At 39.2% G+C, this 144,179-nt stretch overlaps 1 protein-coding gene across 8 annotated transcripts; it reads left to right on the top strand.

Moving 5' to 3' along the window:
• Positions 1-46,630: 46,630 nt before the first annotated feature.
• Positions 46,631-130,243, top strand: ATG5 (autophagy related 5). Of its 8 annotated transcripts, none has more exons than XM_037391305.1 (8): positions 46,631-46,723; positions 47,561-47,691; positions 54,724-54,851; positions 60,909-60,987; positions 66,653-66,815; positions 80,338-80,432; positions 103,833-103,950; positions 128,466-130,243. In XM_037391305.1, exons 2-8 carry the CDS (start codon positions 47,614-47,616, stop codon positions 128,600-128,602), a joined length of 798 nt encoding a protein of 265 aa, XP_037247202.1. In that variant the 5' UTR covers positions 46,631-46,723; positions 47,561-47,613; the 3' UTR covers positions 128,603-130,243. The 8 variants fall into 8 exon arrangements, with proteins under 8 accessions (XP_037247202.1, XP_037247196.1, XP_037247201.1 ...); XM_037391299.1 differs by having other exon boundaries at positions 47,561-47,721; XM_037391304.1 differs by lacking the exon at positions 128,466-130,243 and adding an exon at positions 106,952-107,823 and having other exon boundaries at positions 47,561-47,721.
• Positions 130,244-144,179: the final 13,936 nt, after the last annotated feature.

Here is a 144,179-nt window from a genome sequence, read left to right as displayed (position 1 = left end):
CCCCAGACTGAACAAGCCCTAATTCTCCATCCTCTCTTCACAGGGCAAGTGCAGCCTCATAGGCAACCCCTGACAGATCTAATGAACTCACCCCACTTTGAAACACTGAGAGATCTTTAGGCAGAAAATACCCTCACCAAATGTTTTGCTTTCAGAAAAATAAAGTCTCAAAATTGTCTTGCTTTGTTTTGTCCTTAAAATATGCATATTTTCCATTTCAGCTGGATCAAAACGCCCTCTCCCATAGGCTTCTTTTCCAGATTCATCCCAAAGTCCCAAATCCAGCTCTGTTTGTACAGCTTTAGTTGCAAATTCAGTTTTATAACTGACTGCCATACAGAGTTTTCAAAGAGTAAATAAGGGAACAGAAAAGCCTCAGGCACATTTATAGAGGTGTTCAGTTTATTGCATAATTGTGGTGAAAGTGTTTTGACATTTTAACACATATCCCAATAAACGTGCAATTATTTTGTTTATTTACCTATTTCTAAGGAAGAAACTGCATTGCTCTCAATAGCTGGTTACTGTCTCCAAGCCATAGCTGACTTTGAGCTGTCCATCTTGATTTTCGTTTTCTGCCTCCACAAATTTAGGTTGCTTTTAGGGTGGTTTGACACACATTGCATATGAGAGAATTCAAAAGTCATGTTAACCAGCTGCTCACCTAGTTGAGTGATCCTCTTGCACCCTGCCCTACCTAATGTATATACTGGAGGCCTCTGTAAAACTGCTCAAGGGAGCAAGAGTAGACTGAGGACTTATCAACTCAGTGACTCAGCAGCAGAACAAGTGACATAGTATTGAGCCAGAGATGGGGAAGGCGCTTGGTTGAAGTCCAGGTAAGAAGTTTGGGTAAGAAGGAGGAAAGTAACGGCACATCATGGGAAGTGGATGGAAGAGCTGTCACGTGTTGAGGTGATACCAACACTCTGCAAGAGGCCACTATTCTCAATGGCATTGCTGGGCTGGTGCCAAGCATCTGTACCCCAAGTGCTATATAATGAACGTATGTCAGAAAACAACATGCCAATGATCCCACAAGACAAAACGCCAAAAGGAGGAAGCTCTGCGAGCAAATGCTTCCTAAGTAGGAAGTCATGATGTTTCCCCAGGATCCCCTGCGTCCTGCTGCAGAAGGGGGCTGTGCTGGTCCCTAGGTGAGCCAGCAACATCCATCTGGGAGGCACCTGCTGGCTCCCCTCCAGCAATGGTGGCAGGGTCCCGCCCAGCACCCTCACACCCATGGGCCCACTCCTGATGGGCCATCGGTCCCTGAGACACCATTAGACCTTAGGGTGCTGGCAGGTCCATGGTGCCGTAGCCAGGAAGCTGCTGCTTTCAGAGGATAGTGAAGCAGCACTGTTTCTTTCAGACAGCTTTTTTTAAAGGATGCAATTCTGTGCCAAAAGCTGGAGCTGACAGAAGCAGCATGAAAAGTTTCAACCTGAAGACAGCATGCCGGAAAACAGCTAACTCCAGATTTCCAAACAGGTGAGAAGAGGCACTCTTTGAATTTCTTCATGGTTTAAGGTCTATCCTCCCAGCAATCTGCTGATGAGCTGACTTCACCAGAGCCTCCCAAAAGCTTTACTTTATGGCACCAGGCAGTTTTCCAGGGAAACACTGCGGTACGCTTCCTGCCTGAAGGCATGGGCATGCACGCAAGCTCCCTGGGGCAAGCCGGGGTGTGAAGGCACAGCGCGGCACCTCCTCTGCTCCAGCTGCCCAGCCAGATCCTCTCCTTGCAGCCCAAATGCAAAGCAGCTCACCCCAACCCACTGCAGACAAACTCACTGTGGGGCAAGGGCAGGCAGGTGGACAGTTACCCTAGAGGAGCTGACGCACTGTCAACCCACACCCTTGCTTTCTTCACCCGGGCTTGTTTGTGTAACCATACCCACTCGCCCAGAGCTCCAAGGGCCTGGGGAAAAAGGGTGCTTGCAACACGCTAGGCATGTTATGAAACCCTCCCAGACATTTTGCAAGGCCCATCAATTGTCAGAGGCACTTGGAGCTTTGTCTGCGAATTTTTAAATCAGGAAAAATGGCGGGTTGAATATTTTATGATAGTTTATTATTTGTAACATGTTTGGCTACTAAATGGTACAACTAATTACATCAAAAATGCTCAGAGTATGTTCACCTGGTCCACAAAAATGCTCGGAGTATGTTCACCCGGTCCACAGCAATGTGCATCTGGCATGCTGTGGTGGTTTAACCCCAGCCAGCAACTAAGGCCCACACAGCTGCTCACTCACTCGCCCTTGGTGGGATGGGGGAGATGATGAGAAGAGTAGAAGTGAGAAAACTCATGGGCTGAGATAAAGACATTTCAATAGGTAAAGCAAAAGCCACATGCAAGCAGAGCAAAACCAGGAATCCATTCACCACTTCCCATCAGTGGGCAGGTGATCAGCCATCTCCAGGAAAGGAGGGCTCTACCATGCATAATGGTTACTTGGGAAGACAAACACCATCACTCCTCACAACGTTCCCCCCTTCCTTCTTCTTCCTCCAGTTTTATATGCTGAGCACCATATCATACGGTATGGAATATCCCTTTGGCCAGCTGGGTTCAGCTGTCCCAGCTGTGTCCCCTCCCACCTCTGTGTACATCCTGAGCCCCCTCACTGGTGGGGTGGGTGAGAGGCAGAAAAGGCCTTGGCTCTGTGTCAGCACTGCTCAGCAAGAACAAAAACATGCCTGTATTATCAACACTGTTTCCAGCACAAATCCAAAACACAGCCCCATACTACCCACTATGAAGAAAATTCACTCAGCCAAAACCAGCACAGGTGTTTTCATACAGCTAATGAAAATCATAACCAGTTTTACAGTGAAGCAAAGGAAGAGCACATAGGACGCCTTGGAAATTACCAAGCTTTTGAAGAGAGCATGAAGCACTAAAAGGAGGAAGAAGTTCTGTATACATACATCTTCTCTTTACCAGTACAGAGATACTGGTTCACAGCTGAACTACTCAGTGGAAAAGGAAAACATTAGATAGGAATTAAACTAGGGAGTCTCCCTCTCTGGAAGCATTCAAAACCCACCAAGATGCAACTCTTTGAATGCTCTCTTAATGCTGCAGACCACACACCTTGGCCCTACCCCTTGTACCTGTCCATGCCTAAGTCCCTCATAGTGGCACAATGCTATCCTATTAACCGTCTTAAGGTATTATCTTAAAATATGAGAATTACAAATCATTTTGAACGGAATTAATCTGAAGACAAAAATATATGCAAACACTAAGACAGGACCAATAAGCAAACAACTCAGAAATCTGAGAAAGAAGATAAAAGGATATTGCCATATATTTTAAACCAACAATGCTTACTAAATTGGCACCCTTACAACTTTACAGCTATGGCTTCCCTCGTAATCCATCATATTCAGCCTGATACCCATCTCCAGTCTGCTTTTTTCGAAACAGTCTTCAGTCTGTACCTGGTAAATGGTTCTTGCATATTAATTCCCGTTTTCAATCAACACTTTTACACAGGATGAGATCATTTTTTTTAAAAAGAGAGGCATGTATGAGCAAGAGCAACTTAATTAAAACGGGAAGACATTTTGTTTGTTTATTCAGATCCTCTGCATAGTCTCCCCCCTCCCACGCTATATCAGCAATTGAATTTTTCCCTGGGACCAGTAAATATCAATTTGATCAGCAGAATGTCTGTGCTAAAGGCTTACTGCAAAACACAGAACAACATTAAGAGCAGTAAGGGGCTGTTCCCTAGCTCGCCCACCACCTCGGTGCTCACGACTATTACAGGTACACCTATGCTGTCAAATAATTTACCTCCCTGGTTCATTCCCTGGTCCTGGTCCCCTTGTCAGCCATACTGCACATGCATCACTTTGTGCTTGAGCTCTCCTCTGGAGGAAACCGACTTCCCTCCAAGGAAAAGTTGAGGCACAGCTCTATGGGTGGACTGCCCTATGGATGGCAGAACAATGATGGGACTACACCAGCTTTGGCTCCTCCTGCCCTACACCATCTGAGCTAGCCTCCTGCCCTCAGACACCCCCTGTATGCCCCACACCACACCCCACAGCATGCCTTTGGCATAATGCTATAAAAACACCAGTCTTGCAGGCAGCAAAGCAGCCCTCACATTACCTCAGACACTTTGAACTGAAGCCACAAAAATATAATTATGGTCTTAGAGCCACAGGGGCATCGGACCCAGGTCAAGTGTTAGGTAGCACAAACACAGCCAGTTCAGTCTAGAGGTGTAAGAGGTATGCATGTATATATATAAGGATCGCTCCCTGGGGCAGATCCTTTAGCAATGTAGGCTCTATTTCAAACAAGTTTTTTTGGTTTTTTTATTGTGCATTATTTCAGTTGCTGTAGTTCCAGTCTTAATATATTTTGAGCTTTTCAAACAGGCTGCTCTGGGCTGAAGTTTTCCATACAAAGCTACTGCTTGTTATTCCTTCTGTCATCTCTTCCACAAAACTAGTATGTGGACTTCCTGAACAGTCTGCAGCAAGTGATGTACCACATTTACATCACATCTTCCCACTGCCTCAGCAGTCCCATTACTGTACCCCTGGTTACAGAAGATGAGCCAAATTCAGCTTCTACACAAAGTGGTTTGTTACACTGGGGTAACTAAATAGCTCTTGTACATACCCACGTACCCACACAGGTTTCAAGGAGTGAAAAGCTGGAGCAGACACACACATCCTTGAAGGGTCATGTGCTTCGGACGACACTGTTGTATGACTTCCTGCTGCGGGAGTGACAGGGTGTATGTGTGTGCTTTTTACAGGAAAACTGAGCATCTCAAACTCTGTCCAGGCCTGGGACTAATGAGTGGCTCTGAGCTCCTCCTGGGGCATAGCCTCAAGAAGTGGTGGGAAGGAACGCACCTTCTTGTGCCAGCACCCTGCCATCTAATGGCCAGGCTTCAGATTCACAGGTGAATCAAGTTTTACCTTTCTGCCTCCACCTTTCTAGATCCTAGAGATAGAAAAGTCTGTTTAAACTACCGTAGGTCACATCTTGTTAGGGCAGATGTATTCCTACTGGCTCGCTTCAAAGTGTTTTGTCATACATCTTAATAACAGGGTTAATACCTCACCTAAAAGTACCCTTTGTTATAGTTACTCCACTGCCTTACCATGTCAGCCTAAATAATTCCTTTCTTTGTTTGGCAAATTCACACCATTTAAATATTTGCAGACTTCAGCTGTATCTTTCACTCAACCATTATTTAGCATAATCTTCCCTGAATTCCTGTGTTCTCCTCTCTGTTCCCTTCTGACAACACCTCTCTGGCAAAGATGCATCCAGAGCTGGACACAACATTCCTGTCCTAGTCACACCAAAAATCACGAAGAGCAGGTCTGCTGCCTTGTTGCTTTGTTCCACGATACATTTGCACACACAAAGACTGCATGGAGCTTTTTCTGAGCCACTTCAACACCACAAACTTGTCATACTTGTCCACTGCCATACCTACATGTATTTGTTTTTTCAGCCCTACTACCTTCCCAGTACAATATATTAATTTCAGGTTATTAAATGTATTTGTTTGCATTTAGCAGTTTGTTGAAGCTCTGAGCAACTGCTCATGAGATGAAATGGTTTCAAGCTTCTAGCTTTCTTGTGTTTCAAATAGCATGCAATTGGACATAGTACCGTCATTAGTCCTTCAAAACATGTTTTCCTGAGTCCCAATACAGGTACACAGTGCTGCTCTGTAGCCAAATGTAGCTAAAGTGAATCGAAGCAGCTTCTGGTTTCTTATTCCAAGTGACCCTTTTCCATTTTGCAAACTGAAAACCTCATGCTGTCATAGAAATGATTGCAGTTATTCATTATGTTTAAAGTTAACTTCTTTAGCACCTCTACTAACTGGGCAATAAACCCAATACAGACGCTTCAGACTGAGAATAGCTGCGTTTGAATTACAAGGTTATATCTCCTAGATAATCTGGGAACTTAGTAACTAATGGGTTTAGCTGCACCAGAAACTCAGCCATTATATAGCTAGTTAAGGTCTTCCTGAATAGTAGTGTACAACTTGAACTACATCAGGCCCGTCCCAGATGCTCATCACATTTCACCCTTTAGCCTCCCAAAAATCTCAACTAAGGAATTTAATCACTCTAATAGATTTAATTTTGTATCTTGCTGGCATCATAAGTATCTTCACAGCAACTCCACTTTCTCCCTTTTTATGTCTATGAACCAGATGATTATCATTCTGTATTGATGTTGCTATGAGGAGACGCATGATAAATTTCAGTTAACACCTACCACAAACAATCACTTCTCTTTAGTTGTACTTCTAGCTCTTGCCTGCATAGGAAAAAAGCCACTCCAATAAACCCAACAAAAATAGCACTTCGGTTTGGTACAAAATTTCTTGAACATATACTGATACACTTTCTAAAGTGTGGTTTCAAAGGAGAAACGCATTATGTCATTTGATAACTTGGAGACTATTTGAATTAACTGAAGCTCTTTTTTATTCTGTAATTTGAAGAATGTTATCAGTTACTACTTTTTGAGAAACTGAACCCCATGTGCTGATCATGAAGTCTAAAAAAAAGAAAATTATTAAAATATTATTGTAAGATGCCCTCCTTCAAGCGTGCCTTTTTTTTTTTTTTCCCCTTGCATTTTTTTTTAGTCAGAAAAACTCATTATTACCATCTGGCCACTGGGTGGCACCTCTACATAGATGCCAGATGTGCCCCAACAAACCCGTGTCACCTGTGATAACCACTCCATTCCTCTCACAGCCAACTGTTGACACTACATCAGCTCCGTGTATGCAGCCATGTTTGGCAGACAGCTACGATTTATTACTAAAAACTGACTTCGCAAAATATTCCTGATTTTTTCCACTGTATTTTTTCTGCTCCTAATTTTTGGGGAAAACGAAGCTGTGTAAAGAAACCTGTCAGTGGAAACCCAATTCTTTGAATACGTGTAAGAATTGGCACCTTTTGAGAGCATCTGACATTTTACTGACACCTGTGCCAGAACATAATGAACTTTGTTGCTTTTGGAGTAATATAAAATACACCATGTCTGAACATTGCAGTACCATCCAGCCAGCCCAAGTGAAGTCAAATTCCAGTTCTGGTGGGCAATGAACAAGTACACACTAGTAACATCCTCACCCCCAAAGATCATTTGTAACTATGCTGCACTGGACTATCTTACTGAGTGTAAAGCAAATCTTGATATTTATATTGTGGCCTAGCTTTAAAGCATCGTATAAACAATAATCATCACAGTGACTTACCTAACAAAGGTAGTATCTCATTTTATATAGTAAGAAGCTCAAAGAACCAGATGAAGCTGTTTGACGGAGGAGACAGAAAGCCAGCATCACTCATTTCTTTAAACACATGATGCTTTTCTTCCTTTGTTCATACTGACTCACCATGACTTGATGAACAGAAATATCATGTTACCACATAATTTTGCTACTTTCTGTAGCTACATCGAGAGATATGGAAAGGCGTTTACAAATTCAGGGACATGAAAATAGTTCTGAACATACAGACTCACACTTGCAATATTCCCCTCCACTGCTCTTTTATGTAAGTATTAGCATTTGGTTCAAAGTGGTAGTAGGAAAAAAATTAGCAAAGTTTGTGCTCTTTGCTCTTTAAAGTTTGTTGTGAGCATCTAGTAATCTGCCTTAGACTGAATTTCCACTTTGAAGAAGTTCTAGTTCATCTGGGCATCTCTAAACAATGCAATTCCAGCAGCAAGTAGAAAATTCTTTAATTCTTTCTTAGGAAAAAAGTTTCTGCACACAAGAAGGGGTGAAACAGGTTTGCATACACCAACACAAGCCTCTCAAGGTCCCACGAGCCAGATGGGGAAAGCCCATGCAGGATAGGTACAGAGGCAGCAGGGAGGGATGCACTAGCTAAATGTACCTGAACACTAGGTCCTGTGGCAGGGCCATATCTCGTCATAAATGACAACAGCACCAGACTGTGCCTGGGGACCACAGCCTACAGGAAGGTCCTTTTCAGCATGAGATCCAGAAGATTACACAGCCTTTCAGCAGCCTAATACTCTGGCTCTAGCCTCTCCTGCACCCAGTGGGCCAGCAAGGAGACCCCTGTGCAGATCCATGAGCTAAACAGCACACATGGAGGTGAACCCACAGCAGCACAGCCTGAAAGAGTGAAGAAAGAACCAAATGAATGAGATGCATGCAGGACTTGTGAGGTTTGGCTGCTGCTGCATAAACTCATCAATTTATCTATTCATCAAAATCTTCATAAACCACACCCTGCAATTACAGCAAAGGAACTCACCTAAAGTGAGTTGATTTCATGGGCTAAATTAGCCCACTGTCTAGAACAAAGACAACCAACTAGTGTGGTACCAGCCGTTTTACATTCACGTCAATTATGCTGAGCCTAATTGAAACTCAGGCTTTTGGCAACAAAGCGCTGAGCCACCTTTTGCTCAGAAAATAACAGCGTGACTTATATTCAATGGAGATTTGTGATTACAAATTGCATTAATATAAGTTTATTATGCCACTTCTGAGTATCAACAATCTAAATAGCTCAGAAACCTATAAATCAGTTACAAACATGCTGCAGAAAAAAAAAAAAAGTGTTTTTTAAAATGTGGCACTATAGAGACACCAGTTAAGAATGTAGACTTGGATATTTAGCTTTGAATAGTGGCCATTAAAATTTTACTGAGCTTTAAGTAGAAAGGAAGAACAATTTACTACAATGATTGAGCAACTGTTTTTTGATGCCATGAATGGAAAACTGAATTAAAATTATATATTCAGTAAGAAGTAATAGGAAAGCATGAAGTTAGGCTGAGGTAAGTCAGCTCATGTAATGTCAGATGTTTTGTTGCTTCCAGACTTAATAATGGACTGTTTAATTTCAGGTTTCAAATAATGATAACTTTATTGCAAAACATATTAATATGGATTTTCTCATTTGCCTCAAAACATGCACCTGCAGAGATTTTAATATAAATCCTAACATTTTACTATTTTGGTTTAAGAAACCACTAATTACTCTCAATCAAATTCTCTGCATATTTCTATATGGAACATCTGAGTGAAGTTTGAATCATGTCTTAAAGGATTATAATACTCAATCACAATTTATGAATGTGTTCAACGGGCCAGGTCCATGACTCTCATGTCTTAGAGCAAACATTCTTCACCTTATATGTGCATGTACAGTCGTACTTATGAAAAAAAAATTAACATGTTTTAACACAGGCATATTTTAAGACACAACTTCTGAAAATCTACTTTAATACTTCCTATGGCTTTTCAAGTCATGACTCCAGCAGAAAAATGGTGCGGGGATGTCTTGGAAATTATTAAGCCTTTCAACAGGAGAACAATGGAGAAGGTAAAAAGGCAACTCAAAACCAATATATATCAATTGCAGTAACAGATGTGACATAAAAAGTGGTTTTCTCACAAACCCTAGCATAGCACCAACATGAGATACCATTTCACAATACATTCTGTAGCCCTACAGATCATCATCAACGCTCTTCATTCTTACATTCTTTTAAGAGCAATTAATACAGATATTTAAATTGTCAAAAGTTACACAGAATAAAAACATGGATGTGGATGGGCTTTCTTCATACCTCCACAGAGTCAGGCTTTCTGCCAGCTTGAACAGACTCCGTAACATCAATTTATACTAAGAAGTGCTTCTTTGAAGTCCAATTGGCTTCTTAGGAAGGACTAGCTTACAGAGCAAGTAGTAGCAGACTTCAGGACTCCTGCTGGATATAACCTTACTGGCAAGGCAGCCTACCTGCATCTCTGCATCTTAACTCTACAGAGCCAGAAGATCACAGGCTTCACTTTCAGAGTTTGTTTTCCTTCACCTTTTGAGGAATGAGAGGTTGTCTCCTGACAGTACTTTTGCCTCTTGTCAAACCCATTTACCGCTCCCCTCTTTCCCCTCCTTCTCTTTTCCACAGTCATTAAAAATGATCTTGCCGGCAGTGAGAGAAGATAAAAGGAAGGATGTAAAAAACAGAAGAGGGGTAAATGAAAAATGAAAATGAGATGCTCTTGGGAAAGGAGGTGCAGACAAACCAGAGAGGATATTTTTTTTAACTGGGACACTGACAACCCAGTTAATTTTGTGTAAGGCTTTGTTATTTAAAGTTATGAGCATTTTGTTACAATGCAGTACACTTACTTAATGCTGTTTCCACTTTGCTCATTAACAGCTTTCTTCTGGATTACTAAACTACAAGGCCTTCAACTATTGGTTATGAACAGCTCATCTTCCAGCCTCAATGCTTGTTCATCCTAGAATGCTTAAATGCCTCCTGAACAGGAAATACCTTCAAGTTAATTATATTAAATGTCTGGGATGGAGCCTGCCAAGTGGTTCTGAACACAGAAAAGCAGGCAGACTCTTTGTAATGAGTAAAACCAATGTTCCTATAATGAGATCATTATATTAAAAGAAAAATCCCAAGAAAAACCTAAGTTTTTAACTTTGAGGAAGCTGGTTAAGACAAACTATTTCTCTCTCTTGCCCTGATCTGGGCACCTCTATAAAAGAAATACATTTATCTTTTTGCTTACATTTAACAAACAGCCAGAGCAGAGATGGCTAATCTCAATGCACATACACTTCTGAGTGAAAACATGTTTGATTTGTCCACCATGAGCATCAACTTTCAGCCACACCTACTCTTCTGATTGGGTCAAGTCTATTATTAATGACAGCTCCCTCGCCATGTGACAAGCAAATTTACACATAGTCCTCCTTACCTTTGATTACAGATGTCGTCTGTAAGATTACTATGGTTGTGTTTGAAGCTGAATTAAAAAAAACTTCGGGAGTGAACTTGCTTGTACTAGCCTACAGCTATATCATCACATCTTCTTATGTCTGCCTGACCTGGTCAGTACCTAGCAGGAGCAGCCTCCACAGTGTTTGCTGAAGGAAGTCATTTTCATCTCAGTAAGTGTCGTGCTTCAGTTCTCTGTCATCAAGAAATGAATTATCTTGGTACAGCACCAAGTGACAAACTATATTGCTCAAGTGTGCATGCGTACTATCTCAGTGATTCTGATGCTTTATGCACTCTCAGCGTGTAAGCTCCTGAAAGCTCCTAGTCCTAAAAAGATCACGTGACCATTTTATAACAAACAAAGAAACAAAAGCACCACATAGGAAGTTTCCTGGTGTTCCTTTGGAGCCAAGGAATTTATACCATCCTACTATCTCAGTAGGTTAGGCAGCTCAGCTTGGACCTGGGTCTTACACAAGACGTCTAATTGACAGTTGAGTGCAAAGAGTAATTAAGTAAACATCTGGAATCACACAAAATAAGTCTACTACAATTTCAATCACATTTGAATTTTAAAGTAGTTCACACATTAAACTTTATCCTAAAGCATCATTTGGTACAGATGTATTATGAGTTTTGGACTTTACACACGAAATGCAAGTCATTCTGGTGCCAGTTCAAAGACTGACTTAAGTCATCTACAACGTCCTATTTACAATAGCTTACTACAGAGTCATCTGCCAGCAACTCTGTAGTTACCTGCTAAAACCTTATATTTTAATTTCTGCATTTGCCTACTTTCAACCCTCTAAGGGCTACAACCTGTTTAACAAGGCATTTATCTTGTCATTTGTGACCCAGATGGGGCAACTCCTTTGTAAGGCACAAAGAAATTAGAATCTCCCACAGATAAATCCTCAGCATTTGGGGGCAAAACATCTTTGGTAGTCAGTTTTACACAGCAAAGTATTTAGTCTCGATGATTTTTCAAAGCATAACATAACCCCCTCCTTTCTTAAAAAAAGTCTCCCAGTCAAAGAAGCCACAGATTCCTTTTCAAAACCCTAAGTAATCTCAAAAAAGTGCAAGAGTGCATAACTAAAGTAATCAACGTTCTGTTATTCGAAGTGATTATGCAAGGGAAAAGAGAGCAAGCACTCATGATTTTGTTACATATTACATACACAGTGAAACAAGTGACAATTTTAAAATCTCTGGACTCAGTCTCCAAATCCAGACCTTCAAGCATTCTAAAAGCCTCCTCCAGGCTGCTGTGTGCAGTAAATGCACATTTGAAAATACAGTTAACCTGGCAAAAGACCTTTAGGGCTGCAAAGTTTCTTCCTGCAAAGATACAGACTCTGAAATCTCTGTAAAGAGATATTAATTATCCATAAGGCAGAACTGTATTTTTTTTCTTTGTATGAGATAATATGCACTTCAAAAAAGCCAAGGATCAGAAAGAGGACACTAAGGATGACAAATAATTCCTAAATATTTGAAGTTTATTTTCAAGATAACTTTACTAGTTTAAATGTTGAAAATTGCTAAATTATAGATGTAAAAATAAAACGGCATGATTTTGCTGGAGTACCATAAAGAAATGATCTTACTAGAAGACTTGATCTGAACTCTGTTTCCATCAGAAGGCAGCACTGTAGCCTGGTTCGTAAGTCTGTTAGTTACAAATCTTTCACATAAAAATGTAAATGGAACATATCATTTTCTATTAATGTTGCCATAAATTAATGGGGGAAAACAAGAGCTACAGAAATAAAAGGACACTGAGGTCTTGGTTTCCCTAATTAAAGCTACTTCAACATGATTTTAGTAAGTCAGGTCTCACTAATTAACACGTGCAATAACATTTTTAGGAACTTCAGAACAACAGTGGCTGGACCTGCAAGCAAGACTCTATCATTCCCAGGCAATGCTCTTTGGGGTAAGTCCAGTTGTACAAAATAACTTACACAAGCATGTCTAATACTTTCATCCCTTAAAGATGTGTCACAAGACTAATGAAAATGGAGGAAATAAACACTGATCAAGCTTTACAAATCTCAGCACAAAAATCTAGAATTAGCAACTTTCATTTTACACACTCGTCTCACTGCGAAACCAGCTTGTTCATGTTATTTTCTTACCATATAAATCTGTGTAACTTATTACTCCAAATCCCTTTTTATCCTGCCAGTATTGATGTTTGATCAGAAGTCACAACATACGTTAAAATGCAATGTCAGTCTCCTAAAATAAAAGGTACAGCCATGGTATAGCCAAATACCTGTCTATGTTAATTGGCATAATACAAATTAATAAAAGCAGTTAGTGTCAATGATGCAGAAGAAGAGACAGAAGCCCTCAGCTAGTAGATAAATACAGGAAAGGGCAAAACAAACATTATGTTACACTCTGTGCTGTTTATAGCTTAATTCTATGTCCTTAGTCATTCTTTTTTAAAGCTCTACTAGGCAATATTTAAGAGTTGGCTCAAAAAGTAGTTTTGCTACAGAAACCTTGGCAGGCACGTAGAAGGCTATGCCTGTTAAAAGGCTCTGCTCATCCTTAGAAGGCATGCAGTTTTCATTAAAGAAAAGCTTCAGTTCCCCTTTGGTTTTGTAAGCTGTATGCAGCGGTATTTCTGCACCCCAGTTTGTACACAAGTACAAAAAAACAAACAAATGCCCTGAAAAGCCTGAGCAGACTGAACCCTAGACCGCAATAACAGAAGATGCTAGATGACTGAAGGGTTTTGTTTTACAGCTAGCTTTTGAAACTAGAAGCGCCTCTCTTCCTCAACCCTCACCTTCATTATTAAATTGTAATTTGGGCTAGATTAAAGGACAGTGGAGCAGCATAAAAGGAGGGGTGGAAAGCTAACCAAAATAAGCACGTTTGTAAAGGCACTTAGGGAGACCAAAGATTATTGAGCAGATGAAAATAATGACACTGTTTCAGGCATATGAGACATACAGAAATCAGAGTGGAAGAAGTAAAAAACTTCTACAAGTATGAGAGATGAGAAAGGTACTTTAAGAAAGGAAAAAGGGGGGTGAGGACTTCTTTAACAATCAACAGAAGAAGGTCTCTTCAAGCCATTTTTTAACCATGTATTTCTTGCTCGTGGAGAAAATGGAAAGCAGTTTTAGGAAAAATGAATTTGTATAAACATTTAAAAATTGTCTGTTACTGATTCAAGCTTTTGTAATTTCTTGTTTTATCTTGCATACGTGCTATGTAGCCAACATGTACAAACTCAGACACAACTATTAAGCAATACAACGTAATCAACAGGTAAACAGCACTGAAGACAAAAAAGAGGGTGTAAGAGGTAAAATCTAGTATTATTTGCACTGTAATTATGCTGAGAATCTTCGGAATCTCACTGTGGTAGGTTCTGTCCCAAAAAGTGGGTATGTCCAGTAAGTGGCAAGGGAGGAAATACAATTATGCTGAAACATCTGCAATTATCATAACAGTTTCAGAACAGCAGCTGCTTCATCACGTTTATCATCACCAAGACCCAACATCTGATAGGCAAGACTTGTGGCAGGAGGCATCAACACCAGGTAGCAGCAGGTGTGAACATCAAAGCCAACTGATAGGATGTGAGCAAGTTCCTCAGAGTCATCCAAGATACACACAACAGATGTACCTCTATGGTCTTTCAAATCAAGATTACGGGACAATAGTGACAGTCATCCAAAGTTGATGGCATTTCTAGTAACCTCCAGGATAACGTATAAATGATAGCACTTCATTATTAGCCAAGTAATGATGCAGGACACCAGGGAATGTCACATTATAGTAAGGTATGTTCAGTTACTTGTTTGGACATAGATTTGTGTTCAAATTCATGCTTACATGAATTAACAAACAGGTAAGTTCAAGTCATAAAAAACAGTCTACAGAGTCTACAAGGGAAAAAGAAAACTACACAACAGAAAGTTAAGGAGAGTGAAATGACGTTAGATGTGAAAATCTGCATCTTATTAAAGCATTAAAAAGACCATATTTAATTTATTTTGTAAATAAAGCTGGGAAAAATTTTCTCTAATTATGCAACAGAGTAAATACTGGGCAAAATTAGTCTTTTCTGTCTTCCCTAGGCAATCTTATTAAGCTCTGAAGTGTAGGACATACTTTTTCTTACTGTAAGCTTACTAACTACAAATGTTATAATTTGTAAAAATTATCCAGAACTTTGTTTAAACCAAGATGCAGCATTTGGCCTCATGTGCACCCCAGGCAGTTCCAAGAGTTTTCAAAATGCAATGTCATTTTTTCTTCCTTTAAAAAAACCCACCCTTAAATTTCCTTTAATAATTTGGTGATTATTTTATTAAAGACTCTGTGTGAGTTTTAAATATAAATAAAACAATACCGCTTGTCATATTTCTAAAACAGAAATTAATGTCTTCACCTCTTTTTGGTAACTTGGGTTATTACATAGTGACCTTTCTGATCTTGAAATCACAGCTATTTTATTTTTCTCAGTCTTCCAGAGTATGTATTTGCATAAATCTCATCACACAACTAATTATCATGGCTCTTTCACTGACCTTTCAGTCCAGTCATGCATTTAGTAAGACAATTCACAAATTGATATAATAAATACTTCAGTGGACAACAAATCACTGACTATGGGTAAGTACCTAAGAGCATGTACTGGGCCTGGCTGGAATGGAGTTAATTTTCTTTACAGCGTCCCATATGGTGCTGTGTTTTAGATCTGTGACCAAAACAGGTAACGACGATGTTTCAACTATTTGCTGAACAGTGCTTGCATAAAGCTAAGTCTTTATGCATTCTCAGGTTACCCCGGCAGCAAGTAGGCTGGGAGTGAGCAGCCGACCCAAACCGATCAAAGGGATGTTCCATACCATGTAATGTCATGGTCAGCAATACAAACTCTGGTTTGGTGATGGGGGGAATGTCTTTCCAAAGTAGCTGCTGCTCAGAGACTCTCTGGGCATTGGTCTGCTGGTAGGAGCTGGTGAGTGTGCATCACTTGGGAATTTTTTTCTCTTCTCCTTTGCTTATGAAACTATCTTTATCTTGACCTGTGAGTTTTTGCTTGCTTTTGAGCTTCCAGTTGTCTCCCCAGTCCCGCTGGTGAGGCTGGGGGCGGCACGCATGTGTGTGTGTGTGAGTGTGTGTGTGTGTGTGTGAGTGAGTGAGTGAGTGAGTGAGTGAGTGAGTGAGTGAGTGAGTGAGTGAGTGAGTGAGTGAGTGAGGTGGGTGTTTAATTGATGGCCAGGGTCAACCCATCACAGAGTGAAATCCTTTTTGTGGGGCTTCACAATAACTTGTCCTCAGGAGATTACATATGTTCAGAGGCCTATTTGTGAAATGTGTAATATTTTTTTGGTTATCATGCATAAACATGCATCGATCCATTTTACTTTACTATGCCATCATGTTGCACTATTTCTTTTACTTGAAGCAAAAAGATCATTTTAATTCAACCCTGTGTGACTCTTCTATACAGAAAAAAAGAAGCTACAAGAGTTAAATCAGTACTGGTCATATGCATCCTCCACAGAAGTACACACACCATAAATACTCAGACTTGACAAGCTTTTTGTATGTTCTTTATACATAGCTTACTGTTCTTCACACCAATGTCATAAAGGGCAAAGCATTCCCAAAATTTCACTTTCTTCATGAGCATGTGATCCCAGGTTGCCTTATCTGTAGATGCAGAAGGTGCCCATGGCCAACACATTTTCAGGAAAGCTAAACAGCACGTTAAAAAAAATCCTTTCTTCTATTTGTGGTTGTTCACAGTCACACACATGAATAATTATGAAGGACTAATGCAGTCAGCTCAGAAGTAGGAAGTAAAAGGGAGACTTCAAGGACTATTTTGCTGAACATGCTGTCAAATTTGGATGCCCTCTGAAACCATCTGGTACTTTATGAATGTAAGACTGTAAAACTGTCCTTTTGGAACTATTAAGTGAAATTAATTTCTATTAACTATTAACTGAAATAATCAGTTTCTGACCATGCTGGAGGCGCTACTTCCAGAGCCCTGGCAGCCTTGGTCAGTTCGACAAATCCAACATCCAGAGGTCACTTGTTTATAGGCACACACACTGTTCCCAAGGCTGTTTGCTGAACTTCCAACAATACTGGCTGGTTCTCTGATGTGGTGATATGTTGCCACTCCATCACATCTTAGACCTTAACACTCTGAAATCTTCTCACTTATAGAGTGCTCCCCTACAGACAACCACTTCATCTTGAAAGAATGAGCTGGGAACAGAATCTCCATCACCTGTGAAATCAGTCACTGTCTTTGAAACATTTTCTTGCCCTGGGGACTGCTCCTGGGTGGATGCAGGGCTGAAGGGTCTCTCATTGGACCACGCTGTCCACCTCAAACACCTTGCATCTCTCGCCTGTCTCAGAAACCATCTTTTCTTTCCAGGACCCACTCACATTGGCATGACAGAGAATATTTACATCCATCACATCCTCCTAGATTCCTGCAAATGGCGAAGAGTCATACAGAAAGGCAACACCCTTCCTCCACAACGGTAACCTTGGTGCCAAAGGCAACAGGACCATCATAGGAATTGAATGCTTTCAGCAACGCAGTTTCAAGTCCTGGAGCATTAGTCAGTGTTACCTGCTGTTCAGATGCGCTGACGTATCCTGGGTTCTCTGTCAAACATAACCTGGCACCCTGGGTTGTGCCAACACTGGTGCTGAATGCCACAGTGGTAACAAGAACCAGGTAACAAGATGCCACAGGGAGGATCAGTGCCCAAACTGTTTCTTTATTGTCATTTGCTTGTGATTCAGCCCTGGAAGAGAAGCAGAGGGCACGGGCAGTACCACAGCACCTGTTCCTCACCCAGGCACTCTGGAAGCAGGTCACCAACTCAGAAGCTGCATGAGCACTACTGGAAAATATTCATGGTTCCAGTTTTGGGAGGTGCTCACTCCTCCTCCAGATGCCCCTGATCACTGCCTTGTTTGTTCATGGGTCCTTCTTCAGCTCTGTGAAACCTGCGACAAAGGACCTAAACTCATCGACCCTGGCTCATATAAACTATCGAAAACTGAAGTTAAAAGCTCCCCAAGAACCAGAAACTTGCACTAAGGCTGGGGAGTGACTGAAATGCATGAAGACATTTCACCCTTTGTTCCTCTGATATGAAGCACAAGTGGCAGCAGCAGAACTATGGATACCTGTGACAATGCTAGATTAGAAAGTCCTTATGTTTGAGCACAGTAACCACACACATCCACACCTGAACACGAATGAGGATTGCTCAAGAGCAGAACAGCTTATTTAGGATACATGTGCAAAGAAATAAAAGGTTCTGCAAAATCCTCTTTCTGTTGAGCTGTTCATGGTAATCATTTCTCTCTTTTCGACCAATTTCTAACATCTCCTTTAAAAACCTGACCCTAAAATTCAGAAAACAGCACAATCAAAAGACTCTCCAAAGTTCCAGTGTTTTCAGGCTAAAATTACAAGGAACAGCGAGGCAAGCAAGGGCAACCCAGGGAACATGTAAGAAATGCTAAATCACGTAACTCTGTCCACATTTCAGTATGCACCTAAATAATACTTAGTTTTATGACAGTCAATATCCTTTATTTCACAGCTGTTTCCCCTGACACTCTTTATTTACATTATAAAATCAAGTTTAGTATTACAAAGTAATTCAGTGTGGGAATTTTTTAGTTTTATGAATGGCATCCAGACCATCATATAAAGTGAGAGGTTTTTTAAAACAAAGTGATACTTTAATACTGCCAACACTACTACAGTTTACTGAGAGAGAGGAATATACCCAGACTTCAAAAGGAGAGCTCGATGTTGTGCTGCCTGAGAAACATGGAAAATGTGACTGGAGAGGTAAAGGCCACTGCATGTGTTCTTCCCACAAACTGAGTAAGATGCTACTTGGAAGAGGGTTCGAAACTCTTTTTAAAGGTAGAAATGACTCAACCACTAGATGGAATATTACACACACACAGAGAAAAAAGCACCAAAAAGCACCAAATAAAAAACACCTACCCTTGGAAAAGCACCCTGATTGCTTTTGAAAGTAAAAACAGTAAGCACCATGACCTGCTACTGCCAACACGTGGCTGGTCACACCTCCTTCATGAGATGACATGAACACCTGATTTGTCATCAGCAGCAAAATTGATTTATAAACATCTTCAAGTGTAGTGGACATCCTGCCAGTAAGAAAATGCAGTCAGTAAACTAAAATAGTATATGTTATGATGAAAACAAGTATTACGTGTTGCATATAAAAATAATTTAGCTGTTATTCATTTATATCCAATAAACCTACTCTACACACCTATGCTGCAATATAGGCTGTGAATCAGTGAGTCCTACAGAAGTACAAAAAAATGTATTTCATAATGATGACAGGAATAGATCACATGGTGGACAGTCTGGGGAATATTATGTCCAGAAGAACTGAAGGAATTGCATGTTGGTAAAAAATAAGCAGTACTATTGATGAGAGAGAAATCTGTCTTAGTTCCAGAGAAGCAGAATCAGGAAATAAATGTTAAAGTCCATCAACTCCATCAGCGTTTCTGTGGATCAAAGTCAGAACTGATACCTCTCACTGTGGAAAGAAAAGAGCACAGGATAATAGCTCATCAGTTTGACAGCTGTCCCAGGTTATGAGTGGATGATTCAGCTTCAACTGGAAATGCATATCCAATCCATCACTGGAAGAGAAGGAATTCTGTAGAAGAGCAGGAACAGAGAATTTCTGGACTTCGATAAATCTTATGAACCACAAAGAAACCAATTATCAAAATGTGGAGTCTTCAGCGAGTAAAGGACTTGCTTTAAGGTGGATGCAGAAAAAGCACTACTTCTGCAGAAAACAGTAACGGGGGAAAAAACACTAACAGAAGAGTGACAACAAAGAAATATGCCAAAGGCTGGCAAATAACTCTGATCTAACTTAGAAGAGATTAGACATGTCCAAACAGGTATAAAGAGGTTTCTTTTTCTTTTAAAACCAAATAAAACTAAACTGCAGAGTACAGCAGCTCTATAGTTGTAGTAGCAGAGTACAGCAACACACCAGAACTGCAATGATATTAAGGAATCACCCTGATCATACTTCACAAAATCACCAAAAAAATCACCAAAAAGATTGAGAACAATTCCAAAGAAAACAACTGCTAAATAAACCTAGGAAGACAAACTAGACAAAGAAAACAGGCAGCCAGCAGTGAGAAGGATTCAGATGCCTTTCTAACTAGTAAAACACCCCTCATGCACTAATTGTATTTTGTAGTTTTAAAAGAAACTTGCCAGAATATTAAAACATAAATACCCATCACAAAAATCTGATTACATCAGGTGACACTACATCATCAAAAATACTGTTGTGCTCAATATTTGAATTGCTAGAGCTCATTTAGACACAGAATTTGATATTTTAAAGTTGCCAATTTTGCCGGATACTTTCTGTTCAATTCCTCCTTGGCAGTCACAGTGAGCACCCCTGTAACATGTAATCGTCACTCAAATATCTCCGTGTAAGCCCTGAGCTATTATTATTACTCCCTCCAATGCTGCCCCACTGGTTTAGCAGCTAGTGGGACATTTTCCCAGCACCAGCAGCCTGCCAGTTCCTGACCTGATGGGCTCACGCACAGCTTCTTAGCACTGTATGCTAAAGTGGGAAGAAAAGAGATATAGCCCATTAAAGCTAGGTTCATCTAGGATGCAGAGCATTTGTAAAAATACTCAGGCCTAAATTACTACACAGTTTCACATACTAGTAAACATTTATAATTGAGGACACTTGTTTTCAAATTAGAAGTCTTACTATCACATTGTATTTAGTATTCACAGATAAAAAGGGACTTTTCATGTCACAAAAAAGACTATAGAGTTTGTCATCTGACTAGATTTGCTTCTGTCAAAAAGTAGTTACATTTTGAAGTATGTGCTTTTTTATTATTTATTTATAAGACATTCTTAGCACACCGTCACACATGTAAAAATTGCTCAGGATAAGACTCTTATTTGTTTTGAACTTGTTTGTAAAAGTTACACATTTTCTAAACTCTGCTTTGACCCAAACATAGTATAATTGTGCTAACAAATACTTCTTGAAAGTCAAGATGAGAAGTCAGCTATCTTAACAGAAAAAGTTGCTTTTAGATTTCCGGGTTTTTTTGCTCATTTTATTAACTGTAATGAGCCAGTAGAGAGTACTGGTTTTTTCGCTATCCATTTTTTTCCTTTTGTAGCGAATTATAGTGAAACCATGAAATCTCTCCCACGGAATTTAGCTTACTCATAAATTTATCTTGTACAAAACGGTAAAATCATGCATTAAAACTATTAGCTCTACCCTACCTCAAAGGCTGTATATAGTAAAGATTTCTATTTGTCCCAAGCAAGGAAGTTATGATCCAGATCTTATTAAAGAACTGGTTAGTTCAACTACCAGTCGCTCCAAGCCACGGATACGTGGCCCAAGATAGTGCTAACAATGAGGCAGACTTCACATGAACAACTGTAGAACTCTGGCTGCCTTTGGATTTCTACTCTATCGACAGAGATTCAGGTTTCTTAGAAATTTAAAGACGAGCTTTTTCCTGAAAACATCAGCACGTTTTATCCCAAATAGAGAAGAGCCTCCCCGAAGCCCTGACTATGCTCAATTTCTGACAAATGTGACAGGAACAGGTATCGAGCTGTTCAGTGGGAACCAAGCAGCCAATTTCATGTGAATAGACTTACCACTTGGAGGACTGTCACCTATATTGTATTTAAAATACAGCCCTGTGGAATGCTGATAGGTCTCTCAGCCTCTTTTTTAATTCTTCATGTCATACACACCCTTTAAATTACACAAGGGTTATAAATCTGATGTGTTCCACTCTGAAATTGCAAATGGTATGTATTCACTCAGAGCTTTTGAAAGGCGACAACTTTTTTTCAGTCTTTTGTGCTGTTATTTATTATTTGCATATAGAAGCCATAGTCAAAATCAGACTCAATTATTCTAGACATTTGATAAACACACAACCCAAGGCCACCGCAGCCTGGGAGAGATTACTCAGTAAACTAACGACACAGACAAAAGGTGTGAGAAATAGATTTCTTACTGCCTAAACTGAGGACAGACAAGGTTGCCTCCCACTGAATAAGTTCGGGAATCCAGCCCCAAATCAGAAGAAACCCATGAGGTTAATTCAGAACACGTCCACACGGTAGAGTGAGGCAGTCGTCTGTGTTCCATGTGTCCCAGTTTACATGAGCCAGGTAAAAAGCAGTTCCAGCTCACAAGCCGTGTCACTAAGTTAGGTGCTGTGCCTGCACATTGCTCCTTCCAGGCTGAGCATGTGAGCTTATTCTCAGTGCTGTAAAAACCCAACCAGCGCTCAACCTGCCTCTCTGCAGGATGTGACAGTGTAAGCTGCTGTGCCCCTGCTAGCTACACTAGCCCATCCGTGCTGCTTCCACACAGAAGGTACCCTGCTCCTAGACAACTTTTAACCCAGGAAGACTGAACATGTACAAATCTACGCAACCTAGTCTGCACAGGTAAGAATACAGAGTTAACACCACAGGTAACATGAGGGCTGCCATTTCAGCAGTTCCACTAAGTTATCTACAGTGTTACTGTCAAACATATTTAGAAAAAAACAAGCTGGACAATTTCTTCCTCTTCATCAAGTATGTAGATATCCTTCAAATAGAAAGAGCGTAAGGTAGATACCCGTTCATTTCGATTCCTGTTTTCTCCCCTACTGCTTCAGCTTTTTCACACATCTAAGGGTGGTCACAAAGATGCTTCAACAGAGGACAACAGGTAAGTTTCAGCATGAATCTACAGGTGTCCTCCCTATACCGTGGAGTATGAATTATTTGTACTTTATCTGCAAATGGGTAATCATGGGTGAATCATCAGAACACTCTCCTTGAAGACTGAGATGGCACTATAATGTTACAGACTTTTATTAGTAATCATACGGTTTGGGTTTATGCCAAACGTGCTTATACTGTTCCAAAATTCTAAATATACATTCTGTCACAAGAATTACTGGTTTCTCACTAAATGATTCATAAATGGCACAGGATTCCAGCCAAGGGCAGCAAAACATGTGTAGCACTGCTAATCACAGAGTACCTCCCTGACTGTTGTGGAATGTCCACTGTGAAATCCCAACTGATGGTTTCAAGGAATTAAAATTATGGAAACCAAAATAACCAGATCAGAAAAACCTTCTGGAAGTCAGAGAATAAGAAACTATATACACTCCCCTCCAAAATCCACAGAATCACAATGACACTTGCAACTACCTTGTACTTCTCAGTGCCGAGACTCTACAAGTCCTTAGTTTTCACATTATTCTACTACCAGACATTATCAGCAGTGTGCCCTTGTGGCAATGAAGGCTACACGTACATCTCCAGTAGAAAAAAAAGTGTGCAAAATGGCTTGAATACAGAGAAGGACTACCAAGATGCTTAGGGCTGGGGTACGAGGTACAAGGAGCAGCTGGTAGAGTAGAAGCTGGTGAAGTAACAGAGGTGAACCTCTCCTCAGATGTGCACAGGGACAAGAGGAGAGAGATACAAGTTGCAGCGTGAGAAATTCTGATTAGGCCTGTGGACAGATGTTCACAGTCTTCACAGAGAAATTGTGGAGTCTCTCCATACAGATATTCAACACTTGACAAAGACCCGAGCAACGCAATCTAAATTTGGGCCGGGATCTAACATTGCCATCGGCTCTGCTTTCAGTAGAGAGTCAGCCAAAATGACCTCCAGAGGTTTCTTACAACCTAAACCAACTTATTTTGTATCTACGGTATAATGAGGAGAGCATTCTGCTAGTTTCCTACCAGGAAAAAACATACAACCTTCTCACTTCTGAAAAAAACAGCCTCTTCTCATGAGTCCACTTTGGAGTTTCTCTCCCACTTTCTTTTAACAAGAAGTCATCTATGACTGCACGAGCCCTGACAGACTCTGTTGTGGCACCTGTTCCTGGCCACAGGAAAAGGGACAAATGGGAAATGACGGTTTCCAGCAGGCCATGCAACTTAAAACATTTTCTGCTCCGCTGTTTATAGCCTGATCAAGCTCTGTGAGTTTGGGCACTGATCCTCACTGATGTGGATGGCATCAAACCTGACCTACAGCCTTGCCTCAACAGCAGCACCACAGCCGTGGCACCAGCAACAGTTCAAAACACTCCAGAGACAACATAACAGTAGCTTACAAAGATGAAACAGCAACCATAAAAATGTTGGTTAAAGGATGCACTGAGGCCCCTCTGCCCGCCTAGAGTTCTTAAAGTACTTGTGGAGTGACTCTTAAGAGTAGATAGAGAACTGTCATCCACGTAAGGTATCCTAACTAAGCAAGTGCAGAATTTTTTTGTTAAAACAGCAGTTGTACTTCTGGTGTTGGACTCTACCTGAAACATTGGATTTGGGGAATTCATTAAACATGACCATTTCACAAATCTTCATAGCTCAGAACATTCTTTTTAAAATTTGTTTTGGTTTACTTTATAACTGTAAACTCTAGATGAATAAGGGATTCCCATAGCAAAACCTACTATTTTATCCAACTAATATTCTTTCATTTTCATATCAGAATTTCCAAGTACAGTTCCCCAGTGAGGCTAATGAAAAAATGACAGTACTTCTGCATGCTTGGGAACGAAGAATATAGACAGTAATATGGAAGATGATAATTTATTTTCTTTAAATGATTACTCTGCTTGTTTTTGCAGAGGGCACCAAAAGAGATGACTAATCCCTTATACTGATCAGTCTTTGCCTATCTTTCCCTTCTTCTCTTGAGGGTGCACCAAATGATGAAATATTTGATGATAGATTGTGTTAGCTCACAGTATGTGGCCACATGAACAAACATGTGTGAGAAAGTAAACTGTACAGCAGAAAGTTTGCTAGGTTTAAGAAGTGACTAATATAAGAATAGTATATACAAAGACACATTATTATCAGATGTATTACATGCACACAAACCATAGATGACTTTTTTCCCTGTCTGTTTTGAAAGCTGATGAATGGATTTTTTTTTTCCCTTACACAGGAACCTCTGATTATAGAACAGGTCCTTATGTTTTTATTCTATTTCAAAATGCAAGCTGCCAAAGGAACTGCCTAGTGTTAACAGTTCCCCATCTTTCCCATTATAATATTCCATTTCCAGCAGCCTTTAACTTTCCTAAGCATTGCCATTTTGGCTAGAATTCTGTAAATCATACCCCAGGTCAAGTAGTCTCCCCTCCCCTTTCCCCTGCTTCCCCTATTCTCTCTGTAACCATTTGTGAAAGGTTTGTTTTCCATGACTTGCCCATTACTTGTGCAGCTTTCCCTGGGAAACACAGCAGAAGTAGGGATCAACCCCAGTTCCCTAAAGAAACTTGCAAACTCTTAACCACCATCAACTGAATAACATTCTGTAGAAAAATGTCTTCAAAAGCAGACTGCTTGCGGACAAAGAAGATGCCTTGAACTTGCACACAAAAAGCCCAGAACATAGCTTTTGAAGCTCATGACTGTTTGACTTTGCACTGTAGCACCTCCTGCATGCAAGTATCAGCCTGTGGACTCCCCCTTATCAAGTAACATGGATAGAATTTAGCCGCCCAAATTCACATGTTGGAGGCATCACCTTCAGGCAGCTTTTAAAGTCAATGATGAAAAACTAAGATGCAATACATGTAACCTGTTTTAGACACTCACCTTAGGGGAGGTGAATTGTACACCACATGCGGCTATTTGCCCTCCTTGATTACAAAGGGAATAACTAGTTCAGATGTAGATATGTGAAATTAGAGGACATGGATCCCATCTTGTACTTGTATATGACGTCAAACTAATTATAATCACCGTTTCAATAACAAATATTAATTTCTATCTACAAATGTTATCCTGCCTATGCCCTCAGGCCTTCACAGGTACAGTAACGCATCACTCTTCTGTTTGCTCCATGTAAGCAAGAGCCCACTAGAGAATGAAGGCTGAACTGCTGGATGCAAACCTCCAGAGGGTGAAAATAGAGGGAAAAATGGGACAAGGGGCTGTAGGAACAAGGGAACATGACAAGTAGAAAAGAGAAGAGATAGCAATGTTAAGAAAAAGAAGAGAGTGAAAACCACTGTTCTCAGTTTTAGACAAATGGTAATTGCTGAACTGGTATGCATTCAATATTTAATATTGTTTTTAGCACTCCATGCATTATTAAATGCTAACTGTATGTACCTGCATTCAGGACAAACTTTTTGTTTGTGCACCTTCCTGGGTGGTTTCCACAATGGTGTTTTATAACAATAATTCCTCAAAACACCTTTATATTTTTATTTGTAACCGTTTCGAAGTGTGGATCTGACACACTAAAATCAAAGTTGTCAAGACTGGCACCTAGTTCGAGTAGGCTAGAACCTGCTTTTTCTCAACAGTCCTTTTTTTAATAGGCATTTGACTATTCAGTACTGAACTCCTATCACATCACTGGTACTCAGCACTACTATGGATCAGATACACCCAATTCATCTCTCCAAAATAAACATGCAACAAAGGTAGAAGTACCAAAAAAAACAACCCAACAGCCCAACAAAAAACTCCTTGACTGTGAATGGCATGAGCCCATTGACTCCCTTTATGTTTTAAGATCATTTTTTCTAATTTAAGCAAAAAGGCATGAATAAAGAAAGACAGCAATTCTTCTGCACCACAAAAGTCAGGAATGGGATCTCACTCTTCTCCACCATGACCTAGCCTTCCACTGGCATCCAAGCAGGCTGATCAGGAAGGCACCAGCAGTCTTACTGGTTCAGATTTTTCAGACTGTAATTTGATCTTTAAAAGGACAAAACAAAAAGGAAAGTGCTCCTCACACTGATGTTTTCACAGCCACCAAACCTGCAAAATCAGCAACACAGAAACAGCAGCTGATGTTAAACTCATGCAGGAGAGACAGACTGTTACTTTCATGGTACAGATGTCATTATGTAGGTTTTCACAGGACGGTATTTTTTACTTCTTAAGAATGCAAACAAAGTAGGTGAATGCTTTAGCATGCCATTCCTCTTACCTTAGTACCTTTCTAGAAACATCTTGTTTTTAATAAGCACTGATTTCCTCGTCAGGTCACAGTGCAGATAAAAGTTGAGAAAAAAAATTCTGCAGTTAATTATTCAACCATGATAGTTTAAGAGAACTTCTTTCCTCTATAAAACAAAATTAACATCATAAATCTTTATTCCTAAGGCATTATGCTTCCATTACAGAGTATCAAGTATTATACTGCAAACATAATTACCCTTTTCCACCTCCCATAAAGCAAGTGCAACCAGGAACACTTCTACACATCCACATTCAATCTTGCAAAGAACACTGGTGAACAAATCCATTTTTTCTTTCAACCAAATGATGCACAAATGTCAAGTTACACACATAAGTACGCTGAATTAAGTGTTTGGGTTTTACTATTTAACACAACCGATGGCATGACTTTTCTACGTTTTGTTCTTGCCAATCAAGCTACTGATGTTCTATATTATTATACTATTATAAGCTCTGTTTTTCACAGGGTAAAACATTTATTCTTCATTTTTCTGTGAAGTGTGATGTTACACATGGGCTGTGAAGCACGGCTCCTTCAACTCTTCTAATACAGAAGTCAAAGAAGAGCAACTCAAAGACTATGAAAGTAAGGAAGAGGTATCTGATCTTGGTCTCATCTCCACTTTCTCCACTCACAACACAGCATTTCTTCACATTCAACACATCTGAACGTGCATGTTTCTCTCTGAGATAAGGTAAATTATTCCACAGTCCACCTTTCCTTGGATGTAGCCTAATGCTGTTTCCCTTTGCTTATTTTTATGTTATTACTGAACCCTAATTCTTTTTTGTTTCCCTGCCAAATCGCTGTAGACTAAGTTCACACAGGTTTCTTTGCCTTCATGTATTTAGTGTGTTGATGAGGTCAAACTGAGTTGAATTTAATCAGGGGAATCGGGGAAAAGGAAAGTAGTAAAAACAAGAAGTGTTGCTGATGGTAGCAGTCCTAGTATGCTCAATAACAAGGAGAACACCAAATTATCAGTGTTTCTTGAAACTGAGGAAGTAATAAGCAGCAATAATGTCCTCTTTTTTCATGGTGATTACATTGCCACTCTCTGGGCAAGGATCTAGCTACTGTCATTTATGTGTTAGCCAGCTCATAACTGGACTGAAGTAACTTGTCTGGTGTTGACCATCAAATACCAAAAGCTCCAGATTCACAGAGTAGCACACATTGTGAGAAAGACTGCTAAACAATCACACCTCAAAGACAGACAGTTTTCTTTGTCCTCCTGTAGTCAACTTCCTGCTTCAAAGTTCAAATCCAAGTCATCATCTTAATTTTTAAAGTTGCCCTTGGGTGGAGATCATTAAGTGTCCAAGACATGACAACTTTGTAGGGACATGACTTCCAAGGGATCAAGTAAAAATTGATTTCTTAATGAGGTGCAGTTTTCTATGGCATAGTGACAATTACCATTCTTTTTCATTCTTCTCTTTCACTGCACCTTCTTCTGTGTAGAGGCTCCACACTGTAGCTATTATCTCTGGGAAAGAGATTCTACAAGCTTTTGCTGGAAAAAAGAGACCAGGCTGGCTTCCCTGATTTAACCCAGACACCCATGAACACAAACAATACAACACAAACTTCATCAAGACAGCACAATGCATACTTGCAGCCTCAAGTCTAAAGGACTTGGGCTGCTTGTTTGGTTTTTATGGTAAGATATTTCTTTTTTTTATGCCATATTGGCTACTGCTCTTCAAGATAAGTAACTAACAGCAACGAAAAGTATCGGCTACCTGAAAAAATAAGAATAGCAGAACAGCTCATCAGATATTTTTTAAACTGGACTATCATATAAATAGGTGTCTTCAAACTGCCAGCTGTCATGCTGGTTATGTGCAAAACCATGTCTCTGACATAGCAAAAGCCACAGCCACTTATTAAGTGTCTCAAATTTTCAAAATCATCACTGTTAAAACTATACTTTTATTTGGCCTATACAGCATTCTTGCAGCCATGCATTACAGCCTACCATTCATGTAATAACAATAAAATACTACAATGTCTTTTGAGAAATGCTACCATAGTCTACCAACATATCACAAAAATGCATTGAGTGGTTTTGACTGTGTATTAAAGGCTTAGTTTATTCCTTTTTTTTTAAATGAGGGTGGTAGAAGGGTACAGAAACAAGAGACGTTTATGATCTCTGAAGATGACCAACTGCAGTTAATGATGGTGACATACATGTGTACTTCCACGTGCCAAAGCCCAAGCCCAACCTGTATCAATAGCAGAAGGATTGGCTCCCTGACCAAGAAGCAAAAAAAAAAGTATTTTGTAACAAGAGTTACAACCCTGTCATTTCAGAAGCCTTGCAATTATTAGACTTCACTTGCATTTTTAGGGGCAGAACTTGGTAATAAATGTATGCAGTAAAAACATCCTCCAATTTTTTTCAGGTGTAAGAACTGAACCCTGAATCTCACACAGCATTTCTGTTTTGGTTTAGCAGTGTAGACCTAGTAAGGCATCTCAAAGAAAAAAGAATTCACACCTAAAGACTTATTCCACTTTTCTTGCCATTCATTTGGCCACATCTAGATACTCTGTTCAATTTCAGGCCCCCTCAACACAAAACTGATGTTGATAAACTGAAGCAAGTTGAGCCCAGGGCCCTGAGATGCGCAGGGGCTGGTGCTTGTCCCCTGAGATGAGAGGCTGGGGGAATGGGGTTGGTTCAGCCCACGGAAGAGGTGACCCCAGAGAGGACCCATCATCTGCCTTCCAATATCCATGTGAGGGTCACCAAGAAGAGCCAAGAGGCTCTTCAGTAGTGTTTCGCAGGAGCAGCAGAGGCCATAAATTGAAAGAAGAGATGTTCCAACCTTGTACCGGGAGAAACTTTCTCGCACATAGGCAGTGACGCACCTTGACCAGAGTTGTTGTGCACTCTCTGTCCTGGAAGACTCCAAAATTCAACTGGACACAGTCCTGAGCAGCCGGGGTCTGAACTCAGAGCTGACCATGCTTGGGGCTCCCGCCCACCCTGAGCTATGCTATGATCCCCTTCTGTTTTATCTGGCTTTTGGAATGCAGAAGAGGGGTCTGTTCCTGGTTGAGGTCACCTGCAGCATCACCCTGAGCCTGGCAACTCAACAGCAGTGTGAAACACATCAATTTCTTGTTTAACAGTTCTGAAAAGCAGATTTTCTTTTTCTTGTAAATATGTAAATGTAAGGTCTTTTTTTTTTTTTTCTTTTGTAAAAGATGTTGGTGTTTAAAGTTTTTGATAATACATTTCAAAACCAAATGCAAACATCATTAGACTATACTTTAGTCAAGTCCATACATCTACATTGTGTCTATTTTTAGGCAAGTACTAGCATTTTCTATATACTTTATTTTATATATACATATTATATATATTAAAAAAACCACAGTGGACCACCTTCTGTAACTGACATATTTCTCAGTCTGACCAAACACCTGAAAGACCAATAACTTACAACTTTTTTCTTTTTATTTAAATCCAAGTAGCTGTGACATCTCGTAGCCTTGGTCTTGCTGTTCAAATGTGAGCAGCACTAACCCAACCCATTCCTGCCGTGACCCCCAGTTCACAATACCCTGCTGAACCACCTTCACGTCGCAAGGCCCTGCTGCTCGGCAGCCCCGGCGTCTCACCGAGCTGCCACCGGCCCTAACAGCCCCCGAGGAACACCCGTGTCCTCAAGGATTTGTACGACAGCGTGCATCAAATGGTCATTGCTCATGGGAGACCTCGAACCGCGCCGGGGAGCGACGGCTACGGCGAGCTGTGCAGGAGAGCGGCGTCAAGCCCTTCCCTCGTCCCGCCCTCCTTCACTACGTCCAGGAGAAGCGAGCACTGAGCAAGCCCACCGCCGGGGCAGAGTAAAAGCTACTCAGGCGGCTGGTTTGGCCCGGGCAGCCTCCCCCTGCTCCGGGCACGGGGTGACTGTTACTCGTTCACCCAGGCGCTGCCGCTGGCCAGCACCGCCCGGCCGCACGCCACGGCCAGCGCGGAACGCGCAGACCCGCTGCCGCCCCCGCCAGGGGAAGCCCCGGCTGCCGCGCTGCCCGCCCGCCGGCCCCGGCCCCCCGGCCCCCCGGCCCCCGCCCGCTCCCCCGCCGCCCGCGGGGAGGGGTCGCGGCGGTGGCGCTTACCGCGGGGCCGGGGAGCCGGGGGGCGAGGCGGGCGGCGGGGTCCAGGCGGGCGCGGCGGCGCGGGGGTGCTGCTCTTTCCTCTTCGGGCGCCAGTGGGGGAACGCGGGGCGCCGCTTGGGCGCGGCGGCGGAGGGGCGGCGGCGGGGGGCCGTGGCCGCCCCCTCGGGGTCCGAGTCCTCCGACTCGCTGCGGCCGAAGAGGCGCTGGAAGCGGCCGCGCCGCGCCATGCGGGGCTCCGTGCCGCCGCGACGGGCGGCGGGGTCGTGCGGGTCGGCGGTGCCTGCCCGCCGGCAGCCGGGGCAGGAGCGGCAGCGGGGGGAGCGCGGCGCTCCCGGCGCTTGCGGGCAGTCCGCGGGCATGGACGGGGCGGCGGTGGCAGCCGCCCGCCTCGCTGTATGCGTTTAATAAGGCGATTCCCTCCCTCCCTCCCTGCCCACCGCCGGCCGCGTCGGTCCCTCCCCGCCGAGGGAGCCGCGGCGCGGCAGCTCCCCGCCGGTCGCACAGGAAGGGAGCGGCCCGCGTGTGATCCGTGCCCAGGGTGCGCATTAGGGGCCATTATCTTGTTGTTGTTTTCTGCTCGCCCTCAGGTGAGCCCCGCGCCCCGACACTTGTGCAAGGAGCGGGGAGGGACTGCGCGCCCGCCCGCCCCGCGCAAGGGCAGCGCCGGGGGCTGCGCGTCCCCGCGCGGCCTCGGAGCCAGCACGCTCCGAACCTCGCAGCGCTGCTTTTTGTCCCGGTGCCCGCGACGTTAATTAATTAGCTGCTTATCCCTGCGAATAAATCGGCTCGGGCCGTCCTGCCGGCTCGCTGCGCGCGGGGAGGCAGCGCCGCTCGCGCGGGAAAGGGGCCGGCCGGGCGCGCGCCTCCGGCCCGCTTGCAACGGGCGGGATCGCGGCGGGTCCCCCCGGCACCAGCCCCCCTGGCGGGGCGGTCCCCGCGTCCCTCGGTGCTTCCAGGATCTTCTCTGAAACGACCTTGAGGTCCTCTTCAGCTTTCCTTGGGAGCCTTACTGCTCTGCGCTGACGGATACCGGCGTGTCCTAAACTGTGGCTGGCAAGCATCCGCTCCTCTGCTGTAAGGAGCTTTTAGGATGCGGTTTGGTTGGGTTTTTTAGTTCTGATTTTGCTTACTACTGATGGGACATGGAGGTTATAACTGTCTGCTGAAAATGCTAACCTGAGATAATAAAAATATTGGCAGTCTGTATTGCTGGAAAAACTTCAAGTTCACTGTTACGAAACAGTCATGGTCAGCCAATAATTGACAAACACTATATAAACCGATGGACCTAAATTAATGCTGGGGTTTTACATCAGGAGGACAAGGATGTGAGGTAGGCAGGGGAAGACAAAATACAGACGGGCAGCTTAGCCCTACCTATACTACTGTTTTACCCAAAGCAATATGTACACCTGTTTGGGGGGCAAATTCAGTTATTTTCCTGAGTGGTGTGTAATTTGCTTGGCTAGTGATTAGCTAAACAGGTTGACCTACAAAGAAAATAATTATTCCCAAAATTCAATATGTGTCATGACAAAATTGGGCAGAACTAGAGAGGCAGACAGTTGTACCCTCATAAAATGCATAAGGGATCAAGAAAAAAAAAGGTCAGTTTCAGTAAAGCAATATATATAACCATGGAAACCATAGAATCACCAAATAGTTGAGGTGGAAAGGGGCCTCTGAAAGTTGGCTAGCACACCCCCCTGTCTCAAGCAGGGTCAGCAAGCACAGGTTACTCAGGATGATGTCCAGTTGGGTTTCAGGTGTCTCCAAGGTCAGAGACAGGAGACCTGATGACAGGTAGCATGCTGTCCTTGACGGATGGCCATGAACAAAGCAGGAAGTCCTGTTTCCTGTGCCTAGATAGGATTTGTGGACACTGGCTGTAAACTGTAAAGATCCAAATAGCTATACCTCTTCTCTTATTTTAGCCTAAAATTACTCTTTTCTATTTCCTTGGCTAGAGATCCACAACTGGCATAACCATGGGATTTTATGCCATTCACCACTGAAGAAGACAGATAAACATATTACTAAGTATGTATACTACATTTCCATTTAGGTCTCCGTTATAAATGGGGGTTCTGTTGTGCCAGAACACAGGTGAATAAATTGGTGTTGGTGAGCCACTTCAGCTAAACAGCACCGGGGAGAGAGGAGTCTGGGCCACTGCAGTCCCTGTGTCTCCTCTCACTGCCACTATACCCACTAGGTACCCACAGTTTTCGGCAGGCCAGACAGCCAAGGGTACAGTCAGCAGATCTGTGCTACTTCATTTCACACCAAAAAAAGACACGCATGGCCTGAAAACATACAGTTTAAATCATAGAACAGAAGAAAGGAGAAGTGCAAGGCATGCATCTTTTCAAATCCTTTTAGATTATTTTGGCAGGGTCTGGATCAGCATTAGCATCATGAAGTACCTTAAAAACATGCAGAGTTAAGTATCTCTCTGGAGTGACATGTGTAAGAACTAAGCATGCAACACCAGCTTTGAGGCATCCAGCATTTGTACTTCAGTGCTAACATACACTACGATATCCTGTTACACTAAAGCAGGTGAAGGGGATTTGGTTGATAATACTTGTTCCAACTTTGGCCAGAATTAAAGTCTGGGTGTTAAATATGGTGGTAGCAGAACAACATGTGATCTTGAACCAAAGAGATTTGTGGAGGCTCAGTACTTGTTGCAGTACTTGTTCTTAGGCTTATTTAGAAGATTTGGACCTCTTCTTTGAGGAAAGGCATTTTTAATTTCATTAGTTAAGGTAGAAATTCACTAGAATTAGCCAGTAATTTAGGAAACTTTAAATGATGATTGTGTTTATGTCAGTAGTCCTGACACATGCAACAGAACAAGTCAGTCTAGCTTTTATCTGAACAAACACAATTTTGCAACCGTTTGTAGTAATTCATATCATAGAAAGATATTATGCAACAAATTATCCTTCTCCTGTTTGGTTTCATTCCAACATGGTGAAAAAGAAGATGATTTGGTATCTGGAATGACTTTATCCTATTCAATATCAACATAGCTTGACTGCACGCTGTATGCGAGATTTACAGAAAGAAACAGAAACACACAAATTTTGGAATTACGATGAGAATCAGACAAATATAGACTCAATGTTTGTAAAGCTGTTACAGAAACTAAATAACACACAAGCTGAGATAACGCTATTTACTCAAATCATTGATCCTCCCTTTTTATTTTTTCAAACACCCTTCTAACGTCCAATAGATGGCACAATATATGTGAAAAAGACAATCTAAAGCCCCTAAGAAAATAATAGAAAAATAGGAATGGACTATCATCAACTTTGACCCCAAATACTTTATTTTCCTTTCCAATACAACAGAGGTTTGACATTTCCTCCAGAAAGTACATGCATGCAAAATTAGGGATTCAGGTAATTCAGTGTCAGAATGTAGGAAGAGTGGTTTGGATTCCCACACTTTAGAGCTGGTGATAAAAGAGAAATAAAGTATGCAGGGGCCAAAATCTTGCCTGTGTCCCACATAAAGCATGTGAGATCCAAACTATGGTCCTGAAATCCCACATTAATTTGACACCTAACCCTACAGGCACCTAAATTCCATGAGTGCCTCCCTGTTTCTCTTGGAAGTGTCCCAAGTACTTAGGGATTCGCCTTTCCACATGCCCAGAACTGGCTCGGTTTTCACAGGACTGAGTGCTGGGTGCCTGCTTCTTGCCCAAGTCTGACAAGCAGCTAAAACCTGGGTATTGCTTGGCCTAAATCTCCCCTGGGACTCCCTGTGGTTGGCGTATTTGGGTCTTGTTTAACACACATACTAATAGCAGGGTTTATATAAAATGTTGCACTGGCTTCCATTTTTTCCCCACAGTTCAAGCTGCAATGTAGAAATAGTAATAGAAATGGTAGCCTTAATTCAGGAAGATCCTGCGTACAAGGGGATGTTCTACCTCACAGTCATATCACCACTAATGGTTCTTTTCTGGCCCAACAAGACTAGAGGTTCCCTGGCTATACCTGAAAAAAGAAGGAATGAGTCCCACTCCATGCCTTGAAAGAAAAGGCATAAATACGTGTCCTCAGTATATTATCAGACATGGCCAGGATGTAGGTGATCATTCGTGGTGGTTAAAGACAGCCTGAAATCAAAAATGGAAAATGCAACTAAGTATTACGACCAGGGAAAGCCGAGGCTAGGAGCTAAATTAGCTCAGGAATGTGCCAGCCAGAACTGTAGCCACAGCAATAGGTAGGAAGCCAGAGAAGCCAGGAGGCCCTTCGAGCAAATAGCAGGGCAAACCCTATAAAGGTCAGCAAGTCCATGTCACAGGGAGGGACGTTGGAAAAACAGCAAACAGAGATTGAATGAGACTAGGATTAAGGAATCTGGAAGCAAGAGCCAGGGATTTCAGTTTCAACCAAGAAGTACATTTGGAAGCCAAGAAGAATTTGTGGGTTTGCCTTACGTACCTGCTAGGTGGGGCAAAACACCAGTCAGGCTCAAAGGGCAATATTCACTTAGTCAACGTTATTGGCGTGCCAGTTGCCATGATTTACCCTGGCCTGTCTGGCGGCCGTATGGCTGGGTTGCCTGGGGAGGCACACAGGTGAGCAGGCAGGCGCTGGAGCTGAAGTAGATGGAGGCACCTCAGGCTCTGAGGGACGTTTTGGAGTGGGGATGAATTTACATAACCTCATGCTCTGAATTTCTTTCTTGTACACACTGCATGATTACTTCAGGCAGTACTTTAGCTTTGTGTGTTGGATGATTTTGGTCTCATTTTGAGGTATCTTGTTCCCATCATGGTCCAATTTGGGCATCTTTGGCATTTAACTCCATCTGTGAGCTGGTACCCCTGTTGAAAACATGTAATGCCTATCTTTTAGGTGCTAGTAACTGATCAGATCAAGTAAAAAACATGTGACCCTTGTCAGGGTCAAGATTTCACCTTCATTCTGATAGCTTTGGCTTAACTTGTAATCTGGTTATTCATGGATAGTTCTGCTGAACCCATTGATATTCTAAAAATATTTTTATTCCTTAAACTGAGTAGGCCACAGCAGATAGGAGTGGATAGATTTTGTAATGGGAAATTAGCACATTCAATTATTCAATATTAGCATGGTTTCTTATTCTTATTGTTGCTGTAAAACGCAAAAAAATTATCTGAGCCTTTGAGTTGCATATATATTCACATAGATGGAAGGTGTTATATAGACTCTCCTGCTACCCACACACCTCCTGTCAGCTATTCAAAGAAGAGTCCTGCAACCCATCTTTGGGCCTTTAAAGAGGCTTTTGCATTAGAATCCTACAGCTCAAGGGAAGAAAACAGTCAGTCATGTATGTAGTTCATGGGGTTCTATGACTTCAGTGCTTACCCATTAAAAGTGTCCCACAACATGGCCAAGGTATAGCATGGGATCTTTAACTATAGCATGGAGTTTTACAGTGCTATCCAGAGCCATCCCAGCTTTCTAAAATGTAGAAGTAAACTACTTCTGCATTCATTACTACCTACACATAATACTCCCATCATGATGCTAACAGTCAGAGTGCTTTATTTGATTTCAGTGCCAACTAGGTGCAGCCCATGAGTCCGGGCAGATAGCCAAACAGATTTCAGTTATGAAATGTTCAGGAGTTCCCAGTGCAGGACATCACTTTTATTCTTGCTAATACAACCGCAGTAGTAGTTTTTATCTCTTCTCCAATCAGTTCACAGAAAAAAAACCTGTCCCACAGAAAACTTTCTTTCAGGGGTTTCCTTCTCTGTTACCTGCTAAGTACTTTTCTCATGCTGTTAATGACGACTCAATGTTACTTTTCTTTTAATGATAACTACTTTTTATTGAAGTGCAGTGTCAGTACAAAGTCAGGAAAATACCTACAATCTACTTCTGTCTCACTCTGAGTATCCAAGTACTGTGTTCTTCTGCACCCCTGTAAAAGATGAATGTTTCCTCTGTACATTTTTCTTCTCATAGTTTCTTCAAAGCTTTCAATCTTTGGACCTGCCAATTTGCATAAAGAGTTTACATAAAGATTCTGTGCCTGGTCTCAAGCTGAACACTAAAATATCATAAACACTATATGTACGCTATGTTTTTCATACCAGTTCCCTTAATGTCAACATTGGTTCACTGTAGCATTTGTTTGGTGTCTGAGGTTTTTCAGTAAGTAGTTTTTTCCTTCCTGAAACTGTAACAGGGGAAAATAAAATACTTATGAGAAAACAGACTCTATAATGACTGAAACAAATGCTGTAGATGCTACTCAGATGAAAGAACATTCCACACTGTGGTGATTTTTTTGTTCCTTCCCATGCTGGTGGTTCTGTAGACTGACAGAAACTGAGTGGGAGGTGGGAGATGCTGCCTCTCACGAGGGCAGAATGCCATTGATTGGCAGCATTGTGCTGCTCTGTCAACTGGGAGCTCCAGGCTCCTCTGGAGTTCCATTTGGGGGGGGGGGGGGGGGGGCGGAAATTCTATCACTGCTCTCCTGTAGTCACAATTTAAAGGTATACTAATAATACCATAAATCAATTCCATTAAAAAATACCAAAATTAACATAATAATGAGGCATTAGGAATATAATACTGGCAAATTGTTAATTTACTGCTTAATATCAAGATGTGCTTATGTTTTCCTGGGTAGGTATAGCTTTGCTGAAGTGTATATATTTCCAGGTTAATATTTTATGGCTTTGTTTCTCTTGCTTTCCAGTTTTCCACTAGTGTCCATAGTACTGCTATGCTTTTATGGTTGCCTAAAAGCTAAGCTATATCTGATGTTCTTATTTTGCATCCTGATCTAAATTTTAATTATTTTCTAGGTTGAAATTAATTTGAAAACATTTCATCTTAAAGAATAGTTTTTAATTTAAGTTTGACTAAATCAGCAATGCCATTTTATTGTATTTTCATCATATTCTCACAGAAATCTATCATCCAGCATGGCTGAAGTTAGGATAGGATCTTTCACTCTTAGCTTTTAAGAAGGAAAGCAGAAACTACCACTAATTTTTTTATAGAGTTTCCAAGTACCTTACTTAATCACTAGCCCTGGAAAGTAAATACATAAATATCGGTTATTTATTATTATTTATACTGACTAACAGATGAGCTGGGAGACGTACAAGCATGCAGGAAGGCAGGTGTCTATCTTTAGCAATTTACAGTCTAAAACCAACATGCTAAAGACTGAAGCGTAAGCACAGCTGATTAAATTGCTATGGGATATGAGTGTCCTGTGACAAATCCAAGAGCTATCCAGTGTTCTGTAACCTATTTAGGTGCTAAAGAATCTGAAATTAAGTATTAAGCTAACCAGGTATAATTAAGAGCATAACTGTTCTTACATATCTGCAGATAATGCAGGAGCATTACTAGGAAATTGAAACTGTCTGTTCATAGTTATGTCTAGCAGTCACTTCTTCCTCCTATCTCCTGTATTTTACAAACCCTTTTATCTGTGTGAAGACCCTGTGAAACCGTCAGCCAGCACTGCTCTATGCAGCCATCAGCTCTGTCCTCTTCTGAGATGAATCTAAACCTTACACCATCCCACAAAAAGTTATCCAAAAGAGGTGTTGAAACAGCCTAATGAAGCAAACCAGTTACTGGGAATCCCAAGGAGTAGAAGCACCAAATGGCAGAGCTGTTCATCAGCATTTGCTTTTCCCATGATAATCAGTTGCTATCACAGAGAATAAGAATGTAATATTTAAAACAAGCACACAGAGTGACTGTGAGAATGCAGGTCAATGGATTTCTACCACCAATAAACAATAATTAGGGAGTTATCTGCTAGCTGGTCTACAAAAAAGTAGATGAAGCAGAATGAGTAAGCTGAAATTTATTCAGCCTTTATAACCATGCCCTTCCCAATATGTTATCAAGGAAACTATATACTTATGGGTTGAGAGAGAAAAGAGTTGTCGTAGACCAACATAAAGAGTAAGAAGAATCAATATGAGCTGAAACAAGCAATGGACTTCCGAAACATCTGTAATAAGATTGTTCTTATTTAAGTATTCATTGATGAGCTGTGATATGTAGCAAGACAGTAAAATTTATGTGGGATAGAAAGTTTTGGGAGATAGCTAAAATCAGAGAAGTTCATGGGGAATTCCAGAGGCATCCAATGAAAATCCCAAACTGGCTAGAACCAGCACCATAAGGATGAAGTGATGGGTAGCAGTGGCTGAGACTCCCTTCTCTAGGAGCTAGAGTACCCACCTGCTGTCGGGAAGCTGATTGCTTGCCCTGGGCCCTGGACATGGGACACCACAGAAGGATTGATGGGGTATTTGGACTACTACTATCTATTACTGTCTTTGCACTATTACTGTTTCTGCTCACCCTGCTGGCCATGAGTCTTGCTGTCAAAAGAGACCTTGAGCAGATCAAAGATGATTGCTGTGCTCTAAGCTGTGGTAAAGGGGCCAAAGTGATGTTCCTTTTTGATCCTAACAGTCAAGGAAATAGGCTCGGTAGGAGAGGATGTATCTTGCAGATCAAAGCGAGTGTGGCTGGCATCACAGGCAGGGTCTTTGGCTTCTGTGCCCATGGATTGCCTTCTGGGAGCAAGAATTGGTGGGGAGTGATGGCACCAGCATGAGAAAGAGAGGCAAGAGCATCTTTCCCAATTTCCCAACTCTTGATAATCTGTTGGGAAAGGCTTTTAAGCAGGTTCATCAGAGTATGGAGCTCAAAGCCTAAAATGAAGTAGAGAAACAGGTTGAATTTAAGAAGCTAACAGAAGTGAGGAAGGTACGTAGCGAAGTAAAGACCTGGACTTCAGGAGAGTGGACTTCAGCTTGGTCAGGGAACAGGTAGGCAGGAATCTCCGGGGAGCCAAGAAAGAAAAAAATCCCATTAGAGTTGATCTCCAAATAAAATCTCCTTGAAGGACAAGAATGGCCCATTGTGATTGCACAAGAAGATGGGCAGATATGGCAGGAGGTCAGGTTGGCTGAAGAGAGAATTTCTAGCTGAGCTCAGACACAGAAAGGAAGTATGCAGAAAGTGGAAGCAGGGACAGGGTACCAGGAAATCTGTCAGCATCACCCAGGCATGCAAGAGTTTAATTAGGGAAGCCACACACAGCTGAAGTTGAAAACACCAAGGAGTGCAGAGGGCAATAAGAAGGGCTTCTACAGGGAAACAGCCTTGAAAGAAAGGTGAAGGAAAATGTACATTTGCTGCAGGCAGGCTAGAAAGGACCTAGTGACAAACTACATAGCTTTTTTGCCTAGTTTTTACTGGCAAGGCCAGTTCTCTGTGCCTAGTAGCAAACTGGGGGAAATGAGGTACTACACGCTGTACAGAAGTATCAAGTTAGGTAGGATTTAAGTAATTCTGGACATGGGACCAGATGAGATGCATCCAGGGAAGTTGAGGTGGCTTCATCAGGCTCCTCTTTAGCGTCTTTGAAAGGCTGTGGCAACCAGGGGAGCTCCCCAGTTGCTCATAAAAGGCAAATATTACGTCAGTATTTCAAAAAGCCAGGAAGGAAGACCTACAACCTCTTCAGCTCCTGGGAAAATGAAAGAACAAGTCCTTTCCATTTCAGGCACATAAAGGAGAGAAGGACAGCTGGAATCAGACAGCATATTTATCAAGGTTAAATCATCCTTGACCAACCTGACTGCCTTCTGTGATGAAATGGCTGGCTCTGTGGATGAAATGAGAATAACAGATACAGCTTATCTGAAGCAAGACTTTCAACACAGTCTTTCATAGTATACTAGTAGCTAAACTGAGGACATGTGGACTGGATGAGTATACTGCAAGGTGGGTGAAAAACTGGCTGGACTGCTGGGCTCAGAGAGTAGTGGTTAATGGTTCAAGGTTGTATTCGGCTGGCATGGTAAGGTTTTGGTAGTGGGGGGGCTACAGGCATGGCTTATGTGAGAGGCTGCTAGAAGATTCCCCTGTGTCTCATGGAGACAATGCCAACCAGCTCCAAGACAGACCCACCGCTGGCCAAGGCCAAGCCCATTAGTGATGGTGGTAGTGCCTCTGGGATAGTGTATTTAAGAAGGAGGGGAAAGAAATGCACAATAGCAGCAGTCATAAGAGAGCTATAAGAATATGTGAGAGAAAAAACCTTGCAGACACCAAGGTCAGTGGAGGAGGGGGAGGAGATCCTCCAGGCACTGGAGCAGAGACTCCTTTGCAGCTTTATTGAAAGAATTTTAATATAAAGCTGTACAGCAAGAAGTCTTCTTACCAAAGTATAAAAGATTACTTGTTGATAGACAGGAGTTAATGCTAGTTTCAGTTCTGGCAGTTCCTGAGTACCGAGTGACACATGGGTGCTTAGTGTCTTCTTGTACTGAGAACAGGACTGCCCTTGTCTCAGAAGCTGACATCCCAACAGCATTAACAAGAGGTTTCCATTCAGATTACAGGTGACACGTCTTCTTGCCTAAAGGCTGTTCCAATAGCCAAATAGCACAGGATTATTAAATTATCCTCCTTATATTTCTGTTTTACTTCCTGGCCATGCTAGGATTCAGCACTAAGTGGAATCCTCAGTCATAAATAGCTAAATTTATGTATCATACGTAGATGGAGCCAATCCTGTCACATACCAAGATAGTACTGACAAAGCCATTAACCTTTCTGTCAGTATTCCCCACAGAAAAAATGGGAATAATTGGGAATCATTGTCCTAATGCCTTTTGAATACTAGACATTCATCTTTGATAAGTGATAATACTTGACAGAATAAGTATTACTTAGTTAACATGCAGAGGGTTGAAAATATAGCTAAGTGAACAAATGGCTCTTGGCACTATTAATATATTTAAAAAGAAAACTTCTGATCTATTTTCATAAGAAATCTCCATACATACATGTTCTGATATTTTTAAAGACAGTATTTCCCACCCTCCTTAGTAAGACCAAGATGTCTTAATGAGGCTATGACAAAGTAGCAAACACAAGACATTTTGTTCAAGGTAGTAAGTGGCAGACTTAGAACTAGGAGTTCCTAATGTCCAGTCACTTCTTTTAGCAATAAAAGATTATTTTGGTAGTCTGAAATATGACGTAGGAATTCGAAGTTAGAATTAAAATACGAAATCAGCAAAGTAAAACAGTTAACTCTGTGAGGGAAAACTACGACAGCTGCCAGCACACTTCAGTTATTTAGACAAGAAAGAGTTTTAAAACAGTCCAGAATATTTTCAGCCTATTCACCTGTCATAGAAAGCCAGTATTACTAGGTGAAGAGGGCATGAAAGGAGAAATATATCCAGGTAAGAGAAAACATTAAGTGCCTTCAGATGTGGTACTTGTTTCTTGTAATATTTCCAGACAGGTCTCAGATGAATGAGTCAGCTTCTCATGTAATTAATCAAATCAATTCTGCACTGGGAGTAGGCAACAATGAACTGTTTAACTAGATATGAATAGCATCATCATGAGTTTCATTTGACTCTTACTCACTGTTGCATGTTAAAAGGTATACAGTCATGATTCTCACAATCTGTTTTTGTTTACATACAATAGCTAAGAAATTAAAACAAAATATGTTTTGCTTTCTATTAAAACTATTAGGGAAATCAAAACATCAGTAGTGACTGCTGATCAGTTCCTAATAAAGTAACAGTAGAGTAAGTTAAGTTTCACATATCTTTGTGTATTTTGCCATTGATTTAATCGAGTAAGGGTTCTGTGCAGAGAGGAGCCAGGCCTGAATAAAAGGAATTTTTTGTCCACCTGCCAGGGTTCTTTATTATTAGTGATCCTTACTTGGTGTATATGTATGTAGGTGCCATAAAATACCAGTTCTATGTAAGCAGCATTAAATTTGTTCCATGTGATCAAAGCAATGAATATCAGTTACCCCAGTTATAGCAAAATATAGAGGGAAATAATATTTCACATTTTATTTCAGGTAGCTTTTCAGCAACCGAATGTTGGCATTATTTCCCTTCACCAACATGATCTAACTTTGTACCTACTCCTGCTTTGAGAAGAGGTGTTGGCCTAGAGGTCAGGAAAGGGCTTCAAAGGTCCCTTCCAACATAAATTATACAGTGGCTCTGTTTACAATCTTCATCTCCACTACCATTACACAAAAACATAACTGCCCACAAATATGTAAACCATCTGTTCCATTTCTCTTATTTCTGTTAGAATTAATGCATCTTTAATTACAATCTTGTTCTTTACAAGCATCTTCGCATTCCATATGTAGTCACTAACAGGTGTTTTAATTCGGGTGCCATTAGGCAATGACTCACTGTGTGTTGTCTGATGATGACATTTAAAATGGGAGAATACTGCTTGAGGATCTTTGGAATTGGAAATATGTTTGTTGAACTCTTCCCCTTCCAATTTAGATTGGTCCATTCTGCTGAGTGATGGTGCAACTTGAAGCATTAGATAACAATGAGGAAAGCAATATGCCAAAGGAGGTAATTCCTTTTTTATTGTATCTGTTTTGACATTCCATCCTAGCAATTATTTTTCATGTTTGAATTCAGATTCATTATTTATAGTCCTATTAATAGCAAACTTGGGATTCACTTCAGGTATACTTTATTTGTTCAGTATTCAGTATTTATCTACAGCCAAGCTCATCTCAGAAGCAGAGCCTCATTTGTCTATAGAACTATTGTTTCTGTAATCTCACACAGAGTTTACAGTGTATCTTACTGCATTAGTAAGATACATTAGTGCATTACTGCATTAGTGTAGTTAGTTCACTAACTACACCAGCAGTTAATCAGCAGATTCTTAAATAGGAAGATACTATGATGTTTAAATAGGAAGATAACTCTAAACAGCAAGTTATCTCACTTTATAACTTCCTGTTTTATTCTCTCCTTAGCATCTTGTATCTAGATCCAGCAAAAGACTTGGGCACTCAATGGTGTTCGATTTTCAGCCTATGGAGTGGAATCCATATGCCCGAGTCAGGTTGTCTATGTTCCTTATACTATACGTGAGAGAATAATGCAAAAGTAAATGTTTAATCTGTTTGGTAGTTGTCCTTAATAATCAACAGAATTCTGATTACACAGTCTAGCTGGCCAACAGTGTGTTTCAAGAGCTGTAGCAGTAGAGGTTAAGTAAGGCTCAGGAGGTAAGCACAGGCAGCATCAAAAATGTGTCACATCCTCAGTTTATACAACACTGTCAATATTACAGCTAAGAGCAGTGCTGGCAGACTTCTTCCTGTTCATGAGAAAAAGTGAGTGGGAGCAGTTGTGCCAGTGGATGTTTCTGGGCCATTTTTTTTTTTCAATACAAGCTGGCATTATCTTTAGTGATGCTGCTACAATGATCAGTCAAACCCTTCAGCACTACCGAAACTATCCTTTCCTATAGAAGAACTCTGAGGAACTCATAGGAGGAAAGGGCAAAAAAACCCCATGTGGTTCTTCTTGATTTCCTGTAGGGAAATCCATATGTGCAAAGCCGCCTGAAAGTTTGTAAGTCTTATAACTTTTTATATATGTGTGTGTGTATATATATATATATATAAATAAATATATATATAAAGCTTATAACTAGGGCAGGGTGGGGTTTTCCTTGCAGTGGAACTGGTACTTCATAGGAGCTCCACTAGTCAATGCATCGTCATCAAACCAGTTTCAATGGACCTGGAACAGCATTAAGGGGGTTCCTTGTAGAATTCCATAGAGAAGCCTGTAGCAGTGACCAGTGCTTGTGGGTCATTTGTAACTGCATTCCGCAGTGCATTTGTAACTGCGGAATCAGTTCTGCGCAGTTCTATGTGGAAGTTTCCTCCAGCATCCAGAAATTTCTGCCATTCCAGGTCTGCAAGACAGTAATTTCCACACCATCCACACTAGTTGAACTGTTGTGAGTGCACAGAGTATTTTCTGGAGGAAACCCTCCCCTTCCATCTTCTCAGCATTAGCGTGCTCTTTGGAGGTGCTGCCCAATACATGTACCCAAAGCAAGTGTAAGTATTAGGAGCGTAAGGGAACTGTTCACTTGAGAGCCTAAAGCCCTTGCAATATAGCACGTGCTGTGTGCTGTCTTTCCCTATGCTTTGGGGTAGACCATGCCAAATATGAAGTTTACTTCAGGTTTACACCAGTTTACCTGTTTTTTGAATTAATGTGTCACAAAAACCCTTGAGGAGAAGATAGGCAAAGTTTCACTGTGTATATCCCAAATCACAGAAGTGCCACAGCTAAACTTTTTGTTTATAGAGCATTAACAAAAAGGTGGGGTTTTTTTCTAATAATTCACAATAGGGCTTGTGTTCAGAATATTATGTTTTATCAAAAACAGGTGATCATGACAAGATTATTTAAACTGGAAAAAAAAAAAAAAAAAAAGCTCTTCAGACTTCTCTAATCTTCCAGATGACACTGAAAACATATCAAAATTCCCCAGATCCTATGGTTGAATAAACAACACACAAATCCATTAAAATACCAGTCTTTGGGTAAACCCCACAAAAAGTCAGCAGTAACGGTAGTGCTCGAATTCCTCATGACGCCTTCAGCAGCGGTGGCCACTGTCTGACATCTGGTGGCCACAAGCCAGCATAGCAAGAACGTCGCGCTACTGAAATTGCAGTGCGCGCCATCCACATCGGGTAAAAACCCACTTTGTTTTCTTTCAAACGTTAACTGCCAAAATACCAGTTGTAATACATTTGCTACAGTTGTACGGCTTGCCACAGAACAACCCAGCTTTGACAACTGCTGGTGTGTGACACATACTAGCAAGGAAGCTATGACACAGATCTTGGAATTACGATGCTCCCTCCCACCTGAGAAGGCCCCTTTCCTGTTCCCCCCTACTCTTGTAGGACAGCGAGATGGGGATCCGCACAGCGACAGAAATGCAGATGTTCTATAAAACGCAGAGATGGAATTCACTGTGACCTTGCACCCGTTGGACCAATAAAAAATGATGCAGAATGGAAGAGATGCCCTCAACCTCCTGTGATCACGGTATAAAACCATCGTGTATAAAATATACCACATAAAGAACAGGGAAAGAGAACAGTCGGGTAAGAGAGAAGAGAGACCTTAAGCGGTTAGATTGTGCTCAAAATACTCGGAAGAGCGCTTAACCCCGTGAGCACCCAAGGCTTTCGGCACTAACGCTCACGGGCTCCCGCGCGCCGGCAGAAGCGCGGCCTATCGCCTGAGCAGCTCCGCCGACGCCTCAGGAGCGGGCCCGAGCCCAGGGCCGGTCACACGGGCAGCCCAGCGACCCCCGCCTCCGGCCCTGCCGCTGCAGCTCCCACGGCGCACGCAGGGTGCTCAGGCGGCCGCATCCCCGCAGCGGGGCAGCTGCGGGACTGACTCCCTCCCGCCGCCCTCCCGGCACCCACGCTGCCGCAGAGCCGCAGCCTGAGGGGCCCAGCCACAGGCCCTCCGCCCCCTTCCCACCCGCAGACCTCCAGCCCAGCCCACCCCCGCCGGCCCTTCTCCACTCCCCCGCCCCGCTTCCGGCTTCCGGCGCCGGCTGGGGGCGGGCGCACCGGGAACCGCCCGCCGGGAGCCGGGCGGAAGCTGTGCGGCGGACAGCGCGTGCGCGAGGGGCGGGGCCACGGCGGGGCGGGGCCGCGGTTCAGTTCCTGCCTGGCGCGCCGCACGCTCCGCGTGCGGGCAGGTGGCGCGGGTCGCGACTGAGGTACCGGCTGTTCCTTCTCTCCCGCCCCCCGCGGCGGCGTTGCTGCCCGGGGCCGGGACGCCGCTCGCCCCCGGCGGGCCGGGACCGGGGTTGGGGTTGGGGCCGGGGCTGAGGCTGGGGCGGGGCCGCCGCGGCCCGCCCCCCGGCCTTGCCGTTGCCTGGGGAGAGCACGCCGGGGGTTGCCGCCGCGGTGCTCCTCGGCTCGGCCCCGTGCCGTGCGCTGCTGATTCACCTCGGGCGGCCGCTGGGGAGGGAGACGGGCAGGCGGGCAGCCACCGCGGGGCCTGGCCGGGCCGTTGCCGCGGGCGCGGGGGGCGGCCTCCGCCTTGAGCATGCTGGCGGGGGCCCCCGGGTCTCGGCGCGGCGGCGGGCGATGGCGATGCTGGGCCCCGTCCTGAGGCCTCGGTGAGCTCCCCGGGCCGGCCTGCGGCCCCGCCGGCGGGAGACCCGCTCGCTTCGTCGTCCCCACCGCTGCGTGTCCCGCTCGGCTGCGGGCGCTGGCTCTGCCGGCTCCCCCTGGGTCCGGGGCCGCTGGTCCGCGGTGAAGCCGGGGCCTCGCAGGGGTGTGGGAGCTGCGGGGCGGCCGCAGGGCGGTAGCGGGAAAGGTGTCTTTGCCTCTGCGGCGTGATGCGGGCTTAGGAAATGCTCGTTTATTCGCCATCCCACCCTGTGTTGTAGTTGGGAAAGCGTTAACGCGGAGGCATTAACTCATGCCGTTCTCTGTGCAAACCGGTGCGTTTAATGCTTGTGGGAGCATAGTCACGATGACCTTTAACAAGATGTGCTTTATTTGCAGTCCTGCTGACTTGTTTCTTTTTGGGGGGAGCGGGATTGCAGTTCTAGTTGAAGAAGTAAACAGATCTACATGTGCTTCACTATTCATTGGAAGAATGACAGATGACAAAGATGTACTTCGAGATGTGTGGTTTGGACGAATACCAACCTGTTTCACTCTGTATCAGGATGAGGTAACTGAAAGGGAAGCTGAACCTTACTATGTGAGTATAATGAGGGTAGTCACAGGTAGTCCAATGTCATAGTTAAGTTTCCTTCATTCTTACATGTGTGCTGCAATGTTGAGGAAACAAAAATAACCACCCAAATTTTTTTCTTCTTATTCCTGGTACCTTATGAAAGTAAACCGTATGGCCATACTGTGTGATTTGTCTCTTTTCACAGTGGTTCAAAACTTTAAGCTTCTTTCACCAGTGAAACTTATAATGAATAATTATGATATTTAAAAAATGATGAAAAAGTCAACAAGTAGGTAAGAGGGGGTGGCTCTATGTGACTTTGTATGTTCTTGGATGATGACCAGAAGAAGAGATATTTTTGATGTTACTTTACTACAGAAGTAACTTCAGTCAGAGCTTTGTGTAATCTTAAACACGAGGGTCAGTCACCTGTGCAACACAAACTTGTAACAAACGCTGGCTTTGGTATTTCTGCTCATGGATTACTTCAGCTAGTTTTCTTTTCTTTAAATGCTAGCAGTGTTGAGAGATCTAGCTCAGACGTAGGAAAAGCAGCTATAATGTCTTAACAGTACCGTGCCTGAACTGGATTGCTAGTTGATGATAAAAATGAGTGATGGCTGTATTTGAGTTGTAAACTGGAAGTGCCTTTTGTAATTATGTGGTATTTGTTTGTAGTCTACCTAGCAGTTTTCATTCTCTCAGCATCTGGTAGACATTGGCTTGATAGAGAATGTTTGCTGATTCAGTGAAACTTAAATTTGAAATGTCACAAGTAATTGGTAGGAAAATCTTGTGTTATGAGTTTTTATGTGGAAATCTTAAGTGTTGTCATATCCTATTCTACTCTTTTAGAAAATATTACTGGGCAGAAATAATTTTTCCTGTGTTTAACAGTATCTTTATGTCATCAGTTTTTGATTTACATGTGCATTGAGTGTGTTTCTGAAACCTAATAAACCATCAATGTTTTTTGTGCAGTGATGGCAGTGCTCATCTTTCTGTGTTTTAGTTTCACCACTGGTAAAACAGAAGTATTTCTACTTCATGTGGTTGACCTATTGCCAAATGCTTCTGAGCATCTAAAAGTCTCAGACTTTGTATTATGTATACATATATATTTTAATTCTTATATATAAAAACATTTTAAAAGTTACATGAAAGGTATGATTTTAAGTATGGAGAAATGCAGTCTTGATCTGTTTAACAATCGGTGTCAAAAGCATGTTATCTTCATGCTGTGGCCAACTTTCTAAGCCAAGGAGTTAGTTTTAAGCTGGTAGCGTTTCTTTTATTTATTCTGCTTAAAATGTACACAGAAATTCTCAAGGCTTAGTTCTCTATTTCTGCAAAATCTGGTTATTCAGAAATTGCAATTCTAAAATTTTAGCTTCCTTTTTCAGGTCATGTTGGAGCTGATAACATAGCTTTGCTTCTTGAAGGGACCAAGGTTTTATAATAGTAAAAGGTAGAATATCAAAATTTAAATCGTGGTTTAGTTCTTGTGGTTTCAAAGTGCATCTGTGTTAATGTTTTTGTTTAGATCTATAATGCATTTTTGAAGCAAGTCTTCATCCTTCCCACTTATGTGCCCAGGTTTGCATCACACAGTGGTCTTGTAGCCCACAAGCTGAATCATTTTCATGTGAAGCTGAAGTAGATGTGCTTCAGCTGCTAACGGGTATAGTGTATGGGATCAAACTGGAGCTAAACTGAAGTGAAAAAAGTGAACTAAAATTGTAGTAAAAAAGTGTCATGAACATTCCCAGTCTGTGACACAAGCTGTTCAGCTTTACATGTCTCCTCACACCTCACTAGTTGCTAATATAGATACAACCTCTGTATTCCAGACTGCCCTCCGTAAATGGGAGGGCTGCATGGGAAGGAAATACTGGCATCGTTAAGAGGGGAAAAAATGCTTTTGCTCTGAGGAACTTGCTTTATGAAGATGAAGGAAGATAGACCTGGAGGGTGCGGGGTTAGAAAAACAACCTAGAATCCATGTGATGGATTTCAGTTTGTTGCAAGTGGTGTGATAGGAGACCCTTGTTTGTTAGATGTATTAGCACAGCACAGGAGTGGTGTAGGTGCGTATTGCATTATGGCACTGCGTGGGGGTAGCAGAACTAATTTAAGATGAGCTTGTCTATCTTTTGGAAAGAGTAGTGACATCAAGACTAAGCTTCTCAAGTAAAGCACTGTCCTGTAGTCAAACCAAGTAGGTTTCTGCAGAGTTACACTGGAAATGGATACGTTGGGTTTTTTGGAGTGTTTCCTACAGTTGCTTGTGTTTGGAATTGGAAGCATAATTAGGACCAGTAAGGTTGAACTACCTTTGTGGCTGAACTGATTTTTCTCTAGTCCTAAAATTATGATTTTTATTTTTAAATGGTGTATTGTCTGCCTTTTGATGCAAACAATTAGAAATAAAATGTGTATAGGAAGCAGAGTACTCACTGGCTGAGATTTATCAGATGTAAAGAACAAAGTTGTAGCAGAAGGCAGTCGTTGGTATGATACTCAGCCCAAGGGACTAGGCTTGACTGGGCCATTCTTTTAAGCTTCCTCCGTGTCAGGTTGTTCTATTGAGATGACCGTATGTGAAGCTATTCCATGTTAGGATGCTTTGTTTCTTCATCCTGGGTACATTGGTGATCAGACCAGTCCAGTTCCTGTTAAATTTAGAATTTTTTCTGGTTTGTAATCTGTTTTGCATGTAAAGTGGAGTTTTGTTCTGCAACAAAACCTGTGGAGATAGCTGGAGAGATACTCTTTCTAGACAAAGATAATGCCAAGCGTTTCCTTAGGCATTAAGAGCTGCTTGCATTTCATTTAACCTCTACAGAAAGCATTCCTGGTTATTGTGATTAAATACTGTAGCAATGTACAATATGCAAAAGGAAGGTGTTGCAGTTTCTGTAATTTTGGGGATGGCATGTTCTAGCCTACTAGGATTTATCCTGCCTGCTAATGTGTCTGGAGATTCACTTTTGTTTTCTTAATTTAATGAGGAGAACTCCTAATCTTACTAGTTTGCTCCACCGCATCAGTTTTGTATAGCTGTTCTGGCTTAAGCTGAGCGTATGTAAATTGTGTACATGTTTTTCACAATGTCTTTCAAAGCTAAGGCTAGAAATCATATCAAAGGCAGTTAATTATTGTTGTGTCTTGTTTTTAATGAAGAACTAGTACCCGTTTATTTTTAAAGGATTAAATAATTACATTTGGTATGGCCATTGACTTAAGAATTCAGATGTGAATATGAATTTCAAGGTTTTTTTCATGTTCTTAAATGTTATTTTTTTAATTGTTAGTGCTGTGCAATTTGTTTGTGATGTCTTCATTACTGTTGCAATGGGCAATTTGATCCCAGTGGGTTGTAAACTTGCGTTTATACCATATAGTCTGACTACTTTGAGGGAGTTTATGCCAGCTTTTTGTTTGTATGCTGAGTGGGAGAAAACTTATGCAACCGATTGCTGGAAGGAAAGGCTCCCAGCTTCACTTAACATATCAGGAATCCTTCTCAGTCTTGACACTTAAAATTCACCCACTGACCTCTTTAGACTTCTCTTGAATCTTCTTACAAGCCCGTCCTTTCTAGGGGACAAGACGGACGTGGCTCCTTCTGAGCCACAAAGCTCAAATGAAAGCAGGGTTTTTCATTCAGGTTTCTTTTGCTGAGCAGCATGACTGAGCCAGTTGCCATAGAACTTGAATCAAAACTGGAATCCTCTTCTGTTTAATTCCTTATATGCTATATCATGCACTTTAGTATTAGTTAATTCTAAGTTTAAATAGTGTAAGAGAAAATATTGAATCTATGCTAAATGCATGCTCAGTCTAATCATTACAAACATTGATACTACCTTGTCTGCATATTTGCCCGTGAAGTACTCTAGGCCATTTAATTTATTATATGTAATTTTAGCATATTGTGTACTGATCTATCAGTCCTACATTCAGGTTGCATTCAGGTTGTTACATTACTTGCATTGTTGGGCGTGTTTGATTTTCATAGCAATGTTCTAACCGTTAGCACATAGCCTGCTGATAGAAGGTTATTTGTCCAAAAAAAGAAAGGTAATTGTGCAAATCTCACCTAGTGGGGTGTGTTTAACTTCGATTGATAGATCTTATATGATCATGTGGGGTTTTTTTCTTAATTGGGTATTACAGCCCTAACCCAAGGGCTGTTCATTCCCAGCATCCAGAAGTATTGCTGTAGGGTAATCAAAGGCTGAAAGGGTATAGCCTCGTTGGCTGCGTGGACTGGTTTAGGAGTCAGCAGCAAAAGTGTTTGTGGGAGAGGTGACATTCTGGTGGACACGGCTTTGTGAAGGCTCCTTGCCACATCGCTGAAGTCTTGGCGAAGCTTGTGAGTGTCTAATAGTCTAGAAGGTGGATTGCTGTGTAGAATTGTGGTTTGCACATAGAGGCCTCTATAAAACAATTAACATGATTCTGCTGTCAGAGAGATTGACTAAAGCCCAGCATATAGTTAAATACATTAAGCGCTTTTTTCTAAGTATTTTTGAGTACCTATACTCAGTAATAGCTTTTAAAAATTACAAGATTTTTTGAGTAAAAATGTTTTATGTTAACTGGTATCTTTAACAGAGTGCAGGCAACTGGTGGAGAAGGGATATTAAAAGGGGTAACAAAATGAAAATGTCTTTAAACTATGCTTTTAAAAGTCTCACTTAACAGGTTTAGTATAATTGTAAATCTCTAGAATAATTAAAGCTAGAAAAGTAATACATTGGATCCTTTCATGTCTCCCATGGAAGGGAAAGACTGTAGCAAGGTACAAGAGGTGGGAAGACTGAAAAAAAAAAAAAGTTCAGTAGGTGCTGCAGATGCCCAGCATCTCTGAAAAACAGGCAGTCCCTGTTAACCTGATTTAACTGTTAGGTTTTGTACTCCAGAGGCCCATTGGGAGTGCTGACCGCATTCTGTTAAATTCAGTTACTTGCTGCTTGGTTATAGTCTCTGATCTGGAATTGTGTTGAAATAGAAACTGTGTTGTTCTTCTACACTACAAACTGAAGTATTTTACAGGAGAAGTTAGTTATGCAGTTTAAAGGGTTATGTCAAACTGTTGCAATCAATAACACTAATGTATTTATCAGTTCCTGCAGGGCTGTGCCACATGCAGCATGCTGAAAACTGGCTTTTGTAGCAGTCCAGATAGGTCTCATAGCAGAATATACCAGCATTAATTTAACTGTGAATATCACACAGAAATAATATGGAATTGTTACCAAAATATTTGGGGTTGATTGGAATAGCCTAGACTATATTGTCTCAAGAACAATCAGTGTAGATATGTGGAATTATGTTAAAAAGGGTAAGATTATATTGTCATTCAAGTCATTGAGGTACCAGACAATTATGACTTGAGTGTGTACATGACTTCATCGAATTTGAGATTGTTCACATTTTAAAACTGAAGGCTGTTTTTAATTACCTTGCTGGATTGGACTCCTATGAAAGAAGGTAGAAACAATATGATGATGGTAATAAGAGCAACAGATGGAAAAAGAAAACCATATGGTACACAAAAGATAGTGTTAACTGACTTGATGACTGTGGTAGTGGTGAGTCTTGATAATCTTGTAGTTTTATATAAATCCTAAAATTTAGTTGTTTCACAGATGTATGCAGATTAGTAACCTAATGCAGCATTATCAAAAAGACAAATCCATTCTCCTTCATAAGAACTTGCTCTTGATTTACTCTCCTTACTTCTTTGTGAATCTGGTATTTGTAAATAAATTCTAGTATAATGGCCAAAATATCTAATTTATAGATCAAAGTGTGGTCTAATCGTTGGAGAGCTTCTGGAAGAATGTTGCAGCAGAGATCAAGTTTTTGTAATATGTCCTTACATAGTTTTGGATGTCTGTGCCATAGACATTCACTTAAGGCCTAGCATTATCCATATACTATAAAGAAAACTTTTTAAGAAACAGCACTGGTTGTGAGGAACACTGGAAAACAAATGTTTCTCTAAATATGAGAAATGCAATTTATTTCTATTTATTCCTTAGACCCATCTATTAATAATTAGGAAATTAAATTAACTTTACAGGATGAATACCATTCATTTAAAATGGGCTCCAAAGCTAAATGTTAGTTTACAGGGATGTTAAACTTTCCTCATTGGGAATACCGAAAGGCATTGTTTGTTAAAGCTTACAGACTGATAAATCGTAAGTAAATGTGCTATACAGTAATCAGTCTGATTGATGCAGTCTGCTTAACCACTCTTACTAGACATGAGACTTAAAAAAAAAAAAGGGGGGAGCGGTGGGGAGGGGGTTGCAAATAAAAATAACACAGCATTCTGTTTTGGATAGTGCACAACATTACACTTGAGGAAAAAAAGTTAGTGTATCAGAAAGCTGTAAGAAGGTTTCTTCTTTCAACTGATAAAATATTGATGGTTTTCTTTCTGATTTTGAATTGGCAAACCCAGTGCAAAGAAAATGGAAATTGCCGGCTATTGGTAATACAAAACATACTTGGAAACCAAACCTTTAAGCAGCTAGTTTTCACTCTTTTTTTTTTTTTTTTTTTTTTAAATTTTGTAGGAATTTCTATTTTGAAATAATAGCTGTTACACAGTTGCTCATTATATTCAATAAGAACTTAGAACATGTTCCTATCTGGTCATATAAAAATTGTTTAAAATGCTCTTTGGCCTGCTTAAATACAGAAAAGCAGAAATTAAATTCCACTCTTCTCCCTAGCACCACATCAAAAGAATCAAGAACTTTTTTACTATTTTTTTGTCGGTTATTGTATTGGATGCTACTATTATACATCTTCTGAGAGCATAATTTTATAGCCTTTCATTGACCTTTAATAAGTAAACTGTCTAACAGACATCTGACGTTTGGGGTGTGTGTGTGTGGAGAATGCTGACTGAATTTTGGTTATGAAAATGCATACTTGTTACAGATTTTTATTAATATAGTAAATTTTATGAATATTTAAAGCTTCTGTAATATTTTTTTTCAGCTGCTTTTGCCAAGGATAAGCTACTTGACACTGGTAACAGACAAAGTAAAGAAACACTTTCAGAAAGTTATGAGACAAGAGGAAGTTAGTGAAATATGGTTTGAATATGAAGGTACACCACTGAAATGGTGAGTTTATTTAACTTTGTACCTTTACTTAGTTTATTGTGTAAAGAGTTACCAAGTTCAGCATGTTGTCAGTACTTTTCCTAAACCAGTCACTCCATTGGATTTCAAAGATGGCAAAAGAGGAGGAGAGTAAGAAAAGCATGTTGAGGAAAATCAGAAGGTTTAATGTTGAATGTATTTTTGACTATTCTGCTTGTACTTACTATATGTATATGGCAGAGATTGTGCTGCACCTGTTGGTTTTGTTCTAGTTTACTGTAATACAAAGTACCTGTGGCTTTGGCTTTACTGTAGTTTCTTGCAGTAGAATCATTAAATAAATTTTCGTTTAGGTTATCCTACTTCCTTAAAGGATGCCTAATAACACAGATAGGAAGTATTATTTCTAGAGTCTGAATGCAAGTAAAATATATGCTTAAAGATAAGTGCGTAGCCTTCACTTCTTACTGGTGTGATATGTGCTTGCACTGTAAAACAGATAATCTAATATTGATGCACAGGCTCTTGTTGAATTCAATTAGTTCAACTTTACTGAACTGATTGATGTTGATTCTGGTTTTGTTCTGTCATATGGTCTATTAAAGTATCTTCCATCCTGTCCCCCCCAAGGTTGGGGAATAAGACTGACATTGTTTCATTTATTAGTTTTCATTCATAAGTACTGTTCATAAGATTTGTTTCTTTCCATTTCTGCCATAAAGATAGAGCTGCAGTGTTTGCTAGCTCTGCATAGATAACATAGGCTCTCCAGAAAGTATTTAGTATTTTGAATGCTGAAGAGATTTTGTATCTCTTTTCCTGTATCATAATAGGAAAGAAGACTTACGGTGGCTGGTTTAGCTTCTTGCACCTGGATTGTTTTGTGATGTGAGCATCACATCATAGAATCTCTTTAGACTTGGTGATGCAGTAGATATCTTCTACTCTTGTTTCTTTGAGACCAACCTAGTGTAAACCTTAAAAACATGTAAATAGAAAAGCATAAGAACTAGCTTTTTTCACTTTTTCAAAACTGCTTGGCAAACCCAGCTTTAGGCATCTTAGTTAAATTACATGAAATTTAACAATGATTTCTTGGTTTCAAGAAATACACACCAGGGTTTCTTGGTGTGCCATGGTGACCTTGAGTCATGGATACCATCCAAATAAACAAGGTACCAGTGTGTTCATTATCTTAGGTAGATCATGGGGGGAAACTTTGTAAGTTTTCACTGAAGTTGTAACAAGAAAGGAAGGAGAGGCTCTTTACTTCAACCAAAATGAGATCTGTATTTTTTGTAAGTTTTCAAATACCATGATGTTGAAGCTGGAATTTAAAAAACCCCAACCTATATTATAGAATAAAAGTATAGAGTAAAAATTAGAATTATAATTCTAAGTGAAGAGTTAGTAAACTCATAGAACATTGAAATGAAAATGAATAGTGTAATTATGGTCTGCTAATTAAGACTCTGATCTTTCAGAAAGCCTAAGCGTATTCTACCAGGAAGAGCTTCACCAGTTTCAGTATAATTGCTTTTCTAAGGAAACCGCTATCAGCAAACCATTGTTTTAGGAGAATGATAATACTCTGAATAGCTGAAGCTTGTTGCAGGGCAGACCCAAATACCAGAACTGAGAATTAGATTGAGCTAGTAGTTTGTAGAGAAAGAATAGTGAGCATTAATGCTTAATCTTTTTAAGTATAACTTCCACATTCAGAATCAAATAGAACTTACTAATAATATTGTTTATTCTAATTATTTACTTTGCACTGTGAGGTCACATTGCTTACAGTGTGTGTGGTTTCATACCTGGTTGGGATGTAGTGTCTCTCTTTTCAGCTGCAGCTGTTCAAAATCTCACTGGAAAACAGGAGGAAATCTGAAATGTAGTTTCAATTTCACAGTCTGCAGCACTCAGGTCAGGGTCCTGAAGGAGGATGAAGTTCTCCAGGTCTGGACTTGCAGGGGTCCGGGGCCTCCCACTGAGCTTGTTGGAGCAGGGGAAGATGGTCTTTTTGCCTGTAGGTGATGTGTACTGGGAGCAGGTCTATGTCACCAAGGTAAGGGGTAAGGAGCTGCAGGAAGAAATTATCAGACTGTGCAGCATCAGAGACTACAAAAGGAAATGGATCAGATCTTCTCAGGAGACCCTGCAGGAACCTAAACTTACAGCTACATTGAAGGAGATGCAGGCAGAGTCTGTGATTATTGGATTGGCAAACAGTCTCCTAAGATGATGGAAGGGCTGGAAGCTTGTGACTTGTGGCAACAGGAGGAAGGCTCCTTCTCCATTTGCGTTTCTGTAACTACAGGATAGGTTCAGTGCTCTGGCTGCAGGTGAGGGACTAAAAGCTCTGTCCAGTGGTGCTTCCGAGGTGGCCGAGAGTGAATTGTGCAAGGGGCACCGGGAGGGAAGTGGTGAGTGAAGTCAAAGGTCTGTATTCTTCTTACTCTGCTCTATCAGCCTCTCCAGGATCTTGAACTCTGGCTTTTCATGGTCACTACAGTCAAAGCTGCTGCTGATTATCACATCCAGAACTATTTTGTCTTGTTAGTAAGTAATGGATTCACCTGCAGGCCAGCTCTGGTCCTGTATCAAGAAATGTTGACTACTTGTGTTGCTTTTCCAGCAGATGTCACAGATTAACAAGAATCAGGGTCTGAGATGCAGAAACTTCTTCAGCTGTTTGAAGAAGACTTTACTTCCTCACCTGGATTGCATGATCTGTAACAAACTCGCCATGATGTTGCTCTTATTAGTCTCTCTGATCCTGAAGCACAGGGTCTCAAACAACCTGTTGTCTGTCCCATTAAGTTTCACACATCTAAGCTACTCCATGACATGAAAGACAACTCTCTTGCCCTCATCTGCTCTGCCTGTCTTTCCTGAGCAGCTTGTGTCCATCCATCCATAACACTATGTCTCAGGTAGCCCAATACTGTCAGTTATGTCACTGCATGTGGAGCTCTAGTTTCTCCTGCTTGTTCCTCAGGCTGTGTACTTTTATGTAGATACAGTTGTGTCAGACTCGCTTCTATCCTATTTTTATGATTTTGCTATCTCCCTTGTAGCTGTCACCTTTCACCACTTGCTTTCCACCTGTGTCCATTAATTTCTGCTGGTCTGTGGGATTTTATTCACACCCGTTTATGGTCTAAAGCTTTCCTCACCAGGCTGGCCAACTTGAAGGTGAATACTTTTGTCCTGCCTAGGTGGATTCCATCTCTCCCTAGCAGTCCTTTATCCCCGAAGAGTGTCCTGTGACTGTAAAAGCCAAGTCCTTATTGTCACAACCAGTTATTGACCTGCAGTTATTGACCAGCATTCATGCCTCTGAGCCTTTCTCCTTCAATGGCAAAATTGTGGAGATGCCACCTTGCCCCTGGAACTGTATAGTCATTCTTGGTAACACTCAAGTGTTCCCTCGCAGTTCTTAGGATTTGTGCCAGTGTGGTTAAACAGTAAGGGCTAATAAACTAAGCACAGGAGAAACCTCGCCAGTCTGTCTGCAGCTTCTTAACAAGCAGCAAATCTCAGCAGGTCAAAGCACCATTTGATCAGACATATCTGACGTTGTTGGAAAATGCTAGAGTTTCCTTAAAAGATCTAAGAAAAAATTATTTCTTAATTAATACTAAAGGAAAAGGTGAGACTATTTTTTGATGCAGCCAAGATTTCCCTTAATGAGACATTTGTTCATAGAAATACCTAAATGCTAGATTTTGGCCACTTGATATACTTAGTAGCTCAGATACTTCTAGAACATAGGATTTTTTTGGTCTTGGTTTTATCAGTTCATGTCACAGTGAATTACTGAATTACCACAGTAAATTATTCTGGTCTGGAAACAGCCTACCAACTCGCGCTGTCATTTTCTGTCCTGGGTTCAGAAAGAAATTGCTAGAGGAGTAATAATTAATTTTCCTTACTGTCAATCCGTCACTTTTGAAGTACTTAATGTGGTGTTTTTCAGGAATTCTGTCATACTCTGAAACCACCTTCTGTATAACAATAAAAGCAATCATAAATTGACAGTGGCTGGAAGTCAAGGTGCTGTTACATTTCTATAGATTTAAGACTTTCCAGAACCGGTCATTGTTCTAGCAACTTTAAAAAAAAGATTTGTGGGCTCTTAGAGATTTCTCTTTGGTATTTTTCCCATTGTTTCCTTTGAGTTCTGCACAGTCTGCCTGTTCTTGGCTCCCACTCTAATTTGATTTCAGCAATACAATAATATTTCTCGAAATGATACCTTTCTGGTATCTGGACATTTCTCTTGGCTTTGTTGTGTTTGTTTTCTCTTTTTTTCTTTTTTTTTTTTTCTTTTTTTGAGGGGGGCAACTCTTTAAAGGCTTTCTTGGGGGTTTGATTTTTTTTTTTTTTTTAATTCTCCTGGTTACTGTAGGTTCCAGAGAGCATTTGTATATTTCTTTAATTGCAGTACCTCTTTTTCAAATAAGTTCAGGAACAGTATTGCAGCAGTGACACTGGAAGCAAGATTTTAATCGGGGAATACTGGCTCATAGTACAAGGTAGATACACACTTAAGAGTGGAGTGAGGGAATGTTGGGATTTTTTTATTCCACGTGCATTGACAAGTCCTCTTTTTCTTCTCACCTTGTCTCTTTGTTACTTAGCTCACCTGAAAACCCACTCTTTCATGGAACTCTTGCTGAATCTCTGTGGAAGAACTGAAGGCGTGATTGGCAGTTAGTAGTAATAAGTCTTGGTGGTAAAAACTTGAGCGTATATGGATATGCGTTAGCTGTATTCTTCATTCCCTTTTGTCAGGAAAACACAGATCTAGATACTTTCTTGACATTTCCCTCTATTCTTTCTTTAAAGAAGTTACCAGTGCAATAGGTAAATTCAAGAATCGTAGTACTATTTTGGGGGGTTTTATTTTGCTATTGCGGTGACTTTGTCTTTAGCTTTGGGGTTAGCTCACCCATAGAGGGTGCTAAAGCACTGTTGTGTGAAAGTGTAGCAAGTCAGGAAATTGGCTTGGCACAGGTGGTTTTTAAAAGTCTGGACTTTCAAAACTTTTATGTATGTGCTTGGCTCTGTGTCCTGTGGTCAGTCCCATTTAATTCAGTGATGCTACTGAGTTTACAGTTAAGTGTGTGTTTATCTCTCCATAGGATGAGAAGTGAGTAAGGCTCTTTCAGTTACGAATTTTGAAAGATAAAAGAATGGAGTTGGTATGCTGAATGCAAAAAAAACCCAAACAAACCCAAAACAAAAAACCCAAAAATAAACTCAAAACAAACCAAAATCCACCCTATCAAAAATCTTGCTAGTGTCTGCTTGTGAGAAAATTGCAGAAAAAGACCTCTTTACAGTGCCTGTGGAAGTATTGTTCTGTGATATATATTCCTTATATTACTAGAGGCTGTATCTTCTAGTAAATTTAAAGGAGACAAAGTTATAAGGCAGAAATGAATATTTGGAGGAAGCAGCTTCTCTGTTTGACGTCTTCAACCTAGAATGCCACTGAAATACAAAAGTCCTATATTCCCGCCCCCCCCCCTTCTTAATTTGATAGTAGAGTTACAGAGTTCATCTTGATCCATCCTCTTTCAGTCCTTTTACAGGCATGTCCTTGTTTTACCTGACTACTTAACTCTCCACAGTGACATCAGGCAGGTGGGAGAGGGAGGAGATGTTAAGGGTCAGTGTGGTATGAACCTGTGGCATTACAGTACCTAAAAGCATGTATAAGTTTGTCAGACCAGCTCTTCCAACGGTTATCAAGCTTTTTTAACTAAAAATACTGTTTTGAAGGATTCCATAGGGCAGCTACCTATGCTGTTGCAAAACTGGCAGTGTTTTGTGGGCACAGCTTGGAGATCGCTGTTTTAGATACCGAACATATGAAGTGTAGACTTGATTCTGCCAGAAACTGTCAGTCATTTCTACCTGCCTGTGTAACTTTTATGAATCGGCAATAATGAATGTTAATTGTGGGAGTTGAACAGCTAGTTTTTTTCATATAAATGCAGGTATATTAACTGCCATATGTAGAGTTAAATGCACAGCTTTTTTGTTCATTTAATATCTCTTCATTTTTAGGCATTACCCAATTGGTTTGCTGTTTGATCTCCATGCATCAAATACAGCACTTCCTTGGAGCATCACAGTGCATTTCAAGGTAAAATTGAAATACACCTTTAGTTAAGAACAAGTGAGTGTGGGATTGCATGAAATTTGGAAGCTAGGAGGCTTCATAATTATTTTGTAAATAAGTGAATGGTATGACTTGAAGGGGAGAACTTTCTATGTCTTTAACTCAGTCAGCTTGAGTTGACTGAAGGTTGGAAAGAATGAGAAATGCTTGTCCCTTTAGGGACATGAGCATGGGTATGAGATACTGTAGAAATACTTGAAGTCAGGGAGTGCTGTTGTACTTCGTGTGGGTCCCCTTTAGAGAACTGAGGGAAAGGAGTTTGGTCTTGTGATAGCTTAGTCACAGGAGAAACGTTATTTTGATTGCACATTGTAGAACCATTAGGTATGACTTCATAGCTACTGATCTTTGCTCAGAAGAGTACTTGTGCAGGGTTAGCTTGGTGCAGGATTCTTTCATACTCTGAAAAGGCATTGAGACAATAATCCCAGGTATGTTCTGAAGTCAAAATCACAACTAGAAATCATGGTATTTAACTTTGAAACTTAATTTCTTCATTGTAAAAGAAACAATGCAATAGGAAACTGATCCAAAGGGAAGGACTAGGTTAATAGGCTTGGTTTAACTGTGTGAGATGTGACATGAAATAAAAAGTCTACTGGGAAGCAGACGTGTTTTGAATGTTTTTGTTGGAAGAATTCTTTTCTTGAAGATGTTTTAGGAAAGGTTTTGCTAACAGGAGTAGTCTGATTGTTTTTTGAAAGTATGCACTGGAATCATACGTTCTTATGATACATATTTTCACATGTTGAAACTTTTAAAATGACTGACTGAATGAATCTGAAGTTGGGGCTGTTCTTGAAACCATTGTATTTACCACACTTCTGTCAGATCAATGTCAGAGAGAGCTGGGATGAAGATGCTTCCAGAGTGTTTTGAAGAAACTGTAGGGCATCTCTATGTCATGATTTAATTGTTACACCTTCTGAGAGCTCTGGAAGATTAACAGTTGGCAGTGTGTGAATGTTGCCATCCAAAAGTAGAGCCGTTTTGAGAAATAAGTTGCAGCACCACAGTGCATTTAATTTTATGTAGTAATGTAAAGTGACTTTAATGTCCTTATATTGCTGCTTGCCAAAAGATCAGCTAATTTAAGTTTGTCTCAAAGGTCTATATTAAAGATCAGCAGAAATAATTTACTGCTATGGCAGTATTTTAAAGCTGTAATTTAGTTTTTTAAAAAATATAACACCTTGGATTAAGCACCTGCTTAATCTCTCTTCCTGTTTTTGATGTAATCTGAAGTTTATTTAAATAAAACCCCTCTTAATCCTTGAAGTCAAAACATAACTGAAATATATCAAAGATGTAAAAATATTGAAGATATTTTCATGTCTTAGTTTCTTACAGCTAAATAGTTTAGATGTGAGATTGCTGCCTGAATTATTCTTTTCACTTGTGTGTGGTAATCCTTCAAAGAGCCATAATTTTTTTTTTTTTTTTTTTTTTGCTTAATTGAACAGTAGTCGATTTTTCTGGGGTTTAACTTCTGCTGTCATGGCTTTCTCCTTTCTTTTAGCAAAGCATGCAGTCAACAACAGTTGTCTCACATTTATTTTAACTTTTCTCTTCCCCCATCAGTTTTCTTTGTTCCATGTTAAAAATATGAAAGAAGTTTATTTCTGTTCAGCAGAAGTTTGAAAGTTGACAGGTAGTTGTAATTTTCCTTGTGTTATGCATGCAGGCCAAATAATAGACATGCTTTCTGTTTGCATTGAAGAAACAGTTTATTAATTTGTACTTCTGATACGCAGTAAAATAACATGCGTGTATATCTCTAGTAAAGCTGAAATACAGTTGCCTTAAGTAGTCTTAGAAGGATGAGCTTGTAAGTGTAGTAAGGACTGAGAATTGTGAGAAGCTGTAGTCTGAAAATTTGCTTTTGTTACCCAGGTGTGGCTTTAAGGGGGGTAACTATCCCTTCCTGTTATCGCATGCCACGCTGCGGCATGCCTGGTACTGTTCATGTTCTCAGCCTGGTAACCAGCTCTCCAGATTTTGTATAGTAGATAAGAGGTGGCAAACGGCTGTGGAAATGGGTAGTGCTGTTGGAGGAGAGGAAATGAGGTGTGCCAGGGGACACAGTTTTTAAAGCTCTATTGTTGCTGTAATTTTCTGTAAGTGGAGCCTAATGCAACTAAACTGGCACAGTATAAACAGGTATTTTTGTGAGGTAGAACTGATAGATAAACATAGGTGGAATAGAGCTATGAAACTAGATTGAAGTTACCTGTGATGGTTTTGGAACAGTTTTATGTGAGAGGTCATTTAGTGGTCCTGTCTGTACCGATGATATGTACTTCTTTATGACTAAGTTTATGCTGCAGGTGTCTACTGGTATATGCAACAAACCCAGTGTTGCTTGAGCTTTCTAAGAAAATCAGTCAACCCTTAATAACTTTTCTTGCAAAAAATATAGAACATGGAGGCAATAAGACATCGCCAATAAGAGTACCTGAATTAAAGCTGCTTATGAATCTGTTAAAACTTTCTGCACATCTCACAGTTGTATAGCCAGGCATGGCTACTAGCCTTGTTAAACAATTGTCCCTTTTCTCAGGCAACTGAATAAAGTTGTTACATTTGACTCTTTCCTCCAGTAGAAAGAAGGCTGGTAGAAATGAAAAAAAAAAAACCAAACAACCAACAAACAAAACAAAAAATATACATGTTCTGTATTTAAGTATAAAACTCACTATTCTGTGCCCTATTTTGTAAATCAGTGGGGATATTGGTAGTCTCATGTAGGTGAAACTTTCATACACGTCTTGTAGATGCAGCATTGTGTTTTTCAAGTTACCACTTTCATGTTTAGGTTTTTCAGCTTCTGCTTACAGTACTGCATAGAAATGTGTCAGTGTTTTTCTTCTAAAGGTAAGACAGCACTGAGGATTGTAAGAGTGTTTTCCACAGTGTTATCCCTTACAAGCTTGGAAAATTAACTATGCCACACCTTTGTACTACAGTGGCTTGGTTCTTTTCACTAGCTTAGCTAGCTTTGACCAATTTTAAATACTTCCTTGCTGTTCTGCAGACTACCCTATGTATGTTCTCTGGAACACATTCCCCAGGAGTGATATTCCCTTTAACTTGAAGTTCATTGGAGGAAGGTTAGTCAGGGAGATCCCTACCCTTAGAAAGACAGGAATGTCCAAAAAAAGATCCTGCAGTTCAGTATTTAGACATGTGTAATAAAAATATTGTTGTAACAAAACTGTTGTTTTCATAAACTTAGATAAAACTTCAGCTTTTAACTGTGAAAGCCAGTGTCTAGGTTCCTGTATTACTTGGCATTAAGTACATTCCACTGCTTCGTATTCTTTTGAGGGATGCTAGTGTCTCGTTTTGATTTCTTGCATGTAAAGAACTTTCTCAATCTTGAAATATGCTATTTCTAACTGTTTTCATCTGGATTCGTTACTAGACTTGACTTTTTTTATTTGAGCAAGTAAGTTAAACTTCTAAAAGCATTTTATAGGCCTAGACAGATGTCAGCTGGCAAGTAACAATCCCAGTGATATTTTCCATTCATCTTGGGCCCAATTATGCTGAGACCCTCAGCTTTGTGGAGAAAGTGAGCGAGGTCTGCCCTAGGAGGACTTTCCTTTCTGATCTGTCCTCTTTAATGTCTCTACACTTGGCCATCCTCATAGGAGAAGCAAGCTTTATCTCTTCGATTTCTAGTCAGCTCCACATGTATCAGTCCCTAAGTAACAATGGCACTTCCTTTGTGAGTTTAACGCCAAGCCATGTATACTTCAGTGGAAGAGATGTTAGCAGTCTTTTCTTCCCTTTGTACTTCTGTTTTTGGAAGATACTCATCCTTTTGATCCACAGTTTCCAGAGTCTGGGTTCACTGTCATAAGGAGGAATCCACTATATAAAATTCCATTATTTAATGTCACTCTTTTCAGTAACTTCATGAGGAGGGAACTATCATTGTTGTCCTCAATTTCCTTAAGGTAAGGCAATCCCCCACTCCCTTTCATATTGTTGTTTGTGGTTCTTGGATATTTTGAATTCCTGTTGTTCGAAGCAGTCTTCACTATTTTTCCTGGTTTTATGTGGAGGAGAGAAGGTGTGAGGTTTTCCAGCATTATATTGCTCCTACTGTGACATGTTAACTACACTGTAAACGCCTTTGAAAAATATCCTGTTGCATGTACTTGTATTTCCAAAATGGGTTGAACAGTCCCTTGCAAAAGCTTTTTTTAAATAGCCAGTTTGTAATCCGTTAAGAGGAGAGGTAGTCTTGTGAAATAACATGAGAATTAAAGTGTAAAAATACATTGCAAGCCCTTGTTGTGAAAGGGAGTACTGAATGATGCTGCTCTAGTTTGGCTCTGGGGGTTTCCACTGTTCAGCACTGTCATAAGCAACTGTGAAAAGAGGATGGATAAGAAGGGGCTAAAACATGGCGAGTTTTGAAACCTTTAAAAACTAAAGACAATAAATTTTTGATAATGCCTGTATTACTGTAAAATGACAAGTGATACTAAATGTTAATAAAAAAAATAAAGAACAACCCTGTGTACCTATACAATGCTGAACTTCTGATGAGTTAATTTCCAAATAAATCTTTCTGTACCTGAATGAGATTTACAATTATAATTCCTTAATAAATGAATTAGGAAAGGTAGTTATCTTTTACTGAGGGGATAACGGTTACTTGAGGAGTGGTAATGGCATCCGCAATACTGAATGCAGTGTGCCAAATAAAAGGGGTATAGAATCAAGTCGCATGGGTCAGTAGTAGGCTCATATATTTGGTAAAGTTGGAGCTGACAAGGATTTCCTGTATCTCTTGAGGAAAAATGTTTGTAAGTGACATACATGCCATAGTTCATATATGTGGATGGTGATATTTGGAGGAAATGTTTTTCAAAGACCAGTATAGAAATGGGTGCTAAACTGCCATTGAGAGCCAATAGGGGTTGAGTGGTGGTTGCTTGTTTCTCCCTTGTCGCAGCACTCTCCAAACTAGCCGGCTGCAGCAAGGTCTTTTACCATCACATACCAACATACTCTTCACACCAGTCCCTCTGCTGCCTTCTCCTAGTCTCTCTTCACCCAGGGCACGTGTTCTCTCTTCTCTCTGCTTCTTCCTCCTCTCTCTTCCTTGGCTGCCCAACCTCTTCACAGAACCAGCCACAGCTGCACCTTATCTACATTGGCCAACATGCCCCTGAAGCCAGCCCACAGTTGTATATTATCAATGCTAATTAACCCAGCTTCATTCCTCTACACTCCCCCTTTTCTTTTGTTCATTGCCAGAGTTAAACATCATCTTGAAAACATATTACAAATCTGTTTCCTGAATTTTGGATGTAAGGGCCTAAATAAATCTGCTGATGTTTTTAAATGTATATATCAAGTTGAGGTTGGGTGATTTAGAGTAATTTCTGGTTTCACAGAAAATTCTTCAACTTCTGTTTTTCCTGAAATGTTTTTCCCCTGTAAAACCTTTCTTGTCAGCAGAATGAGAGAATGATTGTTACCTTCTTCCAGAAGTAGATTCCAGTGTGCTTCTTCAGTATAAATGTAAACCTGAGTAAAATTATTCTTTGTTCTTAATCTTCTAAGGTATGTGATAGATTCATTTCTCTTGATTTATCTTTTCTTTTTGTAGAATTTTCCAGAAAAGGATCTTCTACACTGCCATTCTAAGGATGTGATTGAAGCTCATTTTATGGCTTGTATAAAAGAAGCAGATGCTTTAAAGCACAAAAGTCAAGTCATTAATGAGATGCAAAAAAAGGATCATAAACAACTGTGGATGGGATTACAGAATGGTAAATACAGTGCATCAAGTATTAATTATATTTAGGTCTAGCATGTTAATAAATAACTACTTCAAATTTTAGTCATGGTACGGGATATAAAATGTCATTGTTTGCAGAATTTTAGTCTGTCATGGAAAAGTTTGTATTTTTTAATCACCATTTATGTAATAATCCAAGTGTGGCTTAAGTTATTCAAGGAACTAAATTAGGTTTTTACAAACCAAAACTAGGAACAAAACAAAATAAATACTGTCTAGTATACTTTTGTGCAACTGATAGTTTTTATTTGGGAGACATCTGGGGTGTAAGTGCTGTTCAGTATTCATCATCTCGCACCATAAAGTAAAAACGGTTGCCTCCTCGAGTTAATGCTTGAGGATTGTCACTGATAAACAATACAGGTAAACTTTAAAAAAAGTTGCACAGTAGATTAATAATTCTACTTTTCTCTCTGCTAAATTTATTTTTTTTTACTGCTGATATTACCATGGCTTTCACAAAGATTTCTGCATAGATAAGTATGAACTTGGCAAGGTCAGCAAAATAATTCAGAACAGGATGTTCTAAAATAATTAGTATTCTTACTTTGCACAGATAACATGAATCCATATTGCACTGCAAAATGTAACTTCTTTTGTTTTTACAAACAAAGAGTTGTGTCCTCTTTCTCATGGTTCTTAGAGGCCTGTAAGTTGAAAAGCTTTGTAAATATTTCAGAAACTACTATCTGAAATGGGTAGTAATGCCACTTGCAATATATTTTTCTCATCCCCTGAAGCTGTCATTTATATTATTACTGTTAAATTTATTTTACAGAAGCTGTAAGCATGAAGTTGTTTGTTTTATATTGAGGTACAAAATACTAAACACTTAGAATTAACATCTTCCTACATTTGTGAGAATTAAATGAAATGGGAGAGGCTTTGAATGCAAGACTACTTGAGACATGTTTGCTTTAGACAGTGAGGTTCTGAGTGAGTTAGGGTTTAATGTGTGGCTTTAGTGAGTGTGTGGGTTCTAATTTTTTTTTTGTTATTGTGTAGTTGTACTGTCTTTCATATTAAACATACTCCTGTAATTCTGGAGATTGAGTGCTTATCAGAAACTCTGGTTTCTATTTTTTAATTGATGGAGAGATAGAAATTGAGGGGTTATTTTAATTTGCTATTTGAGTGGTAAGATCTTGGGGGATGTGGTACATAATTGCAAAATGTATCAAGTAAGAAATTGCATTTTACGTGGTTAATTTCAAAGTACTTCTTGAGACATCCTGTTTTGAGTAGACACTAGTCAGCAAACTGCTATGTTCACTTTTGTGAATTAGCAGTAAATAGAGAGTACTGGTCCACTAGAAGCCAGAGTTGGTATAAAATACATGTTTCCCTAAAGCTTACATTGTTACAAGTCAATTTAAACTGCAATTTTAATAATTCTGTGAAAAAAGTACTCTGCTTGAATAGTATGCCTTGTAGGCCATTCAAGAAGCAAACATAATTTTGTTTTCTATTTGGAGAATTACTAGCTTTATTGCAAAAAAGAATCCTGTCACTTCATCCCAGTGCTCCAGTGTTCCCAGCGCAGGGCACTTTATGTGCTCTTTTTATTAATGCTTTTAAAAATTAAACCTCTAACAGAAGTTATAATAATGGCAGATGAATTGACTACACAGTGAAATAGTGTGAGTTAAGGTTCTTTTTCTTTAATGGAAGTTACAGAACCTTGATACCCTCAATATATGTGAGGTAGGAGAACAGATGTGCAGTGCATTCTTTCTGTGCTTATCTTAGGCTCTATCTTTTAGTTGATTATTTGTCTAAAAGTATCTTCAGGTGTAAGGAAACCAGAATTTTGCTGTTCTACTTTTTAAGGTTAAGAACAGAGGTTGCCTAGCAAGGCTGATTTCAGGGTTTCACTACTTAATGAAGAATTGCACCTGTGAAATCTGACACCTAAATGAGTTTAAACAATCTTCTGAATACTTTCAAATGCTAATTTTGATTTCTCAGCTCTTCATAAGAGAAACAAGAAAAACTTATGAAACCAAGAAAACTCTTTTTAAGCATGTTATATCTTTCAGTATGTTTTTATAGGCTTTCGTTTGAGAAGTAATAATTTTAAACCTCTTTATGAAACAATGAATGACCACAAAAAAGAAAAGAGAGTAGCGTTTGTGATAACTGCCTTGTAAGTAATGATACATCTGCAGGCTTTTTTTTTCTGTGAGACTTGAAAAAAAATTATTCAGTACTTAAATATAGGAAGTGTTATTTGTTTAAGGAAAGATAGCAATACTTACAGGATATGTATTAAACTTAGTTTTGAAAAAAAATTTCAATGTTGGAGAAATGTAACTACCAATGACAAGTGTAATTTGAGATGAATGTTTCTACTGAGAAGGAAGTACTTGGAACAGGTAGCATGAGAAACTTTCAGTTGCCTGTAGATGGCTTTTAGGGGAAGAGCTTTAATAGTGAATTTATGGCAGTCTTGTACTAGTAACAGCTGGTAGGTATTCATAACAACCTTTACATGCCTCCTCCCACCATGTCTGGTTTTGTGTTAATCTGCTATCAAATCAGGAAGGTAAACATACTTTTCTGTTTGCTTGTGCTGTGGTTTTGCTTGCTCTTCAGACTTCGGTTAGCCAATTTTTGTCCATAAACCAGATACTCCTTAGCTAGAACACTTCTTTGGAACAGGTACATTTGTGTTGCCTTAATTTTGACCAGCATCATGGATGTCTGACTGCGTTAGGAAAGTGATAAAGGCAGGCTATATAGCTATACTGACCTCTGTCCCTTTGTAAGAATTGTTAAACTTCTTTGATCAGAATTGATGGAAAATTTTACTACTGTTTGTGCTTTAATAGTGTTATGGACATTTTTAGTATGGATAAAGTGGATTTTCAAATGGGTGGTTTTTTCTTCTTGTCTCATGTGGAAAAATAAAGACTTTCAGCTTTGAAACATTAAGACTGTGGGCCTAGTGATGACTCAAACAAATGAAATCTCAACTGTTTTTAGGGGGAGAGCTGTATTTTTTGCATGGTTCAAAGAATTAATATCCATAACTTCAGTATATAGTAGTTTTGATAAAGGAGGATTCTTAGATGCAACACAGCTGCTTTTCATCAGTTGTGGAGGGACATAAGCATCCATACCCTGGAATTCTCACAGGCATCCTTTATAACCGGTGAAGACCAGACTTAGTATTTCTGATAGATGAGTGATGGAAATAAACAGTAAAAACTCATAGCCATTTCTACAGCTTCTTTATAGATTATAAAATAAAAGCAGGTCTTTTTACTGAAAAATATTATGGAAAAAGAATGTAATACTCATTCTTGCTGTAGGGCTTACCGGAAGTTAAATGGCCGTACTGAATTGTTCATGTTAAAGGAGAAAAATCCTACAAACATTCAGATATATGCAATATTTTATTTTTTAATGCATGTGATCTTTGTCTTACTGACAGTGTCAGGCCTGTATTGTCTTGCATTTATTTCTAAATTATATCTAAACCAGTCCTGGATTTTTGAGGGGCAGAAGGTTTGTTTTTTCTGAGTTATCATATTGCTGTTTAGAAATGTTTGAACTGCCAAAAAGAAATAGTGTCAGTACATCAGCAGTATCTCTTTTGTGCTGTGTACACATGGCCCACTCAGGTTTGGTATGTGTGTCTCTTAGAGAACTGGTTGGAGCAATGCTGTTCTTTACCTTAGTCCGAGGTGATGAGCATGCTTTGGTAGCTGAACAAATCGCTCTAATCTTACCTGATCCCTTGCAACTTAAATTAGGCAATATGTATGTAGAATATCTTCAGGAATTTAACAGGAAAATGAATGAACACACCATGAGGCTTTTTTAGATCACAAAGCTGCCATTCTTTCCTTTTCCCTGTGTCACTATCAAAATGGTAATGTCTTTCCATGTTTCATCTGTAGAGATCCAGTTAACTGTGAAGAAAGACTAAACAATTCTTTTGAGCTTTGAAAATGGGTGTATTGGTTAAAAGGATTAAAAAAGATATCCCAAGTCATTACTTTCCTGGGCTGGTGGTTAAAAATTTCTGGCAATGCATCAGATTTTCTTATGATTAGTGTCAATACCTGCTTATTCTGGAGTTAGATAGCATGGCATACACCAAACATTGGGGTTGCTGATGTTATGGAAGCCAAGGGGTGTGGTGTGGACAGGTTCAAATAGATCTGCCCAGTCAGCCCAGCACTGTTTTGGTGTTGAGCTGCAGCTAGGTTCAGGCAGCCTGGACCTGCAGAATCAATCAGATGCATCAGAACAGGCTTTCCTAGGGATATTATTTTTTGGTGGTGGTAGTTTTTGTTTGGGGTTTGGTTGTGGTTTTTTTCTGGTAATGGATCGTGGCATAGACTTCAGTGTTGGTTCTGCATTGGTTACTGGCTTGTAACCCTTTCCGCACAAATGACTAAACTGATGCTCCAGCCATATGGGTTCTGTGTCATGATTCTGAACTGTCTCTCACACACACCCCACACACCCCCTGAAACTGACTTTTGCCTTGTTACTCTCCTGTGCTGGTCTGGTGCCTACTTGCATAGTTGCTCTTTGTTGCAGCACAAAGGTGGAGAATTGATGGCAGCCTGAATTCCCCCCTTGGCTTTCTCAGCTCTGCTTTCAACAAGGGAACAGAGCAGAGCTGCTGCGTTGGTGAGGCCAGTGAGAATCAGTGGGTCTCAAAGGAGGACATAAACTGCATGAAGGGAGGAAAGCAAAAGGTAACCCAGTGCTCGCAATGCTACTTTATACTGAAGTCTCCACCATGAGAGGAGATAGAGATAGGTAGATAGAAATGCTTTCTAGTGATTTTACTACCTTGTATTAGAAGCCCGTGTGTCTAATTGAAAACATTAAACTCTGAAGGAGCACACCTGAAGGTCTTTGCATCTTTGGCACAGGTAATCTGCCAGCCTTATAATCTGTTCATATATATTGCAGAATTCTAATTTATAAACCTGCTGCGGTTTCAAGGGCTCGTGTCTTGTACTCATTTTGACACTATTCCTCCTGGAACGTTACCATTTCTTCAGAAAGATAGCCACCTTCCAGACTTCCTGTTGAAGCAGGTGTGCCTTTCATCTTCAACCTGAATCACACACAAACTGGTTCTCTACATTCACTGCTTCTGTCTTCTGTAGTTTTTACAGATATTCGGTAGACTTGGATTCAGATTGTGAGAATCTTTGACTGTATTTCTCTAAATCTATTTTACTTTCCTTTTTTACTGCCTCCTGCTTTCTTTCCTCCCTTCCCCCTCAAAGTATTTAATTTCCTGAAAGATGTGTAAGGTCTAACTACATTTCAAAGTAAACAGTCTCTTAAAAAAACCAGCCTTAATTTTTAAAATTAACTTTGGTTATTGGGGGGGTTTTGCTTTGCAGTTTGAAATGCTTCAAAGTTATTTTCTGCTGGTAAACTGAATTTGACAGCTGCCTTAATATAAAGATTCTTTAACTTTTAAAAAAAGCTGTATTTTAGAAAAGGCATAGTACAGGGAAAGCAAAGTAGGTTAGTGAGTTATATGGAGAGATGCTGCTCTATTTTTATGTATATAAACAGAGCATAATCAGAGGCAAAGAAGGTATTAAAATATCCAGGCTATCTAGATGTGGAGCACAGAACTGGAGTACAGATAAAATTGTCAGGAGTCCTTTTCCCTTTGACTTAAGGAAGTCTGTAACAAGCCCTGCTGCTCTATTCTTACAAAACCTGTGGGTTATGTGTTTCAAAGATAAATGGATTACACATTTTTTAATAATCACAGCTTTCTTTTTAGCTTAAGTGACAATACCTACTGAGGCCACCTGCTTTTAGGCTACACAGAAAGCTTAAGCTTCATAGGATGTATGCTTTTTCATATTTGAACAAAGGAAAGTAGTCCATCTTGATTTTTTTCTTCCCCTGAATCTTTAACAGATAAATTGATGACCTGGAAGTGAAGGGAGGTGGTGTTAAGGAAACAATGTACTTAAGATGGTGTTTAACAAGCGAAAAGAATGTTGATAAGGTATGGCAACCTTATGTATATTAAAACAGGGAGGAAAGGCCTTTTTGGATCAGATAGCTAATCTGAAGAGTGAAATGCTGCTTTATCATACAGTTTATAAAAACGTTCTGTTAACCGGCAAAGTTTAAGCAGTATGCTTTTGTTTCTTCAGAACACTGCTTTGCTATAAAAACTAACGCATAAATTACAGCATAAAAGTAAATGTGTTAAATACACTGATCTCAAACCTATTAGGGGAGGGATCCCCCCCCCTTTTTCTTGATTTGCATCTACAGCTCCATTTATAGTGTGGTTTATAAATTATTTTTTAAAAAACTAGAATTTGCAGCTAAGTATACAGAAGGAATTTTCTACTAATTCTTCTCTGATTGTAAACGCTGCTGTTAAAAAGTTGGTATAGTGCATATAGGCAAGCAGATGTGCATCGATGTAATTAATTTACATGATCATAGTACTAAAAAGGGAGTGACAGTCAACCTTAAGGCCCATACCACTGTACTTTACTATTATTAGTACTTGAGCTCGTTAGCATGATGCTTCTTTGCGGTGATTCCATGTCTTTTTTAGCATGGACAGGCAAAGTAAAGCCTATTTTTTTTACTTCAAAATTTTACAATCTGCTGCTTTCCTGCAGTATTCTATAGCAATATACCAGCTAAATGTGAATTTGGAGGGTATATAAGATTAATGGGCACATCATGCAGTGGAGATATTTCAGTTAATGACTGTTGTGTATTTACAAGGCAAAATTAGGACTTCAGATACGTACATTCATGTTGAATGTTGTTACTTTGCTATCTGTGACATTAAGAATATTTCTGTACCTAGCCTTTGTCAATTAACATTAAGTCAAAGCAGTCCTAAGGTCCTATCTCTATATATAATGATAGTTACTTGTGCCTGAAAATAGTCTGAAAGAACTAGTAAACTTGTGTGCCCTCTTCAGTTGTGGCTTTATATTCTGTACCATGATCTGTCAAAATACCCGAGTAACCTAAGCATTTAATAGCAAGAATATTTTAACTGTGGATGGTGTCAGTGTGTAAAATGTGGGGTTGTATGGTGTGGAAATCTTGTGCTTTAATGATGCTATAACAGTATTTCAAACTGTGTTCTCAAAAAGGCTGGCACTGAACTGTAGTAGTCAGCAAGAGTCAAATATGTATCAGAGTCTTCCTGAAGCCCTTGATAATCATAATTATCTGTGGTTTTGTTGTACAAGAATAAGAATGATGAATTTAGATGGCCTAGAGTACTTTAGAGACAGATCTTTAAATAGCTGAGAAATGAGAGTAACTAGCTGTAAATGCTGTTTCTGGATAGCAAGGTACTGAAGTATTTAAAATAATTCTATTTTGTCAACAAAGCTGCTTCATGCTTGAGGCATACCACACAAAATTTAACCTTCTATAAAATTGGTTAAAATTGCTTACCAGTCAACAGAACTACGTGTGCATGTAGAGTCTTAGTCTTCTTGGAAACTAAATTTAGAGAAGACTACTTTTTGGCTGTAGCAGTTGAACACAATGCTTGCTAGAGCCCAAGTGAGTGGAAAATATAGTTGCTTTATTGTTAAGAAAATACACTTCATGTCCTTGACTTGCAGCTGTAGTTCTCTGTACAGTACAGTTAATTTGACTATATGTATATGATTAAACCCTTAGTTTATGACCAAAAGAAAATATTGGTGGAAGCAGTTGATAGACTGGGGAACAGATCTGCCATTCAGAGGGACCATGATGAGCAGGAGCAGTAGGCAAGCAGGAGCTTTCTGGAGCTGACAGGTACAGGTGTAAAGTCCCGCACCAGAGCCAGGAAAAAAAACCCTACATTGGGGCAGTCTAGGGACTGACTGGGAAGCAGCTTTGTGGATGTGCATAACGGTGAACAAACAGATTGAGTAATCTGTTGTGTGGTGTTGCAGAAATGAAGATGAACCAGGGAGCTGCTTTAGCCCTTGTGCACCCTAGTATATAGCCAGATGGTGAGTACTTTCTCCTCACTCAGCACATCTAAGGTTGTGCTGGGAATACTTGTCCTCTTTGGGACCTCAGGACAAAAGAAATGTGGGCAATCGGAAAAAGAGGCCAGCAGAGCGGTGGTAGGATGGATCAGGAGCTGGAGCATATTCCTGTATTAAAAGAGAGTGGGTGAACTGCCTTGTTTAGCCCGAGGACGTAAAGGCTGAAGATGGATCGAATAGCCGCTTTCCACTACCTAAAAGGAAAACTTGTAGGCAGATGGAGTTTGATTCCTCTCAGACATGCCTGCATTGGCCGTGAAGTTGGGCAATTACAGAAGAAAACAGTTACAAGTCATGGCAGGAGAAAGGCTGATGGGATACTGGGGCAGGGGGAGTGAAAGGGATTGAGTGGGAACCTGCAGAGACAGTCAGAACATGACTGGGCAAGGCTTTGAGCAAACTCATTTAATTCTATGTAGACAGCTCTTCTGGTTTGGGCAGGAGCTTTTATTCCAAAGCTTGACCTCCAAAGGCACTTCCCATCTAAAAGTTTTCTATGGTTCCGATATAACACTTGGAGAGTCTTCGGTCTCTTAGATAATGCTATGGTTGGTTCTGTCCAACTACTTCTAGCTGTGCATCATTTCTATGGTTCATATGGTTATTAGAGAGTGGTGAACCTCTGAAAATAGACAAAAGCTTTGCGTTTTTAAAATTTAAGGGTTGTACACTTTTATGCAAGCTGGAAATGGGTATTGCTTGCATAGAGCTGAGAGATACAACTCAATTCAAGCATGTTTTCTAAAAATTTATACAACTAGATGGCTTTAAGAAGAAAGCACAAGTTGTCCAGACAAAAAATCATGCATCTGTGCTACCCTGAGGACTACACCTGTTTGTTCTCTTTTTTGACTTTCTAAAACATAAAAGCCATGAGTGCATTTTCCGTATTGAATTTCAACAATCTTTCCCTTGTTTTTGCATTAATCCTTTCTGTTATTTAAACAATCTCCACAGCCTTCTTGAAATAGATGCAATTCCGGAGTCAGTACTCTGGTAGCAGTTGCATCAATGTCAAATACAGAAAGAAAATAATTCCTTATTATTAAGATATTTCTGTTAAGTTTAAAGATTAGGGTGGGGTTTTTTTTAGTTGTTCTGCCCACTGTTCTACAGTGGGAAGTCCATTTTAACTGGCCATATGCTGTGACCAACTGTGTCTTATTGCAAGTTACTTGTAAATATAACGTATTATTCTGTGATAATTGCCCATATTCTTTGTGTATGCTGGTTTAAGGCTGTGCTGCATTGAAATGCATGTGTTGATGGCAAGCACTCAAGCAGTCCATTTACCCTTTCATAGAGTCATGTGAGTGGAAGAGATGCATCTAACATCAAGATCCATGCAAAATTTCAAGCTGTTTGAAGCATGGCAGTACTTGAGTTTCAGAGAATGAGTGTAAGACAGTAGCACAAATGAAACTAAGTTTTCTGGTTGTCTGAAGATCATTGCCCTGGGTCTCAGCCTGAGAAAGAGGCCTAGCCTTCAAAATTTCAGCCTGGACTAATCCTTAGTTAACACAGCTTGATAGTAAAAGGTTCAGCAGTTACTGTCTATCAACAATAAAACTATGACTGGAGTTATCAACAACCTTTTAATATAATAGTTATACATTCGGATTAACATCAATGACTGCTAAAGGATTTTCAGTCTTGCTTAATGGAGGGAACAATTCTCAAAGTGTTTCCCTGTAACTGTCCTTTTAAACTGTTTTAAAGGACATATTAAAGGCACAAACAATTTCAGTGATAGATTTCTGAACCCTAAGTGCATACATAATGTGGCACACTGTATTTGTAAATTTGTTTGAGGTTTAATTTGTTGCATAGTGAATTTGTGTACTGAGATTATTGTTATGGTTCATGTTAAGTCCTTGTGGTTTTGCTAACTCACACTGTTTCTATATATGTAAATAATATTTTCAAAGTTCTCATTAGATTCTGTGCATCTCTGTAGTACTGAAAGGTAATGTGCGCAGTGTTTGGGCATTCAGTGACTACATTTCTAATAAATGAATATTTATATTTATAAGTGACTTATCCAGCTGAAAAATCTGTGAGCTCTCTCCTCCATTATTTGGGTTTTAACTTTCTGATCTGTGATATAAAATAAAGCAAAGTTCTAGTATTTCACTTTAGGCAAAGTTATATATAGCAACCATCCTCTCATTTAAGGAATGTGATTAGTAGAGTCATCTGGAACTCTTATCCTGTCACTAATGTCACTTCTGTCCAAGTCTTATTGCCATTACTTTGAATACTGTTATGCAGATATGAACATCTGCCTTTTGCAAGTATGGTTTTTTTGCTAATACAGAAACTCTCTAATACATCAGTCAAGCACTTTATTAAAAACAGCTGGATTGTGGAAAACAAAAGCAATAACTTTTGACTATTACAGGAGTTTAGATATCATGTAGGCTGCATAAGCTTTTCACAAGGGAGGATGAGTGTGTAAAGTGCTTTTCCTGATAGGTAGAGAACTTCTTGTTTACTGGCTTGATGAAAACTCCAGTTTTGTTTTGTCAAACTTCTGGCTAGCACCTTTAAGTCCTGTCTATCCAAAGCACTAATTAGTTCTTATAGCTTGTTCATAGCATTAATAGCTTCCTTGAGTCTGTTCTGCATAAATAGGAGGTACCGACACAAAAATTGGAGAATGATGAATCCTTTTGCTTACATTTTCAAGGGAATTGGGGAGGGTGTTGGGGTTTTTGTTTGTTTGTTTTGAGCTTTTGAGTCTTCAGGGTTCTGTGAAAGCAGCTATTTTTGTATTTCGGAGCATTAGGATTCTGGCATTCAGCCAGTGCTTTTAATGCTAATAAAAGTTCTTGCCAGGTCACATATATCAGCTTGCAGGCTGAATAGCCTTTTCCTGCTGCTTGCTTTAAAAATTTGTGTTGATTTTCTTATACCCAGCTTGGTTTCCTGTAGTAAAAATACTGTATCTGTGGAAGGATGTTTGGAGAACAGCAATATAAGGTTATGAGGATTAACTTAGATGTCTTCAGACCATGCTGCGCACACAGTGGAGATCTGTCTTAAGATGTCTGACTCCATTGTCTAGCTAATTTACCAGAAAGTTTTTCATTCCCTAGGATATTGGTTGAATTGACAGAACGTAATTGATTACAAAATGCAACAAGTTTGTCATTCACCTCTTGCAATTATTGCTGTAATATATAGAAACTACAGAAGTTATTAGAAAGTTGAACATCTTGATAAAACAGTAGTTTGTCTTGAGCATTGTTTGAGCATTCAGAGAATGATCTGAGAAGTACAAATTTATAAATTTCCCTGCCTTAAATAATATCACGTGCACAATTTCTGGGAGGTGAGGAAGCTGGAATGAAGAACAGAAGTGAGTTAACTGTACATTACCACTGTTTAACTTTTTTGTCCTTCTAAACAAGATTCACTTCTCTGCCATATATGCCACAAGGGACAATATACTTAAGTTCCTATTGTAAGCCTGTTATATGTGCAGAATTTGGTGTTTTTCTGATTCATAATGTATGTTGCTCATCTCTAATGAATTTTGAGGACACTAAGCTGTTCACCCAGCTTTCCTAGTTAGTGTAATATGAGCATGAAACAAGTAAATGAAGTCACTGTTTCTTTTAGTTGTTTTTTTTCAGGTAGGATGTTTCCAAACATGTAGGTTCCTTATTTAAGACTGCTGAAGCTCACTAGCTTAAGTAAGTCTTGATTGTTGCGTTTTGTATATAGCCATAATTGATAGTTTTATCAACTGCGTTTGTAGTCTGAAGTGTAAATTCATCAGCGCCTGCCATAGGATGCTTGTCCACACAATCTGTAGTCAAAGCTGTAAGCCATTCTCAATGCTGTCTCCAAGGGTGAGGGAAATATACTAAATCTTCACTTTCCCACTGACAGAATTTGTGGGGAGGATGTATTCTGTCTTTGTGTTAGACATTGCAAGAGTAAACCTCTGACTCTGTCGGCTGGAGTTCTCATAGCAGGCTTGCTTGGGTACAGCCAGCTTCAGGGCTGCCACTGCTGCCCGCAGAGCTTCCCAGCTGGTGAGCTATGGGGTAGCACCCTGTGTCCAGGCAGCTCCTCATCTCAGGCAGGTGCTTGTGTGGTGGTGCTGACTTCAGCTCAGGTAAGTGCTTGTCAAGAGGCATTTCCTAATCCGGAAACAAGCGTGTGGAAGTACTTTCTGAGATAAGCATCAGGAAATGCTCCTACAGAATACCTGGCAGGAGTTGGTTTATGGTTTCCTGGATATTCCTGTCTTGTATCACGTTCAGTCAGGAAAAGCACTGTGTTATAAACCCTGCAATATGTATTAACTGTGTCTTTTAGCAGACTGACAGCCATCTGTGCTCTACACTGGAGTAAACCAAATCTCAGACTTTTAATTTTCAGCAATTGCTTTAATTGTTATCAGCAGTTTTGGAAGTGGGACGAACCTTTTGTTCTGCAAATGGATTTCTGAATTTAACCTTGCTTGAGGGGGCCTGAATTCTGTAACTGTTATACTGCCAGCTGTCTTGAGACTCACTGAACAATGTGCTGAGGAAGCAAAGTTGGAGACTGTGTTCCTTCTGAAGAAGTGTCTGCTGTTTGCTGTCTTGGACAGTTAGGGCCTATAAGGAAATTTGTCTTGCTCTTCCCCTCCTAAAGCTGCCTTCTCCAGTAAGGCTAGCAGCAGCTTTATTCCATCTCAGTTCATGTTCCTTTCTGTCACTTTTGGTGTTGGTTGTTTGCTTGATCTGAATAATTGATTTGCATGTATAAAATTCTTTACTACTCTAGTCCTATGTTGTCCTTATACATTTTAAGCACAATAAACTATTCGGTTCTTGTCATCTCTGAACAGGATGAAATGGTGTGCTGCCTCAGGCTACTCTACTAAACCTAGTTACTTGCTAATACTAACAAAAATGTTTCAAACACAAACTTATTATTTCCAGGTTGTGTCATAAAACTGACAGTATATTTTTTGATTATATCATATGTTGTTAAAGATTATTTTAAGATTTGCATATCCAAATGTAAACCCCTCAAGGAGTTCTTTCTTTAGTTTTGCTGTACTTTATACCTATTGTTCATCTATAGTTAAGAACAATTAGATGTTTTTACAAACTGTGAGACTGGACCAGTAGCAGCAGGGAGTGGAGAAATAGGCACTGTTAATTGAGGCAATGAAGTCCATAATTAGTGGCCCAGTATTTCCCTTACAGTGGGACATATGTTATGAATTCGAGTTGCTTTCTCTTTCAGTTTGGTAAGTTGCCCCATCACTGTTTTCATAGGAGGATGCAGATGACTTACCTTTGGCTTCAGACTAAATAGGGAGGAGGAATGTGGGAAAAATATTCGTACAGATCAAACTTCTGTAAGAGAAGTTTGCATGTTGTTCCAATCGTTTCTCATTTACCTCTTTTAGCTGAAAAAAAGTGTTATTAATATTAACAAAATATAATTTTACCTTCACAGATAAATTTGAGCAGTTTTGGGCAATAAATCGAAAACTCATGGAGTATCCTCCAGAAGATAGTGGATTTCGATACATCCCATTTAGAATTTATCAGGTAGGAGACAATGAAATAAAACCACTTTTAACCAAATCTTCCACTGAGGTGTCATATCATAATCTATTTTCAGAGTTATACATTCCCTTTTCTAACATGGTAAAACTTTGTATGCTCATCTTTGCTGGACCCTTGAATTGTATAAATTAGACAAAATAGATTGTATGTATTCTAATAGGTAGTTACCATTCATTATGATGTAAGTCTGTCATACTTGAGAATGTGCTAAGGCTGGTATAGATTGTTTGGGGTTTTTTAAAAAAAGCTAATTCTGTCACTAAAAATAACTGCTAGCTATGAAAACTGGTTTGGATGCAAAATGTCCTCTGGAAAGTTTGTCAAACATTTCAGGAGGAATACTTTTCTCTCATCCACAGCGTAGACTTCTTGTTGGCATTACAAGATGAAAGTAGTAGAACTAGATGCAAGACCTATGCTTACTTTTTGTCTTCTAATTGTATACTTTACAATCCAAAACTAGCTTTGACTTTTTTTCTGGTTTAATATGCTAGTGTTCTTTTTTTTTATCAGCAGTTTATTTGAAGACATATTCCTTGAAATCATTACAATTTTTTTAATGTCCTCTTAGTTTTTATATCATTAAGGTCACAATGAAGTTTGGAATTGTGTTGTTAAAAGTTTATACAGAACTCTTGTCGCCTCTCTGTAAATTAGTCTGCTTTGTTTCATCTTTGAGACATTTTCACCTATTTACATTCACATTCTATACCTGTAACTATCAAATTACTTTATTTGTAGTACTGAGTAGTCTGATACTACTTTGTAACAGGTTTTAATGACAATACAAACTTACACAATCTTGCAATGGGACTGAAGTAACTTTTAATGTTAGATATAAGGCACCATCATAGTGAAACCTTAGATTGAGAACGGAAGTCAGTTATTTTGTCAGAGAACATAGCAGATGGTAAGGTTTGTATAAGTATCAAAAAGTATGTATCAGGAAAAGTAGTTCACAGCTTTTTGTTTAGTAACTAAGTTGTTTGTTTGTTCTCTGGTAGGTGGTTTTTTTTAAAGTGTCTTCATAGAAATCACATAAATGCGTTTGCAAAATTGAGGTTTTGCTGTTTGAATAAGGTACAGACCTTAAAACCATGAGGGAGATTTTCCGTGATATCACATGATTTCGTGCTAGTAAAGCTTTTTTTTTAAAAAAAAAAAAAAAAAATATTTGGTAATATCTATCCCTTTAGCCAGTAGTACTTACATTGATTTTCATTATCTTTTTAATTAGCAACCCTTACTTGCTGTAGTTTAAACCCAAAATATCTAAGAATAGAAGACCAAATACAAATAAAGATGATGCTGAGACAGCCTTTGAGAAGGTTGGTGTATGTTATTTTCAGTAATACTGCTCTTAATATTTCTGAATATTTTCTGTAATGTTCCTCTTGTTTTAAAAAGTGGATGCAAGTGTTTTCCAGCTTTTTTGTTTGGTTTGTTGGTTTGTGTACTGATTACTGCTCATCATTAAAAATCTATGTATTTAAAGGAATTTTCAGAAAAGTGTTAGGAAGAGTGAGATGATAATATGATTCCAAGGAGTTAACTTCTGTAGTTTTAACATAATTATGCAGTGTTTAGTGACAGACTTGCATATGCTGAAATAACTGATTGAAAAGTATTCTTCAGATGTATGTAACTCCCACCCCAATTGCACTTAATTTCTATCAGTGCTGATAGAAGTCGGCTTTGTGTTCTCATTGGTTGCTTGCATGTCCCTCCATAAATGCTAGTTTAGCCTGGGTACGTATTACAGTGGATGTTTATTCCCTATGTGTTTTCACGTAGTGCTTTTGTAGATACTTAAGGATATACAGGTGGATGGCAGGAAATCACTAGGCATTGCCTTCACTGGAGAGAGTGAGTTCCTCCTCTTAGTTTCCATACCTTCCATTACCCCAAAATTATTAGAAGGAAATTCTGTGAAGGGAGCTGTCTAGATTGTGTTTTGGCAGTATGAGGTGGATGAATTCCTTTTCCTTCAAAGGAATGTACTAGGTTATGATACCAACTAAGAAAAGTCTGTCTTAGCAATGATTAAATATGACTGGGAAAAGTTACTATAGGAAAAAGTGCATGCAATAAAGTGATCTGACATGCTTTTTGCTGAAGGCCTGGTATTTTCAAAACTAAAAGGTTCTTTCAGTTGTAAAGCTTGTCTATTAAAATACATTTCTAAAGAATAATATGAATCATACCTCATGTGGTATCCAAATCTGATGGTGTGTGGGGGAGAAAGATGGCAAAAATATGAACGTCATCTTGGGTAAGTCAGAACTAAACTAACCACAGGTAATTTTAAAAGCCCTTGTCCAGCACCTCTTCTAAGTGCAGTAGCTAAGATTGGACCAGAATCATGGCATCTGTTGTTGAAGATTAAGAAAAAGACTGAGTTTTAGAAGTTAGCTAAGATCTTGGAGATTATATTACCAGTTGCCATCGTCTAGATTATGTTGTATGAATTTACACCAGACAGACCTTTGACATAGGTGGAAACTTTTTCTACCGGAAACGGCTTAAAATAGTGATTATAATTTTGTGACACTTTTACTTGTGTCAAAAAAAAAAGTGCCCCACTTCATCACTTCAGAGATGTAAGTGCCTGTGTCTTCAGTTGACAGTTGCATCAAAATGTTTTTGTCTAATAGTACTGTTGAACAGTATACTTTTTTCACTTTTCTCACTAGAGAAAATAGTAATGTTTTGAGTATATTATGCATTTAAGAGTGCTGCTTTTCTTGTAGAGTACTAGAGTTTGGCTTGGAATTTTTCCCCGTGTTTGTAAGACCAGCTGGCTTTGCACTTTCTAGTTGAACAAGAGTACATGGCTGATAGATGGCAGGAAGTTTTCATCAGTCTTTAGCTCCAGGCACTGTGAACAGGACATGTTAGTCGGGCACTGGAGAGGAGTTTCTATGTGCTGATAGACTACCCCGGTGAGCTGCTCTCTTATGCTGCAGGTGGGTCTGCACTGAGTCTCAGCTGTTGCAGTTTGCACTCGTCCCCGAGGTTTGCTATCATGTTCTCTCCCGATGTCATGCTTACCCATTTGTTCTTGTTTGCTCCCTCCTTTCCTCTGAGTCTGCCCTCTAGGTATATAGGACTTAAAAGCTGTAAATAACATTTCATTCTTGAGAATAAAATTGCAGAAGTATGTGCAAGAAAAGGCATGAAAACTTCATGACAAGTTCTGAGCTTTTTCTGGAGTCACGCTTGGCTTAAGGCAAGCTGGTGGTTGTGTGTTTGCCAGCCCAAAAGGGAATGATCTGGGATTGTTTGTTAGCTTGTTCCTTTATTTGGTACTGGGATGTGCCATGGTATTTGAAGGAGTATTTCATTTGCCTCTGTTTTATTAGGATTTTGATTAGGTTATTAATTTTATTGCTTAATTACATAGTAGGCCTTAGCTTTGAACTGTTTTTTTCCTATTGTAAGTCCCTTAAGATGTGATTAAATCAAACATCGTAACAATTTGTGATTGTACATCTGCCTTAGTTACGTGAGTGAAATTCTCCATACTTAATACATCAGTTGAATTCAGTACTTGGCTCTTACTGTGAAAGTTGCGCTACTGAGATGTCTACATAGATTTAAATGTCTACCATGACCTGTCGTCTAAAAATAGCAAGGTGGGAGGGGGAAATGAATTAATATCTGGCTCAATGAATGAATCAGAAGCCCAAGCATGGCCCTTTCCCAAGCAATGGAAGACTGTTTTATTAGTATTTCCACATTAATTGGCAGAACGCAGATGATCAATTCCAAAACTAATTACAGGTATGCAAATCAGCATCATAATTTGGACCATGTTGTAACAACTACTCAAAACCTGAACAGAATGGATTGTTTGGAAAGATGCTGGATCAATCTTTAAAGTTTTCAAGTAATAATGAATCCATCCTTTTATGCTAGTCGGTTATTAAAATCTTTTGTTGTTTTGGGTGAAAAGCCTCCACTACGTTTCAAGGCTGAATTTGTCTGACTTCATTTCTAGATTTTGTTTTGCCTTACACCACTTTAAAGTCATCTGACTTTCTAGTCTCCAAGTTCATATACAGACTGACTTCAGCAGCTTCAGTTTTCTTTGGTAAGCTGAATCAGTTGAGCTTTTTAAGTCTCTTGTCATGAGGCTTGCTTACCAATGTTGAAGTTTGTTTTATAGTCACCTTTTCAAACACTAGCTGATATTTTGATAATCCTCAAGATCAGTATTAAAGTTAAGGAGACCTGGAGGCCAAAACCAAAGTTCATTGCTGTGGGATTTTAGATTTAAAAATACTTGAAGCACTGGTAAGATAGAGGTAAAGTTAGCTGCTACTTGAAACAGCAAATCTGAAAATTATGAAAGAAGTTCAAACACAATGACTCGTCAAGCAAAAACCTAGAAAATATAAGTGCTGTTGACCTGAAGAGGGCAACACAACACAGCAAGTTTGAGTGTCTTGTTGGCTAGTGCAAAATACTCTTTAATAGACCTGTGTGTAATACCTTATTTAACTTCTTGTTTTACTTATTAAAAATGACGTTTTCATAAAGGACCTGCTGAAAATAGATCAACCTTTTTCAAAGAGAAGTTTATGTGAATAGGAAGATAATGGGAAATGATGGTTGATTTGTGTAACAGAGCTGTGTTCAGCTGAATTTCTGTGCTGAAAAAAAAAAAAGCATCTTCATCAGTTGAGCACACATCTAATAGCTGATGGTTTGGCACTAAAGAAACATTAGCATACTTTCACCATTTTTAAATTGCTTCAAAATCAAAGCTCTGTGCATGAGACAGTTTAAAAGCTTTTGTAGGCATGTATTTTTCCTAGTGCCCTGTTATTGGCGGGGGGGATGGGACCAAACCCTTTTATCAAGTATTGCACATGGGCAGCGTGAACCTTAAGCTGCCATGAACCTGATTGCTTAGTTCTGTGCTGAAAGTAACAGCAAATTGCCAAGTTGTCACCTTTAGTTGAAGGTCACTGTCATCACAGTTGAGGCTCCATAATTGTGTGAGCTTTCCTGGTGCAAAGTGAAATGGGCTAGCTCAGGCTAATGCTGTTAAAGATTACTGGTTTTTACATGTTTTGTTTTAAGGAATGTCCATGCAGTTCTTTTAAAAGAAGACTTCAGGGAACCCATGTGCGAGATCAGCCTTGTACCTTTAAGAATCTCAGTACAGGATAAGGGCTGTCAGTCAGAGTTTAAAAGAAAAATTCTGAGATTATCAACAGTATTTGTTGTCAGAGACAACTAAAGTTTACATATATATGCCCAGGTTACCTGTAAAACTGTCAGTCTGCCTAGTTCAAAGCTATTATAAAAGTTGCATGGTGCTCAGCGAAGGAGGCGCAGCAGTGTTAGGGCTATAAAACCTTGATTTGGGTAGGTTCTCTGAGCCGTGGTTGAACTTTTACCAAACTGGATAATTTTAAGCTAGCTCAGGCTTGGCAATGGGAGCTGTATTAATCCTTCTGCACTGAATGTAGATAATTGTATACAAACTTGTATATAACAAGTCTCCGAGACAGCCATTAATATTGCTAGAGCCAAAGCAGACTGAGCCTTAATCAATACTTGCTTGTATCCTGACCAAATTCAGTAAGATTCTTAACTGAATATGTGGTTAAAAAGAGCTTAACTTGTAAATTACTTGTATATGTAGATAACTTGTATACAAAGAGGAAAGTAGGGTTGCTTGTATGAAAAATAGCTTGTTTGAGGTTCTGAATTACAACATAACTGGTTTAAAACAATTTAGGAATATACAGGATTCTGCTTAATGGGGAAAACTGGGTAGTATTTTTTTAAATCCTTTATCTTATCAGATACTCATAGATTTTAGAGGAATCTGTGTATCAAACACTAGTAGCATTTATTTCAGCAGTTAATTTATTTGTGTAAACAGTTATATAGAATTTTTTTTATTGGCAAAAGGTAAGTCAAAATACATTTTGAGTTACGATGAAATAATGAACACCTCTTGGGGGAAAAAAAAATATTTGTCTGTTCCTATCTTGAAAGTGGCTTAGTCTTACTAGATGTCTTAAACTCCCTAATCACAAATTGGTAGTTACTTTTTTTAGTAAATTGTTTTTGTATAAAATTCCAATTTGTCGTCTCTTCACTGAGTTGTTTTACAGTAATGAACTTGGATAGTAGTAAGTTCATGTAAATGTTCATGGTACAAATTTGAACTTAAATCATGAAGTTTGAATTCTTGCAGCTCTGAAAAAAAATTGCACCTTTCCCCTCAACCTTGAGTGATAATTCTTAAGGGTAGGTGAATATGTTGAGAGGCTGGGATGAAGACAATGAATGAAGCAGTAATTCAGTTGAATTAGGTCTGTGTAGAGTTACTGTTAGATCTTGTAATTGAAATGCAGTGCTCTTTAGTATATTGCTGCCTTTCTTTGGATCATTAAAGCTGATTATTTTACTTCTCACTTTCACTTGGTTTAGTCAATATAAACTGATTTGCCACTTTCACCACATACCTCATTATGTGGTCAGGTTGTCATTTTGTAGGAAGAGGGATTTTTTTCTGGCTGAAACTTGCAATTTGGAGCTGTATTCCTCAGAGATTGTCTTTTGTACTCTGATGTAATAGCAAAAAATAGTCAAAACCAACAAAAAAGTGCCAACAAAAAAAAAAATAAATCCAAAAACCAAACCAAAACCCAGCTGGTGAACTGCTTTGCATTCAGAAAAAGGGGAAAAGCAGATACGGAATTTTTTCTTCTTCAGAGAGATGAAGAAAGTTCATCCTTGAGGGTTATTTCTGCGGCCGTGCAGCATATGCAGTGCCTATTGCTTAGGAATTTAAGAATTAAACTAGAACAAAGCCTAGCCTAGCACCATGATGATGGTGCAAAAAGTTAACTCTGCATAGATGAAAATCACAACAGTACCTGTTTTGATTTGTCAATATCAGTATGTGATCTTATTTTTCTTTTAAGTAAAAGAGATAAATAAAGCAGGTTGACTTCTGCACAGAATTGAGGATTAGAAAATACAGAAAGTGTTCTGTTTTCTGGGAAGTACCAAGACTTTTATTTGTGCTTTCCAGAAGACTGAAAGAAAATTGTACAGAGGTAGGTGTGGAATGTAACAAACTTACAAGGAAGTGGTATATGCACCATACCCTAGGAATACATTATGGATTAACAAACATAGATTTCTGAAATTTTGATATCCTTGACTATAGGAGTTTATTCTAGTTAATCACTATTGTAAGAAAAGCTAAGGAAAATTATTGGGTTTAATCCTTTTAAGCAGATTGAAAGTATTGTATGGAATATTGTGCTATTCATTGCTCTTAAGCAAAGAATGTAATGTTTGCTTTTGTGGACGTAAATCGATTTCTAAAGTTGTTTGCTTCACAGGTAGTACTCAACTGCTTACTTTTATGTGAGGCTTAGGTCTGCAAATGCACATAAGACTGTGGCTGTGAAAAGTACTATACATTTGTTGTCACTGACTCATCAGATACCTTGATATTTTACCAATTGGAAATATGAATCCTTTCCTGGGAAGGAAATTTAATACTTGAAGGCCATGCTTGTATTGTAAATGTCTTCTGTCTTTTCACTGGTCAACAAAACTGTCTCCTGAAACTGTTTCTTGTATTTAGGCTGTGTTATTTCTGGGCTTATGACTGTTGCTGGCTTATGTCCATCCTGTGTGTTACCACTCTTGAGTGACTTTCTTTTGCTTCTAGGATCTGTAGAATTCACCTGAGGTTAAATAATGCAAATTTGGTTGTTCAGATAGGGCTGCTTTCCCTGCACAAGCAATTTTAATGGATCATTTGGAAGACCAGGCTACAGACAGTGTGGTTCAGCCATGCTTGTTAGGTGTTTTGACATGAAAGTGGTTGTGAGTGGTACTTGTGCAACTTCTGATATGGAACTTCTGGCAACATACAGTCTTGCTAAAATGATCCACAAGGTATAACAGGACATTTATTTTGGATAATGTTTGTTCCAGGCTGTCCTAAAAATCTTTGATTTTTGGTACATTCTGCCTCTTGATTTCAGTGCCAAGAAATCAACCTTTATTTTTCTTAGACCTTTCTTGTAAAGCAGCTGGATCATCACCACCTTTTCAAACCTTTGCTCCCTTTTCCTTGCAACACTGATAGTAGGTAGCTTTCATAGTATTATAGATGTACTCTTTCCCTGTCAGAAATGGTGTAGTGCAGATAGCATCCAATAAAATGCCTATTTAGAGAAACAGTTTGAGCTTTTAGGTGGTAGCAAAGCAAAATTGCTGCTTCTAGGTAAGGTACCTGCATTGTATTTTGGATTACAGCACGAACTCTGTTAGTGCTAGAGGTTTTTAACCCTTTCTGGCAAAGGTCACTTAGTTGGGTGTATCTGCTATGTAATTGCAGGTGAAAGGTTTTCAGTGTTTTTCATTTGCTTAGGCAGCTTAGATCTTGATTTCTCTCTCCTTCCTCTTTTGTAAGAGATTTTTTTTTTCCCTCTATGGAAATGAATGAACAAGTCTGTTCTTAGTGTCTTTATGTTACTATTAGCTGTTATTAAAGCTCCAAGCAGTTCTTTTAAACCGAAAGGGGTGGACTGTACAAGGACTTACAGTTGATGATCCTTCTTATATCAGTACATGTAAGAAGCAATAACATGTTCTGCACAGTCCTAAATACTTAGGGTTTTCCCAGGTTGAATGTTCAAGGTGCTGTGTTGCCAGTCTTGTCCATAACTGCATGCAGCCCAGACTGAACTTCACTGCATGTTTTTGGTGTATTTTGGCCTTCGTTGTTTGACATCGACTGGGGAGAGTCCTTTAGGAGAGTTCTTCATCTGTTTGGCAAAAAAATGCAGAGCACTGGCCACTTGAACGCAGCTCTTTTTAACCACATATTCCGTTAAGAATCTTACCGAACTTGGTCAGGATACAAGCAAGTATTGATTAAGGCTCAGTCTCCTTTGACTCTAGCAATATTGGTGGCTGTCTTTGCAGACTTAGTGAGATTCTTCACACATTTGTTAACTTTCCTCACGTTATGGAAACCAAAAATCCTGTGGCTTTGGTTCTTCAGCCTTCATTTGACAAGGCGCTTCAGATCCATTCCACAAATGATCATGCTTTGTAAGTAATATTGCTTGGAGTCACAGCGTAATGGGCATTTTAAGGATAGTGTTTAACAAAAACTTGAAGTACATTCTCAACCTATCATCTGATCAATGTTTCTCAAAGAAACCTTGAAGAACTAAGAAAATCGTGGTTGAGAACTGAAGAAAGAGTAAACTCAGTCCTTCCATGGGTGGTTTGTCTGGCAGCTTGCAGAAGAATTTTCTGTTCATATAAAACACATTTCAGAGAAGAAGAGTTATTAATAAATGATCCATATTTTCCAACAGCAATGGAATTTACCCACCAGTTACAGAATTGCTCAAACAACAGTATGAAAATACTTTTAAAGGGATGTGGATGTGTTCTGGCCTTTCTTAATTTAACAAGTCTGCAACCACTCTTACACACAGTAGCCTCAAGTGCACCCAGTGGGACTGAAGTTCTACAATAAGAACTCTTTATAGAAGAGACAGATTCGCTTCAGGTGGAAGAGATTACAATCTCTGAACATCTCATAAGGGTCTCGGTGTCCACACTTATAAATCTGAAGGTTCTCCTAGATAACCTTTGAATTCAGAGTACAGGGAGTTCAGCAGTGGGATGTACGGCAAGGAAGGCTAAATGGTATCCTGGACTGCTTTGGGAGGAATGTTGCCAGCAGGTCGAAGTAGGCAATCCTTCCCCTCTCTTCAGCACTGGTAAGGCCACAGCTGAGTACTGTGTCCAATTCTGGGCATGGAGCTACTGGAGCGAATCCAGTAAAGGGCCACTGGGATGATGAAATAGTTGGTCCATTTAATGTGAGCTGGGGGGGGGGGAATGGCTGAGAGACCTAGTTCAGCCTAGAGAGGAAAAGACTCAGGTGGGAATCTCATCAATGTATATAAATCTCTGGAGGAAAAGTATGTAGAAGGAGGACCCAGGTACTTTCTGATGGTGCCCAGCGACAGGACCAGAGACAGTGGGCACAAACTGAAACACAGGAGGCTCCACCGGAACATCAGGAAACACTTTTTTTACTGTGAGGTTCACCAAGCTCTTGTACAGGTTGCCCAGAGAGGTTGTGGAGTCCCCATCCTCAGACATGGGTATCTGTCTATAGATGGCCCTGCCTGAGCATGGAATTTGGACCAGCTGTCCTCCAGAGGTCCCTTCCAGTCTCAAGCATGCTGGGATTCAGAATCAACATGCTAGCATGCTGAGAAGCCATTTGGAAAACAAAAGTTTTATCAAGTCATAGAAACTTAAATTATTCCTTAAGAACCATTATGAATTCTGTGACAGGCTCCTACTTGATGCTACAAAGCTAAAATCTAGGATTCCTAGAGGAGTCTGAGAGAAGATTGTTCCTTTTCTCCTTTATACCCTTATGCAATATGTGAATATCTTTGGCATGGATATCAAATCTATGTGAACAGCATGATGCATCTTGAGAAACTGAAGCAACCTCTTCTATTCTGAAGTGTTACAATTAAGTTAACCCATTAAATTTTTTAACAACTTGAATTTGGTAAAAGATGTGTTCTAACTAGGCATATCTTTGTCAGATTAGTAGAACGTGCTAGGACTTTAACTTTCAAATGTTTTACATGGTTATAATTCATTTTGTTGCTATTACATGTTTTTTTTCTAAAAGATTGTAAGGAAGCATGTTGCCAGTTTAAATGGTACGGAAAAGGGTGGTATTTTAAATGGTTCTTGAATCTTTTTAAAGATGAGCAAGAATTATCCCTCAATGTGGAGGGGAATTAACTGAAATAGTTGTCATATTTCTCTGTAGATTTGTAATAATGCTAAACTATTGTTAATGGTGTAGGAAGTTAGCATAGAACTGCAGTCGCTTCATAGAGTGTGCTCTGTTCAGTGAAGGGCTTTGAGGATGATGTTAGTTGTTGCCCATGCATGGTCAGAAGAACAGTCCTTAATCATTCATGCCCAAAAAATGTTCAATAGTATTGTCTAGACATAACTCTAATAACGCCTACTACATAAATTTTTAACCTTATTCCATATGTGTTTATATTTCTAGTTGTGGTTTTAATTTGACTACAGTCTCAACTAAGTTACTAGTTAGTACTGGCATTAAGTATTACTTACATCAATTCTTGATGTAAAATTTGCTGCTTAACAGACCATAACAAGTTAAAGCTTCCATCAAGGGAACACATATAATTGTTCTTGCTTTTAATGGTGATCATTAATGTTCAAAAACTAAAGGATTTCCAGCTTGTGTAATACTGGCAAGAGTGCTTTCAAGAATAACAAAATTTTCACTTGATATGTGTACAAGTTACAATTTTGACTGCAAGTTTGTATTTTCTTGATCATGTAAAGCATGCAAATGTAAGAAAATCAAATTGAGTTAAATTGGTTGCACACTCCTATGTGAGAAAAATAATCCACTGAATAAGTTTGTACGTCCTGCATGTTATGCGTGGTTTTTAATAGTATGTTATTTTCATATCTTACCCTTTCATGTTATTTCATGTATCCAAATACACATTTGTCGTGACCATATTAAAGCATATGTGTAGGTATTCATAGAATTATGTTAAGCTTCAACCTAGCGATACACTTCTGCACTACTACTTTATATGACTGCAGTTAGTGTGAATTAAATGTATGAAGTGTAGCCTGGTTTTCATCCTTTTGTTGTTGTTGCATGCCTTTTAAATATTAGGGAGTGCAAAGTTACTGTTCATCATCATAAAGACTTGTAACTTCATGAGGAAACCAGTGCTTCCTTCTTACCACATAACTACAGAAATCCTGGTACAAACTCAAGAAAAAATGAAAGCATGCACTTTTTCCTAGAGGTTATAATCAGGCATATATTGTAACTTTTACAGCCACTGCAAATACTTAATTTATTAGCAGTTTAAAATGTATTGTGGGAAAAACAAGTGATTTGATTTATTCTGTATGTTGACTTTGCAGCTAGTCCTGCAACCTACAACCTGCATCCTGTCAGCGAGTCAATTTTTCTCGTAATTCTGGATGGGTGTGTTGAGCGTAAATTTATACACCTCCTTTTTGTTTAATGTTTTTTAGTTACATATTAGACACATAAACCCATTACTTTGTTCTTTTATTCAAAAAAATGTAATTAGTTCCATTTTGTCATGTACCGTATTGTCTGAACAGTGGCATGACATTGCAGGTTGGCAGTTCAAAATTCCGAATGCTCACAAAAGCAGTGCCAGCCTTGTTCAAAGCACACAAAATCATAACTAGAGCATCTATTAGATGGAGTTCAGGGACTAATTAAAGAAATACTAGAAATAGTCTTTTAATTTTCTTGGAACATTGTTCCAGTCATAATAACTTGGAGAGTAATTGGAATAGAAAAATCATCAAAGGTGTGCAGTAAAGCAATGGGGTGTCTAGGAGAAGCCCTCTATAGCTTGGAAGATTTGAAGGAAGAGAGGGGAGCAATCAATGATTACAGGATAAAGACAAATCATATCATGTTTTGTGCTTCTCATAATAGAAGCTCGAAAAATAGTGATGAAATTTGAAAGGTGACAGATTTCAAATGAGTAAACGGAAATAATTTCCTTTTATGTGTGTGTGTATCTGTCCGCTTTAGCTTGCGGAGCTGACCATCAAGGGTGAACTTGCTGCCTTATGGAAGAGATGAAGTTTATGGGGTTTGAATAAATGATTGAGGGAGAGTTCTTTGAAGCTTCTTTCAGCGTACATATGTATTTCTTACTAAGTTTAACTTAAGCTAGTTGTCCTTCATACAGTCACTTGGGAGGGGATGTTGCTTGAAATGCAGAGGAGAAACGGTAACTTTCTTTTAGTTTGTTTTACTGGAGCTCTGTGGATGTCTCATAACAACCTGCTGTTCTAATATTTCATATGAAGGCTAGCTGAGGGAAGTGGAGGGAGAGCAGTTACTGACTTTTAGCTGAGTCTCTGTAAAGGTATAAAAATAAAAGTAAAATCAGTAGTCAGTTTGTGAGGTCTACTGTTCAGAGATTTAGTCCAGTGCAGTAGTATGCTTTCAGAGAGAATGGTGTGGTCCTTCTAGCAAAGAAATTGGCAAGGATAAATTATATGTGCTGGCAACAGTGTAACCAGTGCTTCTAAGGGAATTATTTTAAATATGGGGACCATGTTCTTCTTAAAAAATAGGTAAAAATAAAGAGGTATTTTAGTGTGCTTCATTTTGATCATGGTTGACCATCACGTTTCCTTTCATTTTGTAACCTCTCATGAGAGGTAGGTAACCTCTCATTTTGTCACTGGAAAGTTCAGCATAACATGAAATGCTGTGCTCTAGAGTGGCAGAGACAGCCTTGCACTGTGGCTGTGAATTATGCTTTGAGTAGAAATAAGCTGGTTTACGGTGGTTTTTTTTAAGTGGGACAAGCTTGTAGGAATACCCTAGTTTAGTATTCCAGTAGAATAAATATTAGCAGCATTTGACTTTCCTCCCTGTTACCAGAAAGCAGCTATTTGCAATCAGACCCTTGAAACATTAGTTGAGTGTTGCAGAGTCTTGGGTTTTGGAATAATTAAGATATAGTTACCTTGTGTTCTTCTCACATACTAAGCCAAAAATAAAGATGTAAACTTCAGCCCCATCTTTCTCTGGAAGTTTCTGTTGGTTTTCACACTAAAATTGTTTCTTTGTAAACCTGTGGGCATAAAAAGTGAGGGAACAGCTTTTCTTGAAACTCCGTGCCTTCTAGCAGCTTAAGACCTCCTACTGAATCTTTGGAAGGAACAGAGATAAAAGTCTGTTTAAAAGGTTTAATAACAGAATTATGAATTCAGTCCACTTTTTTCTTTTTTTCTTCCCCCTAGTCTGCAGATGCTTAGCACTGAATTTGATATGTTGAAGTAAAATAATCACATAAGGAAGTAGAGGGGGGTAATTAATATTTTTAACATAGAAATTCAGGTAAGTTTCAATAAAGCAATATGAATATTCTGAGCAACTTAATTATTTAAATTTCTATTTTTCTAGAAGTTGGCTTTGCTGTTACAACAAAACCTGTGAATTGAATTTTATAACTACAAATTGGATCATGTCTGTGTTGAATAATACAGTGATTTTTAAGGACAGTGATTACAGTTCTTTGCAGCAGAGAAAAAATACTGGACTAATAAGAAAAAGTGATCCAGGGATACTTTTGAGTCATTTATTTAAGTAGATTGTTATGTCAGATTTTTTAGTTGGTCACTGTATTAACATTGTATTCTCTCTCGTATTGTAATTTCAGTTGTCTGAGGGCACTACTGAATGTAATGTATGTATTTCATGTTTGGCTTTCTCACATTCATCTTGGTAAAACCCAATTGTATAATTTAACAAAGATACATGGTGAATGAAATTATTTTCCTCCTTCGGAAATCTGTAGTAATAATTTCGGTGTCCATGGGGAAGTCTCCCTCTGCTCTAGTGATCCATTTTATCAGAATTTTCATTTAAATGATCTTGCATTTCCGCTTGCTTGGAGTTGTTTAGTAGATGTATTTTGGGCTATAAGACTTCCGTATCTTGCACTGAGATTTTTAAAAGCCAAAGTCAAAAAGTGTTGTCTTCGGATCATAATAAATGTGTTATTATTCCATCTAGCATAGTAGCCATTGTTGAGTCTTGTTTGCTGTCAGATGATGTGAAGTGGAAAGAAACATTCTTTCCTTACATTTTTTTTTCCAAATATATATTGAAGATGTAAGAATCAAGCAGTGTTTTGCTTTAAATATGTTTTGTATCAGAAGAATCTGTTTTTTTCCTTCTGCTTCTCAATCTGCTCTTTGAGTAATGGCAGCTTATTGAGAAAAGCCTTGTCATTTGTGTTGAAATGAATAAATGACCTTTTATTGAATTATTTGGGAAGTGGATACAAAATAAGTTTATTTGTAAGTAACAAACATGGATTATTTTGCATAATTTTTTAAAAAATCTGTAGGTTTGCAGCTAACTTGCTGGAACATAGTTGTAGTGTTTGGTGCGTAGGTACACTGCAGTAGTGAAAATTAAGTCACCTTGATGTTGTGTTTTAGCATTTAAATAATGGATTTCAAGTTATGCTATAACTCAAATTTCTAGCCTTAGAGTGTGTAAGTATGTTATTTTGTAGCGCGTTTTGAAAATACTGTTTTGAGGTTATCCTGACTAAAACAGAGAACAGCAGCACTGAATGGTGGGGAAAGAATTAGAGGTCTATGTACACATAATTTTTCTTAAAAAGCATTTTGTTATCTATGATCATCAGCTTATGCAGCCTGCAGGCATCAGAATAATGTGAGTTGGACTAAATCTGCTCTTGGATGTCTTTACTGTATAGTCACCTGTTTGTTTTCTGGGTGATAGTCAACATTTTCCCTGGTGTTCAAATGTTCTTTTCCCTCCTATACCATTGATGCGATTTGTTGCATAGACTGCCTTGCTGGCTTGTTTTGGCTATCTAATGTTAGCTGCTTACATATGTAAAAGCACTCTTACATGGTATTTTTTTTGTTTATTGGTGATTTTTTCCAGAAGCTAGTCAAATGTTTCTACTGGCTTTATCGTGCAGGTATCAGGATATATTAAATAAGCTTAAGAGCCAAGTAACCCCTCTTTAACATGTGACTAGTTTCTGAATGAAAATCGAAATATGCAGCAGTTGAAGCAACTGTAGATAACATTATTAAAATCGTGGAACTTGAGACAAGAGGTGGGGCAAGTTCAGGCTAGGTTCTCAGAACTTGCTTTTTCTACACACCCAGAAATAGTTCTTTCCCATTCTGACACTAATTCTTTCTTACCTGAGTTTATCATTGATTTTCAGTCTTAGCTGCCACTTCCATCTAATCTAAGTCTATAACCTGCCTGTCTGGTTTCCAGTGAGTGGAGTCTTTATTTTAAATAAATTAAAAAAAAAAACCAAACAAACCACAAAACGCCCAAACAAACACAGAAACATTGCTTGAGCCTTTTCCCCAATTAAGTACTCAGTGATTCTGGTCTAATATTAAGCAAAAAGAAGCCAAAGATACCCACCCAGAAATACCATTTTGAAAGACTGTGTTTCAGCAGCAGTGGGGGGCTTTACAGCCTCTTGCTTTCAGACAGACATGGTATTGTGATGGTTCTGTAACTACAGCAATTTGTCATCTTTTAGATTAGTCACTCTTACTGTGCATTGAGATTTTTTAGTTAAAAATATTTCTACAAAGCAGAAGACATCTTAGAAAATATATAGAAAAGGTACTTCTAAGTAAATGTCTAATAAAATGTATATAATTGTATTTTCAGGAAGTGATTTTTCTGTACTTTTACATAAAATAAATCATTATGCAAACTCTTACTAATTTTAAAGGTACTTGGTTGACTTTAAATCAGTTTAAACAGAATGAGAGTTTTTTTAGTGTAACGCTCATTACAAAACAGCAGACTATGAATTTGACAAGTTACTGAAAAAATGAAGTGTGTAGGGAAGAATCAACTTTTACAGTTTTGGGCAACTATCTTATGTATACGTGGGCAGTATAAGGAATTTTTTTTTACTTTCTGGGTTCAATATATATGGCAACATTTATTTGTTTGAATACTGTTAAGAGTAGCAGCAGAGTGTTTAGGCAGAAAATCCAAATCCCTTCCTCTAGATGGAAATACTGGTAACTCTGTGATTTGTCCAGATTAAAACCCAGCAGTTCATGAGTTATGTTTTTCATTTTAAGATGCATCCTGTATAAAACATCTGACTAATTAAATTGTGGATTTCATGCAGTGTTTGATGTTCTGTTGATTCTGAAAAGGACCAGGCAAGCTGACGACTACTCCTTTTTTTTTTTTTTTTTTTTTTTTTCTTTCTTGGCAGGATGATAGGGAAGAAAAAGAGCTGTAATTGCTAGCACAATGTGTAACTACATAGCTTGTCTCTGATCCCGTAAAGGCTTTATGCTGCCTTGAAGGCCCTCTTAAAACTTCCCCTCACCTATAACTCCTGTCAATGCCAGTATACCCAAATAGGTAATTTTAATCTGTTTTTACTCACTGTAGTGTAAATTTATTTTCACTATCACTGTTGTTGTTCAAACTTTCTTTAAAAGGAGTAAAGTCTTCATTTTTTTTCTGTAAAGCACAAGATTTGTAGCCCTATGTAGTAGTATAGAAGAATGAGAAAATTTCAGTTGCAATAAGTCCAACTTTCTGGAAAATATGTGAATTTAAAGTTGAATATTTACTTTCATAAAAATTTGATTATTCTATGCTAATTGTAGACATGATCAGTGTAAAATTCACTGTAAATTTTGGGCCAGGTGTCTTCACATGCTCATGTACTTGAAGGCATTTCCTTTGTCGATCTGTCATCAGCAATTACTGATTGAGTCTCACCTGTTGTATCCTGCAAATGTATCCAGCATCTTTTGAACAGCTCACAGCTACATTGAGGCTAGACTGTAAAATAAAATAATTTAAAAGTGCTATGTTCTGGTGAAGCTATGATAATCTTAGGAGGAAAAAATGCTGGATCCTGTACATGCTGTAGGCCTGATGTAGATTATTTAAAATAATTGTCACTTAACAGCTATGCAATGTGTCTTTGTGCATTTGATTACAGATAGTACTGTTTTACATGACTGATTAAACAAATATTGTACAAAGCACAACATTATGTAAACAATCACTCATGTTGGCAATTCCTTCATGTGCTCTAGTAAATACTAGAGTAGAAAGCTGTAATTGAGTTGGGCTTATACTACTAGCTACCACACTTCAAAATGGGTGATGGTAAGATTTTTCTAAAATTATTTATGCTCCTATATGACTAAGATGCTTTGAAAAGTCCTATAAACATTCTAGATTGTAGGATGGGACTTTTCTTTTGACTCTTTTTAATGCATAAAGCATCTGCTGTATGGGAGGGAAGAAGTGTAAGCACATTGGGGTAGTACTCTGCCTGTAGAATTATACTTGTGAACCACAATCTTTGTGTAAACAACATGCAGTTACTTTTATCATTTTAACATTGATGGAGGCCAGTGGTTTTTATTTACATTACCACATCTGTATTGCTTAACACTTAAAACACAAAAATTGAATTCATTGTCTGTTTCATGATAGCAGCTGAGGATATTGCTTTGCAGCAGTCGGCAGCTATGTGGGAGACCTTAGAAAATGTATCTTAGACTTATCCCTCTTGGTATTAAATTATGATAACGGAGGGGAATGATTGTAATTTATTAATAAATAATGAAAAACTGCAGTATGCACTTGGGAAATTCTTATCTTAAAAGTTGATTGATAACTACGTTTGCCTGCATCCTTCTGATGTTTACTTCTTCTTCTGCTACTTCAGATAGCAAGCACTTGGGAGTTGTGATTAGACTTCTGTGAATAATTTATTTTTTTAATAAACTCCACAGAAAATATTTTTGGCTATAACAATATTTCAGGGGGTTTGTGTTGTGTGGGTTTTTTTTAGTGTTTTGGATGTGTACTTCTTCAATATAACGTGCTGGAGTTCACTTCTCAAGTGTGGATTTGTCTGAGATGGATCCTTCTGGCTCTGTGCCTCCCATCATTCTTCAAATGTTCAGACATTTCATTAGCACTGTTTGTATCCACATTCTGCTACCCTGAGGACACAGAGAATTGACTACAGCAGCTAGTCAGCTCCTTCTGATCAGTCCTTATGTGAAAAAACTGGAAAAAGACTATTTTTCCATTTTTGGAGACTATTGGCAAGAAGTAACAAGTAGCTGTGTGTCAACAGTTCTGCACTGTACTGTCCTGGAATTACTTTGAGGTAGCGTACTGCTCTTATGAAAATACTGCTTGCCTTGCTGTTTCAGAGAGGTGAATGACAATTGAGTGCTCATGGTTAATCTGCTGCTTGTGGCTTTTCATGTAGGTAGGTGATAGAGACCACATCGTAACTTCCTTTCAAAATTAATTTTTAATTTTCAAATTTTTTTACTATACTTGGTTGTTGTGGTGGTGATTTGTTGTGTTTTTCCTAAAAACCTCTACCAGGTGATAAAACACTTCTTGATGGCGAGTTGTGTCATTCTGTTTCTATTTTAATTAATGTAGTAGGACAGGACCCACTTTTTGAGAGGTAGGAAACTAAATTTGGAAGGAGCAGTGGCTTGTACTGCTTTTTCTAATTAAGATAGTATGTGATGAAAGTGTAGTTTGCTGGAGCCCAGTCACCCACAATGCAGGCCACATCAGCTGCTTTCTGGAGTTAACTCTGAGCAGAAATCTGTCGGCAACAATTCGGAGCTTGATTAAAATTTTTAGATTGGTTGAATATGAGGTTTTAACTTCTGTTTTCTGGCTCAGGTGCCCAGTTTGGAGGAGAGGTCAGGTCGTGAGGCGAGAAGAAAAGCTTTGCCTGTCCTTTCAATATCAGATGCTTGCTGACCCTTGGTTTGCTTATACAGATACTCAAAGAAGGGTATTACCTTATGTCCTGGTTTCGGCTGGGGTAGAGTTAATTTTATTCTTGGTGGCTAGTGCAGTGCTGTGCTTTGAATTTGGTGTGGGAACAGTGTGTTCGGGGACTTTTTGGTTTCTCAGGCCTTGTGGGTGGGAGGGCTGGGGGGGCACAGGAAATTGGGAGGGGACACAGCCAGGACAGCTGACCTGAATTAGCCAAAAGGATATTCCACACCATGGGATGTCATGCTTGGGATATAAACTTGGGGGGGGTGCGGGGGGCTTGGCGGGGGTGCAGATTGCTGCTCAGGATTGGCCAGGCATCGGTCAGGGGTGGTGAGCAGTTGTATTGTGCATCACTGGTTTTCTCCCTTCTTTTTGGATTTCATTCCTCTCCCTTTCTCCCTCCTTTTCATTGTAACTTATTATTACTATTGTTCTTTTGGGTTTATTTTATCTTAATTGTTAAACTGTTCTTATCCCAACCCTTGAGTTTTACATTCCTTTCTGATTCTCCTCCCCACCCCCTGGGGTGAGAGGGGAGGGAGCGAGCAGCTGTGTGGCACTTAATTACCGGCTGGGGTTAAACCATGACACCTTCTTGAATAAGTGCATCTGTAGATCATGTAGGCCCAGGAGGCTTGCATGGATGAACAAGGAGCACCTGGACAAACTCAAACATGAAAAAGAAGCCTACAGGGGTGGCAGCAAGGACAGGCAGCCTGGGAGGAATACAGAGAAATTGTCCGAGGAGCCAGGGATCAGGTTAGGAAAGCTAAAAAGCCCTGACAGAATTACATCTGGCCAGGGACATCAAGGGTAACAAGAAATGCTTCTGTAGGTACATCAGTGGTAAAAGGAAGACCAAGGAAAATGTGGGACTTCTCCAGAAGGAAGCAGGAGACCTGGTTACCAGGGACATGGAGAAGGCTGAGGTACTTGGTTGAGGCAAAAAATTAGCCATCACCTTCACTAGGAAGTGCTCCAACCACACTACCAAAGTCACAGAAGGCAAAGAAAGTGACTGGGAGAATGAAGAACCATCTGCCTTAGAAGGTGATCAGGTTTGAGAACATCTAAGGAACCTGGAGGTGCACAAGTCCATGGGACCTGCTGAGATCGCTCCACACATCCTGAGGAAACTGGCAGATGAAGTGGCTAAGCCACTATCCATGATATTTGAGAAGTCACAGCAGTCTGGTGAAGTTCCCATTCACTGGAAAAGGAGAAGTATAACCCCCATTTTTAGAAAGGAAAAACAAGGGAGACCTGGGGAACTATGGACCAGTCAGTCTCACTTCTGCCTAGCAAGATCATGGAGCAGATCCTCCTGCAAACTGTGACAAGGCACGTGGGAAATAAGGAGGTGATTCGTGACAGCCAACATGGTTTCTCTAAGGGCAAATCATGCATGACAAATCTGGTGGCCTTTTATGACAGGTCTACAGTGTTGGTGGATAAGGGAAGGGCAACTGATGTCACCTGCCTGGACCTGTACAAAGCATTTGACACTGTCCTGGTCCCGTACAACATCCTTGTCTCTAAAGTGGAGATTTGGATGGATTTGACGGATGGACCGCTGGGTGAATAGGGAATTGGGTGGGTCTTTGCACTGAAAGAGTTGAGGTCTGTTGATCTCCAAGTGGAGACCAGTGATGAGTAGCATTCCTCAGGGTTCAGTGTTGGGACCAGTGCTGTTTAACATCTTTGTTAGCGACATGGGCAGTGGGATTGAGCACCCTCAGCAAGTTTGCTGATGACACCAAGCTGTGTGGTGCAGTTGACACACTAGAGGGAAGGGACGCCATCCAGAGGGACCTTGAGAGGTGGGGCCATGCAAACTTCATGAAGTTCAGCAAAGCCAAGTACAAGGTCCTGCACGTGGGTTAAGGCAATCCCAAGCACAAGTGCAGGCTAGGAAGAGAATGGATTGTGGGTCAGTTTCTCTGAAGTGTGAATACTTATGCATTCTTTGGATAGATGTCATTATACATTTGTCTCGGGAGGAAAACACATGTTTCTAAACTATCTGTGCAGCAAACAAAAATTAATGTGAAACTCTTCCAAAGAAATTAAGGTAACATATTTCAATGAGAAACACCTAGCCAGTGTCACATCCTCAGCAGCAGCTCTGGGTCCGTGCTCAGAGATGAAGTCAGTGGGAAGCTAAACTAGCTAAATTTGGGGGGTTTTTGATCATGGGTCGGTTTACATGGCACCAGGCCTACTGCAACAGATGGGCCTCACCTGTCTCAAAGGGGGAAGAGGATCCTAGGTCAGGAGTTAGCAGGGCTCATTGAGATGGCTTTAAACTAGATTAGAAGGGGGGAGAGAATAAAAATTAGTGTTGATTGACAAGAAGCTCAATGTGACCTGGCCGTGTGTGCTTGCAGCCCAGAAAGCCAATTGTATCCTGGGCTGTGCCAAAAGAAGTGTGGCCAGCAGGTCAAGGGAGGTGATTCTGGCCATCTGCTCTCACGAGACCTGGGGTACCGTGTTCAACTCTGGAGCCCCCAACAGAAAGAGGACATGGACCTTTTGGAGCAAGTCCAGAGGAGGGCCACAAAGATGATCAGAGAGCTGGAGCACCTCTCTCAGCTGAAGAGGCTGAGAGAGCTGGGGTTGTTCAGCCTGAAGAAAAGGCTCCAGAAAGACCTCATAGCAGCCTGCCAGTACCTAAATGGGGCTTGTAAGAAAGCTGGAGAGATTTTTATTTTTTTTTTTTTACAAGGGCTTGTAGGGATAGGACGAGAGGTAATGGCTTTATAGTGAAAGAGAGTAGATTTAAATGAGATGTAAGGAAGAAATTCTTTGCTATGAGGGTGGTGAGGTACTGGAACAGGCTGCCCAGAGAAGCTGTGGATGCCCCATCCCTGGAAATGTTCAAGGCCAGGCTGGATGGGGCTTGGAACAACCTGGTCTAGTGGAAGGTGTCCCTGCCCATGGCAGGGGGGTTGAAACTAGGTAATCTTTAAGGTCCCTTCCAACTCAACCTACTCTGTGATCCCACAAGCTGTTTTGCTGCTTCTGCAGTCTTGGGAGTTTTAAGTAGGTTGTGGACAGTGACTGGCAGTAGTTACTGCCAGTTAATTTGCTTTTTCTTGTTTCCAAAAGAAATTATGACCTGTGCAAAATCTAAGGACACACAGTTAAAATCATTCTGAATTCCTGTGCATATCTGCAGCAAAAGTGGGGCATATATGTTCCTTATATCTGAGTAATTCCTTAAGCAGGCAGTAGACTAAATTGTCTGTCAAAGCAGAGTGCTTTTTTGAATTGTTTTATACTCTGGATTTTGTGGCTGAAAGTTTGACTTATTCAACATAAAATCTACTGGAAAAAAATTTCACCTGGCTTGAGCTATAAGGGTACTTGTTTGCTATTGGAAGTACTTAATATGTTTCTAAAAAGGAGGAAGATAGACTATTGCTTAAAGCATTGGGTATTTGTTACAATATTGCTTTGACTTAGCAATACGTATAGGCATACGCTGAGCTCCTAAATTTGCACTCACTGCTTGTTTTACTTAATTTAGGAATATATTGAAATGTTTTTCAATATATTCAAAAATTGAAAAAAGAAAATAAGCTGTAACAGAAGCGGGGGTTTTAATATTTTTTTTTTAAACACTTTTATATTCATGATACTGTTTATAAACTATCTTCACAGTTTTCTGGAGTGTCAACTTTCAGTTGTTAACAAACAAGAACTTCCCTGCATTTCATGATATGAATGGAATGCAAGGGGTGGGGGTGGGAATGGAAATGCCAGACATACTGCATTTGCAGTTGCGGTACTGCAAACTCTTGTTCTGTCCTATCTTCTGTGTGTCTCAAATGGTAATACTACACATTTGCATGGTTCTTAAATTGTTGTTTTTGCCAATTTTGTTATTAAAACAGGCAACAACAGAGAGACCTTTTATACAGAAGCTATTTCGACCAATTGCTTCAGGAGGAGAGTTGCATACTTTGGGAGATCTACTAAAAGATGTGTGTCCTAGTGCTATCACCCCTGAAGGTACTGTAGAAATAATTTCTGTACCATAAGATAATTTTTTTCTGTTGATTTATTGCTTGGTTGGTTTGATTTTTTTAATATGGGCATTTTGGAGGAGAACTTTGGAGGGGATTTTGGAGAATTCTGTCTCAGTACCAGAGTACCAGATTTCACTCCTTCCTGGCCCTTTAGTGTGTCCATTATACATCACCTACAGTGTTTGGAGAGCGTAAGATTGAGTTCTTAGGCACTCCTGAAAAATTAATGTCTGGAAGTTTTGCTTTAAAATTCATGTACTCCTTTGCCATCATGCTGTTTTTAATAAAAAGTCACATGTTATTTTCTGCATTTTTAAAAAATAATCTTAAAGTAGCATCAATGGAAGTTTTAAATTTACCTTCAATTGCATAATTTTTTTTCATATGTAAAAACATAAAAATTAGGTATGTTTTTAGAATACTTTTTTCCCTGTTGAAACTCAGCCTTTAAAAATGTACCAGAAAAGAAAGAGATTATTTTAAGTATGTAAGAGTTTATGTAGGGTTACTAAGTACCATTGTGTGGCAAGATACCAATCAGTTCATGTAGCATTATATCATTTCATACACTAGTGTTTGTTGATCAGCACTTACTCAGAAAAATAAGCATTTCTGAATGTTATTTTAGCCTCAAAGATTATAACTATTGAGCTCTGATCTACTTTTTAGGTGGGATAAATGGAAAAGTAATGTACTCTGCAAATTAAGATCAAAATTATTTAACATGAAATGTTTTTAGTCTTGTTTTTACTGTTGTCAAACCATTACTTGTAAATAGGTAAATTTTTTCAGTCAATAAATTGCAATTTGTTTTGAGAAATGTCTGATATTCTAGGGAAGATCTTGGCACAGAATATACTGGTGTAGTATCAGCACCTTTTGACAGTAAAGCACTAAATTTCAAATCAGTGTGAAAATCTATAAGGTGTTATACACAAGTTGTGTAAATTAGATTTGAACACTTGTCATGGATTTCTTTTAAGTATGGTGATCTTAGAAATAGACTGAAACACTGACATATTTTTTTACCCCTGTTTTAATACTTGTTAACATGTGGAAACAATTTCAAAAAATATAAAGAAGGTAAAAAAACCCTGGAATGTTGCTAGCCTTGTGTCTATTTTTCCGAAAACTGTTATGAGTTTCCGAGCATAATTTTAGGTAATGTTTTCAACTAACAGTCCAAAAGATAAAGCAAGATACTAATAGCTACTTGAATGCTGGTACAACCAAGTTTAACCATCTTTAAGTACTTAAGTGTGGGGATCCTACAGACACTGGTGAAAAGGTGCAAAGTGAATTTTTTTAAAAAAAGGATGGTGCATTTTAACTAGGAAGACAGTCAAGAGCACAGATTAAATGAAAGAAACTCAAAAAGCATTTATGCAAAAGTTACTCCATGATATAATGGATGGTAATTTTTATGTTGATTTGCTAAAGCTGCAGATGGGTAATGTGCTAGATAAAGTTACATTACTGCCTTTATTAAAAGCGTGAATGTAACTGAGTACCAGTGACTAGATTGTTCCCATTAGTAGGCCTTCTTTTCAGATGTGGACAAATGTGCCAACCATTAATAGCAGAATAGAAATGTGCTATGCTAATTGCTTGCTTCAGTTCTGTTAAAGGCTAAAAAAACCCCTATACCCAATGGGGGCAAAAAACGGTGATTACTTGGAAGAAAAGAAACTGAACCAGGTACTATCCTTACATTTAGGAGCTATTTGAAATCTGGCAGAAGGGTTTCCTTGTATTGGAATATACTTGTCTGTTCCTCTATAAATCTGCTTAAATTTGGCTTAACTTTGATCCTTAGCATTCTACTGAGCAACTTGCAAACTTAGAGGTTAATAAATTAAGTCCTTCATATGGGTGTGAGCTATCTAGGATTCAGCAGAATTTCTCCTGTAATGCAGCTTTGTTTGCATTGTTACATTGTTTAGTTGCTCTGAGTGTTCTCCTCCTCTTCTGGTGGGTAACACAAGGAAAGCTGTCTGAGCTAAATGCAGAAAATAATGTGAACTCTTGAGGAGATGTGGGGGGGACAGACTGAACAAGTAATTTGGAGGAAAATGACAGATCTGGAAGTCATTAAATGTGATGGGGAGAGCAACTATAAACAATATGGCAGGATGAAAGGGATTGGGGCAAAAGCCAAAACCTGACATAATAACTGTGAACACCTGGAGAGAGTAAGTGGGATAGGAGATGATAAAAGGATGAGGGAGAAAAAGAAGCATATTGCATGTGATTCAGGCACGGAGATTGTGCAAGGCATCCGTTGAGAGAAATGGGAGTGGAAGTCCTGCTGGCGAGGTGATACAGATGGTCTGGAGCCCCTTTTGGAGAAACAAATTGAATCAAAAGTTGAAAAGAAGGGTGGTTTGCACTGTCAGAACAAGATGATGCAGGTGGTCACGTGGAGCCGGGTCAGATAAGGGACTAGGAAAAACTTGTTCAGGGCTTGCTGTACAAGTGGACTGCATACCAGACAGGAATACAACGTAGAAAATTAAGCATGGCAACATGGAAAGAAAAAAAGACCTAGGAAAAAGATCAGGAAGAAGCAGAACTAGGACAAAATGGAGGATGACAGAGAAAGGATCAGACTTACGGAAAATGACCTGAAAAGATGGATGCCCATAACAGCAACGATTCTTACTGCTGAGGAGCATGCATAGGTAAGGTCAGTGCACTTAAGAGGTGTGAAGGGCAGCACTGGTTTAGGCCTGACTGCTTCAATTCCCTGTACTCTGTTTACTGATGATTCAATTTAGCCAATAAGTGAACTTTGATTATTCTCTTGCTTGGGTTAGTCCACTTATCTCATTCACTACTCAGATGTAATGTTCACCATATTAAGTGTTCATGCTCTAATACAGCTTTGAGCTACTAAGAAAACCCCAAAACACTAACTCACTTCTGAGTTTTCCCTATAGAAATGTTAGCAGCCATATTGAGGGCATATTTTTTTTCTTTTCCAGCAAGTGGAGCAAGACTCCAGACTACAGAACCTCAGCACATCTGTGCTGCTGAAGTATCCGTGAAAGCTACTCGGTCAACTAATTTTCTCTCTGATGCTGGTTCACTTTGAGTTTAACAAGTTTCCTGTGTCAATAGATGCTCCATCAGATCAAAATGCAGAGCAGACTGTAGAGCTGAGTGTTTCTATTAATTTTATAGACATATGAGAACTTAATTTGAAAGCATTTGCGGAAACTTGCAAAACTATGTATAAAAGTTTTTCTTGTAAAGTAGTTGTTTCCATTTGAAGTTGAATACTTAAAATTTGGGAGGTGTCAGATTTGTAGACTGCCTGTACAATCTTAATTTCCATACACAGCGATCATTATACAGCTTATAATCACTCTCTACCGCTCCTCTGCCTTTACCTTCTGTGAGACTTTTGTCTTCCTGCACAGACTAGGCATATTTTAGTGTCAGGGCTGTGTAGTGAAAAGATCGTTGTCCTGATTATTGAAACAGTGGATGGGGAATGAATGTACTTCAGGAAGTATTATAATTTAAGCAGCTGAATACTGCCTTTGGGAATTGAATTCAGTTCTTTCTCCCCTAGGGAGTGCATTCATATGTGATACTAGGCAAGCAGAGTGCTACAAACCCACCCAGAAAGTGGTAAATCACCTCCAGAGGGGAGCACCAGAAAAATCCAGTGACCTATATGAGCATTCTCCTGAACAGCTTGCTTGTTTGCACTGGAAATTGATGAGAGCTCTGGAGCTCTGAGTGTGCAAGGCACCCTCTGAAGTCAAATTCTAGGCCTCTCGTTACTTTTCTCTCCCACCCTCCAAAAAGTGGATACTTCTGGCCATAATGTCCCTTTGACTTCATATGTGATCTGTAAAATGATACTACAGTCTGTTTCCACAGGAAAATCTTGATGAAATAGTTTCTGAAGGAAAAACAGCTTGTGGTTAAGACTGTTTGAATTTCATATTAAAAATCCTTCCTCTTTGGACCTTTTTTGCCATCTTCTAATTTTTGTTTGGGTAAATTTACATGTTTTATCTTAATCTACACTTTATATTTATTCTGATCAAGGCATTAAAATACTGTTGTAATGAAATAGAATACATTATCAAAGGTAGAGTAGAAAATGATGGCAAATTCTTTTCCACATCTGGATTTTCAGACTTCATTCAGTGTTATCAAAGTTTAGATCTACCTAATTTTTCTGATCAAAGGAAAGAATAGTAGTATCTCATCAAAAATATGCTTAAAGACGTAACAGATACTGGTGAAGCAAGTTGTTTTCGACCTTTTTAGCTCTTGTTTTCAAAAAGTAATTTAGATATTCTTCCAGGACTGTGTTTTAACCCCACAGTGAATTAATGCACCCATTACATTAGCTGCATCTCTTTGTCAGTGCAACACAATATGAGCTTCTCTCGCTTTCTGTTTTTCTCCATCTGTTGAACTTTTTTTTTCTTTCTTTCTTCCTCTATGGTTTTTTTCCAATGACTTTTCATTCAGCTAGAAGCTTGATGGTAATTGTGGTGATTGCTTGTCTATGGTGACATCCATAAGTGTGCCGTGGGAATGCAGAGGATATATGATTTTTCAGGCTCAGCATTTGTAGTCGTATATATGAGCTGCTCCTGCTGCCAGATACTTAAGGACCCACCACAAGAAGAGGGAGGGAAGGGTTTCAAGAACCACCCACAGTGTCTATACGCCTTTGCTTTAGGAAACGTGGATACAATTAAGTCTTTGTTAACTGTGCTGAGAAAAAAATATTTCAATGAAAAAATGTATTTACGTATAAAGTAGATAGTTCATAATCAACATGTATGTTCGGTTGAAAACAATGTAAAGAACATTGTCAGAAGTAGAACAGGTTGAATAGTGACATTAAAATACTGATAGTGAAAATGGTCTTTGTAAAATACCATGTCAATATTACTTTGGACTGTTACAGACTGTGGGTAACTGTTTAGATACTGCGTTTTATTAGCTTATGAAACAATTTATTCAAGGCTTTTATTGTTTATTGAATTGCTCTAAAAAATAAAAACTTGAGCAGTTGTTATCCCAACCCATACTTCCCCGTCTTTCCTCAAATTGGTCCTTTATTCAGTTACGTATATATTTTGCTGCTTAATGAATGCTATACAGTATTCACCTTTCTGGATTGCTGAATAGTTTAATCTCCATAAACTGTTAATCAGAGGAAAACTGATGGATGAAAGTTAAGGCTTTTTGTCATGGGCATTATTTAGACCAAAGGAAAGAGTGGCTTCTACTTGGAGTCTATCCTTGAACTCCTCAGACTGTAAGGAGTGTTAACCTGACTTTTTTTGTCCTTGATCGCCACAGTGTTGTCACAGAGAGCATAGCAGTTTGGAACCCATTTGTCAAAACGCATATCAAGCAATTTAAACACTACTAGTAATGATCAGAAAGTGTGAAGAAAAGCCATACTTAGAACAAGCACTAAGAAGCCAGTGTAATTCTTAAAACTTTTGGCAATTACATTCATTATCTTGACTGTCAAGGATACCCTGTTCTTCTAGAACAACAAGGAGAATGGCTACCTTTATTAGTAGCAAACCTCTTTAACAATAATACAGTGTTGAGAGAGCCTTCAGAGAAGATGCACTTCTTTCACTTTACAGTACTCCTGCTGCAGTACTGTACAGTACTTCGGGAAGACTAGTTTAGAATTGATCTAATAAAACCCTCTAACTTTCTGTCTAAATGAGTATTTAGGCAGCAAATGTGTCAAATCAGAAATTTTCTCATTAGCCCAGTAGTTTTTCTTTTTCCTTGGGGCCTGTTTCACCACTTCACAGGCAGTGGTTGTGGTGATGTGGTAACAGAAATAGTAAGACCCACTTATCACAGAAAGTGCATCACCTTGCATTTAATATTGATGCATTTAATGTATTTAAATTTTTTTCTTTGTTCTGACCCTCTTGTGTTGACATGAAGTTTGGGAAGCTGTGAAGTCCTACTTGTCATGTTTAATAAATACTAAAATATTCTTAAGTACAAATTAATCCATTAATCACTTCCTCTATTTTTTAGTTACTGCAATAATAAGTTTTATACTTGCCAGTTACACAGCAGTTCATAAATGAAAGACCAACACCTCAGTCTGAAATTTTACTATGGGGTAAATTTATGCTGTGTATTAGTACATCTTTTATTCACTTTATTTCCATAATTGTTTACTTAAATTTGTCTAAAGGCTGCATACAGTTGAAATTCAACTTGAGAGTTCTGTGATTGTATAGGTAATACTTAGTTTGCCATTCATGGACTACTCTTCCTGACCTCCTACAGTTGTTGGGAATCCTTACTTAGAAGATGTGCCCTTTCATTTTAGTTTTCAGTCTTTTAAAGTAGAACTTTGCAAGTTCTGCAATTTGAGCATATTAAATCTAGTTCTCAGTTGTGATCATATCCTGTTGGGGCATGGCATGCTTGCGCTTGGTTTTATGTTTGTTTCTCACTAGTTGCCTATACTTAAACCAGAGGCAAGCTGGTCATTTAGGTTTGGGGTAATGTTTAATTATTGCTGATCTTGATCCCAGAATCATGGAAGAGTGGCACTTATTTTTTTAGTTCTTTCTTTCAACTTGTGTTGACCCATCTTATTTTCTTTCATGTCAATGGTTCTGTAGCTGTTTCCTTTTTTTATGCATCATTTTTCTTCAATACTTTTGTTCTAGTCATATGTAACTCTTGCTGTCCTTTGTTACAAAAGCAGATATTAAGAGTATCCTTTAAAGTTGGCTTTTCTACTTCTTTGACCAAGCTCACAATAATTTGTATAACTATTTTTGTAGTTTTTCAAACCTTAGCTGATTTCTGAATAGAAATAGATCTCCATCTTCAGGGAAGTAGTTAGTCATTGTTACTTCTGCTTTAGTTCTTTATTCTTGCTTTCCATCCATTTGCCCTGTGGTGTTCCATTATCTACACTTCCATGTCAGTTTCCTTGAGTTTTCCAACAATTTTTTGTACCATTGGATATGAAAATCTAAAATACTGAGATACCTAGGGACCATGTCTCTATATCAACATTCTTCTATTTCCCAGTTTAGATCTCTTGGTTTTCAGATGTCCTCCAAGATGATTAATGTCCTGGTTTACTCAGGGAAGTCAGCAGTAAAATTATCCAGTGTCTCTCTTCTCACCATTTTGCACTCCTGAAGATCTTCTCCAGCCAACAGTCCCAAGTCCTAGTTTTACTTCTCATAGGACTGTGCATCTAAGCTCATGACAGATGTTGTCTTGTGTTTTAATATGAAACACCCATTCACGAGGACTCCAGGGTTAGAATCAGATTATTCTGATTATTCATGCTACAGCTTGTAAACTCGTCTGTTCTTTTTTCCTATGCTTGTGGATGCCACTTGCACAGACAAAAGCTGATCCTTTAATTGGATATTTCTTGTGTGGTAAAGTGGAATTGTCAGTGGAATTTCAGCTCCAGAAAACTAGATAGTCTTTAAAAAAAAAAAAATTGGGAGTTATTACTATTTGTGAGAAGATTTAGCGTATTATGGAGGAACAGTCTTAGATGAAGCTTGATATTGCCTGTGGTCTCTTAGACTGTGTAGTTACACTTTCTATGCAGGTAAGGAAGAGAAGGTGTTAAGACCCTGTTGTTGTTTGCAAATACAGCATAAGGTCACATAACTGATATGGTAGAACGTATTACTTCCCAAAACTGCTGAATAACAAAATTAATGATCTATGCTTGAGAGATAGCACTGTGGCTATTTTTCCCTAATGTCTAATAACCTGTCTTACTGAGATTAGGTAGATTAGGCTGCCTGCTTACAGCAAAATGTAGTTTAAAAGATAAATAAAATTGTTATCAATCTGTTTCTGCTAGAGACTTCACTCTGCATTTTCCCAGTTTTTTGCATCTGATGGTAGGTGTTCCTGTTGCCAATTAAGGGGCCTTTGTTTCCAGAATATAGTGACATGTAAACTCTGCATCTCAGAATTCATCAAATTTCAGGGAAAAAAAAGTGTATAATTCACAGCAATTAAAAAAAATAAAATTAGTTTAGTAGACTTTTATGAGGTTCCTGTAAAATAACATCCTAATACTGTAAACAGTTCACTTAGAAATGGTGACTCATCTTATTAGGAGAAGGGGATGAACGCAGTATGATCTTATGTAACTACAGAGCAACAACTGCAAGAGGAAACAGTATTGAGTTCAGCAGAATGCTTTGAAGAGGCAAAGGGTTAAAATGATAGAAAACAGAGTTCTTCTGGGGGAGGGAAGAACTTCTTTCCTCTTCCACACCAGAAATTTAAGACATTGTGCATAATGCAGAGATAAAAATTGGATAATACAGAAGGAAACAGTTTTCTTCCGCTGCTATCATGTCTAAACAATTCTGGATACAATTTTAATTTGCCAGTGTTGTTGAAGTCTTCATAAAACTTGTTTTGATTTTTGTCTCAGGCTTCCTTGAAGACTCAAATGGTAAGCATTTGGACATAATGACGCAAACAGTAGGCTATCAATCAATCCCAGTTTTCACAGCATTGTTGTTCATTCAGAAAAGCTGTGTGAACTGACCTCTTTCTACAGCAGTGTCATTAGTTCTTTCAGAAATAAAACAAGGATCAAAAAGACTTCCAGGATTTTTCTCTTAAGACTTGCTGTACTGAATGATTTTGTAAAATTAGGGATCAACTGTTTTCAATTAACTCTCAGCTTTTTTTAATGCATATTGTATGAGAGACAACATATTAATTGTTTTTGTTCTCCCTCAGTTTTCTAAGCATTGACTTCCAGTAAATTAGTCAAAAAGAAAATTGAATCTAAGTCTAGATTTGCCATGTAGGCTCCTGATGCAAGTGACAAATAGCGCAGTAGAAGGAGGTAAAAGTAAGCAGTGTGGATGTCTTTAAATTGACATGAAATTTAACTGAGCTTGCTCTGTCTGAGGTCAGAAGCAGCTGGACCTGGGGTTTGCCGTGGGAGCTGCACAGAACCGTCCCCGTCCTTGCTGCTCCAGTGGTGAGCAAACTTGGGGAGCTTTTGCTCCCCGTGTTTCACTAGTAAGTCTGACAGCTTGTGCTCTCTGCAGGCTTCTCTGTGCTTTTCAGTGCTGTGGAGGTACGGTGCTGAAATACTTCTCCAGGCCACCTAAATTTAGAAATATAGCCAGCCCTGGTCAGTTTTAGGCAGTTTATTAGCCACACTTCCATGCCACATGGATATGACGGTATTGTGAAGAGTTAGAGGTCTTGTAGTGTGCGGGCATACTAAATAGATGATTAAAAGCTCACCAGTGATACGAATTTTAGTCCACTGTCTCCTCCGTTATGAGAATCATCTTGCACAGCAGAGCTGAACTTCAGACCAGTGCTTAAGCTGTTCCACTCTCCTTGTGTCCCTGACTCAGTGGTGCTCTCCATGTTGGGAGGAGGTCGTCATGTACATCTCCGTTCTGGTGTGAGTCATTATTTGTGCCTGTTACCTTTTTCTAACCCAACCATCTGCTTGGATTATCATTCTACATCTGCCTTTCATACCCCTACCTGCCACAGCTGTTTTTTTTTTAAATTGAAATGAAAAGATTTTTTTTTTCTGTGTGAAAATTGCATGCCTTTTGATTTAGTAATTCTTCTTGATCAAAAGGGGTGGAAGTCCAAAGGTTGGCTTCAGATTATAGAATTGTCATGGCCACCGAATTAATTAATATAGAATTAATTTGGCATGACTACAGAGACAGGTACAAACAATCTGAGCGTTAAGTGTGGCAGCTGTGCTGTTTATATGGCTTGTTTAGAAATGAAAATGGCTAACAAGCTCTTTGCATAATCAGAGGGGGCTTCTGTGTATGCAGAATGTTCTGGCTGGCTTGCTGCTGTCAAAAGAAGAGAAAAAACATGGTGAGAATCTGGGGCTAGTTGTTATCTTTCTGCATAGAATTTCTCAGGAAACAGCAAGCATGACTTAGTTTTAAGGATTTCTGCAACTTTACCTCAATCAACTATACAAGGATTATCCAATTGGTAGCTTGTGAGCCCTCTGCCCCTTTCCTGGTGGCAGATGGGATGAAATTTAAGAAATCCAGATGTTGGACTCTGCATCTAGGACTGAGTAATGCTGGGCCCAGTTGTGAATTGGAGAGGAGTGACTGGAGAGCAGCCCTGCAGAAAGGGATCTGGGTGCTGGTTGGCAGTGGGCTCGATGTGAGGCAGCGATTGCCCTGGCAGCCAAGAGCAAACCCCGGCCTGGGGTGCATCAAACATAACCAGCCAGTCAAAAGAGGCCGTTATCCCACCGTATTCAGCGCTGGTGTGGCCTCACCTTGAGTACTGTGTGGAGTTCTGGGCCCCGCAATTTAAGAAAGATGCGAAGGTCCTTGAGTGCATCCAGTGGAGGGCAACAAAGCTGGAAGGCATGTCCTATGAGGAGCAGCTGAAGACTGTCTAGTTTGGAGAAAAGGAGGCTGAGGGGTGACCTCAGTGCTCTCTACAGCTTCCTGAGGAGAAGTGGAGAGGGAGGTGCTGAGCTCCTCTCCCTGGTATCCAGTGCTAGGACACAGGGGAATGGTTCAAAGCTGCACCAAAGGGGGTTTAGACTGGGCATTAGGAAGCATTTCTTCACTGAGGAGGTGGTCAAGCACTGGAGCAGGCTTCCTAGAGGGGTGGTCCATGTCCCAGGCTTGTCAGTGTTTGAGGCATTTGGACAATGCCATTGAGAACACACTAACTTTTGGCCAGGCAGTTAGACTAGATGATCATTGTAGGTCCCTTCCAACTGAAGTATTCTATTCTATCATTCCTCTTCCATCCAGCAACTTTGCTAGTATCACAAGAGTAACGTGCTTTTTCTTTGAGACTTGGAAGTGGGTTTTGGGCATGCACATGCCTGCACATTTGAAAGACAGAATGTAGGAAGAGGTACAGCAAGTAGGGAAATAATCCTGTTTCTCGGACAAGCCTTTGGAAATTTGTTCAGCTTCAGCTAAATTTGTTCTGTCGACCACCCAATAAGTTTTATTAGTATCAGACTCCAAACTATTCTCTTTAAATTTGTCAGAAGGCCAATGACTTTATTCAAGCACAACAAAGTTTAAGTCTGTTATTAACTAGTAGTAGTATGAAATGGAGAAAGTAAAATCTTCCACAGAGCAAAATAACTCTTTCAAAATTTAGGTTTTTATTCTGTTTGGGAATCACAAGTCGGCACTTCGAAAATTCTCTGCAGAAGAGAGGTGGGATTTTTCATCCTGGAGCAGTCTGCTTCATGGGCTGCAGTAGAGCTGTGCTTCTTGGGAGCATCAGTGTCCTACACTGAAATCCCTGATAGAATGCTCTGATCTAAAAATCTAGGCAGTGAAGAAAACATTGTGGAGAATTCCTAGAAATTGGGCAGGTTTTCTGCCAATACTCAGCCATGCATATGAGTTTTAGGAAGACTGTTGGAATCAAAGCATCTTGATAAAATGTTTTGGGTGTGGTGAGTTTTCAGTTTTAAAAAGAGTATCTTTTTGTGTTTTAGGAGGAGACCTCAGGTTCTTTATGCACTGTATGGCCATTGCAGTGTGTTCCCACAGGATTTATCACTTAGACAATAGATGAGTGAAGAGAGACAAAAAGGAAGGAGAAATTAGAGACGCAGAGGGGTGATGTGGCTTGCGCCCGGTCACGCTGAGGTCAGTAGCAGAGTTAAGAACTGGATTTTTTGAATCCTGATCTAAATCAGTCTATCTCACCCCAAGGAGATCACAGAGGTTACTCGGTATGACTGAGCCAGCAAAAACTTCACAGAAAAAACCCAAAACAAACCTTTCTTCTAGTTTCTCATATATCCTTGCTCACAAAAACAAGCATGTCAGCAAACAGCTCAAGTACACAAAGTATATAGACTTACAGGATATTTTTTATAGTTAGTTTCATAGAAAATGTGAGAATGTTTCAATGTTATTTTTTTTCAGTAGAGGTCGTCATTCTGTTAATGTTCATATGCTGTATAATCACTGCTGCCTTTAGTGCTGTAACTGGAGACTTTAGTGGAGAAGACAGGAGAAACCTCTGTGAAGATTCCCAGTGTGAAGTTCTGAACCAGGACACTGCCACTGCCATGCACAACTAGATTTAGACACTGTGGTGTCATTGTTTTTATTTATACTAGTAAACAAAAGAGGGCTAGAACATGTGTTGTTTGTGCAGTAGGACTATTACCAGTTCTCTGGCATAATTTTGGTCTGGGCTAATTAATACTCTCCCAGAAAATTTGAGCAGCGTTCATGGATTAACAGTCTGGGGACTGTTCTCAGTGAGCAATATGGAGGGGGACATAATTTAACTGAGTAGGTGTGAGCTGTTCTCTGACACTTGCCCTGAGGTCCCAAGAGTGGGTCCTGGTCCATTTTGTGTGCTACATCTATACCTTTAAATTAGGTATATGTACTGTATCGGGAGAGGGAACTGAATAAAATCATTCCAGTCTTCCTTGCTTCTCTTTTGCAGTTTTGTTTTATTCTGCCTTGATGCATATAGGTATAACCTGATTTTTCCCAGGAGATAAACATTTTACAGGGCTAAAAGGGAAACCTGCACAACTAAAGGACCTACACAAAATAATTAGGAGAAAAGTAGCAGCTTTACCAATAACGTAAAGCACAGAAATCCACTAATAAATGTTACTTACTGTGTCCTACTCTAAGGATTTAGAAGCACAGGTTAGCAGTAATTGTCTTCTTGAATACCTAACTTTCAATCAGAGATTTTGATAACTTCGCATTCAGTGGATTAATTGTACTTTCCATCTTATTTGGCATCTGTAGTAATTTTGAGAATATTTGTAAGAAAATAGTGATTAAACTTTTCCTTATGTTGAAGCCAAAGTCTTATGCAGTGGCTTGGCATGTGCACGTTGGTGCTGTAATCATTGAAGATTTGAATCTCTTGTGCTCTTTGCCCTTTTTCCTGATATATCATCACCACACTTAAAATGGCAAAATGCAGTGGGTGTCTACACTTTGGGTAACTTCACTAATTCCAGGATCTTAATGCAAACTCTTACTCGCTGGCAATTTAAGCAAAGAAGGCAGATGTATGGACCAGATACACAAATAGATGCCATTCTGCCACTTGTGATGTTAGGGATCAGTATCCTCAGAGGGAAGGGTGGCTACAAAGCCAGCTGTCTTTAAAATTGCAAACTAATGCAGTAAAATTAGCTGTAAGTCATTTCAGAGCTATGTACCAGCAGTGTTTTGGCCACATAGCTGACGATTTCTAGTAATGCTGCTAACTAATTAATGATACTAACTTAGCAAATTCTGTTTGCAAATGCCATATGTATGTGTTACAAATCTTACAGATCTACTGTTCCGCTGTAAAGTGAAAAAATACTTTCTGAACTCTAAAAAAAAAAAATAAAAATCTTAAGTTGCTAGTCAGACTCTAAAAATAAAGATTATATGATAATTTATCATCTTTGAAGCTAACTCCTGATATTTTGGAATGGAAAAATTAAGTTGAACTTTTGATGAAAATTCACTTCCAACCTTGACTCTGAACAGGTAGCTGTTTCGCAGGGATGGGGAGTTCTTTATTTATATTTTAAGTTACTGGTCTGTGTAAAGAGCCCTTCAGGTATACCATTACTTCTTTTTCCCCTCTTTCATTAATTTTTCAAGACTAAATTTTTAAATTTTACTGTGCTAAAAGATCTCTGAATACTTTGATCTGCTAGTTGTTCAAAAGAACTTACAGTACATGTACAGAAAAATAGATTTCATGCATGTAAACTCTATTGCCTGCTCATTAAAGAATTTATTTTTCAATGAGTAGGGGCCCGGAAGAGCTAATGTAAGTATTTTAGCAAGGGTTTGTATTTCTCTGATAAACAGCACTCCCCTTCTGTTTGTGATCACAGGATGAAAGCTCTCTAAGCTTGTATATGTACATTTTTACTGCTACATCATGTAGTGTGCTCTTAAGATTGAGATCTCGTTCCCCAGGAAGCATTTCTGTCTAAGATTAATTGCCCTTTTAAAATCAGTGTTTGATGTATTCCTTTGGCTATATCCTGACTCACTTTAACCTTCTTTGACCTGACCCCACTGACTATTACCGCTACGGCTGAAGCAGAAATCCTTCAGCTTGATGTATGCAGTACAGACTTGAGCCTGTGGTTTTTCACATCAATGGATTCAATTAGCAGAGTTTTTACTAATCAGCTTAGCAGAGGTTGAAGAATTTGTCAGACATGGAACAAAACTGTCCATACTTTGGAGTTAATTGAATAGCTCATCTCTGTTTTCATGTATAGTTTGCTTGCGAAGTTGTTTACTTCCAGCAACATTATGATGATATTTAACAAAGCAGCCTTTAAAAAAAGGCGAAACCAGTTTATTTTTCTCCAGTTAGACAGGGGAAGGTACAAAACATGAAATAGCAACCATTAAGTCTTTGATCTGTATATGCTACTTATCACTTTTCAGGCAAATGTTTTTAAACTATAATTATGCCTGAATGTCTACTTTTGAATTTGATTTATTAAACTGGGCAGGCAGACTAACAATTAGCATTGTGGATTGATGAAAACAAGTAAATTTGCTGGTCTTTCCTGTATTGACAATGATTATGCAGCAACAGTAATCCTTCTTTGCTTTGCCTTGCTGGGAATAGCTCATAATTTGATTATCTGAGAAGTTCATTATAAAAGATGGACGGCCATTAGAATGAAAGAATATTTGCAGGCATGATGTGAATTATAGTAACTTCAAAATGAAGTAAAATAGAGATTGAAAGTTCAAGAATGCTATTAAAAACCTTTAAAAGTGTATGAATGTGCATATGCATAGGGAACATAAAATACGATTGCATAGAGAATTTTCTATTTAATTGGCATAATTTTAAAAACAATAACATAAAAGTTCTCATGAACAATTAGTAACAAGAGGTCTTTTACAGCAAATTAATTTGCTTTATGCCGGTCTTCATAGAGAAAAATCTTCATCAAATCTTTCATTTTTTCCAAGAGCCATATTTGATCATATTTAGCTCCCTAACTGTATACAGAGCTAACCTTTAATTTCTGAAGGTCAGTTGTATAAAGTTTAGAGGGAAGGAAAACCTCATCTCTAATTAAGGGCATGGTGCATGGAAGGGTTAACTTACTGTAAGTCAAGATGCCTGCTGTTTAAAAAAGCTGCACAACTTCTAAAAGTGATTTAGCTCTCCCTCATCAATGGAAAACATACCATGGGTGAGTTGGGCTCAATTTGTCATGTGTTCAAGTGCTTACCTTTTAATGCACACCTTGCCTGTTCCTTGTATATATAAATGTGTTGTGTGCTTACTTGTTCCATGGACCAGCAGCATGATTTGCATTGAACTTTGCCACGCTGTTCACATGTGCAAACACATTACAGAAAATCACAAACTTCAGTTGCAAACCCCGGTCTTTTATAAACTAGCACAGGTTTATTGCTGGTTCGGGGCTGAGGTTAAGGCACTGATGCTAAGGAAGAAGAAGTTTAAGAATATTTCCTGAGTTTGGTCTTATAAAATGTTTCTTGGGGTGATTTTTTCCTGCCTGAAGCTAGATGTTTGATGGGAAGTATCTCAGGCTCAGTCATTGTAAGGTCTTCTAAAACCTTGTAACTACTAAAATGTTAGATCTTTAAGAAAGGTATTTCAGGCTTCTGTCAAATTAGTTTGGGACTTATTACAACAACCCCATTTAAAAACTTTTATTAAATATACAAAAATAAAAATTAAAACCAACAGAGTTTAAGTAAAACTTTCATTTCCATCCTCTATCAACTTTTCCATTGAGCTGCATGAATTCTTTTACAGAAGGAAAAATCCCCTTGGTTGCTTAGATGGCATTACTGTCAGTCTTAACTGGTTGGGACTGCATGGAGGATTGTTGAAAATAGTCTGCTCAGGCAACCTGGACTCTTGAGGCTAAATTTGCTTTCTCTAAAAACTTCTTCAATTAATAGAAAAAAGTTTTCTATTGTCTACGTACTTTCTGGCTGCTGTGAGATTAGAAGTGTAACCCAAGTTCTCGTAAGCTGTTCCAAAGGGTTATAAACTGGTGCTTGTGGTGATTAGTTTAATCCACATTTTTTTGTTATGTTTCAGAAATGTGCATATCTGACCTGAGGATAGACTTGAGGTAGAAGATGACAGGAAATAACAAGAGAGGGAAAATTGCGTGGAGAAGGAAAAGATTAATAGGGGTGATGCCAAGAATTTGATTTTTATCTCAGTATTTAATGATGCTTAACATAGGTTATAATGTTGTGTATTCATCTACTTTTGTTCTGGGGATAGAGAAAGCTAGGACTGTGTTGCAATATAATCCAGGGAATCTAATCATACTAAGAACTGTAACAAAGGAACTTTTTTTCTCTCCTTGAAGTCACAAACATTTAAACTCAAGTGGGAGATGTTTATGCCATGAGAAGATCATGTAGAGATCAGCCAACTGGCCTGTGTCAAAACCACATAAAGAAATACAGCAGTAATTAAAGCTAAATCAGTGAATGTGGACTTCATGGCAGTGTTGCAATGGAGGAATGCTTGAGATATGTTGCCTGGAGCTGGGCTTTTGCAGTCAAGTATTCTGCAAGAAGAGTTCACTGAGTTTGGTACAGGTCTAGTTCAACCGTAGCATTTTGGACCAAGAAGCAGTAGTTCTTGTGATGGGCAAGATGACATCAAAGCGCTGCAGGGGTGAAATTGGGACACTTAGTATGAATGAAAAACATTTAGGGTGGAGAGAAACTGATGTTTTGAGCTGTTTATTTTAGAGAATAATTAAAAAAAAATTAGGAATTAGAAAAGGTAGACTAAGCACTGCTATTATCTGTACGGAGTCAATAAACCTATTAGAAATGAACATTCCTTTTAAAAGTTTTTTGAACAAAATACAAAGTTGTGGATTTTATTTACTGTTAGATGTCTTTGATGCCAGGAACTTGCCATAGTTAAAAGCTCTCTGGGGTGTCTGTGTAGATATCAAATATATCCAAAGCTGAGAACATACATTTAGGAAAACTGTGACCTTCAGTTTGAGCAATAGAACTCATGTTACTACCAATGTTTGAAATGACAGATACTCTCTTGTTGCTGCCGGTTCACCAGATCTATCTGATTGGTGATTTATATTTGTATTGGGTAGTTGAACTGTATCCAGGAACTGAAATTCTTAGGCTCTAAACCACATCTTATGTTTGGAACAATGTTTATTCCAGATACAGAATCATTTTGAGGAAAAAGACTTGTTCTGAATGATGCATTGACCATGTATTTCTGTGTGCAAGTTCTTCCCCTGAAATCGGCATCAGTGGCTTTCCCCAGGGCTGGTGGGATATGTAGGCAGGAAGGAAAAGCCAGTCCTGTGCTTTCGTGTCATGTGTCAGCCTCTTGAGTTTTTTGAGGTCAGAGGAACCTTTTGTTGTGGCTAGGCTATTTTAGAGTCAGCTTTGCAAAATTTTTTGTATGTTCTTGCTTTTTGTCAGAGGATATTGAATAGCATATCTTGCTGATTGTGATCCAATGTATCATCTGAATATATTAAACTGATAATTATTCCAAACTAGGGGAGAGGAAGGGAGTAAGGATTTTGGTAGTTTATGTGCCATTAGTGAGCCATATGTTAAGATCGCTATGGAAAATGAGTAAGTTCTAAGAGCCTGCTACTGTGACAAGCAGGGTCCTTTTTACAACAGGGTGGAATTCACAGAAAAGTAAGGAAAGCCTGGGATATGGTAGCTGAAATAGGCTAGTGTGAAGCTTCTGAAAACTCATACTAAGACTTTATTCATATTTAAACTATTTTAACTGAAAAAAAGCCCCTGCTTAGTAGAAGGTATGGTAACCTTAGACCTTGAAGCTATCATTTCTTAACTATGAAATATTTTTATCATTAAGGAGTACTGAAACGTTCACTGTCTGAAGTACTTGTGCTAAGCATATTCAAAGAGCAAGTAATCATTTGGCCAAGAGATTTGACCAAGTTCAACTTTTTGTTTGTATATGCTTCCTATAAAGTTGCGTAGGTATTGAGCACCTGTTAGTACCCAGCTGAGTAGGTAAAATGTGTTTAAAATACAAGTTTGTTTTTCTATTTGAGGCCATTCTACTGACATCATCATTGCTGTGGAATCTGAATATCTCACTATATTTCTGTACTTCGGTTGCTATTATGCATACACGGGCCAGAAACTTATTGTGGAAATGTTCCAGTTAAATTTGAGTTTATGAATGGAAAAAACCTGAAATAATGTTTTGACTTCTAATTATTTTTTTTAAAGATTCTTAAGAAAAACAAAGCATAGATAGATAGATATAATATATATATATATAGAGAGAGAGCATATATAGGGATGGGTTGAATTCTTTCTTTAGCTAAGCTTGCTCACTGAGCAAATAAATATTTTGCCATAAATTGAAAGAAGATATGATATCTGGTTAATGCAAATATTACAAAAGTGATACGAATATGTTGATAAATACCCCTTAGCTTAATTTCTTTGAAGTTTATGGGAATTTTATCAGCACATGTGACTCCTGTAGTACACACAAACGAAAATAATTGTGAAGCTTGTTTTGTTGTAAACAGTATCCAGTCATTGTAAATTTTAACATCAGACATGAGAGCAGTTTTCAGTTCTGGACTGTTGAAGACCTAAATGCTATTCATCAGTTTCAGCGCTAGCATTTGCAAGATTCCTGTATCAAATTGAACCATTACTGACAATATTGAGGTTTTGGATTTTTTAGAGATGTTACCTTCTTGAATGTACTTCACTTTTTGCACTTTTATTAAGTGCTTGTTTGCTTATTTTCTACTACTGGTGCAGAAGTCACTCAAGTACTACTACTTTAGACTGAGGCTTGTGTGGTGCTGTCTGTTCTCTGGATGTCCTAGAATATCTAATGTGAGATGCCTAGAGAGGGGAAGGATAACTTAACCACTGTCCAGTTCTTTCTTACCATCTGTGGTTACCACTTTAGAACATGATTTTTGAATTTGCTTGCTAATATAGTGTAGACTTTTGTAAATAATTGCACATAGTTTCATATGTGTGATCCTCTGTGCTTGACCAGAATTGTAGCTTTCAAGAAGGAAAATTTCACCTTTGCTTGCTAGAGGCTTAGCCCCACCCAGCTTTGTCTTTAGGCTTTAAAAATTGAATCAGCAGCACCTGTCAGTAACAAACTTAGTGGCTGCATCTATGCATGAAGCATATTACTGAAAGCTATGTATCTGTATGCAATTTCCTAAGAGAGCCTAAAGAAGTAGACGACTGACTTCCTGGGGAAGATGTCTATTCAGATTCAGAGATGTCCAGGGCCCTATCTGCTATTCAGAGATGTCCAGGGCCCTAGCTGCTGAGCACATGCTGTCACGTGTACTGTGGCTGCTTCACCATTACATGCACCTAAAGGCCTGTTGTCCTGCCTGGTAATCTGAGGAGCAGGAGAGGTGGAAAGGAAAGGAGCCCCACCACAGTCACAAAAGAAGAACTCTGCTCCTTATAACACTGGCCCAAGGTGAGTTTTCCTACAGTGTGGTACGACCTGTCATCAGGAATGCCTTTAGTATCACCTAATCCAGAGTATAATATATCGTGTATTCTAAAGGTAAGCAAGCAAATGTTTATGGCTCACTTCAGAGCTGAAAAAGCTGGAAACTAGTTCTATTACATTATTAATAAAGGCTGCTTCTCCGTGACACTTTCTGGATTTACACCTCACACTTTTTAGTATCCTTGTCCAATATAGCCCTGTGGCCGTGTATCATGCAAAAAGTGCATTGTTTGCCTCTAGTTTGGAGCACAAACTTCTGTTTCCCTTTTTAGGGTTTTAAAGCCGATTTTGTATGTGGCGCTGCCCTCAGTAAGAAGCTGTGGTTTCTGCGTTGTCCATTTTGATGGTTACAGGCAGGTTCTGGGACTTGCTTTGCAGAGGACTTGCATGTGGAGGATTCTAACTGTACTACTCCAGGAACATTTTTGCTAAATCCTGACTATCTTGTATTGTCTGTCAATGAAAGAATTTAAGCCAGCTAAATTGCCCTGACAGGTGATTGCTAGAGGCAGCAAATCAAAAGGGAGGTTTTTCATCCCACTAAAGAATTTTAAGTGGTGCATCACAGATCTAGTCTGACTGGAGAAGCTGATCTTGTGTAGGTGAAAGGGAGAATGTCTCTGCAGCATTGGTGAGCATTGTGGTGGTAATCTGAGTGAAAAATGGCTGAAATACATACCTTTGCCAGAAGTAGTGCCTTCTCACTATTTTGCTCTTAGGCACTTGAACCTGTCTCAAAAACATTTTCTTTTCCCTACATCTTTATTTCTTCCTTTCTAAATGAAAAGACAGTTCAGTAGAAAAATTGATTTAGATTGCATTAGGGGTATGTGTAACAATCTGAATTTATGCTGAATATGCTAATTCTTTTGTTTCCTAATATTGAGTGATTTCCTTTGCAAGCAGTAACTTACACAGCTAAAGGAAACAGAAAAACTTCCCATGTGATACCATGACATTGCACATCTTCCTACCTTCTCTGAAGACTACAGATCTCCTCTTCTTTGTTCCTTCTCTGTGTCTCACTGATTCTTGAACATTGAGGATTTTTAGAGGAAGCTTGGGATTAGCAGTACCAAATGTAGTATTTAGGGCATTCTCCTTAAAGAAGGGAGAGTGGAGTCAAACTGCCTAAGGTTGAGGAGGGCTTTGAGCCACTGCCTCGAGGACTGTCGAGATGCAACGGCCGCTATCTCTTCCGTCCAGCAGATGCTTATCTGCAGAAGTCCTTTGTCAATACTTTCTTTGGCTGGATCAGATGGTTTCCTGATCAGGAATACCGAGGCATCTTATAGACAATAGAGAATCAGAATAGAGAAGGTTTAAGCAGAAGTCTTCTTAAACCTTCACTTCAGAGCTGCTTGTTTCTCTGTTTTCTGTGCAGAGTTGGAAAACTGTTCTGACTTTACATGGTATGATTTACTAGCCTGGGTCGGGCACCTGCTTTAAGTGTTGCAGCCTTTGAGTTAGTATCTAAATTAAGTGGTCTCAAAAATGCCATAGTATACAGCATGTAAGCATAGTTATCTACCTTCTGGAGATTGAATATTGTTAAGGTTTACCAAAAAGTTTTATAATCTGTTTTATAATCTTATCACTTGCCACTAGTGACTTTGGGGGGCTATAATGCCTGTTCATGGCTTTCCACAAGTAAAGCAAAGACAATTTAATCCTGGGACAACCACTCTGATAGGAGATGACAGCTTAACTGATTTTGAGGCTTTTTTTGTAAATTTCAGTAATACAAAAATATGCTGATTTTAAGTAAATAGTTACTATGTACACACATTATAAAAAAAATTCCTATGAAATGTCTATGGCTATGCTTTTATTTTTTGATATTTCCACTTCATCTTACTGAGACTAATTTGCAACAAAGTAAAAGAAACCATCTTCGATCATACAATATCTAACATGTAACTCTGTTCTATTGTGATTTTAAAAGGGGGAAAAAAAAAAAGTCAGAGAGGTGAAATTTTGAACTTCTTGGTTTAAGGAAATCCTGGGGATTTTTAACTACATTGCTGAATATCGTAAAATGGATATTGACAGTAATGATATCAGGTCTAGACCCCATGCACTACAAATGGGCAGAGTTATTTGCCCTAATTTTTATAGGCTTGGTCCAATGGCATGAATGGCATTCATCATCTTTGTAATTAAATCATTTAAATCTTACACCACTCATTTAAATATATGTTGTGTTTAGCAACTTGTACACTTCTACAGAGGTATTTGTTCAGTCTAAAAAGACTGTTATCATAGAATACAGGGTGGGGAAGAAGAGAACAGCACTTGGTGTGTCAAGATACATACAAAATAAGCTACAACCGTTAAGACTGAACAGTAATGGAAGGAAAAATACTCTGTAAATCTACTGTTATCAGTAAACCAGGTAGATGAAGCTTTCATAGCTTGCAAATCATCCAGAACCCAGATCACAGTAGGTAATGGTGGATAAGAATTAGAAAGCTGTTGAGAAAACACGAATAATTTCCAGAAATTTTTTTGGCGTATTTGCTGTTGACAGCCTTTCTGCTACATAAAGCAGAGGAGCCATCTATAGGAGAGAGACTCTGTATGTGATTCAAAATGGGAAAGTTACTGAAAACATGAAAGTTGAAGAAAGTTTGAGTACATGTGACTTAAGTGAGAGTTTATTGTCCTTAGTAACAAAAGGAGGGAAGAATGCTGAAGTAAAAACAATGGATTTTGTGAAAGAAAGCTACAGTAAATACAGAATTGGTAGATAAGATCTCTTTAGTCAAGCCTCAAGGGGGAAAGGAATTAAGCTTTGTTAGCGATAATACTAAAGCACAAACAATGCTAATGCAGAGATTTAGATTTTAATTAAACTGTAAATTCTTCATTGACCTCTGAGACTTTCTCGGTTTGCTGAGGAACAGAATAAAAGATTTGTATGAGAAAGGGATAAAGTGGGGTAGGGAGCAGGGAATGGCAACACCCAGATTAACTGCATTTCATTTTTAAGCAATCGGCATCAAAGTACCGCGCATATGCACACACATCCAATACTGTTCTATCATACAGTAAAAGAAGAGCCAAATAAAGTGTTTATCATTTATAAGCTTTTCCTCCAATGACAAGAAAATTATACTGGTGTTCTAAAGCTTTTAATCTATTTTTTTGTGCAAGTTTTTGCCAAGTCAGCTATATATAGGTGGCTAGCACACTACTAATGCCAAAACAGCATTCTGCCATCTGTCTGTGTATGCAAATTAGTTGTTTCTGAAAATTAAATTATATTATAAAATGCAAAAAAAATGCCACCGACTCTGCAGCAAATTTTGGGAATAGCATAGATAGAGTTTAATTTGAAAGTGTTAAAGTAACTCCCAAATATATGTATTTTATACTGAGAATATTTGCTGTTCCCTGACTTCTCTGTAAAATCTTGGTTTCTGAGATTTTTCTTTTGGAGCTTACAGTCTTGACAGTTGGACTGGTAACGTTTCAGCCCGGTAAATGCCTGCTTTGGTTGGAAATATCAGAAGTTTATTTTTAAATGACATACTGCGTTCTTCTAACCTATTTGGAATAAAACCAGAAAACAGCAATTGTTTATGCTTGATTTAGTGTGGTAATGTGTATACTGTGCCATGTAGAGACTGAAGCTTTATATATTTAATCAAGAGTTTGTGCAGAATGTGTTACCATATATAACTAACGTGTAAGGTTTTTTTTTAGGCAAACATAACTGTTTACTTTGCAGGAAGAATTATTACTAGCATAGTCAACACCGTATTCAAGTATGATTCCTCCTAGTCTAATTTAGCCTGTGCTGGCATAGATACCTGGTTGTAATACAAATTTCTTCAGGCAGCTGTCAAATCATTTTGGTTACCAAGCAAATAAGTTTTTTTTATCTATGTTATAAAATAGGAATTGTGCTGCAATTGGGGAAGCAGAATGAAAGAGCCAGTAATGGTACCTTTACTTGTAGATTCTGCTTTCTTCCAGCGAACTTGAGGGGGAGCATAAAATGTCAGTTAGAGAAGGCAGTGATATTTTTGAGCAATGTAGATTTCGCTGTGGTAGGTCCATGTGAGAATGCCAGACTATAGTATAAAAACAGTAAAAGGTCACTGCCTACTTTTTTTTTTTTTTCTCCCCTAACCATTATTTGGAGCATATTTCAGATGTTCTTCTCATCTCAAGGCTCTGAAATAAATTTTCATTTTTGGGGTTTTTTTTAGTTCATTTCTTGACAGTTATGTCAGTTGCTTTAGCTGGTTCCCATCATTTGAATCAAAGGATCAAAGTACTTGCATCCTCCGGGACAAGTATAAATAAAAAGAATTGAAATATTCTTAGAAAATATTCTTGTCATACTGGGAATCATTTGTGAACTTAACTTTTCCAAGAGATGAAACTAAGTGAGAAAAAGCTGGTGCCAACTCAGCCTCTGAGTTACCTCTGAAATATTGCTAGTGACTTAATCTTAGCGAAACAAAATTACTTCAGGAATATTTATGTATTACATGTAGTCCAGCTCTTTCAAGAGATGACAGTATTAAGAACAGAGTTTTATTAGTATGTTTTAGGAAGCTCAACATCTTAAGCATGATCTGTGTAAAATTCATATGGCTTATAGCTGGGTGAGAAGGATATGCCTTAAATGTGTTGATACCAAGCTGTGATCACTGTAGGAAAAAAAACGCTTGCAACTAATAAAGAAGAACGGCATTTTCATTGTTTCATTTTAACCCTTTTTTTTTTTTTTCCCTTGGAATTAGTTTCTGGTTTGGATGATAGTAATCTCAGCTTTCTCCATACCAATATTTCCTGCTTTTCATTCTGTTAAATGTTAAACTCTTAACACCAATTAAATCTACCGTAAATGAAGTAAATGTTTAATATTTCTGTGAACTTTGGTATACTAGTGGTTTCTCTTTTTCTTTGAATTAGATGGAGAGCAGAAGACTCAAGTGATGATTCATGGAATTGAGCCAATGCTGGAAACACCCATACAGTGGCTAAGTGAACATATGAGCTATCCAGATAATTTTCTCCACATTAGTATCATTCCCCGACCTACTGATTGAAACTAAGCTGTATGGGTATGAGGATCGTTCTCAAGCTGGAATTATAAGGGCATGTCAACTTGCTTCTGTCAGTCTTGACAGAGGCAGCATGACCAGAAAAAAAAAAAAAACAACAAAAAAAACGAAATAAAACAAGAAGTCCTCACTGCTGCAAGCCAAACAGGAAGAGAAGATCCTATCATCAGATAAGGGCAATTGGGCTGATCTTATTTTGCATCACCACTGCTTTTCTTCACCGCTGTAATTAAATCAGTTGCGATATGAAAGAATTTACAGGACCTCTGCAAGTCTGCTGTTTTCTTGTAAAACATAATGAAGCTGAAACTGTCAGCTGAAGAGCAAATGGAAATATGCCACTTGATTGTATTTCTGATTAACAAATAAACAGGGCTGTTTCCTAAAGCACTAGTGTTTCAACTTTGAGAGTGGAAACTTCGGCTTAATTTTCTAGAAAGTTAGACACTGAGAGATTCAGTTACCAATAGCTTTTTGTAAAAGATCAAATTACTGTAAACGCCTCTCTCCTTAATGAGAAGTTCATGTTTACAGTATGTGTATTGGTATGCAAATGATCTTTTAACTTTGATAACAAGCAGTGAGAGATTTTAAAGTAAACCCATGAGCATGTTTTGTCATTTAAAAACATGCACAATTTAATAATTTACAAATACTTTTGATTTGTATACTGTCACTGAATACTCCAGTATGTTTATTATTCAAACTAGTTTTCATAGACAAGCAATGATGTAGGATAATTTGTCTCAGGATTTATCATGGCATTTCTTTGTTCCTCATCTGAATTTTTTTCCTGTAAGAATATTTTCTTAATTTAGTTTTAAAAGTTCCAAAAAAATAAGTAAATGGATGTTGCAAACAGTTGTATCCTGCTGTTTATTCCCTTAGACTAGAAAACATTTAAATTGTGGAATGATGAACAGATGTATTGCTTTTTAATAATTCTGAATTTTGGAAAGCTAAGGCTTTTCCAAACTAATACTTCCTTACATCTGAGTTTAGTTTTCTACTGTGGTCCCTGAACAATTAGTCTGAAATTTGGAAGCTTCTAATCTCATCACACAGATTTTTCCTTAGTTTAGCAGCTGTATTTTTAGGTTATTGGATCACTTTGGTTTCTAAATGTTTGTTACCATTGCAGCTGCTGCTAGGACTCTACCATTTTTTGTGTGTTATGTTGAATTCATCAAACGGTGTGCTATATTGCTTTGTCTGCAGTTTGTGGCTGTTTGTGACACAAGACTATGTTTATAGTAGACATATTGTCAAGTATATCAAATATAAAGAAAGCATGATATTTTTCTTTCAGAAATAGTAACTGTTGAAGTTCCTACTCAAGGTCTTGGTTTGCACATGTCCCAGTAACTCCCAGCACTGTTCCCGTTCTTTTCCATGCTCCCTTTGTGGTAGGATACTTGCCTGTATCTGAAAAAGAAGAAAATGAAAATCAATCAAACAAAAGCCTCTTCAAAGTGTAAGAGGGGAAGGATCTCCTTGGGTGAGGATAGAAGGGCAGAAAAAGCCAGTAGATAAATTAGGTAGTGTTTTAAATGTAAATGAAGAAATAGAATTAAGGAAATGGAAGGGAAAAGATAACAGTGAAATAAACCTATGCTGTATTCTGTGGCTCATGAAGAATTTTTAAAACAAAACAAACCATGCTGATCATGTTCATGCAGAATTGAAATATAATACTCTTACAGTGGGATGATTTGGTCGAGTTATTCTAATTTCCAGTTCTGTTTGGAATTTTTGTTGCAGTGTTGGATTGACATTTATAAACTTTCTTAGGCAGACATATCTAAATATTCTGGAGAATTGCAAAGTCCTGCCAATGGATAAATCAAATATTTTGTAGTGTCTTTGTATTTTTTTTAAAAAAAGGTCTTTTGTAGGGATAATTCTTCCATTAATCAGGATAAGAGGTAGTACATTTAAAAAACTGTAGAGGTTGTGTTTCCTTTGATTAAGGTAAGATGGAGTAAATCACTGACTATTTTAGTATATTCTACACCAGCATTTTAAATATACAGCTGTCTTCTCATGGCCCATATTTGCTAGTAAATCCAACTTTTAAGGCCTAGCATGGAACAAAGGAATAGCTTGGCTTGAAAACATACTCCTTCCTCTTATTTTAACTATTTAAACTTTATTAAAAAATAAACCAAAGTTTGAGTCTGTCTTTATTTGCAGCTAAATAAGCATCTTTGTCATGAAGTGATGAAAACAATTAATACTTAATAAGTAGGAACTTCTTAAAGAGCTGGTTGGGTGATGTATCTAAACAAAAGCACATCATCACAAAAATGAAGTTGTGTCTTTACCTGATCTAAATCACATTTTTGTAGTTTCTTTTACTTTGTGAATAACAATAGGAACAGAAGGTGTGTTGTGGCTTAAACAGTTTTCTTCACTGTGAAATACTGTAACTTCAGGAAAAAACAGATTTGGTCTAAGTTGGTTAGAATCTAACATAGTGCTCACTAAACTGATTTCAAATAATACGGAAGAGTGTCAAATATATACAAGCACTCTTACATTTAGAATTTAAGTGTATCTGGTGAACACGTTAAATTATAGTTTAAAAAAGAGCAGAATATAGAGCTTGTTGTATTTCATGATGTTTGGTAATGGCTGCCTCCATATTTGGCTGTTCAGTGAAGGAAGAGTGAATTTTCCAATTATTCCTTTGATACCACTGGCTGTCACTCAGCCTGCTGTTAGCACATAAGGCAATGCCTTTTCATTAAGTGCTAGAAATTTATTTTAGTTTTAAATTATTTTCCATTAATACCTGGTCAGGAGGGGGAGGAGCACCCTAAATGCAACAAGGACTAGTAACCCTGAAGGATGTAGGACAGGAGATGTTGAACTGAATATACAGAGTGGGCACAGAAGGATTTCTGCTGGGAAATACATGCATATGTATGGGAAGCTCATACAACGGTAAGTTACACTGCTAAAGCACCTCTAATCCAGGGTTCCTATTATATACAGAAAATGGGGAGGGGGGACTTGTTTGCCTGCCCAGGCAGATGTTTTCACATGGAATGTTTGTGGGGGCCGAGGGGAGGGAGTTTGAATATCTAGTTGTGGAAAGGAAAGATGAAGCTAGTGTAGATACTGTGCTGCCTTAGTGGCAGAAATGCAGATACTGCTGAATTTGTGTATCAATATGATTGGGAAATCTTGTAGGAATGTGAAGAAATACTAATCTTGAGGACAGATCAGGCACAGGAACACGCAGTATGAACTAGCTATTAATAAATTTATGGGAAGGAAAACCACTGAGCTATTCCAAACCCAGTTACTTCTCCACCATGAGTTTTGGGAGTAAACTACTATAAAGGTTAAGTTATGAAAAGGCTAAGAGCTGGTTGCCTACAATAGCAGTCATTGGACTCGGTGACTGGGAAAGTCCTTTTGGTTCTGTGTCCTTGCATGTTTCGCTTTGACAGCCAGGTACATATCAGCTGATGAAGACTCTTGGTCATTACGTCCTGTATTATTTATATCCTGCATAATAATTATGGCGCTTTTTTATTTCCTCATGGCGAATGATGTCTGAGTGACAAATCCTGGTTTATGGCACTGACAGTAGCTGGTGTTTGTTTGGTTTTGATATTTAGGAATCTGTATCTTGTCTGTACAAATGTATTAGCACACTCTTAGAAGACTTCTGGGACTAAAGAATGATTATTCACTTTGGAGAATGTTTTAAGCAAATTTCACAGCTTGCCAGTGATAATTTATCAATAAATCAAGGGACTGGACAAAAAAAGGACAGATTAGTCCCTTTCACAGGTACTTTCCAAATCAAGCATTTTTACATGTGATGATTTTAAACTGAAGAATCTAGATGTAAGTTTGCTTGCAGGGTTAGCAGTAGTAGCTTATAGAATGTATTTATTCATATGCTGCCATATGTATATGTTAAAACTGATCACCTACTTTTCAAAAGTCAAATACTAATACTGATGGTTATCAAATTATGCCAGAAAGAGAACAGTGTTAGTGATCGTGAGGGCTCCCAGTGGGTGCCATTATTCTGGTGCTGCAAAAGGATGAAATGTGGAGATTGAGTGGATCTTTGGCAATTACTACCACTTTTTCAAGCTTCAGCCTTCCAGGAAAACCAAAATTACTCTGTCTTTACTGAGAAAATAATATTTTCTTGACATGGCAGAATTGTATTTCAGGGGAAAATATTTCCCCCCAAAATACATTTTTTATTCAAAATTTGTGGTTGTATCAGAATAATAAGGCTTTCAGAAGGTGACTTCAGCCATTGATTTTTAGCAATCCCCATTTATTTGGTTGGGAAAGAGATTCCTGAAGTGATTATTTTTTTTCTTTCCTAAGGATGAGAAAGGGTATGCACAGACTTTCTTAGAATATCACATCACATATAGAATGGACTTCTGAATTAAAACAGGTAGGTGTCTATTATGCATTAAAACTTCTGGTTTTGAGACAGGGATGGTGACATCTCAAAATGTCACACTAAACCTGAGTACTGTCTTTTGAGAGAGAGGTAAAAATAACGTGAAGTTTCAAATGCTCAGAAGTAGATTTCAGAGTTCTGTACTTTCAAGTGACACTATCAAAATAGCTTGTGGAAGAAGAGTTTAAAATGTGAGATGTTTTCTTTCCTTCCTTTGCCTTTCATGTCTCTACGATTAAAGTAATTAAATTCTTTAACTGTGAAATGAAACACCAGTTTCTCTAAACAATAGATTAAAGAACACAGAAGAATACAAAACTTCTTTCAAATGCAGCTATGCAAACAGGTACACAAAGAGGAGTTTTGTGTACTTCAGGTGTATAAAGTAACTCGCAGTTATATGAAGTTTAAAGGTATGGGTTTCCACGTGGTTTTAATAGTATTTATGTGGATAAAAAACAGGGTAGAAAGGCAGGCACTCAAACACCAGGTTAGGGTTGGAGGTTGGAGGAGCTTGACTTTACTGCACTTGAAACTGCCAAAATTCATCAGATTTTAAAATAGCACTTTCCACTGAAGATGTTTAAGGCTTTAATCTTTGCATCATTTCACTAATATAGGTCAACAGATAAAATGAATACATTGTGGTGGCAAATGTGTGATCTAGTTATTAATACACATTATATTCTCATCTTAGCACTCACAGTAATTGTGAGTATTATGCGGTGGAAAGGGTAAAGCAGGTATGTGATATAGTTTGCATCTGCCATAATTTGGAGGATCACTTGCTAGACTTTGTCAGATGCATTTAGTAAGTTCACATGCACATCTTAAAAGTTGCTAGAATTTAGGTCCTCTTTCCAAGAAACCTGGGCTGTGGTGGGGGAAAGAAAAAATCAATAGCATTGTTCTCTAAACCTCTCCCTTCAATGGGTGCCTTACAGTGTGATGTATGTGGAGAGAGTGCACATGTGAAAGCTGGTGATGTCTAATTTTGTAGATATGTATATAATTTCTCCTTGTGTATATTGAGATTTTGTTGCATAGGGTCAGTAGTGTCCCAGCTGCCATAAAAAAGAAAGTCTGTAATTATTTCAGCTAGACAGAGGCACTCACATTTTCATTGCTACGGAATTAAAGATCAGAATGGAAACTGTCTGAAACTTGCACCTTAGATGTTCTTCTAGCTATAATTAAAATAATCTGCACTTCAGAGGTTTGATTTCCATCAGTCATATGTACACACGCCCTCATTGGATTTTTTTCCACAGTTCAAAATCAGCGAAATAAGCTTGCCTTTTTCATTTTAAAGTCTGTCCCAGTCTGTACAGGGCAGAGGGAGGCAGAGGTCAGGCCACGGTGGTGGGCCTCGAGGCCTGAGGTGCCAGCATGACCCAGGAAGTTATACGGCTTGTTCACTATTTCCACGGCAGCAATTTTACCATACGAGTTCTGTCCCTTACTAGCAAACTCTTCTTTAATTTGCAGCTTCACTTTTTTTTTTTAACTAATCCTTGACCTCAGCTGACTGGAGATGAGGTTGAACCTGCCCGTTGCTCTCCAGTGCCTGTCCCTCCCTTGCAGGCTTGCTATCAGTAATGTGCAGTGACTGTGACTGAAACCCTGATTTCTGGAGCACTCTGTGACCCTTCTTGCTCAGCTTCTCCCTCAACATCTGAGGCATGAGTTTGTTTCTGCTGGCTGTTACCACAAACTGGGTAGCCCTGTAGGAAAACAAGTGAGAGAAAGGTGCAGAGGAGGGTATGGGGAAATGAGAGTAATGAAAAAACAGTGAAGGTGGGGCTCAAGAGAAAAATACTTCATGGGGAGTGAAATGACAGAGCAGGATTCTTGATCTCACCCAGGTTTCTTGTTCACTCATCATGTTACAGCTCCCACCGTGTGCTTTCCTTTGCGTCCTTTCCATGAATGTGGTGGTGTGTTGGCTTCCATCTGCAAAGCGAAATGTCTGGCACCTTTGTTGTCACCGTCTGCCATAGCTGCCTTCTCAGAGCGAACAGTACACTTCAGAGGGTGTATTTCACCTTGTTGTTTTAGCATGTTGCTTAAGAAGGCCTTTATTTATAAAAATTGTTTCAGAGCTGCTTCCTTTGCAGCCAGTCCTAGGCCTGGGCCTCCAGCTGAGGCGTCAAGAGGTCCCGCACAAAATGGCAGCACGGTTTGCACGGGCACTTCATGTTGCTGTTTTAATATATTGTGTCATGGAAAACTGCATCATCAGCATTGCTTTTTTATTCAGGGAATGAACGATGGAGTTGCTCGAGAACCTTTGTGTCATGAAAATTACTGTTTCATGGTTCTGAAGGTTTTACTTTATACTGTTATGAATGTTTCATACAGAACAGCAGAACACATTTTCAATGTGTGTGATAAATACCAAACCCAGTTTTGGTCACAAGCCTTTTCAGTTTCATTTTCCAGTCAGAATAAGATTCCATTATATTGGGTTTAGCTGTAGAAAAATATGTCAATATTCATAATCAGGCTGTATAGGCAGTACAAAGAGGACGTGTCATTTTTAATCATCGGCATTTCTGAACTTTACATCTTGACACCTTTCGATAGGAAGACACGTAAAGGACTTCTGCCTTGCTGCTGAGGTGTGGTTTTGCTGAACCACCCAGGCAGTTTCTCTGCAGTTTGGGGGATCTGCTCCCTTACGCAAACTGTCCAGTTTTGGTTTATTGTATGTGAATTTATACTTGACAGCTGTTGAGGAATTCACTAGAACAATAGCCATAATGGCAATTAAAAAAAAAAAAAAAAAGGAAAGAAAAAAGCTTAGTTTATTGCTCAAATGTCCTTCACTAAGAAATCATGTCAGATTTTAGCAAAATTCATGATGCCCTACTTCTGGTTGTACATTCAGTTATTTCAGTGGTAAGAGGGTGCAATCCTAATGGGTCAGCTTACAATTTCCTTGAAATATATTCTGTGTTTGTAATTAATATGCAGATAAGAAGAACTATTTGGTCTTTATCTCTTACTGAAACTTGAATGCATTCAAGGGTTCTGCTGCAATTGGCTTCCTTGGGGAGGTGCAGGAGGACTTATATCCCCTCTGACCTCCATAAATCATGTTGGGTTCAGTGTCTTTCGGGGACATGGGGGAAAATCTTTCAGTTCTCTGAAGCCTACCTACTTACACTTTTCCCTCCCTTCTTCCCCAGACTGGGTGCTGCCATTTTCCATAACGCATCCCTTCTGGTTTTTTTGTTGCATGGTTTGAACAATGAAGTGGATGAACTATAGCTACTGGACATAACAATTAATTCTGCAGCTATCGTTTCAGGGGGCTCTGAAATTTTGGTATTTCCAGATTGAGCCATACCTCTAAAAGAGACTTGGTCTGGGGTAACCATGCAAGCTTCCAGCAAGATAACACAAGGTGTAAATTAAATTCTCTTTTAAAGTTGGCATTCAAGTAATTAGAAGTATCCACAAAGGCTGATACTTACCTTTGTTCACATTTATTTTGCTGTTTCTGTGTAATCAGCTTTCTATATACCTTCAAAAAGCAAACCTAATTGAGATCGTGTGATGGCGTATGGAAGAAGCCTATTGCACAACTCCCCTCCCCCTGCCCACACCCAAGTCAGTCATTGCTTGTGTCACTGCAGGCAATTAACAGTGCTTCAAAACCACATGCAGCTCCTATTCCAAAATGCCATTTGATGGTATCAGAAGACTTGAGAGCTTAAGGAAAAAAATGTTTTTATTTTTTAAAGGGAGTTTAGTCTTTATCATTGGAAGGTGCTGAAATAATCAAAGGCATTGAGTATGCAGCATCTTTGCTGCAAGTTATTGACTGGATAGGATAAAAATGCAGTCTTCATCTTTAATGTAATATATACTTGGAATGTTCTGTAACATATTTAGGTGTTCTGCTTTGATCCTAATGTGTTGTGAAGTGCTACACTGAAATGAATGTGGATACCATCAATGTAGGAGAAGATCCTTAACATTTTAGCATATGGGCATGTGCTGCAGTTGCCACATTCATAAACAAGGGTGTGAGCTTTTCAGAGCTGCCCCAAGATAGGGAACTTTTACCTTCTGTTGCCCCAGAGTAAACAGGTTGCTTGTGTCTCTGAGAACAGCAGGGTGCTTTCTCTGGCATTGGCTGGGGAGGAGAATGTGGCGATGAATAATTACTGTAAATTTGCCGGATGCTCTGTAACCACATATGCATCTTGACCTGACAGTAATGAGTCTGAGTGCTCATTTTTACCTGCAGGATTTCGTTTGAATTATTTTGTTATCTATATCTAACAGAGTTTTCAGGGATTTGAAGCAACCTTAGAAAAGGGATCATTTTATTGACTGGCACTGGTGTGAATTACTTGAAACAAATTAGCGGCTGGGTTTTTTATTTCATTTCACTGTGCAATGGAGATATGATTAAGTGTGAATGGTGTGGCTGGGAATTTATTGAGAATTATTTGAGTTTATTTTGCAATGGCAAATAGGATCACAGGGAACAAGAGAATGCTCCTGCCTGTGCTGTCTTTCTGCTGAGTGTTTTGGTGGGTCACTATCTGCCTGAAGCGCTGAAGTATCCCTCTGCCATTCATACCATGTAGTAAGGGTGTTGTACTGGTGGAAAGATCTTCCCCAGAATAAGGGCTGACCTAAACCTGAGTCTGGTTCTTCTGAATTCTGTCATGAATATACTCCCCGAGGACAGTCGTGTTGTTGCTTGCTCAGCATAGTCTGCAGCTTTATCTGGACTCATTGCCTTGGAGAGATAAAGCATGCTATTTAGTCTAAAAAAATTCTACTTCAACAAACAAAGAACACCTTACAATTTTTTAAAACTAGAGGCAGAAGCCAAGAGCTAAGAGGAGCCGGCAGCAACTCCCATAATGTACCAAAAAGAGGACGTCAGATGCTGCACTTCTCATTACTCCGCAAGCCTCTCGATGCAACAGAAGTGAAAGTTATCTCAGTGAGTTGTCCAGTGCTCAGACAGGGAAGGTAAATAGAGATCTTACTTCTGCTTATGTTAATGTCAGTACCTTCCACTTTGCAAGCAGAGTTTCTCAGCTTGTGCTGCAAAATCTGCTACCCTTCCTCTGCAGACATGTAGAAATGCAGCTTCCAAGAGAAGTTACTTCAGTTTTACTGGGGGAACGAATTGGTAGAATTTGGGGAATAAGAGATGATGTTTAGAGGGCTACTTACGGCAGAAGGTCCTTCTCAAAGCTGAGTTTAATCCTGCTGTGCAGCAGGCATTGGTCAGAACTGCGGTTCTGCTGATCCGTTGAGCAAGGGTGTCAGAAACATCTATTGTGCTTTGCAGTGCAGAGTTTAGAGGGTATGTGATACTGAATTCACGAGATGGCACAGTTTAATTAATGATGCACAGCCTCTATGGTTTCTTTATGGGATGACTTTCATGGCATGGTACTCCATTAACATGAGAAGTATTGTTTTAATTATGTCAGCGGATGTTCTTCTGAAACTGCTTGGTGGGTAATTTTAATGGACGTGGTATGGAAATCATTGCACTGGCAGGTACAATATCTGTTCATCTTATTTGCTTACAAATGTTCCAAGCAATCACATATGACACTTTCCTGCAAATGAGGTAATTCCCGCTTGGCACTTAGGCCTCTAAAGAAGAAAACTTATATTGTGACATTAAAGGCAGACACTTTGTTTTAATCACTTGCCAAAACAGCTGAAAACAATTATTAATTAATAGGAAACATTGACTTTTAACTTTGCAAGCTCTCCAAAGAAGTGTCTGTGACAACTTGCATCTGGATTTATGGATTATTTGGATACAGTGAAACTGGGCATCGCACTGCAAAGGTTGACTGCTTTAAATTCATTTTAAGTGTACACATAGCGCTCTTAAAATTAATATGTTTATAAACCTAAATTGGTTCAGTTGAATGCCTTTTGTTCTCTCTCTGGCTTCATTTGAAGCAACAACAAAAAGCTGTGCTTGTTTGTGTGTTTAACCAGAATGTTAAATGCAATTAATCTACCAAAAGCACACAAATATTTTTTGAATAATAGAGGCACCCCTTTCACAGTGTCTTTGGTATTTAGCACTATGGTTTGGAGAGTAGAAGGCAACTTTTTCACATCTCATAAATAAAACTTTTAAAATCTTTTGCTTGGCGTGTTTAATTTGAACCAATGCAGTGCAGCACCCTCAGATTTTCTTGACTGTTTTGATAGGGCTGAAGTTAGTATATATGGTTAGGGGGAGGTGGCATTCTGGACCTTGCTTTCCGTTCTGGAAAATATTGTGTCTGGTAAATCCAGCTCCAATAAATAAGAAGCTGGGGGAGATGAATATTGCAGTCTGAGAGAGCTCCTCTTTGATCTGGCTTGGAGGGTGATTACGTGGGGATTCATCATGCAGACCTACTGGTTTTGCCTCTTTTGTCAAACAAAATAATAGAATTCCTTGGACTGTCAGAAACAGAATATCCAAAATATGTCAGCAAGATCAGACCACACTAGTTAGTTTGCTATCTTAATTGAGAATCTTGAGACATCCCAATTATTTTAACAATGGGAGAGTGGCTGCCTAGCCTGTCTGCTTCTAGCCAGTCCACTTCTCAGTTATTGAGAAATTCATGGGGAATACTGTGACATGTTTAGTAACTGCAGATTTTTCATCAGTTAAAATCTTTTTTTCTAGCAAACGTGAGAGCTTTGCTTTTATGTGTTTGCCACTGAGATTCTTCTCTTAAAAAAAAAAAAGTGTGATCTCATCTTTTATTTAAAATTCTGCTAGTCCTGCTAAACCAGCAGCTCGCTCTTTGCCAGGTAACTCAATCTGAGCTTGTCTTGTGTGCATGGGACTGAGTCTTGACTGCTAAGGATTGGCTGGTCACACTGTTTAGCTTCGGTGACTGACAGTTTGGGTGCATCCAGAGCCTATGCCTGGATATAAAGAGTCAGGTACCAGACTTCATCTGTGCTGTTTGTAGGAAGGTCATCTGCTTCCCTCTTTAGCGTGCTTACTTTTCAGTGATTGAGAATCTGCTCAGTTGTCCTCATACTTTTGACCAAGGTCCAACATTCACAGCTATTCACCAACCTATGGAAGACAGAGACAGTGTATGTAGTCCTAAATTTATGGTTAAGAGGAAGATTGTTACGCTGTTCAAAGGTTAAGTTGTGCCTTCAGATGATAACACTTTCTTTTCCTGGGGTGTTTTACGCAAGTTGATCATAAAATATTGACGTTGTCCTTGTTTTACCAAATAGGGCTTAAATGGCTACAGAAATGACGCCTACAGCTCGTTTCCCTTTCCCTTCTCCTCCCCACCCAGTACTGTGCGCCTGTTGGAAAGGGGGATGGGGGTGCAGGGTGCAGACATGTGGGTGCAGCAGCTTAAAAGTCAGATACACAGGAATGAGGAGCAGTGCTGGTGCACTGATGGAGTGACATCTCTGCTTGTGTTGATAGTGGTCAGTAATCTCAATATTAGTGACCAGCTAAATATCTGGGAATTTTATGGGCTGAATTATGGCAACTGCACTACTTAAACGGATGTTTGTACCTGTTGAAGTCCTACACATTTACCCTGAAATTAGTTTTTATTACGAATGGTGGCTGTTTGCAGAAAGAACTTCGTAATCTCAAAGTAGTTATCTTCCTGCAGGAAGTTAATTGGATCATTACTTTTCCTCCAAAGAAGGGGAAAAATTGACTAGTCAAATGCAGACTGAAAGGCAAACAGAAGTCATTTCTGCGGTGGCTCAGCATTTTATGTACTTCTGTTCTCTACCACCTGCTGCTTGATTGGCTGCTCAGTCTGGAGGCCAGTACCAAATACCTGCCCTACCAGGCATAGCAGAACAGTGAACTGCACTTCTGACATCTCCAGAACATTGTGGCCATTCACAAAAGAAAGCAGTAGGTTGCTTCTGGTTGCTCCCTGGTGTATTAGATTTCTACTAGCAGAACAATTTTCAGGTTTCTGGGTTGTGTGTGGCAGATGGAAATAATTGCTTTCAGTATGCTCTGGGTATTGCTATCTGAACAAGAAAAAGGCATCATGGCTTCCCTCTCCTGCCACCCAGAGTTTAGGATATGCCTAGTTGGATTGCAGTGAGGATCTGGGTTGATTCCTGGGTTTCATTTTGGTGTTTTTCATTATTTCCACAGAAGCAGTTGAGAGAGAAATGCAAATTCCAAATGTCAACTTTTCCAGGGCAGATGTGAATCTGATCTGCAATGGCACTTGTTGAGAATGAATTCAGAGTACTTTTGCTTGTAATGATTGGTTTTTGCATGGGCCATGATGACCTGGGGCTTGTCTGAACCAGTGAGGTTCCTTTACATCAGCACTGGTTTGTGCCTTTTGAGCAGTGTCCTTTCCAAAGGCTGTGCCTCAGTGCCTAATCCCAGGCACAACCCCCATGTAGCAGAAAACTTCCCCAGCTCTGGAGTTTCCTAGAGACATTCTGGGATTGCAGCACCTGCTGATGCTTGTGCATGTAAGGAATTATTTGGATTTGGTCTGTTCCTCTCCAACTCTTTGGATCTGCCAGCTGTGTGAAAATAATGGCATGTGAAAATTTAAAAATTAAAAAATAAAACATGAGGCAATGGTTATATATGCCAACTTCAGAAGACAACTGCTGATTGTGCTGCCCTCTTTTTGACCACTGTTTTCTGCTACTTGGTAGAATGAAATCTGTGTTAACCTATGCTTACAGGAAATAAGAACCAGCAGGCATCTAGGTAGAGAAATCCAGCATTAAACAAGGGATCTGTTAATTTTCTGCGGTTGTCCAGAAGGTAGAATGTATTGTGCTACTGCAGAGGACTTCCCACAGCATTCCTTTAAATCGGCAGGCTGTTTCTTTTCATTTGGCCATCTTAAGCTTAAGATACAAAAGTGAGCACTGAGTCTCCTTCGTGGCTTTCACCTGTATTTGTGGAGCATTTTGCCTGTGAAAGCTGGAGATTTTGGTGTCCTTGTAAACAATATTGCAAACCCTAATTAAAGAGCAGGGAAATGCTTCCCTGTCCACACAGGTGGAACTCAACAGATGCTGAATTTTGCAGTTGTTTTATGTCTCACAGCATAAAAGCCACAGTATGAACATTGAGGAGAGGCCTTTTTCCCATTAAAACCCTCAATCAATCTTACCAGCAAAGCTGATGTCCCTGTCCCGAAGAGAACATTGGTTAGAGGCAGGGACTTGCAGCAATGAATGAGCAAGTTTGGTCTAATTGGTCTTTTTCCTTCCCGAAGATCAGCAGAATACTACTGCTGTGCTATGTTGGTGAAATCTTCAGTTGCTATGAATCAGAGCTAAAAGAAGAATCAATACTTGTTCTTTTTAGAAAAGAAGGGAAGGCTGTTTTGAAGAAAATCAGCAGAAGCTGTGTGATGTGGAAAATTTTCACACCATGCCAAGACAACCTTTTTATCAATTTTTTTCCTTTAAGGTGTCACTTTGCAAGATTCTTGCCTATTGCATGCTGATGATGATGTTTTACTGCTAAAGCTGGAAGGACTGAGGCTGATGAAAATTTTCTGTGTGAAAACCTGTGGAAGTTGACTTCAAACAGAGAGGTGTCTGAAAATATGAACATGGCAGAGAGATGCCACAGGAATATTTCAGCAATCAGGAATATGAACTATTGTGAGCATTTTCCCTCTCAGATTTGCATAGATGGAGATACATTGATTCAAAACGGAAGGATTTTGACAAAGAGATGTTAGCTTCAGCCATAGTTGAATGAAGAGGAAAAAAGGTAGGTCACATTCAAAACAACAGAAACTAACAGATTAATTGTATGCTGCAAATAGTCCTACTTCAGTCAGCAAAGATGGAAAAGTCCTTTGTTAAATGTTACTAGTACACATGAAACTGCGGTCTTCAAGCCAATGCCAGCTGTTTCTGAAATCACAATAGCAAATACTCCAAACTGCGCTGCAACTTCTTTTCCTGAAATCATGTGGTTTAGCTTACAGGTGAAACTTAACTGGTCAAATGAAAAGGCTTGGATTTGATAAATGAGTTGGTGTGAGTTTTGTGAACTTTTGTTGCTATTCTGCCTTTTCAGTCAAGAAATACTAAAAACTTTGGACAAGATGAGTTAGTGAAAGTAATGCAAAGCTTAGATAATGTAACTTTCCTGTTGGCTGAAGGATGTCTCAACAACAATTATACATGATCAGTAATAAGAGTAAGCTAAAATTATAGCCTGACAGTCCTGAGGAGGGGACTTGGAGGATGTGCGTAATGTATTTCCCTCCTACCAAAACTTGTTGGACTAGCAACCTGACTACAGGAAAATCATTGTAATATAGCTTTTGTTGTCAGTATCGGCAGTGGAATCTAGGACATAAATATATTGTTTTATATGTATCTCAGCCCAGATCTAACACAGGAGTAAGTGAACAGGGGAAAGTTTGAACTTTGCTGCTTCTCCATTTCTTAAACTGGAACAGCTCAGGTTTGGTCCTGCTGGAAAGCAGACATGCACTTAAAAACACTAGCTTTATTTCATCCCGAATATCCTATTGAATGCAGAGATGAGCCCATGTTTTATCTGGTCTGATGCAGGGATGCTCTGGCAGACAGCAGGGCTGCTTTCAAGCTTCCTTGGAGGAGGCACATGAGGAAACTCATGGTTCAAGGGTTTAGGCTAGGCACAGGAATGCAGCACCCATCGCACCCAGCCCCCGTCTGGGATGAAAGCAGTAATCGCTGCTCTCCAGGCTGTCCCCATGCCTCACGTCTGACACAAACATTCCCGTTTCCTCCAACGCAGTCCCTGGGAAATACCTGACACAGCTCGTAAGCTTGCTTTGTGATGTGTCTGGGGCACAATCTGTTTTTTATGGTCAGTGGAGGCTACAAACAAGGAGTACCGTGGGTCTTGGGTTTATATTTTGGAAGAGTAGGATAGCCAAGCCTTGTACTGGATGCATTTGGTTCCAGCTCCTGTGAGCTAAGGAAGCACTCATTTTGCCAAATAAATTAGCATAAGAAGACTCAGGCCATCCCCAGGAGTGTCACTGGCCACTTTGGTGGCCCTTTTTGCCCCACTTGTAAGAAACCAAGGAATTGCTGTAAACTGAAGAGCCAAATGTTTGAGTTTGTGCC

This window comes from Falco rusticolus, chromosome 6 (genome assembly GCF_015220075.1).
Source record: "Falco rusticolus isolate bFalRus1 chromosome 6, bFalRus1.pri, whole genome shotgun sequence".
NCBI lineage: Eukaryota > Metazoa > Chordata > Aves > Falconiformes > Falconidae > Falco > Falco rusticolus.
The sequence above is the reverse complement of the archived record's forward strand: the minus strand, read 5'-3'. Positions and strand labels throughout refer to the sequence as shown.

Bases quoted from the DNA above. Each gene is read 5' to 3' on its own strand.
- ATG5 (XM_037391299.1), top strand. From the start codon at position 47,614: ATGACAGATGACAAAGATGTACTTCGAGATGTGTGGTTTGGACGAATA. The intron at 66,816-80,337 runs GTAAATACAGTG...TTACCTTCACAG, and splicing joins GTGGATGGGATTACAGAATG to ATAAATTTGAGCAGTTTTGG. The intron at 103,951-128,465 runs GTACTGTAGAAA...TCTTTGAATTAG, and splicing joins TAGTGCTATCACCCCTGAAG to ATGGAGAGCAGAAGACTCAA.